Source organism: Nicotiana tomentosiformis, chromosome 3 (assembly GCF_000390325.3).
Source record: "Nicotiana tomentosiformis chromosome 3, ASM39032v3, whole genome shotgun sequence".
NCBI classification, from domain to species: domain Eukaryota; kingdom Viridiplantae; phylum Streptophyta; class Magnoliopsida; order Solanales; family Solanaceae; genus Nicotiana; species Nicotiana tomentosiformis.
Window position 1 is genome coordinate 131,876,914 of NC_090814.1, and position 144,179 is coordinate 132,021,092.

Here is a 144,179-nt window from a genome sequence, read left to right on the forward strand (position 1 = left end):
TCTAACGCCCAACAAAACAGTAATGAGTTGTGTAAAGCTGAAAATGAGCTTATACGCCAAATTGAGGAGCTAAAAGTGGAGAGCCAATCACTCGAGAATATTTTTGTTGATGATGCCCATGTTGAGAAAAGTACACTAGAGCCATGTGAGGTAGCAGATAATTTTATATTTGAAGACTCTAATGTGTGCACATATGAGGATGTAAAGAGTAATACAATTCTAGAGTTAGGGCGTATTGGTCCTCATTTCAATCATTTTTCCGACATTGTATTTGGATGATGACATGGAAATCGAGTCATCTAAGCCTTTGGAGGAGTCAATGGAAGAGGAACATGATGCCTATATTTTTGAATTTGTCATGCCAAAAAGCAAAAAATACATTCCTCATCTAAAGGCCGAGAAGTGTAGAGTGAAAAATTTATTACTTGGCCTGGTTATCTTTGTAGCCCCACCACTGGAGCATAGCCGCAAACTGGATGCCATGTTAGGGGCTCAATTCATAAGTTCGAGGTGGAGGCAAAAAGTGGTTCACGTCGTGCCGCTACGTTAAATCAGGCGCTTGTTGGGAGGCAACCCAGCGTTACTGCTTTCTTTTATTTTTGTTCACTTTTTATTTTATTTTATTTTTATTATTTTGTAGTATTTATTTTTGTTTTGTAGGATTATGAGCATAGGAAGCAAAGCCATTAGAAGAGTGCAAAAGCGAGCTAGATAGTGAGGACTAAGTGTGGGGTGCCCACACAAAGGACGATACCTGGGGGAAGTCTGAGTACCTCGTGAGCCGCTATTGCTTCGGCCTTTGGCCTACCAGGGAGTCTCGTTTACCCTCTTATTATTTATAATGTGCATTGAGGACATTGCAAAATTTTAAGTGTGGGGTGAGGAGATCGTTTGGATGAGTTTCTGTGCTATTTTAGCTTAGTTGTAGTACTCATTCTTAAGTGTAGTAGCTTTTGTGAAAAAAAAAGAAAAAAAAAACGAAAAAGTAGAAAAATTGGACTTTTCCCGACGATTGATCTCCTAGACAGTTTTCTTGAGGGATTAAAGTCTAAACAAAAATTCAAAATATGTCTTTTAGCTTTCTTTAGGTAGTAATAATCCCCTGTGGTTTTTCTTTGTGCCTCGGTTCTTTTCCATGGGATGTAGTTTGAACCGGATAGTTTTTTTCTTTCCGAGTAGATTAGGAATTTAGGGAATAAAAGGAGCAAGAATGATGAACCTAGGCGCCCTTGACTTGTTTGATAGTAACATATTTATACTTTCGCATGTGTAGTATCTTTTGTATGATTTGAATTTATTGATGATGCCTTGTTAAATTGGATAGCATGTTTTGTGGCGCCTATGTCTCGTTTACTTGACTTGTGTTCACTTTGCGCTTAATGCTTAATATCTCGTTGCTCCGTGAATACTTGCATTGTTTGAGAGTCGGAATGTGACCGTCCTTAATGAGTCATGTGCCATGTGTGGTAAGGTTTTTGTGTAGTCCATGTAGTGTACTTGTGTCTAGAACTTGCCCAGTATGTGAGTTGAAGCGAAATTTTAGGTGATGCTCGGTTTGAAAAATGATTTTAGGCTTTCTTTGATCTTTTTGAGCTTATTGCTTATCACAAATAAAATCTATCCCTAGTTAAACCTTTTGAGCCTGTAGACCTTTTATTTGGTACCTACATTACAAGCCTATACCCTTTTTATTCTTAATTGACATTGTTTTGATCCTTTTACCTCTTAAAGCACTTTAATTGTTAGATGAGCGCTAAAAGAAGTAAGAAGGGACTAAGTGTGGGGTGACTTTTGAGTGGAACCAATGAAAGAAAGAAGGGTGCACTTATTTTGTAAAATAATACAACACAAAAAAAAAAAAAAGGGGGCAAAGAAAAATATAAATGAATAAATTGTTGTCTTGTTCTTGCTAGTGGGTATGAATTAAAGTAGTGCTTAAAGAAAGAGGAAATATTGTTTGAAGTGATATTATTGGTGAAATTGAAAGGGTGTTGAAGAATTCGCGCTTAAGTTATTTGATGATGTGTTAAAGTGCTTAGGAGGGTGAATCACTATTCCTTAAATATATCCTACCCGTCCCTTAGCCCACATTACAACCATGAAAAAGTCCTAATTGATTTTAGATCGAGCGAGCTTACATTAGTAGAGATTTACATTAAGGGCAAGCCTATGGTACCAACTACATGCATGTGACTTCTTTTGTGAGAGTGAGCGATTTTCTTTGTGAGCATGAGATTCGAATGTGTGGATTGATTCTACTCTCTCTGCTTTTGTTGTGAGGGCACATGGTTTCACTAGGGATAGGTAACGTTATTAGACTTCTCTATGATGTTGGTTGTTCAAGCCATGAGTGCATTGTGACATTGAGTCGGTTTTTGAGGTTAGGATTGTTGTGAGCATGTTGTCTTTGTTCGAATATGTTTAAAGAAGGGCATAAGAAAAGGGAAGTGTGTTGATGCATAGTCTAGAGCCTAATTGTAGCAAATAACCATGGTCATATATGTAGTGTGCTTTGAATGATAAGAGCTTAATTTTATTTTGTTTACTATAGTGATGGTTTGTTCGAAGACGAACAAAGGTTTAAGTGTGGGGTAGTGATGTTTGGCATATTTCGATATGTGTTGATGTTACTTTGCCCATGTTTTAACCACTTCTTGATGTTATTTAATCTTTAAAACGTCCAACATGGTGTAATTATTGGTTTGATGACTAATTAAGTTATGTGTGACAATTTAAGGTGTTCGGAGTGCAAAATATGAAGAAAAGGTGGTTTAGCCAGAGGAAGAAGGGTTGGATGCGTCGCATCCAACCTAGGAAAACATCATCCTGCATGCAACCTTAGCAGTGAAGTTGGGCCATAGCGTCCGCCATCGCGTGCGAAACTGGGAAGTAGAAGAGAAGGCTGGATGCGTCGCGTCCACCTTCGCATGCAAAGCTGAGAAATGGAGGACAAGGTGGATGCGTCGCATCCACCTTAGCATCAATCCCTGAAGCCGAAGTGGACTAGGAATAGGAGAGCTTTGGCCCACGACTTTTGTACGCAATATATAAGCTAAAAACGCCTCTTTTAGGCTATCTAACATATTGGGAAGGGGGAAAAACCACGACAAAGCTGTGGAGGCCGGAATTCATCAAGTTTCATCTTTCTCCCACCAAACTTAGTAATTTTTATGTTTCTTTGTATGATTTGTTGTTTGGCTACCATGTCTATATGGAGCTAAACTTCACGTTCTAGGGTTGTGGTTCTTTCATGACTATTGTTATTCGGATATTGATTTTGACTTCTTGATTTATCATATTAGTTTATTTATTCAATCTTGCACTTAATTATTTAATTGCTTGATCACCAATTGAATATTATCTCCGAATCTAGAATTGAACTCGAAAGTGGGAATTCTATATTGCATATAGGATTGAGTAGGGCAAGTTCTTGAACTCGGGCATCGGGGAACGGATTCGTAGTTAGGATAGACATATACCTAATTGCCTTGCTTGGTTGATTTACAGGAATTATAAATGCGTTCTTGTTGATTCTAACTCCATAGACATATAGGCGTTAGGTTAGCTTGAATAGGCGAGTAAGAACTCGACAGATTCTTATGAGCATTAACCGTGTCAACCAATAAGCTAGATAAATTAGTCGGTCAATTCAATTGAAGAATACAATAGGATTGTTAGATAGCCCATAACCCTAGATCGTTTTCATTACATTGATATCATTAAAATCTGCTCTTTCTCTGTTCAGAGTTTATTATTTATATTTTTCTTATTTAATTAGTTTAGAATAAAATATTTTGAGGTTTAATTCTTGTTTAGATAATTAGGATAGTCTAATTTAGTTAATAGTTAATCATAAGTCCTCGTGGGTTCGACATCCGACTTTTAGTCACTTTATTACTTTACGACCGCGTATACTTGCGTGAGTGTGTTTGGTCGCAACATTAAACAAGAGGGATATTGGTTTCTAATTGATAATTTCTATAGCGATTTTCAAGTGTAACAAATAGTATATTTAAAACAAAATTGGTATGGCGTATTTTTTTTAAATGTAAATAAATTATTTTGAAATGGGATTATTTTTTAAAATATAATATAATTTTAAAAATAAAAGATAAGATATTTTTGAATTTTAATAGATAGTTTTTAAAATTATTATAATAGAAGTCATATCATGAATAAAATCAAGAAACCAAAATCTTATGAAATATTTACATAAATATCCGGCCAAATTTATTGTTTAATTTTTGTAGCTAATATAGATAGATGATATATCGATAACACACGATTATACATATACAGTCAAAACCCTCTATAACAACGTCGTTTGTTCCGAATATTTTTGGATGTTATAGCGAAATGGTGTTATAGAGAACATATATTATAACATAACATAAAAATTGATTCTGAAAAAGCTTGGCTCTTATAGTGAAGTGTTATTATATAAATATGCTGTTATTGAGAGATCTGGCTATATTATATATGAATTATATATAAATTACACATCCTTTAATTTTTTAATTTAAGTGGTTAGTTGAGCACCTATTTAGGTTGATTAGATAAAGCCAAAAGAAAAATATTAAAGAATTTCAACCAAAGACTAAAAATATAAATAAAGTTCTTATGTAGACAATTTCTATTAAAACTTATCATTTTTTAGCGAATTAAATTAATTTTTTCATAAAAAAAAAGAAGAAGAAGAAAGAAAGACATAAAAAATAAGATAAAAGATAATAAATATATAAAAAATGTATGAAAAATCAAAAAACCAGAAATAAGAGATGACAACGAATTTCTTCTTATGTTTCATCTTTGTTGAGTATAAAAAAATTGAAAGTTGATCTCATCTATTTCAAATATTTTTTTCAACTTAAATACATAGATTATAAGATAAGGATATCTTAGAATATCTTTTTAATTTACATTGTGTGTCGTTTTTAAAAATCACTATTACTAACAAACTTATATGATATTTGAATTTGAATTTGAATTTAAATACAATTTGAGTAGTTTGCATTAAGGTTAAGCCAAGTATAGTGCCGAGAAAAAACTACTTGGCAATTTTAAGACAATATATGCAATGTTATATAATAACAATCAACTAATTTAACATTTAATGATTCAAAGAATAAAAAATCTGTATATATAGGGTATTCAAATTTCAAAATCCGTGGCTAGAGATATCGATAAACTCAAAATGGAGTCATATTGAAATAATTTTTTTTCGGCTAAAGAATCATTTAAATTTCTAGACAACCGATCAAAGTGGATTTTAAATTAAGGATAATATCTTCACTTGCATCATTATAAAGATGATCATTATTAAAAAAAATATAAAATTTTAGAAATTGATATTTCAAAATAGAAATATTTTTTGGAAGATAACAACATACCAAATAAGAGTTCTAAGTCGTAGTAAAAGAGTCATGTCGTAACCAAAGGATCGTTCATATTGTGTCAATCTTTGTGCTTTGTCATAAATACGAGTTATTATTCGCTTTGTCGATATTTTTAGGTTCCAATAACACTAATGAGAATGGTGCAAAAATAAAATTATCATTGCGAGAATTGAGAAAATGTTAGTCTTTCTTCATGTAGTGTTTCTTAAATAATATGTAGTGTTTCTTAAATAATATCTAACGATTATTTATAATTATCCAAAAAGTTTAAATTTTAAGGTTATTTACATATAATTCAAATAACTCATATACTTAACATGGTTAATGTCAAATACCAAAATGGAGTCATATTGGAAAAAACATTCAACGGCTAAAGAATTTTTTATATTTTTAGATAGCCGACTAAAATGAGTTTTGAATTAAAAATATAAAAATAATAATTATTAAAAAATAAATTTTAAAAATTAAAATTTTAAAATAGAAATATTCATTAATAGATATCAACACACCAAATAAGAGTTCAAGTAGTATTTATTTGAGTCAAGTCATATCCAAATAGTCTTTCATATTCTCAACCTTTAATTATTTTACCATAAATATGAGTTATTATTTTTCTTCCTGATAATTTTTAGGATCCAACGACACCGACGAGAATGTTACCAAAAAGAAAAAATAGAATTATAACTAGGAGATTTGAGAAATTGTTAATTTCATGTAGTATTTCTTAATTAATATCCAATGATTATCTAATATTTATCGAGAAGGTATAAATTTTAAGATTATTTATATATAATTCAGGTAACTCAAATGGTTGACATGATTAGTGTCCACGTATCCACGCGGGTGCTAATACTAGTAAAAAAAAAAAAAAAAAAAGAAAAACAAAAACCAAAAACCCTTAAAAAATATATATGTACGAGGAAAAAAAAAAGGGAACCATAAATGCAGCCAACCTACAAGTTGTCCCCCTATTATTATTATTATTATTATTATTATTATTATATTATTATTATTATTATTATTATTACCGTAACAAACAAAGTTCCTCCAATTGTTTATTCCCACAGAATATTCCAATATAGAAAAATCCAAAAATTTAGTTCTTAAAACATTTATATATTTGTTTGTTTTTGGAGTAGTGAGGAAGCGGACAAGAAAGGAGGGTCCCATTCTCGTTCGCCCCAAGGCTCCATCTCTTTTTCTCCCTCTAGACTCTAGAATAAGAAAAACAAAACAAAAAACAAAAAAAGAAAAAAAATACAAAAAAAGCACTTCCATTTTGCCCTAAAATTTCATATTCTTATTCCTCTTCGCCGCCTCATATTGTTCCTGTTCAAACCCTAATCTTACAAATCGCTCTCTCTCCACACACATATATTTATTTGTATATATTTCGGCGTTGTTGTTGCATTCATTTCAAATCATCGATTCATGGTTGAAAGTTTGAATCTTTATTTATTGAAAGGTAAATATTATTTTTAAAAATCGATTTTTATGTGAAATTTTTTGTTCGCGTTTTGCTAATTTAGTTAATTTTCACTTTCTTTTTGCAGATCTGATTTTGATTTGAGAGTTTCAAAGAGATCCGTTTTTATTCCGGCGATTGTATGGTCGGAATTGTGAGGGTAATTTTATCATTTGACTGAAAGTAAAATCTTCGGCGAAAATGTCGATTTTGCCGAAAACCGATTCGATTCACATCCGAGAGGTTTGGATTGACAATCTGGAGGAGGAATTCGCGTTAATCCGCGAAGTTGTCGATGAATTTCCATACATCGCAATGGATACGGAGTTTCCCGGTGTCGTAATCCGGCCGGTCGGGAATTTTAAGAATAGTTACGATTATCATTACCAAACCCTAAAGGATAACGTGGATATGTTGAAATTGATTCAGTTAGGGCTGACATTTTCGGATGAAAAGGGCAACTTACCCAAGTGTGGGACCGACAAGTACTGCATTTGGCAATTCAATTTCCGCGAATTCAACCCTAACGAGGATGTTTTCGCCAATGATTCGATTGAGTTGTTGCGCCAGAGTGGCATTGATTTTACCAAGAACATTGAAAAGGGTATTGATGCCAAGCGCTTTGGGGAGCTCTTGATGTCGTCAGGGATTGTGCTGAATGATAATGTGTATTGGGTTACTTTTCATAGTGGCTATGATTTCGGGTACCTGTTGAAGCTGTTGACTTGCCAGGATTTGCCTGATACACAGGCGGATTTCTTTACCTTGATGAATGTGTACTTTCCTGTCATTTTCGACATCAAGCACTTGATGAAGTTCTGTAATAGCCTTCATGGTGGATTGAACAAACTCGCGGAGCTCTTGGAGGTTGAGAGGGTTGGTGTTTGTCATCAAGCAGGTTCAGATAGCTTGCTCACAGCTTGTACCTTTAGGAAGTTGAAAGAAAACTTCTTCAGTGGTTCACTGGAGAAGTATGCAGGTGTCTTGTATGGTCTAGGTGTTGAGAATGGGCAGAACAATACCCATTGAAGAAAAAAAATTAAAAATTAAAATATGAAAAAAAGATAGATATGTATTACTTGTGTGTGCTGTATGATGCCACACTTCCAATGTATACTTTTGGTAAAAAGGTTTGTGGTTATTTATGATATCCACCTTATTTTGGCTTAATACATCTTTTTTCTTCCATCCTTCATGTTTAGATTTGTCAATGGTGTCATTCCTGTGCGAATGCTCATTGTCTTGCTCCAGGTATAAGAAAGATATAATTTTGACACTTGCATATGTGGGCATTAGCTAGTAGTTTCCAGGTTCGTTCTGATTTTTCCCCTCTGCTTTTTGTTGAGCTATGGGAAAGCGAGCATATGCAAGGAGATAATGTTGTACATTGAGAACTACTTTTGTGCTGTTGTGACATATTGGTTGGAGTTGAAAACAAATGGTGCTGGGTGAGTGCATGGGCACAATAGAGGGTTTGCACAACCTGTAATTATGCCTGATGCAATGGCTTAGTGCATAAAATATATTAAATCTTTAATTATTTATTAAAAAAAGGTTCTGGGTAAGGTGGTAATGATTAAGTTTGTCAATGACTGTCAAATGATTATCCTTAATCAAGGTCTTCCTCTAACTGAATACAAATTATCACATGATTTACAACCAGTAAGAGGCTTTTGTTCAGTTACTATTTTTGGGAATTATTTATAGCCATGCAGACTCCATAAGATTTTTCCCAATTTTAACCAAGAAAGAAACGAGAGATCAGGAGTCTGTGGGCAACCCCTTCCCTTTTCTTAAGTGGAGTCAGTTGCAGTTTAGAACTATTCCTTTTGTTCTTGTGCGATCTTATCACCCCATTTTTCAGCACCTTCTACCTGTCAATACTGCAATTTACTTGTCCCGTATATGTCCTATGGAGGATAGCTTGGCTGGCATGTTGCATCAGCATCAGGATTTCTGTTTTCTGATTTACTACCATGCATGGATAGTTGGTTTTCCTTTTTCCTTGTAGTGCTTGTGGAGTGATTTTCTGTTGGGAGGAGGGAACTTGTCTCTGAGCTTTGGTAGTTTCGTTGTCCTTGAATTTCTTACATAATTATATTATGGGAAGACTCTCGGTTTAACATTTAATTGTCTACTGTGATTATTTAATAATGTTAATTCACAGTTACTTCAGATTGCGGAAGTTTTTAGAGCTGCTGATTCGTGCTGTTGAATGACCAGGCGATTCTGATATTCTTGTACTCTGTGGGTTTAAACGCTGCAAGTGAATTTGGTTATTGGAGTTTTGAATTGGTACTTTGAGTTTGGGAAAAATTAGAGTAAAGGTAAAAGAGGAGAAGAGGAGGTAGAAAGGAGATCCATTAACTTTGCTATCAACGAAAAAAGGACATCACTTAATTTCTGTTGCTGCATTATGTGGAATATGAAGAAGCTTAATGGTAGAAAACTGGTTTTACAGTTTGCTAGCAATTCATGTCACTTGCAGGTCTTAATCTTGTGAATCAAAAGAAGATGCGAGACACTTGCTGGCATATATTGTTGATCTGCTTCTGCGGAAACTTGTTATTCAAGTTTTTGTAAACTGGAAATCTCATGATTGAAAGTTACTTCGGTATGCTCTAACTTGGGTTGATTAACAGAAGGCAACTGCTTATTAGTACCTTTTATGATATTGTGTTAGGAGCTGATTCACTGTTAAAGAACTTATTGGGGGGTAGTGGAAATAGATACTTACAAGGGTTTGAGGCAAGGCGACCAAATATCTCAAATCTTTCCATGTAGGTATTATGCTTTGTTAACAAACGAATTAGCTTTGACAGATTCGATCTCTAAGCAAATATGAAGTTGTAGGGAAGGAGGTGTTGAAAGTGAATACTTCTTAAACTTTTATGTAGTCATGACATAACTTTGTGCATATGGTGCTCCTGAGGATAGGAACTTTTTGGAAACAAACCACCCCTCCCCCCAATCCCAGAGCTCAAGTCTTTAGTTGGTGTCAGAGACTGAGTCCTCTTGTTAGATAACATGGAGACAGAGGCTTCTGATTGCGTCATACGTCAATGTAGGTGAGTGCTGAACAACAGACTTCCTAATGGTTTGAGGGGCGGGATCTTGTTGGCTTGTTTGGTTATGACATATTTGCTGATATGTTCATTGGTAATCTTATTAGTTAAATCAGACAGAGCATGCACTCTGACCGTCAGAACCTTCTTTACATTTATCTTTTTGATCTTACTTCATAATTAAGAACAATGAACATCGTGTTATCACATTTAAGGATTCCGCTAGCCTCCTAAGGTTGGCGGTGCTTTGTTTGTCCTTGTAACTGTGACTAGTGATGATTTCTTAGTAACGAGCATGTTCAATGCTGAACATATGTAAGTTAACGCTTGTCCGATTCTATTGAAGAATTCTCTGACAGGCTTTCCTTGAATGGATGTGTTGTTTTCGTCACCGGATTTTATACCTTGGATAGTTGGATGTAGTCTGGGTTAAAAGAAGCCGAATCACATGGACGATTGCTGCTGGTTGCATACATCTTCTTGTGCTGTTTTTCTAGCCCCTAAGCCTTGCTGATGTTTGTTATTTATGCATAGACAACAGGATCCTTGAATCAACATGCTAATGCTCTCATCACACTTGCATAAGCCAAAGTGAAAGATAGTTTACAGAGGTATTCGGCAAAGAGTTGAGAGGATTGACCTTCGGACTTACTTGGGATTTCTGATTAATTGCATTGAGGAAATTTCTTGGACTATGGTGCATACCTTGGTCTATAGGAAATATTTTCTCCCGATTTTTTCTTTCTCTGTTGATATTATTGACATGGCCTATGAAAGGAGGCCATGTCCCATGGACAGTATTGCAAAATGATACAATTTTCTTGGGTTTTGCACATTAATCCGTCCATAAACACGTTATACTGTAGGCCGCATGGAAAGCTGTTATATCTCTATATGCTTGGTATCACATACAACAACATACCCAGTGTAATGCTTGGTATCGCATACTTCAACGTATTGTCTCAAAGGAGAAAAGCCAACGGGCACAAAATCTGGTCGCAAACACAGTTTCAAATAAAAATTACTACAAAAGACAATTGAACTTTTAAAGTACCATTTCTCAGTGGCATATCAGAGTAAGATAATCATATTTTCAACTGTAACCAGTCAAATCCCAGAAAGGATAAACTCCAAAGAGTAAAAAATATAAGGGCTAACTGGACTTACTGCAGCAAGAGATGACAACTATCTTGCAAAAAAATCTGAATTCTAAAAGTGCATATATACATTCACCATGTAATATCTACTATTCTGCACGCCTAACAAAGAGCAAGTGTACTTGTAAACAGGATTCCATTTGACAATCAGAGTCCAGAGAGGAGAAGAAGACAGAAAGGCACCAAGCAATCATGGTCTCTTGCGCTTATGTGTCTTCAATTGCTTGAAAATATAGCTGGTAACTTCCTTCAGCGTGGCCTTCCTTCCTTCCTTGAAATTCCATAGCTCATTAATTATGTACCTACCACTAGGATTGTATTCCTCTATCTCCTTCAGAGCTGTAGTCACCGCATTGTAGATTTCATCCCCCCATTCCTCCTTCAGTTTTTGTAATGCTTCATCATTCTCATCTATCACTCTCTGCATTTGCAGCAAAAATGGTCACACTCCAAGCCTTCAACATGACATGATAGGCTTCTGTCTCTTTTGCTTTTTGATTTATCTAAAGCAGAGTGGATAGTAAAATTTGGGGACAAAAGTGCAATGTTTATTTTGTCTGCTAGTATAAAAAATCCTTCTAAAAAGAGATCAAGTGAGTAGCAAACTTCAATTAGGTAAGCAATTTAACCCTTCAATTATTTTAAGCAGTGAAGATGACCTTAAACTATTCAAACATTGTGATCCTAACACTTCTAGTAGATTATTTCAAATGTCATTGTCGTAAAAAATCGGATTGGAGATTGCTAATTTGAATTTGTGAAGGGCCATTTAGCTAATTTGAGACGAGAAAACTTCAAAGTATAAATCTTAACGTTATTCTCTCCAAAATATTCTTTGAACAAAAAATGCAGCAGCAGCAGTAGATATAAGATCTTCATTATACAATTAAAGTATTTGGGGTTTTCGTTTTAGTAAAATCTTGCGAGTATGAGGAGAAGAAAAATTTAATGTAAATGTCACTGTCGTAAAAAAATGGATTGGGGATTGCTAATTTGAATTTGTAAAAGGCCACTTAGCTAATTTGAGACGAGAAAACTTCAAAGTATAATTAACGTTATTCTTTCCAAAATATTCTTTGAACAAAAAATGCAGCAGCAGCAGCAGTAGATATAAGATCTTCATTATACAATTAAAGTACTTGGGTTTTCGTTTCAGTAAAAACTTGGGAGTACGTATGGGGAGAAGAAAACTAAAAAATAGAGTTGATTGTTAAATGAAGGGAATAAAGACCTTTATATTTTATCCTAAGTAGGGCTGGTCTAGTGACAAAGAACCTCCATCTCCAACCATGAGGTTAGGGTTGGGTTTCACGTCACAGAGGGGAAAAATGTAAGGAAAGATTCACTATGGTCCTTGGGCAGAGGGGTTTGCGGGCTGTGGTTTACCAAACATAAAAGGAGACTTCGTTGTTCTTTGAATTCATGTTGAAAAAATGCATCCTTAAGTGACTAAGATGCCTTTAGAAACATTCTCTATTAGAGATATGTAAAGGAATATAAAGTATGAAAGCTATAAAGGTCATCTTCACTCATAAATAGCTAAGGGTAAAATTACTTTTCTAACTAAACTTTAAGAGTACTAGAGCACTTTGCCTTTAATGAAGTTCTTCCGCTTTGACCAGACACAAAGGAAAAGAATTTAAAAAAAAAAATGGATGACCTTGGAAGCTAACTAAGACAAGAGAAGTCCTCAGTCCTTAACCTCAAACCTTTAGATGCCATACATAACTCTTAAGGGCTCGTTTGGTAGCCGGTTAGAGAGGAGTTATCCATGTATTAAAACTAGGATAACTTTATACATTGTTTCGTTAAAAGAAGGGGAAAAAATAATCTCCACATAGAAGCTAGCATAAGTTATACAATGTTTGTTTGATTTTTCCTCTTTTCCACATAAAATGTAGCATTGCTAATATAATGTTTGGTTCATATTTTTCTTTTCCGCATAACTAATACAAGTATAAGTTATGAGTGAATCTATGTATTATTTATGCAGGGTAGAAAGTGGAATAACTTATACACGTATTAGTAATACTTGTATTAAAACACAAAATGACAAGAATGCCCTTTATTCAAACTTGTATTTTTTTGTTTAAAAATATATATTTAAACTATACTAACAATTTTAATAAAATAAGGTAAACTAATAATAAATAACACTCACATTACATTTATATTACTAATCCTTATATAACTACCGCATAACTAATCCCCGCATAACTAATCCATGCATAACTAATCCCAACATAACTCAACCTTGCATAACTAATACATGCATAACTAATCCCTGCATTACTTATTCCTGCATAACTAATACATGTATAACTAATACCTACATAACTCTAACCGGCAACCAAACGACTAAGTACACAAAAAAAATCTATAGATTTCACTTCAATGAATACTTAGGCGTCATTTGGTTTGAAAATAAGTTATGCTAGGATTAATTATATTGGAATTAGTTATCCTGATATTATTTTTTATTGATTGTTAGGTATGTTGTATTAATGTTGAGATTATCAATTTTACTATTTTATCCAGGGATAACCTATTCTGAGATTCCACCCGCTAGCAAGTATAAGTTATCCGATACTTTTTTTAATCCAGGTATAATTTATCCCTGGATTAATAACTAAACAAGAGATAAGGCGGTACTAAATTTTTATACCACGATAATTTTACTTATCCATCATACCAAATGACCCCTAACTGAAAGGAACTAAATTGGCAGAAAAAGAGATAAAACGAAAAAACGAAATCAAAGAACAAACCTCCACACGCGACTCATCAACCATAACAGTTTTAAAGGGATGCCAGTCTTGGGCTTTTAGTTTTTCCTGCCACAGGGAACACAGTTCCAATGCCTTGATGTCAGCTTCCGCACTTGGTAACCTCTGCTTCAATGCATTCTGAAAGGCCTTTGCATCAATTTCCCCCATTCTTTTTATCCCAATTTGGGAGCGTCCACTGGTCAACATCTCTTTCAATCCCTAAAGAGAGTATTATTTCAAAAAGCTCAGCATCTCACAAGTTATACATTCTTACAACATGAAACTCCAACATGTCATAAGGTTGTGACTTCATAAAAAAATTGAAAATCTTACTGCAATTGATACCGAATATCATACATCAATTAAGGCGTGCCGTGCATCTTGCAACTCATCATTACTTTGGCGCTCCTTTGCAAGGAGAGTCTGATTCAGGGACTCCATATCATCCATCTCCTCCATTTTCTGTTTCAGCTCCTCGTTCATCTCCTTAATCTTATTTTGTACAGCTGCATCATCATTGCTTCCAAGGTGCTTCATAACCTCTAGTTTTCCTTTAAATTCTGCTATTTCCATTTCCAGTTTTTGCCTGGCATCTATTTCCCTTTCTAGCTCAAGTATCTTTCTCAAGGCTTTCTCCTTCTCCCTCTGGATATTTAATATCAACATGAGTAAAGCTCTATTAACTTTGTGCTAACGACAATAGCAGAAATCCCAACTTGCAGGTTTTGGAAGAAGCATATGCAGAAATATATATATGCAAAGACATGACAGACAGAGTGGGAGAGATGTGATTATGAATGACACACCTTTTGTTCTTCGACAAAGACATGACAGACAGAGTGGGAGAGATGTGATTATGAATGACACACCTTTTGTTCTTCGACCAGTCTTAAGACATTCTCATCAGCTTTTCTTTGTTCCACAGAAGCCATTTGAAGTGCTGAATTTCTCTCATCATTCTGAATCAACAAAATAAAATTCAACACATTATAGTGCAGCCTACAAGTGAAAGTCCAACAGAACTGACTGGAAAGTATTGAGCATTAGTTCGAAAGAGTTGGCTTTAGAGGACCAGCAGCTAGAGAGTTCCATTCTACTACAGGCGAGACTGCCGAAAGAATATAAACCCATCGCTGGACTATCACGATAAAGAGAAATATTAATATATAACTTTGACTCATGCTGGAATTCAATACCTGTTTCTTCTCATCATCAAGCTTTTGCTTTTCTCGCTCAGTTAAGGCTTCACGTTTATTCAGTTCTCTGCTCCAAGCATCAAGCTTCTTCTTCTTGCTCTCCAACTCTACACTTAACATTTCCTGCTCTAGCAGGACCTTCTGTACATGCTCACGTGCAAGGCGTTGCATCTTCCTTGATTCTGCAGAAGTAGACTTTAATTATACTATAAAACTCGTGGCACTTCTATTACCCGATGAATTCCCAACAAAAGGGGCCTCTCTTTAACTTGTGAACTTTGTCAAATCGAGTATCTATAATCACCTTACAAGTTTTCGAAGAAAATGTAAGATGCTTAGAGTTAGGGATATGTTAACTAAAACAATTTTCAAGAGATAAACTCCAGTTAACCCCCTTCGTCCAAGTAACAAATGAAACAGATCAATTTTAGAGAAGATGCACCAGAACTGGCACTTTATAATGTCAAGTCTAGATATTCTCACCTATCTAATGGACAACATCTGATGGCAGGGATAAGAAACATAAATTTCATACATTATCTGCAGATCAGAAAAAAATAATAAAAACAGAAGAGGCTTGCAACTGAAAACCTTCAAAGAAAGCATGGTGTAGCATGTCTTTCTCCTCAAGCATCTGACTAAGAGATAGCGTATTCAAATTGAATCTTGTCTGTAGCTCATCCAGATTTTCATTTTTCATGTCAATTTCATTGGCTAGATTTGCTACAACCTTCTTTTTATCATGTATTTCTTCATTAATTAGGTCAGATATCTTCTTCAACTTCCCCTTCTCTCGCAGGTATTCTCCTACAGCCCCTTCTGCTATATAATCATCTTCTCGAGCAACCCATCCATAAATATTTGGACCAGGGCAACTTCTATCGGCTTTCCATTCTCGTTTGCTGCAGTGAGAGGTTTCGAAGGACATCTCGAACTCCATTGCACCCTTAAAACCAGTCCAATCACTATTGAACCTCACAATAGCTTCGGAAACCCTAGCTTGGTTATCATAGAAAAACTTGGCTTCCGAAGGTATATAGATGGAAAACTTTCTCAACCAGTACTCCTTATCGTCTAGAGATCTGCCATTTGCTGCTTCCTTTGATATATTAACGACAACCCCAGTCCAAGGCCAACAGAACAGTTCAGTTTTTTCAGGTTCTGAACGTTCTGGTGTCACAGCACGTGCAGGTATTGGCTCAACCTCATTTACTAGGTCTGTTTGCAGATACTTTGCAAGAGCCAAATGGTTTGCCTTCTGCTTAGCCCTTCGGTTAGCAGAACCTTTACCAACCCCTGTAGCATGTTGAAGAAGGTCCTTGTACTTGTAGTCTTGTTTTTTCTTCCCTGCACAGAAGGGACATCTAAGGGACCCATTTGGACCCTTCACTCTCAGCTTTTCAGTTCGTAATTCTTCATAAGGCTTCTCTTTGAACTCATAAATCTCAGAGTCACTCAACTCTACCTCTTCATCTGAGCTGCTGCTCATCTGGATTTGATATAAAAGAAGAGTCAATTCTAAAATGTACATAATATAAGCAAATATCAAGGGGAATCAAGTTAAATCTTAAACAAGCAACTTAGAGGAATTGAATCATAGCTGAAGATGTTAAAAATATTCTATGCCGCACGTGAAAATCAGTTAATATGCAGAGACTGTGGAGCAAGCAACAAAGAGGACTTGAATCATAGCTCAATATGGTACAGATATCATGTATAAATCAGTTAATATATAGAAACTGCGGAACAAGCAGCTTAGAGGACTTGAATCATAGCTGAAGATGTTACAAGTGACCTACGGCAGACTGGAACAAAGTACAAAAATAGAAGTGTTACCGATCAACATAACGAGAGAAATCAGTAACTTTAATGAAACAACACTGACAGACACCACTAAAATTATATACAGTACATACTACTCGGAGAATATTATTTTATTGATAAATAGATACTACTTGGAGAATAAAAGGGTATTTTGACTGGCACAGCATATTTTCGCCTCAATCCACCAGACATACCATTTAATAATTGATTTTAGACTGAAGAAAAATATCAGACGAAGAGATTAGGATGTTTCATGCAAAACCTGTCATTTTTCTAATAGAAGAATATTCAGAGGAAATTTAAAGCCAAGTTCTGAATTGTTCTATCTCAGAACGATTAAAATGCACTATTTCCAAATACTCTAATTTAAAATTCCAAATAGTAGTCAGAATTATTTTAAAGGATGATCAACTATTTTATATAGCGATCAATATAACTCAATGTTGGGATTTTAAGCTTGTGTAGCTTAAAGAGGGTGAATGGGAAATGGAGGGAAAATGAAATATTTGAGTTTCCCTTGGGAAAGTGACATTGTCCCATATCGGAGGAAGAAAAGACTTTTGATGGGTATATATATAATTGCTCTTTCTTCTAGCTCTTAAAGAGTTAAGAAAAAGGCAAGCCTCGCGCCGTCGTCGTCGCTCGCTCGGCTACGGCTACAGATTCGGAGATTGATTGATTAATCTTTTTGGACAAAATTCCTTTCAATTATTTAATTAATTAACCCATGACCCGTGACCCGGTTTGGTCTTTCCCGGATTATTTTAAATGCAATATTTCAAACAGGTTGCAAACCTTTTCAGAAACATTGCCAGCAACTCTATAAATAGAGTTTGAATCCCAGAATCTTTCCTTACGAAATTTTCTGAGCTACTTCTTCTTCTGCACAATATTTTCCAGTGTGTTTTACGACCATTGAGTGGTTCGCAGTTCATCAGAGTTTTTGGTACCAATACACTGGTGAGTTAAATCGTTTTATCCTGGGAGGATATATTCCAGCACCTCGGGTACTTGAGGGGAATAATTTCCTTAAGAACACACTGTGTATTCAGTGGGCTCGATTTATTCCTATACTGTTTTTTGTTTTTCCGAATCTATTTTGTTAAACAAGTATTACTAACTTTCTGTTTTGTTTTTTCAGAAAGTTTAATTGTTTATTACAGCAATACAGAATTTATAACATTCTTAAGGATTTTTTTTTTTTTTTTTTATATTCTGTATTTTGTTTGTGGAGATTAAAACCTGTGTGGTTTTCCTGAAGATGACTTCCGGCAAGGTGTTAACGCTCAACAACGTTCTTCATGTTCCTACTATTAGGAAGAATTTAGCTTCTACTTCTTTGCTTGTTAAGAACGGATTCAAATGTGTATTTGTTTCTGATAAAGTTGTTGTAAGCAAGAATGAAATGTATGTTGGAAAGGGCTACCTCACAAAAGGCCTCTTCAAACTAAATGTAATGGTTGTTGACAGTATGAATAAAATTGCAGCTTCTTCTTATTTATTGGAGTCAAATGATTTATGGCATATTCGTTTAGGACATGTCAATTACAAAACCTTGCGGAAGTTAATTAATTTAGAAGTGTTGCCTAAATTCGAGTGTAATAAATCAAAATGTCAAATATGTGTTGAGTTTAAGTTTGTAAAACATCCTTATAAGTCTATTGAAAGGAATTCAAATCCTTTAGACTTAATTCATACTGACATTTGTGATATGAAGTCGACACCATCTCGAGGTGGGAAAAAGTATTTTATTACTTTTATTGACGACTGCACTCGATATTGTTATGTTTATTTGCTTAATAGTAAGGATGAAGCAATTGAAGCATTTAAGCAATACAAGAATGAAGTGGAGAATCAATTGAATAAAAAGATCAAAATGATTAGAAGTGATAGGGGTGGAGAATATGAATTTCCATTTGCAAAAATATGTTCGGAATATGGAATTATCCATCAAACTACTGCACCTTACACACCTCAATCCAATTGAATTGCGGAAAGGAAAAATCGGACATTAAAGGAAATGATGAATTCTTTATTAATAAGTTCCGGATTACCACAGAGTTTGTGGGGCGAAGCTATCCTTACAGCTAACCGAATACTCAACAGAGTACCCCACAGCAAAACGCAATCTATTCCATATGAAAAATGGAAAGGAAGAAAACCCAACTTGAAATATTTCAAAGTGTGAGGGTGCCTAGCAAAGGTACAAGTTCCTTTACCTAAAAGGGTTAAAATCGGACCAAAAACTGTTGATTGCGTTTTCATTGGATATGCTACAAACAGTAAAGCATGTCGGTTTTTGGTTCAAAAATTCGATAATCCCGAAATTCACGTTAATACGGTAATGGAATCAGATAATGCTGAATTTGAAAGCATCTATCCGTATAAAACTGAATGTGAGTCGTTAAGTGAAAGACCTAAACGACCTCGGGAAGAACCAAAGGAAAATACTCCAAGTATAGAAGATCCAAGGCGTAGCAAACATCAAAGAACATCTACTTCCTTTGGACCAGATTTTGTGACATTCTTGCTTGAAAATGAGCCTCAAACTTTTAAAGCAGCTATGTCATCTTCTGATTCAGCGTTTTGGAAAGAGACAGTCAATAGTGAGATTCAATTAATTTTGGATAACCATACATGGGAATTGGTAGATCTTCCTCCAGGAAATAAGCCTTTAGGTTCGAAATGGATCTTTAAACGGAAAGTGAAAGCTGATGGCACTATTGACAAATATAAGGCAAGACTTGTTGTCAAAGGTTATAGACAAAAGGAAGGCCTTGATTACTTTGACACTTACTCGCCAGTAACGAGGATAACATCTATTAGGGTGTTAGTGGCACTAGCGGCTGTGTATGGTCTTGAAATCCATCAAATGGATGTTAAAACAGCTTTCTTAAATGGAGAATTAGAGGATGAGATTTACATGGAACAATCTGAGGGTTTTGTTGTAACTGGTAAAGAAAAAAAAGTGTGCAAACTTGTTAAGTCACTTTATGGACTTAAACAAACACCCAAACAATGGCATGCCAAATTTGACCAAACAATGTTGGCAAGTGGGTTTAAAATCAACGAGTGCGACAAATGTGTTTACATTAAAAACACTCCAGGTCATGAAGTCATTGTTTGTTTATATGTTGATGACATGTTGATAATGAGCAAAAACATGGCAGATATAAATGCTACTAAGCGCATGTTGGCTAGCAAATTCGATATGAAAGACTTAGGAGTTGCTGATGTGATCTTAGGAATCAGAATTCACAAGACTCCACAAGGTCTAGCATTATCACAGTCTCACTACATTGAAAAGGTACTTGACAAGTTCAAGTATTTGGATTTCAAAATTGCCAAGACTCCAATTGACGTGAGTTATGCACTTCAAAAGAATGAAGGTGAAAGTGACTCACAATTGGATTATGCAAGAGTATTGGGAAGTTTGATGTATATCATGAATTGTACACGACCAGATATAGCATGTGCTATTAGTAAACTGAGTCGGTTTACAAGTAATCCCAATCACATACATTGGATGGCAATGAAACGAGTTTTGGGGTATCTCAAACATACCCAAAATTACGCTTTGCATTATAACAAATATCCCTCCGTGATCGAGGGATATAGTGATGCAAATTGGATCACTGGATCATCTGAAGTTAAATCCACGAGTGGATATGTTTTCACAATTGGGGGTGGAGCAGTGTCTTGAAAATCATCCAAACAAACGTGCATCGCCCGTTCTACAATGGAATCTGAATTCATAGCTTTAGATAAGGCTGGTGAAGAAGCTGAATGGCTCCGAAATTTCTTGGAAGATATTCCATTTTGGCCCAAACCTTTGACACCTATTTGTATACATTGTGATAGTCAAGCGGCAATAGGCAGGGCAGGGAGCGTTATGTATAACGGAAAATCTCGTCATATACGACGGAGACACAATACCGTTAGACAACTACTCTCTAGTGGTGTTATCACAATTGACTACATAAAGTCAAGAGATAACGTGTCGGATCCACTTACAAAAGGCCTATCTAGAGAGGCAGTTGAAAGATCATCAAAGGGAATGGGGTTAAGGTCTAGGACAAGTCATCATGACGGTAACTCTACCTAGCAGACTGGAGATCCCACGAGCTAGGTTCAAAGAGATCAAACAAAGTTATGAATGACGGTTCAACATTGTCAAATAACTCAACCCATTCTCGTGATGAAGACAATGTTCAGAAATCAAGGTAAAGCATTAAGGCTTTTTGATGAGTCAACAAAGCTTAAAGATTTTTAATGATTTGCTAAGTCTGGCAGGATATGACCAGATAGTGTGTCTATAGGATTACACGTTTAGAAATCACCTATGTGAGTGTGAAGTGTAAGCCGCTTCAAAGGGAATGAAAGTAAAGGCCCATTCTCTAAGCACTCATGAAACCAGGCGGTGTTCATGGGTGAAACGAACACAACCGTGAGAACCATAGATGGTTAAGGATTGATTGTGTGACTTATGTTGTCTAGGTATATAACAAAGCTCGACGGTTCAAAGATATCAAATCTACCGATTGACCGAGTATATCCGATATAAGTTCACTACGGAAAGTTCAAAGGGAAACCTACTTATCCAGATGCAATTAATTCTTGCATGTAAAACACACACGCGTCCGTGCATTCCTTTATTTTATAGCCATTCCCCATTCATGTGGGGGATTGTTGGGATTTTAAGCTTGTGTAGCTTAAAGAGGGTGAATGAGAAATGGAGGGAAAATGAAATATTTGAGTTTCCCTTGGGAAAGGGACATTGTCCCATATCGGAGGAAGAAAAGGCTTTTGATGGGTATATATATAATTGCTCTTCTTCTAGCTCTTAAAGAGTTAAGAAAAAGGCAAGCCTCGCGCCGTCGTCGTCGTCGCTCGGCTCGGCTTCGGCTACGGCTTTGGCTTCGGCTTCGGCTTCGGATTCGGATTCGGTCAAAGATCGATTGATTGATTAATCTTTTTGGACAAAATTCCTTTCAATTATTTAATTAATTAATTAAATAATTAACGAAAAATTCAATCCGGAATAACCCATGACCCACGACCCGGTTCGGTCAGGCCCGTTTTATTTTTCGGATTATTTTAAATATATTTTTCCCGCAATATTTCAAACACCCTTTTTCCAACAGCCATGGTTGTTTCTGAAAGGTTGCAAACCTTTTCAGAAACATTGCCAGCAACTCTATAAATAGAGTTTGAATCCCAGAATCTTTCCTTACGAAATTTTCTGAGCTTCTTCTTCTTCTGCACAATATTTTCCAGTGTGTTTTACGACCATTGAGTGGTTCGCAGTTCATCAGAGTTTTTGGTACCAATACACTGGTGAGTTAAATCGTTCTATCCTGGGAGGATATATTCCAGCACCTCGGGTACTTGAGGGGAATAATTTCCTTAAGGACACACTGTGTATTCAGTGGGCTCGATTTATTCCTATACTGTTTTTTGTTTTTCCGAATCTATTTCGTTAAACAAGTATTACTAACTTTCTGTTTTGTTTTTTCAGAAAGTTTAATTGTTTATTACAGCAATACAGAATTTATAACATTCTTAAGGATTTTTTTTTTTTTATATTCTGTATTTTGTTTGTTGAGATTAAAACCTGTGTGGTTTTCTACTCCTTCTGAATTTTACTATTCTGATTTGAAGATATAAAAAACTTCATCAGAGTATTGAAATTCGTAAAACGATTTGAAGAACATAAAAACTTCATCGTTTTTCTGTGAAACAGTATATATAAACTTCGGTTTTATTTATTATACATACTGTTTTTGTTAATAACAGTATTGTTTACTGTTCTGATTTTGCCATTAATTGAACTCTTCTGTTGTTTCCAGTGAGAAAGGGCAATTGATAACGGAAATTCTTCTGCGACTATTGCGGCAACGACGATAGCCTCGTCAAGCCGGACTGCTGTTCCACCGGCAGAGAAACCGGGAAAATTTTACGGAGCCAACTTCAAAGGATGGCAGCAAAGGGTGTTCTTCTGGCTTACCACATTTGGTATGCAGAAATTCACTAGTGAAGAACCTCCAGTGCCTGTTGCGGACATTGCCAGACTAGTGAAGAACTTCAATTCTAGCCATGATGTCAACGAAAACCGTTCAATTTGCACTTTGATGAGGCAGAATAGGAAGATAACAAGGAAGTAAAACAAGTAGATTAAAGATCCATTTGGAAAATATATCTCAAAATAAAATAAAAGTTTTATCAGAAGTGTATAATCTTGTCAAAATACTAAAGGTGGTGTTCATGGTTACTAGACAAACTAACGCATAATCTTAATTGACGTATGAACTCAGAGGCAGATCTAATTATCATTCTATGGGTTCATCCGAACTTTGGTTCAGACCTTGTATATGTGTTAAAAAAATCCAATAAATAAGTACAAAAATATATTTCGAACCCAGTAATCAAACGGGCTGTGATAAAATTCTGAATTCGAAATAATTATGTGCAAACCTCCGCATGAACTAAAGATGACCATACGCCTCTTTGAGAGGGGATAAGTTTTTTGTGCACTTGATTTAGAATACTTCAAACTGCAGATAGTAAGGAGAAGATTTATTATTATTGACTCAGAGCCCATAGGCCTACAATCTTACACTGACAAATTAGTTCTCAGGTTTAAGTCTCTACCCTACTATAGATTACTAACATTCGAGTATCGTGAATGAACAAAAAGTTTTATAGCTAAGAGGTGGTTACATTCTAAAATACAGCGCAAGGAAATCCAGAGCTTTTTTTTTTTTTTTGTTTGTTGAAATCCATAGTTTCAAACACAAAAAAACTTTGAAAGCAAAATAACATTTCACATATACCAAGATAACTGGTCAGACTTTACCGAGTTACTTGGATACAAAATTGCAACGAACGACTCGTAAGAGCGGTAGTATAACAGCCAAGTTACAGCTGCTCCTCTAAACTCAAATTCTTAAACCAGTCGCTACTGCTGCGAAACCTAAACCTCCCACTCCTCAGAACTAAGAACAACTAACAAAGGCAGAAAAAGCTTGTAGACAACAAAAATAACATGGTTCAACGCAAAAAAAAAATAAAAAAAAAATACGCCACAACAACAAAGTGGAGAAAGAAAAAGCAATTTTCTGCATTTTAATACCTCTACGAAATGTGTGAGCTGTAACAACAAAATGCAGGCGATGATCGACGCTCTCTTTCCACTTTTTGTATAGTAGAAACAAATAACCTAAAGTGGTAGCAAGCCGGCAGGGGGAGGGGAGAGTGTACTTTTTCTGCTCAGTCCTCAGTGGCGCGCTTCACGAAGAAACTGCCTTGAGCTGTAAGGACAGCTGTCATTTTCCCCAGGCACTGACTGGAAAAAGGAAATATTGGGCTTTCCTACGTCATTGGAATATTGGGCTTTCCTAAAGAAGCCCAATAAATATCATGGGCTTGTTAGTTGGAGTTTACCGTGGAGCTGAATAAGGGAGCTGTGCACAAACAGTCATACTTAGGACTACTATTTAAGAATTAGCCAGTACTTATTTTTAATTTCAGGACATTTATTTCCTGAAAAATTAAATTAAAATTAAAATTCATGTCGTATTGGCTAATTCTTAAATATCATCCTCTAAGAGGAGCTACCTGGTGAATTTCTACACTGAAGTGTTTATACTTTCAGTATTGTGTTTGTCCTTTTCGTCTTTCTCATTATGATGATGGAGAACAACTTTCAAATCTGGATAGAAGAAGCAAGAATTAAAAGTGTAACAAGACAAGCTTGAGCCTAACGTTTTGGAACGACGTTATGTCCTTATCGTAAAATAGCATACTCAACTAGCTCCTACTAGCCTCTAATTTTTAGTCTATGTTCATAGCTAGAATTTGATGCTCCTTTTATCTGTGTCACTTCACTCGAAAAAGAATAATGGAGTTGTCTATTGTTTAAATAGTTCAATAGATTATTGAAAAGTGGTGATATACAATTATGTATTTCAATTATTCTATTTATATTTCATTTATGGAATAATATCTATTACTCTTATTTGTTACATGCCTTGTATGCCTAAGTTTTTCTTTCGAAGGAGCTCTCTATTTATACGTGATTACTAGCTACGTAAAATAGCAAAAATGACTCGTATATAATTTCGAAAAATATACATATTTTAAACCGCTGCTAAAAATAATAGCTTATGATAATGAATACATATGATAATGAATAACCGTTGCTAAAAATAATAGCTAAAAATAATAGTTTATGGCTCGTCTATTTGTATATATGTATATTATATACCTATAATATACACATTTTAGTACACTATTAGACAAATGATAATGAATGCAATTAATTTCAGTCGATCGATTAATTTTATTTTTTGCCTTATAATTTTAACAAAATTCTTAGCTAGAGTGGGTACTCATCTCATCATAACTATTCATTCGGGTTCGGATTCTCCAATCAGGACTATTCCGTAATCCGATTAAGAAAAACAGAAAGAAAATGTTATTCTCTACTCCGAATAGGAGATGGATATTGAACAAAAAGAAAGAAATATAATTCAAGAGAATATATAATTGCTACTCTAATTCAACTTGTTTCAAGTAACTAAGATTCTTCCATGTGAAAAAAGCAGGTCTAATACTCTATTTCCTACCTCTAAAACTTCTACACCCATTTGTTGCAGACAATAAGCACTAATTGGAACCCTGTGCCTTTGAAATGACACCGTTGAAAGGAATTTGTTTTGTTGCACATCTTAGCGTGTGATTCTGAAAAGCAATGAAGCAAAGAGCTAGAGGAACCATTCATATCTAAAGCACGAGCATTTGTTCTTTACTCCTGAAAATCTTTTCAGTGTCTTTTCAATTTTGCTCTTCTTGTTTGTATCTTATCCATGTTGTAATATTCTATTACTAGCCGTGCACACCTTTCGTTTGGTACGATGAATAAGCAAAAATAATCTTGAAATAAAAATTTAATACCACTTTATCCCTTGTTTGGTTATTAATGCTGGGATAAGTTATCTCAGGATTAAAAATAGTACGAGAATTTTTATACCTACCAGAGGGTGAAATAGTAATCCCAGGATAAAGCTTTAACATTGACAATCTCAGGATTAATATAACATATCAAACAGTCAATAAGAAATAATACCAGACTATCTAATCCCAACATAATCAAAACCAATATAATTAATCCCATCATAATTTAATTTGTTTTCAACCCAAACGACCCCTTAGTGACTTATACTATTTGAGAGTGGCAATAAAGCTTATGCTTTTGGAGATATATTCTGAAAAAAGAGTATGGAGTTTCTTTTTACCAAACGAAGCAAAAGAAATGACACATTCCTTAAACTTCAAAAATAAAAATAAAAAATTGCAATGATCAACTAATTGCTAATTATCAGAATTAATATGAGTGTCAATTATTCTGATCTTCTTTTGTTTAATGATTATGTCTGGAAATTGAATTATGCCAATGCTTTCTTTTCTATTGCAGTTGTCACTCTTTTAAATGGGGGATGCAATGGGAAATGAGAACCACAACAATTGAAACAAAAAAGAGAAGAAATAATGATAAAGAAAAGAAGGAATAAAAGACAAACCGTATTATAGTACTTCCTCGGTGTGACTAAGTTGTTGATTCAGAAAAGCTTTACTTAATAGTATTCATAACAAAGATTCCCTGCATTATGTACGTTAAATATTGTTTTCGAGTTAATGTTTTACTAAAAGCAATCATATTAGTTAGTGCAAAGCCATTCATATGGATGCTTCCACCCACCTTTAGTTGTCATCAGCAAATTTGAAGCCTCCGACGATTAGACGAACATCAGTACTTTAAAAAGCCAAAGAATTAGAGGTGGAACCAAAGATTTGAATTTTATAAGTTTTACATTCTAGGATAGGATATGTGTTAGTAATTGAATTCTAAATTAATTTTTATATATATTTAACGGATTTAGACTAAAACTATTTGGTTCGACCAAATCTGTGGCTAACATTCGAGCTCCTGACTCTTAAAGTATGAAGTGTTCCAAAATCTTTTAACTTAAAGGAAATATTTGGAAGAACTATTACCCGTACCTTGTCATTTTTTTAAAGCATGAGCTGAATATTAAACTTTAAAGAATTTGTACGTTTTCAATTCTACTTCACGTACAAAAAAGAAAGCCAAAGTGGAAGAGACATGGAGATTTCCACCAATATATATATATGTGAGGAAAATAAGGAGGTCTATGATCTATTTCCTACCAATTCGCAACTTTTTACCATTGAAATGACTCTTGGAAGAAAAATTCTATTGCTGCCATTATTGCTTTTAAGTTTGAAAAAGAATACATCAAGGTTTAGAGAGTTACACATTCATATATGAAACAAAAGCATTTGTTCTCACCCCTTCTTCAATCAGTAACCATTCTTTTCAATGTTTTTCACTCATCTTTTAATTTCTTTTCTCATCTGGCTCTTCGCCATTCCTGTAATTTCTATTTCTAGCCGTATATGAGTCCATCCACATTTACCAATTACCACCTACAATATATTCGACAGTGGCAAATTGGCAATTAATGCTGCTGCTTTTGGAGATACATTATGAGGCACAATAAAGAACTTACTCTAATTTTCAAAAAGAAAGAAAACACGCCATAAAGCAGTATGTAATCAACTACTAATTTATAAGTGCGAATATCACCATTGATTTAATAGATCATGGATCCTTCTTGATCTTCTTTTGCTTAATGATTATGTTTGGAAATTAAATTAATAATGCGCGGAAATCCCTTTTGATTGCATTTGGTCACGCTTTAAATGGTGGATGCAATGAAAAGTGAAGTGAGAGCCACCAAAATCGAAGGAAAAAGAAAAATAAGAGAAGGAGAAGAAACGAGAGAAAAAAGGACAAACGGTATTACAATCGATCACAGTAGGCCTACGTCGTTATTGATTGCGAAAAGCTTTGACATTCATTAAAAAAGATTCCCTATGTACTTTTAGTATTGGTTTCCAGTTAATATTTTTACTAAAAGCAATATATTTAGTATGAAACCCTGCATGTGCGTGGATGCCTTCAACTCACCTTATAAGTTGTCATCGGCAAATTTGAAACCTCCAAGTAACATCATTAATTACAGTAAATTACAACATACACAGTATAATATTAATCTTAGGTAGAATTTGAAAAGGTTAGTATATACACAGAATTCGTTCTTACCTTGAGAAGGTAAAGAGAAAAGTAAAGAGACGGTTTAACGCATAAATTATCTTAAAATTAAAGGTCATGAAATGCAGAGAACTGTAAATATGGAATGCTAAGTGAAGCACTTAGAATTTTTAATGAATCCTAGAATTATAACTTGTACGCTGATGGAGTGGAAGAAAAAAATTAAGTAACATGTCCTCATCTCTTGTTATACAAATATACAAGTAAAATGAAAGTCTAAAGGAAGGTGGTAGAACAAGCCACGTACTTAGCTACATTTGATGTGGGGTAGGGTTGATTAAGGGTTGGTTTTTCTTATTCTTTTCTCCTAGCAATCATGACAATAATCCAAATAATGGCAACTTTATTAAAGGAAATTAAAGGGATTATAAATTGATTATTGCCCACTTCCAAGCAATTCATTCACCTACCGTGATTCTTTCCCTCATTTTTATTTAATTCATTTGGGAAGCAAAGATGGTGGCATGGAAAACCAAAATACCTGGTGCAAAATGGTCAGCTCCATGATTGTAATGGTGAAGGATCTTGTGTTAAATAACAAGATCTAGTGGACCGGGACAAGAACCACATGACTGATGTCTAGAGTTCAATGCTTCATTTAAATTCCAAATGCAAAGGTTTTCGGTTTGTGTCCCACTTTCCACTTCCGAATCCCACTTTCCTTTTTCAATCCTTCAATTCCATCCACTAACTTTTTAATCACTCTTGGGATTCTCCCAAGTCAAACATTCTTAATTGGCTGATGCAATTAATCAGTACTATAAATAGTATTCATTGGAGTCATACTGTCATAAGGACACAGGAGAGTGAACTCAAGTTTATCTAGCTGTTCATTAATTCTTTTTCCTATAATACTATAGTTTTTATCTTTGAGCTATAGGTATGGACCCTGAAGATGGAGTCTCATCCCCTTCAACACCAGCAACTCCAGGAACTCCTGGTGCTCCTCTTTTTGGTGGTTTCAAACATGAAAGAAACAGCAATGGCAGAAACTCCCTTCTCAAGAGCTTAAAATGCTTCAGTGTAGAAGCATGGGCTTCAGAAGAAGGAAGCTTGCCACCTGTTTCATGCGCGTTACCTCCTCCTCCTATCTCACTAGCCAGAAAGGTGAGAAAACAGAATGAGCAAATGCAAATGATATCAAGAAAAACTAACTTGTTTATTGTGCGTGTTTTTTAATCAGGTGGGAGCAGAGTTCATAGGTACTATGATACTAATTTTTGCAGGGACAGCCACAGCGATTGTGAACCAGAAGACACAAGGCTCTGAAACCTTAATTGGATTGGCAGCCTCCACTGGTCTAGCTGTAATGATTGTCATTCTGTCAACAGGCCACATCTCTGGAGCTCATCTCAACCCAGCTGTGACCATTGCTTTTGCTGCTCTCAAGCATTTCCCCTGGAAAAATGTAGAGACTAAACACTCGTTAACCACTTAATTTCTGGCTCTTGTTTATACATGTTAAGTGCGTTAATCTTGTTTTTGACAGGTTCCTGTGTACATTGGAGCACAAATTATAGCATCATTCTGTGCTGCATTTACACTCAAGGTAGTTTTGCACCCAATAATGGGTGGTGGAGTCACTGTTCCGTCTGGTAGTTACCTTCAAGCTTTTGCTTTGGAGTTCATCATCAGCTTTAACCTCATGTTTGTTGTCACTGCCGTGGCCACCGACACTAGAGCTGTAAGCATTTATTATCTGGTCTCTCTCCTCCTACTTTGCCTACTTGTCAATTGGACAACCATCACAGATCTCCATAATAATTTCGGTCTAGACCCTTATTAAATACGTTGTGGTTTGTTTTTACATTCACTTGCATAAATTAATGGCGGAGGAAAGTCTTATCGCAAATGGTAAAGTGGTAAAGTTGCTCTCATGTGACCAAGAGGTCACGGATTCGAACCGTAAAAATAGCTTCCGACAGAAATGCAGGATAAAACTGCATATAATAGGTTCATCCTTTTCCTGAACCACACGCTGCACCAGTTTCCCGCTTCTTTTGCATATATTAACGGTAGTAAAACTTGCCAACTGCCAACTCAAATCCCTGTGTACAAACTATAAACAATCATTTTATTAAATGGTAGTACTAGCAGTAAACTAGCAATAGGCCAAATGAATTTATTTTGAGTTACCTAACTTAGAGGTCATCTTTTCTTGGCAAACTACAGGTGGGAGAGCTTGCAGGAATAGCAGTAGGAGCCACCGTCATGCTCAACATTCTAATAGCTGGGTAATCTGCAAATCTTGCTGTTTAAGCTTTTAGCCACGTGGTGTTCATTTATGCATCTTAGAATGTTAGTTAAGGTTTTGCTGCTCCTTTAATAGTTTTGACAGATCTTGTAGTACAACTTGATCTAGTAGCCTTTATTTCCATTGAGTGCTTTTCATGCTGATGCAAAAAGCTGAACGAAAATCATGTACAGATGTACTATCTAACGTGTCTGAATTCTTTGTCCGACTAAATTGAAGCTTTGGAAATTACTTTAGAACACAAAGTTGACAGCTTTCGTGAATAAAATAATCCCTCCATCCCTGCTTATGTTTTAATACCTTTTCGTACTTGACTTATATCCAAATGTTTAACACCATTTTCTGATAAAATAGTCGATGACAGCTTTCTCAAATATTGAAAGTTCACTAATCAAATTAAAGTTTGATGTGGTTTATTCTCACTCAAATATCTTTTCAAATTAAGATATTTTTTACACCCCCACCTATATACTGTAATTAATATATGAGTTAAAACTAGTAATACTTTCAGTTCAACCACATGACGTGACATAAAATGAGACGAAAGCAGTATTATACACTATACAATGGACATAGCTCGTGAAACAAATTAATAGCCTATTTAACGGCCTTCCTCATAATTTACATTTCTTGTGTTCTAGGGAGACAACTGGGGCTTCAATGAATCCAGTGAGAACGCTGGGACCAGCAGTAGCAGCAGGAAACTATAAAGCCATTTGGATCTATCTGACTGCTCCGATTCTTGGCGCTCTCGCTGGGGCAGGTGTTTACTCTGCAGTCAAACTGCCAAATGAAAATGACAACAATCACGGGAAGCCTTCACTGGAACATAGTTTCAGAAGGTGATTCATCAGTAATACCATTAGATCATGATAGTCACATACTTTAGTAGACAGTGTGCAGTTTTATGAATGTAGAAACTTCTTGTACCATTTTGCATCTGCAAGGCAAGGGTGGATCGAATAAAACAAATCTGTCCACTCTCTCTCCATATGTACAGATTTTAGCAAGATATAATTTATCAAAGAACAGATTTTTAGCAAGATACAATGACCGAGAGATGGAAGGAAGGAAACCATATTAGGAAACTTATGCAATGTGTACTATTAGTGAGGTTTTTACTGGATTGTAGAAGAGACTTCTGTGTAACATGTGTTTCCATTCATAGAACTAGTGCCACAGAAAGTAGGACTTCTTTTTGTTTTTCTACATCTGTCTGAAATTCTGAAGGAGCATGAAGTTTAGCTAAGAAACTAGTCTTATTTCATGCTCTGTCTCCTATACTATTCACTGAGCAGCTAATTCCATCCAAAGTGAATAGTTAGAAAGCCGGCTAAATTGCACCCAAACAGATAGAGAATTGCGGAAAGTGATGTTCATTATAAGCCTATCAGAAAAAGGAACTATTGTTCATCCATAAAGCACTGCCAAATTGGCATAGGGGAATCCAGCTTATTATCGTATTAAAATTGTCCTTGTTGCTATTAGAACGCTGCATAACGAATATAGCTAAGGTCTGCATACACACTACCCTCCCAAAACCCACTTGTGAGATTACACTGGGTTTGTTGTTGTTATTATAGATTTTAGAAAAAATATGCAAGTAGCAAGAGGTTGAAAATATGATTGAAAAGCTGTCTCTAAAATTTTATTAATCATAAGGCTTTAAATAGTCAAATAAATAAAGTAGTAGACTCATCCTACAACTAAATTACTAAACTCTTACTATAATTAAAATTCTGAATCTTCTAGCAGACTCTTTCTAAAACTAAATAACTAATTATTCTAGAAAACAGTAGCAGTAACAGATGCAAAATCCAACACTCCTCCTTGCTTCTGTTGCTGCAGTCTAAAGAAGGTCATACTCAATTCTTTCTTCTGCTATTAGTGCTTGTGCATGAGCATCTTTGAACTTGCACACTTTTGTAACATGACCTTTTTGTTTGCAATTTCCACATAACGCATCAGGTCTCCACCAACTCTAAGTGTGTTTTCTTTTTGCAATAAGGATAATTGACTTTTTCTTTTTGGTGTTTCACATAAAAAATACCCTCAGTAACTTTGTCTTGTCTGAAGGCCCTTCTTTGCTCTTGTGCTTGAAGAACACTTATTAATTGTGCAACATAGATGGTAGAGAGATCTTTAGACTCTTCCAGAGAGGAAATTTTGGATTCAAATCTCTCGGGAAATGTCACAAGAATTTTTTCAACTATCTTGTCATCTTTGAAATCCTCGCCAAGTAACCTGATTTTATTGACAATTAAAGAAATTCGGTCAGAATACTTAGCGATGGTCTCATCATCTTGCATTCTAAGAGATTCAAAATCTCTTTTCAAATTTAAAATCTGATTTTGTCTGCCTCGTTCACTTCCTTAATACTCTTGTTTGAGTGTTTCCCAAGCCTCTTTTGTTATCTCACATGCAATGATTTTAGAGAAGATTGAATCTGCAACTGAATTTTGAATTATAGTTTTAGCTTTGTATTTTTTGGTTTTCTCATCTGAATGAGCTTTGATTTGGGCAAGGGTAGGATTTGCAGGAAGTGGTTGTATAAGTTTGTCTTCCATTACAACTTCCCATAGATCATAAGTTTCAAGATAAGATTTCATCTTCACTGACCAAGTCTGATAGTTTTCACCAGTGAAAATTTGTGGGGTATTCAAAGAGAGACCGCTGCTTGCCATTGTTAAAAATTTGGTTAAAAATCAGTATGGGTAAAAATGCGTATGGTTTAAAAGTGGTTGAAATTGGTTGTTTTTCAGCAAATTCAGAGATCCGTCAAGATCAATGGAGGCTCTGATACCACTGTTATGGATTTTAGAAAAAATATGCAAGCAGCAAGAAGGTTGAAAATAGGATTGAAAAACTATCTCTAAAATTTTATTAATCATAGGGCTTTTAAATAGCCAAATAAATAAAGTAGTAGACTCCTCCTACAACTAAATTACTAAACTCTTACTATAATTAAAATTTCTGAATCTTCTAGCAGACTTCTCCTAAAACTAAACAACTAATTATTGTAGAAAACAATAGCAGTAACAGATGCAAAATCCAACAGTTGTTGCTACTGTATTGAGCTCAACCTGATATGAAACTGACAAACTGTTATACTTATGTTTGCACACTGCTGGCATAATTCAGCTTTTAAAATTTTCACCAACACCACTAATTTTTTTTCTAAACATGATAGTGTGTACCATCTACCTTAGAGATCTCTGAAATTACTGAATTTAACAAGGTGATATGCAGCAACGACAAAACTGATTATAAGTGGAGTCCAACAAACAAACATGCCCAATCTTATTCCACTAAGCTCTTCACATATTCAATAACTTTCAATTTCAATGACATTTATCTTGGTCACCCCAAATAAAAAGATGATTTCCTTGTTATGTCCCTTCAAGGTGAAATCCATGTGAAAAGCAAATTCAACCATCTTTTAGAAGAGGTACCATAAAAATAGACAGAAATAGATAAGGCCAAAATCTGCTTTCATTAGTGGATTTGGCTATTTAACTGAGGACCAAAAAGCAGGCAGAAACAAGACACAGAAGTCCTAATAAGCATAATAACAATAACTATTTTACCAAAGGGTAATATGCATATGCAATTTCATGGATAAATTGTCAAATGGTTAATCTCAAAAAATCCACAAGGGAAGACAGAGGAATTGCAGTGAAATGTATCCAATTGTGATGGTAATTTAAATGCAGGTATGTTTGTTAGCATAAGAGCTGCTCCCAAGAGTAATGTACAAAGTTCCTAAGACAGAAAAACAAAAGCAATCCGCGTAATTCCTACAAAGGCTTGCCCTAGTGGTAAGTTTACGGCTGCGACCATTTATTAATCTACTCTGTATGAGTCCTTTCATGAGTAAATAGGTTAATAATTCAACATTGTTTTCTGCAATAGTTGATTAAAATACTCGTGTTTTCCTAAAAGAAATTGAACTTTATATGATATGATGATAGAGGTTAAACAAAGTACCGAATCAGATAATTCCATTAAAACCAAGTAACCGACTAAACCATCTGGAGTGCCTTAGCTTGAACAGATTGATCAGGGCTGCGGTGAAAGAAGGATGATTTGTAGAGAGAAAGAGCGAGAGCAGCGGTAAGAGTACCAAAGACGTCGGCGACAGCGTCCTTGGTAGATGCGCCTGCTGACCTGAAATAACCTAATTCGTCGGCCACCTCCTTAGCGGCACCGGCAGCAAGTGAGACAATGGATCCGACCCAGATGCTCCGGCGGCGGATGAAAGGGTAACGAGCTTTTTCCGCGAGAAAGGAGGTAATGATAGCAATGAAGAAGCAGAAAAGGACGTGGTAAAACTTATCACGAGCTATCCAATCATCTCCGTCCTCCATTCTTTAAAAAAAAATTAATTTATAGAAAAGAATGTGATTGGGGGACGACCTTTCAAGGAATTTGTAAGCAATTGCGCCAACAAAATGGAGAAGGAAGGTTTAGAAGAGTCACGTCATTGGATCTTCAGTTAAAATAGTAGTACTACTGTACATTAATTTTCTTTCTGTCTATCATTCTTTTTCAATCTTGCCCAAAAATGAATCACTTGGATTCAAATTGACTATCGATCTATGTTTCTTTCTGTCTATCATACTTTTTCAATCTTGCCGCAAAAATGAATCACTTGGATTCAAATTGACTATCGATCTATGTTAAAAGGTAGAATAAATATTCATAGTAAAAACTTTCTTTTCTACGTAATTAATGGACCTGACCATCACTATGGAAATGGAGATCGGTATTTCACCAGTACGTACTATACATCTAATAGCCCGAATCTATTTGAAATAGCTTTTCTATCTCACAGGGTAGCGGTAAGGTCTCTGTACACACTACACTTCTCAGAAGTCAGACCCCATGGTGGGTATGTTGTTGTTGTTAGCCCGTTTGGCCAAGCCGCAAAATTAAGCTTATTTTGAGAAAAAGTTTTTCTCAAAATTACTTTTAGTGAAAAACAGTTTGTGTTTGACTAATTAATTTGAAAAACACTTCTAAGTAGCAATTAAGTATTTGACCAAGCTTTTAAAAGCTGCTTTTAAGTGAATTTTTTTCAAAAGTGCATTTGAAAATAAGCTACTTTTTTTTTTTTTCCAAAACTGCTTCCGCCTCTCCTCAAAAGCTTTTTCAAAAACTTGGCCAAACAAGTAACTTTGAAAAAAGAAAACATAAAAAAAAAGTGCTTCTAGGATGGAAAAAGCTTGGCCAGGCTATAATTCTGGTTGTTAGCCGTACCCCGTTTGTTCTTATTTCACATTTTCTCTACTACAGGATCAGTCCAGAACCTCTCAGCCGTTGTAAAGAATCTAGTGATAAGTGAGGACAGAAAAAATTGGCAAACACAAAAAGGTCGGACTACAAATTAAATGGCTTCGGCTTCAAGGCACAAAATAAGAAACAACCCACGGGAAGGCTATTGAGATCAATGGACGGAGAAAAATATAGAATATCATTTTTGGCATCATAGCTACAATTCTTCTGTCATCATACGAGAAAGTTATAAGTGCTAAATTATCCAATGACGTTATCACAACAATAATACACCCAACAAATAGACCCCTTGAATATGCTAATTCATCTTGCTGATCAACTCATTGATTTGGCCCTCACGATTGCCTGAATCACCCCCGTCCACAAATCGTTTTTTCTTACCCTGCAATGCCTTTTCTGGTTTGTTGAGAGCAAAGGGACACAAAAAACTAGTGACTTCTTTAAAATGGGGACCAACATTGGCAATCTCATTCACAAGGTCTTCTAAGCATATAATACCATATTGACCCAATGCCTGGAAACAATAAATAGTTACTACACAGGCCGCCCAGAAACTATTATAAAAGAGAAAAGAAGCAATTCATGGTACCTGTTCAACAACTTCGTTGCTGGTTAAAGGCACTCTCTCGTTGTCAATTTTTCCAGCACCTTTCTTGTAAATCAGATCCTTGATGCTCTTGAGATTTGGATATCTTCAAAAACATGAACAAAACCATTAGAAATATTCTACAGCCTCGTAGTCTATGACAGAAGAGAAATACATAGAACTGCTAAAGCAGTTTCGTTTTACACGGTTAAAAACTTAAAATTTCCTGCTTAAGGAATAAATAACTGCAATTTAATGTTCTACCAAGATCAGGCATGTTTCTAAGTAGAGATAGACCATTAGCTGTAAAAGTAGACCTACGTTATCCTGGTGTCCCATAATTTTTTTTAAAAATTAAGCTCCTGGTGTCATCATACGGTACATGCTAAAACTGTCTTTAAGTGTCATCGTCTTCAAACTGGTGGAACGGAAATGGTTGTATGATTTATACCACGGGATTATATAGACTTAATTAAGGGTCTCATTTTCCTCTTTTTGACATACAGTAATTTAACTATCAAAGACAAAGCAAACACAGATTTTGGCATTACAAGAATATTGCTCTCCTTAATAGGAGAAAATAAAAATGAGAAAGTCCAAGACCAATTAAATATTCAAATTAAGGTCCCTTTGGCAGCTCTAAGAACCAGTAAAATAAAAAAGTGCAGTCACCCCCCTCTCTAGCAAGCATAATGCCTATTCACTAATTTGAGGTTGAGTACTTTGGGGATATCCAGTAATGCGAGTTCATTAAATGTTGTGTAGCAAACTAGTAAAAAGGTTAGTTCAACCTACCCATATGTGACATAAGGCTCCACCTTTAGCAGAATTTCCAGTATTCTTGCATCTGCCTTCACAAAGACACCACTGAAGATTTTCCGCAGCCTCAAAGAGTACAAAAGCTTTCGTGTTCTTGGGTGCATATCACTTTTCCTGAAGTGTATCACAAAATCTTAGGATCCAGGTTACTGTAGCCAAGAAGATAAAAGTATGATTGGAAAACCAGGAACCCACCCTCCAATGCGTATGACATAAAGGAGATTGGAATCAGACGTGACCAATGCTCGCCTGGATCTTTTCTTACCCCTTTGTTTCATTTGGACAAGGTCCATCTCCTAACATAAACAACAGCTCGGTTGAGAAGAATGTTGGACAAACAATATACCACAATTTATAAATCAGATTACTGCAAGTTGATGGCTCAGAAAAGGTAGATAAAAAGCCAACTGTAGGCGAGCTCTATTAATGGCTGTAGCAGAAGAAAGAGCAAGTGACGTGAAAAGGAAGACAAACATGACAACTTCCAAAGGCAATCTAACATTAAGCAAATATACCAGAGCCACAGGATGCAAGGGTAATGGGCATCTTAGGCTCAATAGGCAAATCAATATACCATGCCAATTCCATTTTGATTGTCATTATTCACTATCAAGAGTAGGTTCCACTAGCTTTCAGTTCAGGCACAGACAGGGAGAACTACAGTCTGTTATCTTCTGAAACAAAACCTGGAAATTCGGTAGCTAACCTTGCATATTAGCGTAGTTTAAAATATTCAAATGATAATATAACACTTCCTGTTAACTCCCAGGAAACAAAAACAATATTATCTTGTGATTGTATAGGCCAGAACTAGTTCCAGAGCGTTGGTGCCACCCAAAATAAATAGTTGCAGTCCTGGGCCCCCTAAATTTGAAAATTTAAAATTGTTCTCTCTCCTTAACACATTGTTGTCCGTACTGCTTCAGAAGGTCTTTTACCCTCTTACTTCTAATTATTGCACTATACTGTCTTGTTCCTTTCTCGGGAGTTAGAACATCACTATTTCTGTGTTATGGCTATTGGTTGCAAGTCTAAATTTTTAGAGACCCTAGAGAATGCTACTGAGATGTTTTTTGGCCACAATGACTTTCACATCCAGGAATTTTTACCCAAAAAGAAAGACTTTCATATCCAGGAAGGACAAAAAGATGCAGGTTACTAGCAAATGAGTATAAAGGAAATTGGAGATCATTTTGTTTAGGGCCATCAAACTAAGAGATAAGTGAACCAAAGTAAATATCAGACCATAAATATATCAATCATTAACAAACGTCACTGCCACTGCACCACAAAATTCCTGATTATAGATTCTATAACTGGTAAAGAGACTCAAAACGAAAATAAAATGCTGAAGCCAAGAGAAAATCTGGAAAGATTGAACAATTGCTTCATGAAATAAATGCAATATGTCACAAACAAATAAAAGTAAAAAAGAAAAACAAGATGGGACATGTGCAAATACAAGTCTTACAGCCCGCATAAGATAAAGGGAAAAGGCTAAAATTCTAAACAAAAGATGCAATTTAAACAATCAATTCATAGATATAAATACCTTATCCCTATACTCTCGAATAAACTGCTCAGGCTTCTTGATAACAAAATTATCAGATTTAAGTCTCTTGACTTTCTGCTCTAGCTGGACTTTTCTTCTGATTGCCCACTCTTCATTGTTCTTCCTCTTCTTTAGAATCACTTCTGGTATATAGTTTAAAGGCTGTGGCACCTCCTCAGCCATTGTTAGCTAGTCTATCTCTTAGACAAACAATGAGCAAAGTTAGACAAACCGTGTCATTTATTGGATATATTGGACTATCCAACTTCTCAAACACTGACTTTAACTCAATTTAGGAGCTGAATATAGTTAATCTCAAATGCTTTAAATCATAACAAATGGTAGAAGTTGAAAAAAAGATGGTCACACTGAAATCATAGGTCTGAATAGAATGATTGGAAAATGAATCGAACTTTATGAACTTCATTCCACAAAATCAAAATTTGAAACATTACGATAAATATTTCAAGTCCTCTGATTAAATTGACAGACGTGTCTATAACATTTGATTACAAACAGGAAACAAGCACGAGTGAAAATTAAATAGTAAAACCAACAAAGCACAAGTAGCCAATGCTCACATATAATGCGTATTCTATCAGAAAACTCAGTCAGAAAACAGAGATAGAGGTTACTTTGTTCGCCGGAGAGGAGCAAGTTTGAAGACGAGGTAGGGTGACGGAGGTTTAGGGTTTTGGATTTTGGACCGGTAAGGACGAGGCTCGGGAGAGTATTATCAGTCGAAAAAAGAAATCAACTCTTTACCAACATTATAAGTTGACGGGTCGGATCCATATTAAGTTGGGCCATCATGAAATTCTTGTTCATCCAAAACAATTGGGCATTGTGAAAACCCAGTCCACCTAGACAAGGGAGAGAATTTGGGCTTTTCTTTACCATAGCTACTGGGAAAACTACACTTGTTTAGCTACTCTAAAAAAATAATAGCGGGACAAATATATATATTCTTTAGCAACTCAGACTTTTTTTCTTAACTTAAACTACTAATATACGTAATAATCCTCTGTGATAAATAAATATAATGTCAGACGACATTAAGCTAGCGTTTGGACATGGATATGGTTGAAAGTTGGAAAAAATGAGTTTTTGAAGATGAGATGAAAAATAGTTTTAAAAAGTTGAAATTATGTTTGGACATATATTTTACTTAAAATAAATTTGAAATTTTGTGAGTAAAACACTTCGAGGATTTGAAGATTTTGTTTTCAAAGTCTGCCAAAAAATAGTTCAAATCTGCAAACAAACAAATATCTGAAAACTGGTTTGGAAAAAGCCCCCAAATTTTATGGTTAAACGGTGTGAAAATAGCACGGGCTAGCCAGTTTTCGGACTGATAATTGTAAAATAGCTAGCGTTTGCAAAGTCATAGAAAAATAGACACTATTTCGCTGCAACACGGAAAGTTACAGCATAATATACTGGAGATTGGTGCACCTGTGTATGAACTTCCAGCATATTATGTTGGAACTCCAACACACGGATAGTTCCGGCATAATATACTGGAGATTGGAGCACCTGTGTATGAACTTCCAGCATATTATGTTGGAACTCCAACACACGGATAGTTCCAGCATAATATACTGGAGATTGGAGCACCTGTGTATGAACTTCCAGCATATTATGCTGGACCAGTATATTATACTGAAACTCCAGTATATTATGTTGGAACTCCAATATATTATGCTGGAATATTTTTCGAATTTTGAACAGTATTTTCGTTTAGATTTATCTTTACAAAAAAAATGACTAAAATTTAATTACTTTACGACAGCTAATAGTTGGGAACTTGGAATTACATACATTTATTCCGATTATATACCTGCGCAAAGGCTCTGATTTATGAGTGTTTTCTGTATAGAACGTGTTAAATGAGTGAGATTGACAAATCATATTGCAAAAATCGGAGTTGAAGGAAGTACAACATTTGATTGGTTTAGTTGAGGAATATTTAGCGTAGATTCTCCACATAATAAGAACACTAATGACTTTTAGGGATGTTTTTCGTGTATATATATAAAATTTTATAGACTTATTTACCCGATTTTAGCTAGGTTTTTCTATTTACATAAAGTAACTAAAGTTTTTTATAATATATATAAAACTCCGGTCAAAAACTACAATTTAAATACAACTCGAATATAATTTTTTATTGTATAAAATCCGGTCAAAAATTAAAAATTATATACAACTTGTATATAAATTTTTTGTATAGAATCCCATCAAAATACTACACTTTACATATAACTTATATCCTACAAGTTGTATACAATTATATTAGTTGTATATCATTTGTCACCCGAATACAAAATATATATACAGATTATTTATGTCTTATTTTTCTTCGAGTTTCGGTCTGAAATTTCAATCAAAACTAACTCGAATATTTACCAAATTCTCTCAAAATTGAGATATAAACTCCAAAAGATATTCACAATTATTTTCAATAACACCCAAATCCAAACAAATAATAATTTTGTAAAATTTAATTTTTGAATTTAAAGCTTCGAAGCTTCTTTACGGTTTCCATTAATGAAGTTTTAATGGATTAATATGGTTTCCAATTCAATCTGCTCACTTCTGATTAATATTCTTTAGTTTATTGATTCCAAAAAACAAAAAACAAAAATCAACAATCTTTCCTTTTTCAGAAATGATCATTCAAGCTGATTGTTTAACATAGAAAAAAAAATAGAAAAGGAAAAAAAAAGAGAAAATATAATGGAAGGACTAATCAACATATATAACAAGTCAAGTTGTCTGCACCAATGATTCTATAGCAAATTAGATCGGCAACTACTAGGACGAAGATAGAATTACAGTGTGAGAAAGGGGGAAGATGGGGAGAGAAAATAGGGAAGATTAGAGTTTAATATATTATTTTATATATAATTGATAAATTATATATCAAATTATAATTAAATTAAAATATTTTTACTGGATGCAAATAAGTTTTTTTATATAGTATAGCTAAGTATTTTTTTTTTATTTTTTAGTCAAACAAATATGTACTGGGCATTTCGTAAAAACATATATGTACTTGGGCATTTCGAAAAAGTAATTATTCTTGCTTTGGAAGAAAGGGATACCACGACAATGAATGACTAGTTCCAAATCATGCCTAACTTTTTTTCTTTTCTTTTTACCCAAACGTGTGTGTGTGTAAAAACCGGTCATATAGATACATTAGTAACCAAGATTTGGGTCATTTTCAAATGTCAAATATTTCATTATACGATAATATAGACCAATGAATTTAGTCATTAAGCGTTTGGAGTATACTTTTTGTCAAAATATTCATGTATCCCATGAATGAAGATATGTTGATGACGCTATAAATAGACATGTGTATTTTTACTGAAAGCAGCTTTTGGAGTAGACTAAAAGCCGGAAGTAAGGAGAAGATAATTAAAAAGATAATGGTACATGAAATATCACGACAATTTTGTGCAAGAAGCATTCACGTTCACACAAGATTCGAGAAAGTGTCGTATCTAAAAAGAATTTAATGTTAACAGTCTAATCTTGATGCAAGTGTAAGAGACTAATTTTACAACTCGATAACAATTTTATTATTGATGCGAGACTCATCATTGCATGAAATGCTTGATATATATCTCTGTGAAATAAAAAGGATGTGGATTTTATATTTGGGGAAAAAAAGGCAAAGAAGCTGCTTTCTTTTTCAATGTGTTCTTTCGTTCTCTTTTCCCAAAACATTTGATTGTACATATATCATATATGGATACACAGACAAAGAAATCTAACATGAGTTGAGAGACTTTGGGTCCCAATTCTTTACTTTGATTAGACAAAACAAACCCTTAACCACACACAAAATCTTTAAGAATCCTCCAAGACCAAAACTTTTTTCTATCCTCTCATTTCAGCATTATATTGGACAAAAACTAAGATGTTGCTATCTTCATTACTAACACCTCCTTTTGGATCATTCCCAAGAAAAAAAACCAATCGATTTATTTTTTTCCCTCAATCAAAGTAAATGTAGTGATGTATGTTTCATCGAGATATGATGCTTATCTCTAAAGAGGATTTACTTAATTAACGTTTAAATATGATCATGTTATGTTGTTTCATGTATTAATGATATTTCATCTGGCCAGTGCCTCTGCCTAGGACAGCACTAACTCCTTTGCATTTGGGGCCCTTTTTCTCCATCTGCTTCCAATCTAATTGTCGGCCATTTGTCTTCTCTCCAAACTGCATCAAGACAATTTCCATACCAAGCAATATATATTGATTTTAGATATTTCCTCTCCAAAATTGTAAATAGAGGAGATATAATTCAAATTATTTAGAGGTTTGGTATTTTCACGTCCCACATCACTTGAGAAAATATGTTTGGGGCCTTCTTATAATATTTATAGAAATCATTGGTTCATAAGCTAGTTTTTACAGTTAAATTAGATTTAAAATCCGATCTTATACAATCGTTATTTTTTTCGAGTATAAACTATATTGTCATGAGTTTTGTTTTTTAGCAGTTTTTGGTTATAGTATTTTGATTAAACTGATACAGTTTAGATTCTGATGTGTATGCATATAATATGTATATTGATCTCGTGAAAGCCAAATAGCCATCGCAAGCCAAATGGATAATTATTGATTAATAGTTGCGTGTAGTATGACACGAGAAAGCAAAAGTTTTATTTTTTTGGGTGTGTGAGTGTGTTGTGGGGAGGGGGAGGGGGGGAGTAAATAGTTTCTAGCTGAATATACTAAAATACAAAGCAATAATAATTATCTTAAAATAAAAAGAGTCCTAAGAAAAAGATGTTTAGACATTGACAACCGTACTGTGAATAGATTCCTAAGCTTCACAATCCCATTTGATGTCATCTCAGTTGTGGAGTAATACCTAACAATACTAAGGCTTTGTTTGGTATGACAGTAAAACATTTTTTTATTTTTTATTGTTTTGTTGTACAAAATAGTTTGAAAAATATTTTCCTAGATATCACATTTTCTTGAAATTAGAGGAAATTGACTTCCCTAGAAAAAGTTAGAAAAACATTTTCCAAAAACTTCATCTGCCTTCACATCTAACCCCAAACCCCTCCAACTTTAATTTTCTGTTTTTTTTTCGTTTTTCTACGCCACCCCCACCCCCCACACATTTTTTTTTTTTTGTATTTTCAATTTTCTGTTTTTTCGTTTGTCTGAACCACCCACCTCATCCACCCCCTCACCCCCCCAATTTTTTATTTTATTTTCAGTTATGGGTTTTTCATTTTTCAGTTTACAGGTTCAAAATTTTTCGAGTTCCAAAGTTATAAGTTCGGAGGTTTATGTGTTTGGAAGTTTGCGGGTTTAGAAATTATAGAGTTTACGGGTTTGAAAGTTTAGCGGTTCAGAAGTTTATGAAATTTATGGGTTCGGGAGGTTGTTGGTTCGAAAGTAATTTATGAATACTCTTGAGAAGTTGTTTTCCTTAATTTGCGTACCAATATTTTCCAAGAAAAAAATATTTTCCGTTATATCAAATACACCCTAAATCATAATTTCATATCCTCTTATCATTCTTTAATATGCATGCACATAATTATCTATATGTCAAACGCCATGAAATAAGCAAATAGTAAGAGTACTTGCCTTAAGGTGAATGCAGGTGTGGTAAAAGGGCTCAAATGGCACTATTGTTCTTGAATTTAAGTTTTATGGTACACAATCAAATCATGTACAAAATAATTAAAGTAAATATTTATAATAAAAATTAATTAGTTAGTACATGATAAAACTAGGTAACTAATATACTATCGCATTTTAAATTATAATGATAGTGTAAAAATAAAAATTGTACTCTAAGATCCTTCTTAAAATTGTAGCAACCACCAACTACGAGCGAGGAGAAAAGGTGATGACTTATAATGATGTAATACTACTTTTTCTCTAAAAATTTAAAAGATATGGTACTATTCATCATTTTGTATCTTTTTAAATTTCTATATCTAGAGGAGTTGGAAATACTAATTAGAATCGACTTACTTTCTTCTTTTGATCAATCAAATAAATAACTTTTGGGTATTAGCTTCTTTTGGTAACATTCGAAAAGGATGTACATCCATTTCCCTTTTTTTCCCTTCCCCAGAGAGGTACATGGAATATATAACTTTCCATTAGATAAAGTTAGTGACAACCATGGATATTCCTTATGTTGCATAAATGTTTTCCAAATTCAGATATTTGTATGTATGAAATACATGAATGCATCACTTGTAATTAGGGGTGACAAAATGGTTCAAAAAAAATAATTATCTACCCATATTATCCATTAAAAAATGGGTTGACTAATGACTTTTTAAAAACGAGTCAAATATGGATAAGAACCATATTATTTACTTAAAAAATGGATAACCAATGGGTGTAACATTTACATTTGTAAAGCCTCAAATTGAGGTTCCTAAAGTTTGGGAGACTAAGAATTCTCCCAAAATTGATCTTATTCAAGAAGTCATATCCATATTATCCGTTGGTTAACCCATTTTTTATCCGTATTAAAATATGGGTCGGGTCGGATAATTTATCCGCTTTTTTGCATTACTAATTTTCGACCCGCTCATATCCGACATGACCCGCCCGTTTGCCACCCTGGAGCTTGTAGCAAAATGTACTTTTAATAAGTTTCAAAAAACATAGGCCATAATGGTGCATTGTTTATTAGTATTCATAATTAAAATTAGCACAACAATACTTGTGTTTGTGTGTTTAATATCTGAGACTACTCTTTTTGAATAATGGAATTTGATGAACAATTATCTGTTTGCATCGATGAAAGCAGTTTCACTTGCAAATGTAGGTCTCTTTTGTCCAAATTAATAAAGTGGCCAAACTCCATGCTGTGCTTCTTTGTTTTATTTGGAAAACGTTTGGCCCACTGCTTTCTCATTATTGATTACTATTATGTGACTGTATTATAAAGATATTGCCGGTGATAATTGCTAATTAATTCACACTTTAAGGCATCAAAAAGCTTATTGTATAGGGGCGAAACGGAGCGAGAGACGTGACGGTAAGGAACCAGAGTCGAAGCAAAGAATCCCTCGAGCCAGGGTCCGTGCAAAACGCCTGTCCTCGAGAATATCAGGACCATGAGCCTTGGTTCGAATCTCAAAGGTCTTGGAGAGCATTACCAGATAATCGAGCACAACCGTGATATCAGTGACCAGCCGGATGTCACGGTGTGAATCTCGGCACGTATCGGCAAAGGACCGTAGATTAGTTAAACAGAAGATTTTTACCTTTTATGGAATTGTACATAGGGTAAAACTCTCATACTATATAAATGGGAGTCTAATTATTCATTAGGGACATTGTAACATACACATTAAGGTAATATACTTTTATTTTCTCTATTATTCAAAGTTCTTACCTTTGTTCACCAAATCATCAGTAATGTGAATCCGAGATCGAAGGCAGGCATTTCATTAAGCTGTTACTAAGTCCGGGATCACTCCTCTTGATTAGTTTGACAATTTATTACGTCCTTTATTTGTTTAAACTAACACAATTTATCGTTTGTATTGAATTAATCTATGTATCCTTAAAACCACTTACAAATTTAATTATTATCCGTTTTTTAAGGTAAACAGTTTGGCGCCCACCATGGGGCTAAGGATAATAGTGGCAATTTGATACAAATTTCTATAATACACTCTATTTTACACTTGTTCTTTGAGCTTTTAATTTCAGGTCAGATTAAAAATGCCGAACTCCCAATCTGTCCATTTGAACGTGGATGTTGAGTCTGGCCACCATGGCGAAAACAATAACATGGTACCTAGCAACGAGGTGCCCCCTGCTGACCCTAATGAAGTCCCAGTCGCTAATCCGATCGATGCTAACTCACACATGGCTATCGAAGCAAACTTGCCTACTGACCCCGAAAACAACATTCGCGGGGAGCCCAGTCGATAGCCCGGAGTACACATGACGGCGAAGGTGACAGGATCAACTTGCGCGTGATCTTTGAAATATTACTAGCTCAACAGGCAGCGATAGCCTAGTTGCAGAACCAAAGCCGAGCCCCCAACAGAGTTGAGCCTGAATCGTCCCGGGAAAACGCCCAAAGAAATGAACCGGCCATAGAAAGGCCGGGTGAAGCAGAACCCGGGACCAACCCAGAGATAATAAAGATGCTTGAGGAACTGAAAAAATGGATGGAATCAGGAGAAAAGAAAATCGAAGCCAACGACAAAAAAGTGGAGACCTATAACTCCAAGGTCGACCAATTCCCGGGAGCACCACCGAAACTGAAGGGCCTGAATTCCAAAAAATTTCACCAAAAGCCTTTCCCTCTGAGCGCAGCTCTGAAGCCGATCCCAAAGAAGTTCTGTATGCCCGAAATTTTGAAGTATAATGGGACAACTGATCCCAACGAATATGTGACCTCTTATACGTGCGCCATCAAAGGAAATGACTTGGAAGATGATGAAATCGAATCCGTTCTGCTGAAAAAGTTTGGAGAGACCTTATCGAAATGAGCTATGATATGGTATCACAACTTACTCCCTAATTCGATTGACTCGTTTTCTGTGCTTGCAGATGCCTTTGTAAAAGCGCACACACGGAACCATCAAGGTCGAGACCAGAAAATCAGACCCTTTCAAGGTAAAGCAAAGAGATAACAAGATGTTTAGGGAATTCATATCGAGGTTTCAAATGGAACGGATGGACCTGCCTCCGATCGCAGATGATTGAGCCGTTCAAGCCTTCACCCAAGGACTCAATCCCCGAAACTCATTGACTTCACAGCAGTTGAAGCAAAATCTGATAGAATACCCGGCAGTAACTTGGGCCAACGTCCATAACCGGTACCAATCAAAAATCAAGGTCGAAGATGATCAACTCAGGGCCTCTGTCAGAGCCAAAAGAGATATTGATCGAGAACCAAGATCGAATAGAGACCGGTATCAACCATACAATGGAGATCGAAGAGGTAATGTGTCCAGACGCAACAATGCGATAAGTGAAAGAAGGAGCGACCGATGTAAGAATAACCGGGGACTCGTGAGCAAAAGCGGTTTTGACAGACCCATCGGGTCTAAGAAAGCACCAAGGTTATCAGAGTACAACTTCAACTTCGACGTTTTCGCAATCGTATCAGCCATCGGACCTATCAAAGATACTAAGTGGCCTCGACCATTACAATCTGATCCTGCCCAAAGGGACCCCCAACCTAATGTGTAAATATCATGGCACTCACTGCCATAGAACTGAAGACTGTCGACAACAGAGAGAGGAAGTAGCCCGGTTATTCAACAACAGATACCTCCGAGAGTTTCTGAGTGATCGAGCCAAAAATCACTTCTGGAATGAGGACTCCAACAAGCAGATCAAGCAAGAGGAACCTCAGCACATCATTAACATGTTCATTAGTGGGGTTGACGTCCCCTAGGGGCCGATGTTAAAGCGCACTAAAGTGTCCATTACAAGAGAAAAAGGGACTCGAGATTATGTACCAGAGGGAACTGTATCTTTTAATGATGAGGATGTTGAAGGCATCGTGCAACCACACAACAATGCACTGGTAATATCTGTATTCATAAACAAATCTCGAGTTAATCGTGTGCTAATTGATCCAGGTAGCTCAGCTAATATCATCAGATTGAGGGTAGTGGAACAACTGGGTCTGCAAGACCAAATTATGCCTGCAGTCCGAGTTTTAAACGGGTTTAACATGGCCTGTGAGACCACTAAAGGGGAGATAACCCTACCGGTAAACACTGCTGGAACCGTCCAGAAAGCAAAGTTCTACGTGATCAAAGGAGATATGAGATACAATGCTATGTTCGGGAGGCCTTGGATTTACGACATGAGGGAAGTACCCTCGACACTACATCAGGCGTTGAAATTCCCCACACCGGGAGGGATCAAAACAGTTTAAGGAGAGCAACCGGCTGTAAAACAGATGTTCGCGGTCGATGAGATGGTCCCGATATCTACACTATCAACATCGAAGAACCCGAGTACGGTCACCAAGGAATAAACTAAATAACAATCACCGACACCGGCCCCGACTGAACCATAAAAGCAGGGGCCGGGCGAGGAGGACGATTACGGAGTCCCTAGGTCTTTCATAGCCCCTGACGATTACGATGCCACCAAGTCAACGGTTGAGGAGCTGGAGCAAATCATATTGATCGAGCACCAGCCCGATCGAAAGGTATACCTTGGCAGATGGCTTACTCCCGGCCTCAGGAAAAAACTCATTGAATTTCTTATAACTAACATGGATTGTATCGCTTGGTCCTATCTTGACATGACAAGGATCCCCTCGGAAATAACTACTCATAAGTTGAGCTTAGATCTGAAGTTTCACCCGGTTAAACAGAAGTGGACGCCTCTGTCCGAAATCAAGCACGCTTTCATCAAAGATGAGGTATCCGAACTCTTTAAAATAGGTTCCATTCGGGAAGTTAAGTACCCGTACTGGTTAGCAAACGTAGTGGCAGTGCCTAAAAAGGGAAATAAATTAAGAATGTGTGTAGACTACAAAGACTTGAACAAGGCATGCCCTAAGGACTCTTTTCTTTTGCCTAAAATCGATCACATGATCGATGCAACGGTCGACCACGAGATACTCAACTTTCTCGACGCCTATTCCGGGTACAACCAGATCCGGATGGATCCGGGCGAGCAGGAAAAGACTTCCTTCATTACTAAATATGACACCTATTGTTATAACGTAATGCCATTCGGACTAAAAAAAATGCTGGTGCCACTTACCAACGCCTAGTAAATCAGATGTTTGAAGAGCAAATAGGAAAATCAATGGAAGTTTACATTGACGACATGTTAGTTAAGTCTCTACGAGTAGAGGACCATTTGAAACATTTGCAGGAAACCTTCAACATACTGAAGAAATACAATATGAAGCTGAACCCGGAGAAATGCGCATTCGAAGTCGGGTCCGGGAAGTTCCTTGGATTCATGGTGTCCAACCGGGGAATCGAGATCAATCCCGATAAGATCAAGGCCATAGAATACATCACCATGGTGGACAATGTCAAGGCCGTTCAAAGACTAACCGGGTGCATAACTGCCTTGGGTCGATTCATTGCAAGGTCCTCCGATAAGAGTCATTTGTTCTTCTTGTTATTGAAGAAGAAGAATGATTTCTCGTGGACTCCGGAGTGCCATCAAGCTTTGGAAGAACTCAAACGATTCCTTTCGAGGCCGCTTTTACTTCATACTCCAAAGGCAGACGAGCAGTTGTACCTATACTTGGCGGTATCTGAGATAACGGTGAGTGGTGTCTTAGTTCGGGAATAAGAAGGTATGCAATTACCTATACATTATGTTAGCAGGACTCTAGGCGAGGCCGAAATGAGGTATCCTCACTTAGAGAAATTGGCGCTCGCTTTGCTATGCGCCTCCAGGAAGTTAAAGCCATATTTTCAATGCCATCCCATATGTGTCGTGACTACTTACTCATTAAGGAACATAATGCACAAACCCGATCTCTCGGGATGATTTGCCAAATGGGCCGTGGAAATTAGTGGGTACGATATTGAATACCGACCCAAACCGCAATCAAGTCTCAAATTTTGGCAGACTTCGTGGCCGATTCACGCCGGCCTTAATACTTGAAGTCGAAAAGGAATTGTTGTTAACCTCGAGAACTTCCTCGGGGATCTGGACCCTCTTTACGGACGGTACTTCGAACGCAAAAGGGTTCGGACTCGGCATCATGTTGAAGCCGCCCATGGGTAATGTAATTAGGCAATCTATTAGAACTGTGAAATTGACTAACAATGAGGCTAAGTATGAGGCCATGATTGCAGGTCTCGAACTGGTTAAAAGCCCGGGGGGTGAGGTGATCGAAGCCAAATGTGATTCCCTCCTTGTGGTGAATCAAGTCAATAAGGCGTTCGAAGTGAAAGAGGAGCAAATGCAAAGATACCTGGATAAGCTACATGTAACACTATATCGGTTCAAGGAGTGGACCCTACAACATATACCCTGAGATCAAAACAACGAAGCCGATACTCTAGCTAACTTGGGGTCGTCGGTTGATGATGGTGAGTTCAACTAGGGAATGGTCGTACAACTCATAAAATCGGTAGTGGAAGAAGGCCACACCGAGATAAACTCGACAAGCTTAACTTGGGGCTGGAGAAACAAGTATATAGATTACCTCAAGACCGAGAAGCTGCCCTCGAATCCTAAAGAATCGAGAGCTTTGCGCACGAAATCGGCCAAGTTCAGCCTGTCTAAGGATAACACCCTATTGAGAAGAGCGTTCAATGGCCCACTCGCCTTATGTCTGGGACCGGGAGACACCGAATATGTTTTGAGGAAAGTTCACGAAGTCACATGCGGGAACCACTCGAAGGCCGAATCATTGATTCGTAAGATAATCAGAGCAGACTTTTACTGGATCGACATGGAGAAAGATGCGAAGGAGTTCGTATGAAAATGCGACGGTTATCAGAGGCACGCATCGATGATCCACCAGTCGGGGGAGCTACTGCATCGGTCTTGTCATCATGGCCATTCATGAAATGGGGAATGGACATTGTCGGTCCCCTTCCATGGGCACCTGGTAAGGCTCAATTTATATTATTTATGACTAACTATTTTTCTAAATGGGTTGAAGCTCAGGCATTCGAGAAAGTCAGAGAAAAAGAAGTCATTGATTTTATATGGGACCACATAATATGTCGGTTCGGAATACCGGCCGAGATCGTATATGACAATGAGAAATAGTTCATCGGTAATAAGGTAAGCAAATTTTTCGAGGACCATAAGATCAAAAGGATCTTGTCAATACCCTATCACCCTAGTGAGAACGGGCATGCGGAGTATACAAACAAGACCATACTCCAAAACCTTAAGAAGAGATTGATCGATGCCAAAGGAAAATGGAAGAAAATTTTTGCCCGAAGTCATGTGGGCATACCGTACGACTTCAAAGTCTAGTACCGGGGCCACCCTATTTTTGTTGGTCTACAGTGCCAAATAGCTAATACCAGTCGAGGTAGGAGAATCGAGTTTCAGGTTTTGATATACGACCGAAGAGTCAAACGGTGAGACCATGAGTACGAGCCTGGAACTATTGGATGAAAGGCGCGAGGCCGCCCTCGTTCGGTCGGTATCCCAGAAATAACGAATCGAAAGGTATTACAACCAGAGAGCCAATCTCCGACACTTTAATATCGGGGGCTTATTGTTAAGAAATGTGATACTGAACACTCGGAACCCGAACGAAGAGAAACTGGGACCGAATTGGGAAGGTCCATATCGAATTATCGATATTACCGGTAAAGGTTCATAAACTCAAAGCAGGGAACGGTGAACATCTACCGAACAACTAGAACATAACCCACCTAAAATGATACTACTGCTAATGTATGACACCATTCATTCTTATTTATTTATTTATTTATTTATTATTACATATATTGTGAATTGGACTAACACTTGCAGGCAACATCCAAAGGAAGATGTAGTTGTTAGGCCTGAAAGCACGCGAAGATAATTACAGACGTCTCTGTACCGATCCGCAAGACTCTACTAAACCCGTTTATGACTCGTGAGACCTATGTAACCTAGTCTCTGATACCAACTTGTCACGACCCAAACTAACCCTGTCGTGTTGGCGCCTATCGTGGAACTAGGCAAGCCGACTCATTTCCAAAACAAACTGATATTTCATTTCAAAGATAATTTCAAGGCTATTTAACATAAAAACCTTCGTAAAGGAGTTCAAATCAAAATAAAAGTACGGAAAAAAAAATCCCGACATCGGGGTGTCACTAGTCATGAGCATCTACTACAATTTGCCTTACAATATCGAGACTAACAGAGTCTGAAAAATAGCTAAATACAACTAAAGGAAGATAAGAGGGAGAAGAGTAGGGCTGCGATTGCCAAGTAGCTACCTTGCTATCTCCGAGAAAATCTGCAACCGGAATAGTCAACAGTCGCTACCGTGTCCAGATACACCTGGATCTGCACACAAGGTGCAGGGAGTAATGTGAGTGCACCAACTCAGTAAGTAACAACAGTAAATAAAGACTGAGAAGTAGTGACGAGCAATAATGCAAGTAAAGTTCATATCATAAAATATTTAGTAAAATACAGCATGCTTTTAAAACCAGAGTTTGAATTAAATCATCTCTTTTAAATCCAGTCCCAGTAAAATCATTTAAAGACATCTTTCAACAGTTTTCAAACAAAGGCTCAATGCAAAGGTGAGCAAAATAATGAAATCATAATCAGCCCCTCGGGCAACATCACTCATATACAGCCCCTCGGGCAAACCTCACAATCACTCGTATACAGCCCCTCGGGCAGACCTCACCATCACTCATGCCTCCCAGTTACTCGGCACTCGCACTCAGTAGGTACCTGTGCTCACTGGGGGTATGTACAGACTCCGGAGGGGCTCCTTCAGTCCAAACACTATATCAAGCCAATCATGGCATAAATCAATGAGGCCCTCGGCCTATATCAAACATGTTGCGGCGTGCAGCCCGATCCCATAAATATCCTTACAAATCAGGACCTTGGCCTCACTCAGTCATAAACCTCTCCAGCCTCTCGGGCTCTCAGAAAAACAAAGTATTCAGCCCAAACAACATTTATATGATACATCAAAATAGAGTAATAGAGACTGAGTTATGCTGTAAATATGTATAAACATGACTGAGTATAGATTTTCAATCAAAAACAATGAGAGGATAGCAAGAAAAGACCTATAAGGGTCCAAACAACAATGGCATAAGGCCTAAACATGGCATCCAGCCTGATTTACAGAAATTCTTTCTAAAACACATAAGAATCATATAATTTCAACAAAATATTCAACTTTACAGTTGATACGAGACGTACCAAGTCACTATCCCCAATGGTGAACGCCCACACGCTCGTCACCTAGCATGTGCGCCACCTTAAAATAACAAAATGATACAAAATTTCGGGGTTTCATACCCTCAGGACCAGATTTACAATTGTTACTTACCTCAATCCGAGCAAATCTCTACTCCGCAATGCTCTTGTCCCTCGATCCGACCTCCAAACGTCCTGAATCTAGCCGCAAGCAATACAATAAGATCAATAGGCTAAAGGAATCAATTCCACAAGAAAAATACCAAATTATAGCCAAAAATCTGAAATCGACTCAAACCGGCCCCCGGGCCTACGTTTCGAAATCCGACAAAAGTCACAAAACTAGAAATCACATTCACTTACAAATCCATACATACAAAATTTATCAAAACATGACATCATTTGGTCCCCAAATCCTTAAATTAAACTCTCTAAAATCCCAAGCCCTAACCCCTTATTTCACTTCAAAAATCCTACTAACTAGTTGAGAAATCAACGGGAAAATACCATAGCTAATGATAATAGAACTCAAGCAACTTACCTCAGTGAATAACCTTGAATCCCCTTCAAAAATCCCCTTAAAAGCTCCAAAGTCCGAGTTTAAAATGGTGGAAATGAGAAAAATCACGAAGTCCTCAATTTATACATTCTGCCCAGCGAAGCCGCACCTGCGGTCTCTTTTTCCGCTTCTGCGACACCGCACTTGCGGAATTTCCATCGCAGGTGTGGAACTCACTTAAGATCCCAGGTTTCACATCTGCAGCCAACCTTTCGTGCTTGCGCTTGCGCACCTGCGCATAACTCTCCACATCTGCGAAGCCAGTCTTTTTCCTCCCTTCCACATCTGCGCCCCAGGTCTCGCACCTGCAGGCTCGCAGATGCGATAGCCTTCCCGCACCGGCGGTTCCAATCCACCTTAGCCTTGCCCGCACCTATGACTTCTCCAAGCGCTACTGTGCCCTTGCACATGCGGCTCCCCTTCCGCAGGTACGGAAATACCAGTACCAGTAGCTTTAGCTGCATTTTTCCAACTTAGAACAATCCGTTAACCACCCGGAATCACCCCGAGGCCCTTGGGACCTCAACCAACCATAACTACAAGTCATATATCAACATACAAACTTAGTCGAACCTTCGAAACACTCAAAACGATATCAAAACACCCAATTACACTCGGATTCAAGTCTAAGGACTTCTAAACTTCGGAATTCCACCAACGATGCCGAAACCCTCTAAACCACGTCCGAATGACCTCAAATTTTACACACAAGTCAAAAATAACACCACAAACCTATTCCAACTTCCGTAATTCCATTCTGACCCCGATATTAAATTTTCTATTGCCGACCAAAATCGCCAAATTTTCAACTTTCGCCAATTCAAGCCTAATTCTACCACGGACCTCCAAATCTCATTCTGGACGCTCTCCCGGGTTTAAAATCACCTAACGGAGCTAACAAGATCATCAAAATTCAAATCCGAGATCGTTTACACATAAGTCAATATCCGGTTGACCTTTCCAACTTAAGCTTCTACTTTAGAGACTAAGTGTCTCAATCCACTCCGAAATCACTTCGGACCCGAACCAACTAACCTGATATATCGTAATATAGCTGAAAAGCATAAAAAGAAGCAGAAATGGGAGAAACGGGGCTATAACTCTCGAAACGACCCATGATTCTAATAACGGGGCTTTATACCAACCCATGATTCTAATAAAATCATGTAAAATTATTTCAACTTCATTAAGTCATTGAAATCACTTTTGGCTCCTTAGGCCTAAACATAACAAAATTAGCTTTTACCTTTTCACCGGGAGTACTATACCGACACCGACATAATAAACAACTACTAGGTGATCAACCTAGCAATAAGTATTTGACCCTACTTGTCTGTACGGCTTCCCGTAGTGCCGTATGAGTCGACTTAACCTCATTACTTTAAGTAATGATCATTTTCCCTCTCAATGGGGGACTTTATCCCACAAACCTCGGCTTAGCCTTGGAATGTGTCCATACACCGGCACGTGTAGTTCTATAGTAACGAACTCAACATTCGAACCAATCTCGGTGGTCTCCACTAGTAACTCCCAAAATATTTGATATTTCAAAAATAGATTCATAGCATATTAGCCTCAAAGGATCTATTTTTAATCAAATCATTGCTCATGGCCAAACCAAACCATTTGAATAAAACAATCAAACATATGATTTTTTTCATGTTAAAGCCTTTAGCAATTTAATATCCATTTTTTAAAGATACAACGAGTGCTATCCATTAATCAAGTTTCAAAAGGAAATACTTTTCATAAAAATACATCTTCGGCACTCAAATATTTTATATTCTTTCCAATACTCAAGTTTGAATAAAACTTATAACATTTTCCTCAAGCATCGTTTGACATCGAATCTTTAGAAATAAAAATTTTCAATTGTAAAACAACAAAACTTTCTTTAAGCAATACAACTCCAAATGCATAGTGACATCCTTTTCGCTTATCCCCACAAGTATGGATGCACATTTACAAACTCACGTAACAACTCAAATATGATTTTAGAGAAAATCCGTCAAGAAGAGTAAGTATTAATCAACTTACCTCAAGTCCAAGCTTCAAAATAATTGTACGACGCTTCAATTCATTTATAACTCTCAAACGTCGCCAACAAGCCAATATCTACATTAGACATTCCAAGACATCAAAATGTATCCAAATATATGTCGATACCCTTTTAAGGTTCACAAGTTAACTATAAGTCTTCAACAAGCCCAATTCACCCATACATATCCCTTTTATCCTTAGTTGCTTCCATCATTGGCCTTTAAGCCTAATACATGTTATACGATTCAATACTTAATCATGATTAAGCTATTGAAGCACTAGGATCACCAATCATGTTAACAAGATTCAAAAATTCACTATTCATCTTCTTCTCCATTCAAGAACCCTAACTCACAATACCCATTTCAAGGACTAGCATAATTCTTCAACCAGTTGGTACTTTCTACTTCATAATACATTCCAAATACTTAATCCATAGATGTATTTAAGTGTAGGGTAGGGATTTTACCTCTTGTAGTTCAAACCCTAACTTGAACCCTTTTGAATGATTCTTGAAGATTAGAGGAATCCCTATGAATTTCAATCTATGTAGATATTAATACTATCATTAACTAGTGTTAATCCATTATAAAAATATCATAAAACTCACCTTTGATGTGTATTTGGGTTGGGGATGCTCCACCTTCTCTATAGAACCCAAAACCTAGCAAAAAATAAAATTTCTTACTCTCTCCCTGAATCCCCCTATTTTTATATAAAATAGCATGCGTAGGCAAAGTGCGTAGCCTACGCAGATTGGCTACGTAGGCCTATGTAGCCTACGCAACTTAAGTCCTCCCCCTCACTTCTATTCTGTTTTTGCCTATGCAACCTGCGTAGGCTACGCAAGAAGGCTACGCACGTCTGCTGGAATCCTTTCCTCCCTATTAGCTCAATCATTCAAATCTATGTCTTTAATCAAACAACTTGAGGACCTTAAATCCATCTTACCTTCATGCCTAAGTATTGTAATGATTCTATTACCCTCGTGTGGGTTTGCAAGCATTTCGAGGTCTCGCAAAATATTCTCTTAAGCTCGAGTTTGGCTTAATCTTGTTAGAAAAGTTTTCTGGGGTTTCACAACAACGTTCCGAAATTCTTAGCAACTTCGATCTATTTTAGAAATATAGCAAGTTGGACTAAATTTAGGAAGATTATCACGATTCTAGCTCATTTGAGCACATTATCAAACACTAGGTGGGCATTAATATATTTAAGCCCCTTTTGTGAAAGATTCCATCATTCCCCAACCCATTCTCTACCATTTTTAGCTCACAACCTTCCCACATACTTCAAGGATACATGCATGCAAGACAACAACCCTCACACCCAAGAATTGTCTTTCTAATTATCCCCCTTTTTAGAAGATTTTCGAAATTAAGAGTTAGGGCATAGATTCTTACCTTTAGGATGAAGACCTAGGGTGCTTCTCTTGATAATCTTAAAAGGTTTATGCAAGAATTGAAGAGTAATTTGATGAAGATCACTTCCTTCTCTAGGACTCTCTCACTCACTCTAAAGGTATCAAAAATAAGCTCAAAATGGTCTATGGGATGTGTTTTAACAGAATAGGGTCGGATTTAAAAATCCCAAAAATGAAGCTCCGGAACAGGTTTTGCGGTCGCATATGCGACCGCATCATGATTATACGATCCGCGAAATGACCGCGAAACTTGGGTGCCAAAACTGGAAAGGAACTGACCAAGTCTGCGGTCACTATGCGGCACGCAGACCTGTTTTGTAGTCGTATAATACACCGTAGAACGGTTCTACGGTCGCATAGTGCACCGCAGAACCTCCCTCCGAAAAATCCCAAAGCGGGATATGCGCAAGAGTGCGGCCCATAAAATGGTTATGCGGTCGCATAATTGGCCGCAAAAATGACATTAAAAATGGCCCAAAAAACTGCTCCATTCTGCGATCCGTAGAGTGGTTCTGCGGTCACAGAACGGACCGCAGAAATGCCTACTTCTGCCCAATATTTTTCTTCAACTCCCCATCGCAATGTTCAATCCAAAAAGTCCGAATTTTACTATTATTAACCTCTACGCCTACTTCGACATCACGGAATCCAGGTTTTTAGGGAAAAAATTTATGAGGCCTTACAGGCAGGGTCCCGGCAAAGCGCTTGCCCTCGGGAGTATCGGGACCATTACCCCTTGTTCGAATCCTAGAGGCCTCATAGAGTATTACCAGATAATCGAGTACAATCGTGATATCTGTGACCATCCGGATGTCACAGCGTGAATCTCGGCACGTATCGGCAGAGGACTGGTGATTAGTTAAACAGAAGATTTTTACCTTTTATGGAATTGTACTTAGGGTAAAACTCCCCTACTATATAAAGAGGGGTCTGATTATTCATTAGAGACATTGTAACACGCACATCAAGGCAATATACTCTTATTTTCTTTGTTTTTCAAAGTTCTTACTTTTGTTCATCAAATCATCAGTAACGCGAGCCCGAGATTGAAGGTAGACATTTCATTAAGTTGTCATTAAGTTCGGGATCACTCCTCTTGATTGGTTTGACAATTTATTATGTCCTTTATTTGTTTAAACTAACGCAATTTATCGTTTGTATTGAATTAATCCACGTATCCTTAAAATCACTTATAAATTTAATTGTTATCCATTTTTTAGGGTAAACATTTATATTTAACTAATCACAAGACCCTGACACATCAAAATTACTAGTGCCTGTTTCCTTTCTCGATTTGGCCAATATTTTACAAATTACCGTAAGTAATATTTTCCCTCCAGAAAGTAAATTACCACGGATATATTGACTACTTGAAATGAGAATGTCCTTTTGCAGGAACAAAGATTTGTAGTTCTCAGTTAGAAAAAGTAAACTAGCTAGTGTTGAAAAAGTTGGGGAAACAAGCTTTAACTTCCTTGCCTTTCCTACTCTGATCTAGCTACCCATGAATCAAAATTTTTAGATCGTGTTTCTTCAACTAGCTTAGAGCCAACATAATTTAATCTGTTCGCCTCTCAAAGTTTATATTGGGCATCACTATTAATAAAAAAATTTAGTAACCATCTTGATGACGTCATCCTTTAGTATAGCTTTGTTTAAAATAACTATTTGTGATCCTCATTGTTTAGAACAAACAAGCGTTGTATTTAAGGCTCAACATTTTTCTCCTAGAGCAAATCAGCTTATGGTTACTTATATTCTTCTTTCCCTTCCATTTTCAGAAAAATAAAGTACTAATTGCAAAAACATGGATTCAGTTTGTAGTCGGAATCATATGTGCTAATTAATGTAATGGAGTAACAGCGCACTACCCCGTTTGGAGCTGTTCTTAAATACTGCGTACTCAGTGTTTTTTCACAATAAATAAACATTAAGTAGTATTACCGTTCACTATTGATTATTTTGAAAAAGTTTAAAAAAGACACGCTAAATTAAATGCTACCTCATGCTTGCGCCAAAAAGTTTAATTTGAATCTTTGAATTAGGAATATATGTAACTGATGTATAAAATATGCGTGATATATGTTGATTCATTAAAGCATATCCTTCTTTAACAATGACTGGCTCTGAAAAATATAATCAATGCCTATAATACAACTCTGAGGTGGACTATAATACTTACTTGATGTCTAAGGAGAAGTGTATTTAAAATTGGAGTAATAAATACTGGATTTTATTCTGTTAAAAATAAATGAAAGATTTTTCACCTTTAATCCTCTCGGTAAAAACTTATCTGCATCCGGTAAGGCACAATGTGTCTCAGCAATTCAGCATACACTTATATTAAATCATACATTACTGCACATTCTTGCCTCAATTTATCTTTTTTTTCAATGCCTCAATTTAATCATTTTTTACCTATGGTAGTATAATTTGATGCAAATACCGGAAAGGGTAAATACTTATCCCCCATCCACCCTTCTCTTTTTTATGGTTTGCTCATTGCACGTTTAATTTACTAGCTAGTCCGGAATATAATTTTTAAAACTGAGAAATATATATGCTAGCAGAAGAGGTTGAGACACGCTGTTTTCTTCACTAGTTTCCATCAAAATAACACATGCATATCTCTCTCTCTATATAATTATTATTACTAAAATTCCCATTGGAGTATCTTTTTATTTTACTATAATAAGCTATTGTAACTGTAATGCCTCCTTCCTTACATAGTACCATAGCATTAAATTCTCAATCAATAAACATTTATTAGTACTTCTTTTCTTGCTATTAAACCCAATAATCATCACGCACAAAGTGCAAGTCCTAGTCCCACTTTCCCCTTTACCTTGTTGAATTCATATGAAGTTTCCCACATCAGATAATTCATGTACTTCTCTCAAAGTTGCAGCACCATTTCTGTCCCCAACTACTGTCCTCTCCAATTTCCCAAATAAGTTGCTGTCCCAACAGAAAATGGAAAGTCAATCAACAGAAGAATTGTCACAAAATCAAACAATAGATGATCAAGAAAACAATGATCTTATTCTGGATCTAAGTCTTTGTAATACTGACCACGGGTCCAAATCCAATATTCAGACAAGTTCATCGGATCCTAATTCTCGAGGTAATAATATTAACGAAACTGAGCCTCGGGTATTTTCTTGCAACTATTGTCAAAGAAAATTTTACAGTTCTCAAGCACTTGGCGGCCATCAAAACGCACATAAACGAGAGAGAACAATGGCCAAAAGAGGTCAAAAAATTAGTTCAACAGCCGCTAATTTTGGTTACGATAAATATTCAAGTATGGCTTCACTTCCATTGCATGGCTCATTCAATAGATCTCTTGGAATTCAAGTCCACTCTATGATTCACAAGCCCAGTAGCCCATTTGGTGCACCCTTGTACGGACATCCCGGTTGGTCAATTCGACGGCCTATTGATCAGCAGCCGGCTATTGGTCGACTTGCTCCACCAGATTGTTATAATTACAACGGTGGAACATCATCAGTTGGTGGTGCTGCTAGATTTGATAACAATATTCAAAAGTTTCCTTCTGTGGTTGATGGTATTTCAGCATACAGATGGGATAGTGGTGGTGGTCCTCATATTTCCAAGAGTAATAATCAAGAAGAATTGAAGAAGCTTGACTTGTCTCTCAAACTCTAGGAGTCCTAGTAGTAGAATTTTAATTTGGTTTTTCTTACAATTTTTCGTCCTTTGTTTTATTCAGATTTTACTTTCTTTTTCAAGCTTCGTAATTACTTAGTAGCATATCTGGTCGGGTTAATTTAGGCCCACTGTAAATGTTCTTATGCGGCCGGCTGCAGTAGTAGTACTCTGCAGACGACTAGTTAATTCTTATGATGTGATGATTTGCGACATTTTGGTTTAGATCATGCTCAAATCTTGCCTTCAATGGTATATATGTTAAATAATTGAGTTCAAAGTTTACAAGTACAGGAAATGCATGTTTCACAACCCATACGAAGAAATTAACTGTACATTTGGCCTTGGAAATTTATTCTATCATATATCTGGAGGGAGCATCAAGCAACGGTCAAGTTGTCTCCGTGTGACCTTGTAGCCATGGAATCAGTCATTGATACTTGCGTCAAGGTAGGCTGTCTACATCACACCCCTTCCCGGAACCTATGTGAACACGAAATGCTCGGGCTGGCCTTCTATATATCTGTAATATCATGAGATCGATCTTGAATGTGACTAATATGTCACATGCCGACAAAAACTGTCTACATCACACCACTGATACTTGCGTCAAAGTAGGCTGTCTACATCACATTCCTTCTCGAAACCCGTGTGAACACGAAATGCTCGGGCTGGCCTTCTATATATCTGTAATATCATGAGATCTATCTTGAATGTGACGAATATGTCACATGCCTACAAAAATCCGTACTATTTGATGAATTAATAACAACTCCAAATAATCTCCCAGTTTCTATGGCTGAGATTTTATCCAAAATGGGCAGTGAACAGTTGATGAAATAGACTATCTATTGAAGGGTCTTTCTCATTGAGTTGGTGGAGGCATGTGGAAAGTAAAAGTTTTTGTAATGAACTCTTGTCCACGCTCACTTTGATATCTTTTCAAGTCTAATAAAACATCTTTAAGCTATTCAATCACATCATTATCGTCATATATGTTAATGCTGAAAAATCTTGATTTCTTACCTAAGAAATCTTTTAAACAGGAACACTCCACAATTAGGTGGGGCCAAATTAGACTTTATGATGGATTTAAAATTTAATCATGTCATTTTCTCAAAGTAAAATCCAACTCAAAGCAACAAACAAGAACAACTGACCTCCACTAATTAATTACAAGGCATGATGTGCATGTAAAGATAGTTATGATTAATGTTGAAGAAAAGACACTTGGCGCGTGCAAGAGAACATCCTAAATTGTCTATGTACGTGAAAGCCAACGAAATTAAAGGTTGTAGGGTTGGTGGGCATACTGAAATAATCAGAGTAAGTCAAGAAAATATTTTTCTCTGGTGTTTTTATGGCAGGAAAAACGACAAATAGTTTGAAAGCTTAAAAATGGACAACGTGGGCCAAATCTATGTATTTTCATTGCTTGCTTGATGGTACTTTCTTCCTGTCATTTTTTCCGCAGCTAATGAAAGCAATATGTACTACTTAGCAGCTCCTCAACCACCACAATTAAACTCATTTTGCTACTTAGATCCAAAGCATGAGCAAAAAGCCATATGTATTTGACATTCCAGCTATCAAATAAACAACCGCAAGACTGAAATGACAATGGCCTAAAAAAAGGATAGGACACGTGAGTTTTCACTCTCTACGGCTAGAATGGATTAGAATAGATATTTTCAAGAAACTATATTTCCGATTTTGTATCATATCCACCCTTGATATTACTAGGAGTATTATTTTGTGAACCTTCAATTAAGGATGTCTCTTAAGAAACTGCACTCATTAGAGCCTAACTGGAGACACATAGACAGTTAACTGCATTCTTATAACTTATCCCAATTTGCTTTCTTAAAACTGAAGTGCAAGTTAGTTATTGTTAAGTTCCGATAATGCCACTTGCACAGATGCAAGAGGAGTTGTCTATACAAAAATCCAAAGGTTAATTCTCTATAGCATATAACTTATAATAAAATTCACACTAAAACGCAGCAATACGTTGGACACGGCATGTCTTTGTTACATTTGGTGGTGACGTGAAAAATGCTTTATTCATTTGTGAGTCACTCATATTCCACATCCCGTACTTCTAGTAAGATTAATTAACACGGAATTTGCAAGTAATTCTTTGCTAACTATGCGTCAACGGTGAAGGAAATTGCTTTCCATCTTTACTCAGGATAAAAAAGATCATGTGATAAGAGGACAACATACCTACGTACCGAATGCTAAGAGGTCATTAAAAGAAAAGGTAGTACTAAATAATCAAAGGACATGAAGTATTAACAAGCAACCTGCAACTTAGACTTATGTCATTCTTTCTGAAAATGCCTTTTCCCCTGTTTGGTAGGTTAAGAAACTGTTGAAGAAAAAGGAAATCTCCATTTTCCCTTTCCATGTGCTTTTCAGGGAGAAACTGCCAGTTTATCTGAATGCTTAAATAATCTATAAGTTGGTTGTAGCCAGCACAAACCAGCCAATGTAGTATGACCCAGAAGAGATAACGCTACTAATTGTCTCAGATGTTGCTTTCCCTTTAAAAAGCAACTCTCACCCATGAAGATAACATTTAGACTAGGAAAGCAACAACGGTGAACAAATCAATTCAACCACTAATATAGCACAACCAAAAGATGTTTTCAGTCAAACTCACAGTTCCTCAAATTGCAATAAAAGTTTCACTTTTCAAGGGTTTGACCATTTTAAACCATTAAACTCAACATACAGTACAGGTGTAGGTAGTGGTAGAAAATTGATGTCCAGTACCTTGAGACTACGAGCAAAAAACAAGAACGTTACCAGGGCAATAATTGATCTAGACGACCAATCCCCTCTTCCCCATTACTGGATATAGCTTCTTAGACCATAAAAAAAAAAGTCTGTTGAATCAATGAATATATGTTATGTTTACCCGTAAAACGATACAGTTAAATTTATACGTGATTTCTAGACAAGTGAACTAATTTGATCCTGAAATAATATAATAATCGAAGAAATACACAACAATGATGAAATCAAAAAGCAAGAGAGTAAATTGTATAAAGCTTTGTATAGAATATAGTATATATTCTTGTCCGAAATTTTCGTGTCCTTTACAATGGTAACTGAACTCACTATTTATAGTTATGTCTAGGGAAAGATGTCATAGGATCGTGCCCTCCTTTACTGCCAATTATGAGGGTCATTGATGAAAATGTAACGGTGAATATAAATGCCAAATTCTCTGTAACGGACTGTTACTCTTAATGCTGCAGGATATTCCTTAGTAAATGCCGCCGGGCGCAGAGCATTTAATACACCTTCATGAACGTTATCCTTTCCGGTGACAAGCAGAGTGGCTGCGCTCGGTCCTCAGCCATCCCATCTCACATTCCACGTGTCCTCCTTTTAGTCAGCCACGTGTCATATCATATTTTACCCTATACAGATAGTTCCCTGCTTTCTGGTGACATAACTTTGTGTTATCGGAAAGTGGGTAGAAACACCTTTTTGGCGGGAATTACTATAACTCCCCCTGAAGGTCTCTAACAATTGATTAGACGTACATCTCTCTGCATTTAATGTCCCGAACACGCGTCATCCCATGATTCAGCACAGCTTTTGCCGATTATCAAGGTAATCATGGCCATGAATTTAGCCGCCAAAATTTTACTTATACGCAACTTTCTTTTCCTTTGCGTTTCACAATTGTTCGAGCTTCTGATTTGCATCCTTGTTTTCAATCCCTTTTCTAATTTTCTTCAAACACAACCTTTTCCATCTCCTTCTTCAATGGCTTCTTCCTTTAAATGTGCTGTTTTTTCAAAGAATAAGAACAAAACCGATGACTATGTTCCTCCAACAATGGGTTCCATCATCCCAAGAAGGCTTAGTACTTCGAAGGATTTTGAAGAGAAATTTTCTAGTGCTAACCCTCGTACATGGGCTGTTAGTAGGTACCCTTCTTCCATTCGTCCTTCCAGTATTCCCGTTGTGAAGGAGGACTGTCGCTGCAATAAGTTGGAAATCATTGCTCCTGATCTATCGGAGCGAGTGACCATTCCCAAGAAAGGTTTCAGATATTTTTTCACGTACCCATTTACTTTGGGTGCATTTTCTTTGAGTCGAGAGCTTGATTTCGTGATTGCAGAGTTTTGTCTTCGCTACCAGGTGTGGTTGGCACAGGTAAGTCCTTCAGTGTGGAGGACGATCGCCTGCCTTCGATGTTTGTGCCAAAAAACTGGAGAGGAGCTAACTTTAGCTCATTTGATGAATCTTTATTACCCCAAATCTTCTGCGGGGGAATGATAAACCTCTGCAAGCACGACCACCATGCTTTGTTGTCTAGCATGGATGATGTCAACAACCGTGGGTGGATGGAACGGTTCGTTACAGTTGCCACCAACGACATTATTCCGACAACGACTTCATCCTTTCCAGTTACTTGGAACCGCACTCGTAAGTTCCTTGTATAGTATTCCTTTCACTAGATATTCTTCTATGGCCGTATCTTCACCCAAAAATCATGGTAACTTTAATTTACCTTACTTCCATTTTTGTATATGAAGAACTTGGTTGAACTCTTCTGACTTGTTCACGAAATCAGGTCTACATGCAGGCTCTGTTGTTGTCCCCGAGGAGGACATTCTAGCTAATCATGTTGATGCAGCAAGGCTGCTTCAGGAAGCACTTACTCGAACATGTATCTCCGGGCCTGTTTCGGGTGCAAATACTTCTTTACGGAGTCCCTAGCCGGAGGATAAACAAACAAAGAGAAGATGTTCTTCCGCGGCCGGAGAGAAGAATAAAAGGGCAAAGATTGATGACCCCGAGTCTTCTCCGGTGGCGATGATGACCGGTCCTCCTTCCGGGCCGGTCGTAGACATTGTGATGATCGATGATGATAAAGAAGCTAGTGATGAGGGAGATTCTTTACATAGAAGGTGACGATCCTCATCATCTCAACAGGATGCTCAACCTGTTGAGATAGTTGCACCAACTGAAGACGACGTCTCAGCCCTTTGGGGAGAATCTGATTTAGTAGAATATGCCAACTCCCGCTTCCGGGCCCTAATTGCTGCAGTCGGTGCTGCGAGGCTGAGTACTGGGTCTTTGCCGTCTTTGGTTGGCGAACATCAAACAACCAGCACTGCATTGGATGTAGCTGCTTCTCACTCTTCAACCCCATCAGCTTCATCTCCACCTTCATCAATACCAGCAACTGCTATATCATTCCCATTTTCGTCCACTCTTCCACCAGCGGTTGCTACACCATCCCCTGTACCTGACCATGAAGAAGATGTTCCTCTTCCACAGTCCCCAGTTCATGGGAATTTGGGGCAAAATTATGCTGCCCCCTCTGAAGATCCACAAAGAAGGAGGAACATTACTCTTTCGGTCTCTGCCGGGTGCAACCTGATATCACGTCCGGTGGAGCTTGCTAATTATCTGAAGCCTTTGGCTTCAGGAAAAGACTGGAAAAATATTCAGACACTCACGGGCGAGTGTTTGTTGAACAATGCTATGCATAATGCTGCGGCGGTACGTTCCTTCATTCCTCTGTTATTTCTTCTACTTTTGAATGAATGTATTCTAAGTTTTACCTCTTCTTATTTTATAGGCCAACTTTCTTGCCTCTGAGGGCCTTCAAAGGTTGATTCGTGAGAAGGAAAAACTTACTTCTGAACGGGATCATCTTTTGGCGGAACGGGACCATACTGTTCTCCGTCTATCGGAACTGGAAACCAGAGCTACTGAGGCCGCTGTTTTAGAGGCTCATTTGCAGCAAAGCGAGCAAGTGATAACCCTCAGCCAAGAAATTGGGCCGCTGAGGGATAATTTTGATGAGGCCAATGCCAAATAAGCAGAAGTCCTAAAGGTTGTTCTTGCTGCAACCGACTGTGAGGCTGTCTCCGTTGAAAGAGTGATTAACTTGGAGGCAGCCTTGAACTCCAAAAGTGAAGAGCTTGCTGTTGTGGAGGCGAAACATGACCAGCTAGAAGAGAAGTACAGAAAAACTATCGAGAATAATATGCTCTTTAGTTCAACTGTCCGCGAGCTCGACGTTAGCCTCAAATCTGCTAGATCCGCCCGGGAAAACATTTCCGCCGAGGTTATTCAACTAAAAGAAGAACTTAAGCGCCGATCGGCTTCCCTCATTGTTGAAAAACCTTATTCCATGTATATCATGAGGAGGAAAACCTTGGAAAAGGCCAAAGCTGGTATCATTGATATTGATGCCGAAATTGCTAAGACCCGAGAGCTTGAGCTGGCTGCAAAAAATGGATTCCCGGCGCAGTCTGATGCTCCAGGTTCTTCTGATTCCGGTTATGAGTTTTTGGAAGATGAAGAAGGATCGGAAGGCGATGAGGCCAAAGACCAAACTGGGGAAAGCATTGAGCCACCGGCGGAACCACCTACTCTTCCCGGCAATGCGGATACTTCTCTTCCTCTTTGGTTCCGGAGGCGCTGTAGTTTAGCTTTTTCTTTCTTTTCCCATTTTGTACTTGTAACGTTTTGGCCCGTTCTTGTAAATAAAGACATATTTTCTTCTTTTTGTTCAAGTGCCGTTTGAGTCTTACTTTCGTTTGAATATCCATGCAAGCCTTTAACTTTTGCATTTGCTCAAGTATTCTGTGCATGTTGTTCAATTCGTGTTTTACTATGTGTAGTCTCGGATGGCTTTTCTTCGAAGCATTTTGGTTCCGAGTATTATCCCTTTTACGTGAGGGTTTTTATGAATATTTGCGCAAATTTCACTTTTACATGAGGGTTTCTATGAATATTTGCGCAAGTTTATTTTTTGCGTCCTTTTCATATGCGGCTTCCGGTGTATTTTTTCCCCGATGGCATTTTGGATTTCGGGCATTGATTCTTCCAGAACCAACCCTGTAACGTGAGGATTTTTATGAATATTTGCGCAAGTTTCCCTTTTACATTAGGGTTTCTATGAATATTTGCGCAAATTTGCTTTTTGCGTCCTTTTCATATGCGGCTTAGAGTGTATTTTTTTCCGATGGCATTTTGGATTTCGGGCATTGATTCCTCTGGAACCAACCATTTAACGTGAGGGTTTTTTTAATAAGAGAGGGCCCTCTTATGTTTACAGTGCTCTTGAAGAAGACGTCTCATGTTCATTATGGCACTAACATTTGAAGTACTTATTTAACTTTCAAATGACAAAGTTAGCTCATCGTTTAGACAAGAAACAAGATACAAGCAAAAGGACTTCATTTTATTCCTTATATTTTCAGAAATTACATAAGCATTTTGCTATGCAGAAAAGAAATTGTCACTACTTGTGGCTATCTTGTACAACTTGTTTCTACGGGGCTGGTTGCGCAGTCCCCAGTCCCGATGACGCATTTTGTTTCTAGATTTTCGTTCCCGGTTGACGTGGAAGTCATTATTTTTGTATCCTCACATCATTCCCCCAAGTGTTTGAATGCGAAGAATGCGAATTGGAACACTGTAAGTCTTGTATCTTCGAAGGTTCCACTAATGAATTGCTAGGTAATCCTTCACTCGGCAACATATCTTGTTTCCCCTTAGGAATCCATGCTATTGAGCGAAAGAATACCTAACAGTCCTATGGTGGTTTGTACTCGTGAACGGTAGGGTAACCTATGTTCGGTAGCAAACTTGACTTCCCGATGGGAATTTGCTATCAAACCAAAGATTACCTAATCGTCCCCGAGTGGAAGCTTGTTCGTGTGTCTTGCTATCAAAGGTATTATTGCTGATGTCTTCGTAGTATGCTTTTTGTCGCTACCTCGTTAAAAACCTTGTCAGAAAAATCCAATTGGGACAAAAACTGAACGAAGGGAAAAAGAGTGCAACACATACTTTCTGTTTGAGCGTCGTTTATCAGCAATAATATCTTTTGAGGTGCGCCAAGTTCAAGTTACTGGGAAATTTGTCCCCATTCTGGTTCTTCAATTCGTATGAACCTTTCCCAGTGACAACTGAAATCCGGTAGGGACCTTCCCACGTTGGACCTAGCTTTCCCGCGTTGAGCTCCCGTGTACTTTGTGTTACCTTCCTTAGAACCAAGTCTCCTACTTTGAAAAAACGAAAGTTGGCTCTTTGATTGTAATATCGCTCCATCCTCTGCTTTTGAGCTGTCATCCTCACATGCGCCAAGTCTCTGTGTCCCTCGAGCAGTTCCAAGTAGATTAGCATTGCTTCGTTGTTTGATTCTTCATTTGTCTGAGAATATCTCAAAGTGGGTTCGCCCACTTCAACCGGAATCAGGCCTTCAGCACCGTACACGAGGGAAAAGGGAGTTTCTCCTGTACTTGATTTGGCCGTTGTTCGGTAGGCCCATAGAACTCCAGGCAACTCTTCAGGCCATTTGCCTTTTGCTGCTTCCAACCTTTTCTTGAGGTTTTGAATGATCACTTTGTTTGTCGATTCCGCTTGACCGTTTGCGCTCGGATGATAAGGCGAAGATGTGATTCTCTTTATTTTCAATTCTTCAAGGGCATTACATTGTAACTATATACCACCGTTGATAAGTGGCTCCGGCGTTTTTCAACCCGAAGACCTTACATTGGAATAATATGTACCAAAATTTGTTATAAACGAAGTCTTTTCCCAATCTTTCGGGTTCATCTTAATTTGGTTATACCCTGAGTAAACATCAAGGAAACTCATTAACTCGTGCCCGACCGTGGTATCAATCATTTGATCGATATTTCGCAGTGGAAACGAATCTTTCGGGTACGCCTTATTAAGATCTTTATAGTCTACACACATACGAAATTTATTGTTCTCCTTAGGAACTATTACTACATTGGCTAGCCAGTCTGGATATCTTACCTCTCTAACCGAACCGATTGTAAGCAAGCGGGTTACCTCTTCTTTGACGAATTTATTCCTGGCCTCGCAATATGGCGCTTCTTCTGTCGTACCGGTGGTACGTTGGGATCCAAACTCAGCTTGTGCACGGCTATTTCTGTTGGGATATCTGTCGTATCCTCGTGCGACCATGCAAAACAATCATGTTAATTTTAAGGAATTCAATTAAACCAGACCTGAGCTCGGGATGCAGTCCTGTCCCCAAGTGAAATTTTCTTTCTAAGAATTCTTCGAACAATGCCACTTGCTCTAGTTCCTCTATCGTGGATTTTGTTGCGTCCGTCTCTTCCAGAACTTGGAAATATCTCGGCACCTGATATTGTTCTGACGACTCTGCCCCTGGAGTAACCTCTTCTGACTGAGGAGTAGGCGTCGGTTCCTGTAATTGCTATATCGTGCGCTCCTTCCCTTTGCTACTGAAAACTGAGATTGCATTCATCTCCCTTGTTGATGGTTGGTCACCTCTTATGTGCTTGATTACTTCGGGCGTTGGAAACTTCAGCAATTGGTGATACGTCAAAGGTACAACTTTCATCTCGTGTAGCCACGACCTTCCTAAGATGATGTTGTATCCCATATCACCATCCACTATTTCGAAGAGAGTTGTTTCATTACTCATTCAGCGTTCGTGAGCAGCAAGATCTTTCCCCGGGTCGTCACACTCGCAAGGTTGAATCCAGCGAGGAGTTTTGTTGCCGGAATAATGCTTCCGGTGAGTTTAGCTTGTTCCAATACTCTCCATTGTATGATATTAGCTAAACTTCCTAGATCCACTAAAACACGCTTAATTTTAAAATCTAACACATTTAAAGAGATTACTAGTGCATCGTTGTGTGGTAACAGCAATCCGTCTGCGTCTTCCTCCGTGAAAGTGATATCGTCCTCCCGGAGTCTTTTGTTGTGAGTTATCGATACTTTAGTCTTTTTTGCCGCCGAAAAGGTGACCCCGTTAATCTCGTTCCCCCCAAAGATCATGTTGATCGTCTGGCGTGGGGTTTCTTCTCCTACTTTCAAAGATTCTGCGTTGTCACTGTTGCGACCATAATTGTTCTTAGCTCGATCATTCAATAATTCTCGGAGATGACCATTCTTCAATAGCATTGCCACCTCCTCCCGAAGATGTCGGCAGTCCCCTGTCCGGTGAACGTTCGTCCCGTGGTATTCGCACCATAAATTGGGATCCCTCTGGCTAGAATCGGACCTCATAGGTCTTGGGAACCATGCTTCTTTAATGTTCCTCATGGCTGACACCAGTTCCACTATGCTGATGTTGAAGTTGTATTCTGATAACCTGGGGTAAGAAAAATCTCGAGACCCCGACGTTTGTTTATCTTTAAGTGATCTTGTTTCGATCACGATCAATCCCTTCCTCAACTGTGAACTTGTTTGCTGCTCGAAAATTTCTGCCACGGCCTTCAGTACGCTCGTAGGGTAAAAATCGACGCTTCGTAGTCTGCCTATCTGCGTAGTAGTCATCCTTTGATTTTTCTTTGTTCTTATCCTGTCCTTTGGCCGATGATGTAGAACCGACCTAGTCATTTTTGATCCTTATCTTCGACTCGTACCAGCTATCAACATCTGCCCAGGTTGTTGCTTAAAACTCAAGCAGGCTCTCCTTCAGCTTCCTAGAAGCATCTGAACTTCTCGGATTCAATCCATTAGTGAATGCTTCAGCTGCCCATTCATCCGGGACGGCTGGGAGCAACATTCTTTATTTCTGGAATCGGGTAACAAACTCTCGTAACAATTCTGATTCTCCTCGTGTGATTCTGAATATGTCGGCCTTCCGGGCTTGTACCTTTCTGGCCCCGACATAAGCTTTAATGAAAGAATCTGCGAGCATTTCAAAAGAATCTATGGAATGCTCGGGCAGTAATGAATAGGTAGTAATTTCGCCGAATTTCTTTAGCAACACAGATTCAATTTCGTGAGGGGCTAGATCATTTCCTTTCACCGCCGTTATATAGGCAGTAATATGTTCCTGCGGGTCTGAAGTTCCACCATACTTTGGAACTTCATGCATTTTGAAACGCTTCGGGATTAGTTCTGGTGCCGCACTTAGCTTGTACGGTAATTGAACATACTTCTTCGAGTTCGGGCCTTTCAATACTGGTGGTGCGCCCGGAATTTGATCCATGCGGGCGTTTACTTCCCTCATGAACCGTAAAAGCTCATCTTTGAATGAATCGTTCTCGTTGTTAAGACCTGATCTGCTCCCCCAGCCCCATCGGAGCCAACTTCACCCCTGGAAGTGTTGTTGTTGACTCTCTGCATTGTTTGGTCTTCGGGAATAACGGGAGGAATTGAATCGCGTTTGTTTGCATTATTTGAAGCACCTGATAGCGTCTGCTTCAGTTCCGTCATAACCTGATCCTGCCGCGTGAGATGGCCTAGGATGATTGCATGTTGCTCTTGCAGGATCCTCACAGCATCCGCTACTTGCTCCTCGTCAGCATCATCGAGAGTTGTCTCTCGAACTTGTTGAGAGTATTGATTGTCATGCACCGATGTGGCGTCCTTCCCCTCATTGCGAGTATCACTGATCGAATCCTCGAAATGAGGCTGATCCCCTCAAATTTCAGGGTTGCGTGCATCGTTAATAGTGTTATCTGCCATTTTTTGTGATTATTTCTAAGACAAAATAATCAAAACACGTTAGTAAAAAAGGCAAGGATCAATTTAATTGCACGGATGTCAAGGCCCCACGGTGGGCGCCAAACTGTTTACCGTAAAACGATACAGTTAAATTTATACGTGATTTCTAGACAAACGAACTAATTTGATCCTAAAATAATATAATAATCGAAGAAATACACAGTACTTAGCCTTGGAATGTAGATGAAATAGCAAAGATAGTGATTCCGTAAACACGATTTTTCGAACACAGCAATGATGGGATCAAAAAACAAAAGAGTGAAATTGTATAAAGCTATATATAGAATATAGTATATGTTCTTGTCAGAAATTTTCGTGTCCTGTACAATGGTAACTGAGCTCAGTATTTATAATTATGCCTAGGGAAAGAGGTCCTTGGATCGTGCCCTCCTTTAATGTCAATTATAAGGGTCATTGGTAAAGATTTAACGGTGAATATAAATGTCAAACTCTCTGTAACGGGTCGTCGTTCTTAATGCTGCAGGATATTCCTTAGTAAATGTCGTCGGGCGCAGAGCATTTAATACACCTTCATAAACGTTATCATTTCCGGTGACAAGCTGAGTGGTTGCGCTCGGTCCTCAGTCATCCCATCTCGGATTCCACGTATCCTCCTTTTGGTCAGCCACATATGTCATATCATATTTTACCTTATACATCTTCATCATACTTGGACTCAATCATAGTGAGTGGATGCAGCTAAATATGAATTATAATGAAAAACTAACCTTTAAGCAAAATAAGACATCTTCTACATAAAGCTGTACCTTTCATAAATTCTCTAGGATAACATTAATTAGCTTACAAAATGGATAAGACTCCAGATATAGAAATAGCACACAACAGTAATTAGTTTTTCCATAAGAACTCCAAACAAAGAGAGTTGTGTTAGGCTGAGAAATAGCAAATACCAACTACATCATCTCACAAGCACGCATACAAACAGGAGTGCAAGAGTCCACTTAAACCAGCATCAGATGTTAAATGCAGACAAGTGTAATGTAACAAACCTAACCTTCCCAACTAAAAAAAAAGAAAGAAAATTTGACTAGATAAATATCAGCAATCAATTTTGATAATATATCCAATGCATCTTCAGCTAATGCTGACATCTACCACCATTAAAAGTTAAAGGTATCTTGGTTATACTAAGTTACAAACGGAGAGTAAAGTTGGAGGACAGCTGGAAGGAAGCATGTATACTGCATCAAAAAAGATTTGATTGAAGATGTGCAGTAACTGCAGCATAAAATGCGAAACAGTCTACATCATGAAATCAAGAATACTAAAAAATGACTAGAAAAAGAAAGGCACAACAGAAAATAAGATGGTCTAGCCAAATATAATTTACCTTTACCAGCAATACAGAAACTGGATAGTTGTTTTCTGAAACAGGAAAAAACAATGGCCATAAGAGGATATGGTTACAATGAAAACTCCTGAAGTCGAAAGAGGAACCTTTCTCAAAATTGAACTGGCAAAATTGCTATTGAAGTAGGCCACACTTGCATAGTATACCCATTTGCTACTAAAAATTATAACATACTGGATACTCTATGCATCAGCAATATTTTTTACTAAAAGGTCAACATATAGCAGTCTTACAACTTAACAAGTGGTGTGGCAGCAAGGTCGAGTAAGAGGAGAAACCTATAACTCCAAACGCATTGACTTCATGGAAAAGCCCCGACCTTCCCCCTTTGCCGATCATGTAGAACCTTGTAAATTGAAGAATGCGGTCATAATTTTCAAACTTTACACAATACGTCAATTAATTAGTAATATTATTGCCTTTCTTGTTGGTACTTGGTAAATGCTGATTCATCGTTGATGTAGTAGGCGACCCTGATAGACAAATAAATCAGCATGGTCTGACTTCAAATTGAGCTAAAAAAGTGTTTCTTTCTCATTCTAAACTTGCAAGTATAATATCTCTCAAGCTATGATATCCAGAACATGCTCCACAATTAAAAGCAACTCAGCAATGCAACATTGGCAGGAGAATTGCAACCAGTGTCTCTATTTCCTCTCCATGAACGATTTGGCTTTTTCCATCCAGCGAATAAATTCAAGTTTATCTTTGTTCTTCATGTATCGATGCAAGAATACACAAAATTCATCATTTATTCCCCTTGTCTCTAGGAAATCATAAAGAGAATCCTGCAGTTCATCATCCAATTCCCTGCAAATCACAAGTTAAAAAAGAAAGACCAATCAAACTGCCAGGGAAACTGCAATTGCTAGCGATGGGAGTCCATCAGTTGCACAGGAAAAGAAAAACGAAAAGGAAATATAGATGAAGAACTGGGAGTAAGATCACCAAAGCAAAACCTATCAAAACTAAATGAGGACTCCTCACAAATTTTCAAATTTAATTCATATTTTAAAAAATGCAAGAATGATTCAAAACCATGGCAGTAAAAGAGTAGAAGAAATTTTGGAATGTTCAGTTTCACACGTTTCCGACTCCTGAAGTTCTTACCAACCACATAATCAAACTCAACAGAAAACTCAAATAAGAATTTCTAGCAAGCCTAATGGAGAATACGAAATTAAATCTCATACACATACTTAAAAGGAGGGCCTACATAAGGCTGATCCACTACGCCATTTTGCCCACGCATGTAAACTTTACGAATCTCAATGCTGTTTGGCCATGCAGAGCAAACAAACTCCAGCACATCATTGCCTTCTCCTTTGAAAACATTAACAATCATGGTTATGTGAAGTTGCACATCATCTGCAACAGATGCATCATTACCTTTATTAACAGGAACAGATGCATCAAACATGGTTACTTCAACTTTAATTTCTTCATTTTCTTCAAATTTCTTGTTTAATTTAATCCATTGCTCTCCAGGTCTTTCATCAATGATAAATGAATCAAATTCTCCAATAGGCTGCAGTTCGGTAATTGCAAGATATTAGCATTAGAGAAATTACTGAATCACACTATTCAATATATGAACAAATAAGCAAACAACTAGTCAAAATAATAAATAATACTCTCTCTATCCCCATTTATGTGTCATACTTTCCTTTTAGTATGTCCCAAGAAGAATGTCACCCTTCCTTATTTAGAAACAATTCAACTTTAAACTTCCTACTTTACCGTAAATGAGATGACTTATAGCCACACAAATATCTATGACTTGTTTTAGACCACAAGTATCAAAAGTTTTCATTTCTTAAACTCTGTGCCGAGTCAAACACCGGCACCGCCACATAAATAGGAACGGAGACAGTATTATATATAAGTGGCCTTCTGCAACATGAATAAGTACACCATGTGTTGCATCCGTACATCAGAGCATAGATAAGAAGAAGATATTAGATAGCTACTTGTTAAAACCAGTGGCGGAGACATAAATTTCAATGTCACACCAGGAATTTGAACATGCAACCTTGCACAATTTTTGAACCCCCTTTGCCACTATACTAGAAGTTTCCTTTATGTTATGGAGATTCAACAATTAATATATACAAGAATTTTGTTTTTACTCTATTTGCACAGTATAATTCCCTGAAGAAAGGGATTCAATTGAATCCTCTTAACTAAATTTAGCTCCGTCCATGGTTAAAGCTAGTCCATATGACATGTATCAGCCAAGAATAAACAACTCTATAGCATTAGAAACTCCTATTTTATTATTCAGAGTTTAACTACCGCAAAGTAAATTCAGTAACATATGTAGATCGCATTAGAATTGGGTTGGTAGCTACAAGAGATAACATTCAGACCTGACCTTGTTATGCACAAAATTTATTTTATGAAGTGCAATGCAGAATTATGTTATACATATTTTGACGGGCAACTGTGTTGATTGATACACATGTATGTCTCATCTTTTTAGTGATCCCATATGTAAATGTCATGAATACTTCAGATCATATGATCACATTGCTTAATATCAACCATATCCACTGCCAAGCTAAAAATTCAAGAGTTCATCTTTCACTTTTAGCTAACAAGCAAAATCTAAGATCTTCTTGTCCTTATAAAAGTTTCAAAACAAAATGAACTTTCTCGTCAGAAAATTGGCTTATCCTATATATGGTGTGGACCAGGCCACTTCTTTTAAAAGGGACAAGAGGAAAGAGAGCCAGAAGAAACTTTCTACTATATTGTGGGACTGGTCAGATATCATCTTTGATAGGTAAAGTTCGTCAATAGAGTTTACTCTTTTCTTAAATTCACCCAACTCCTAGTTTTTTTCCAACAAGCTGCACAAGTCCAGGCCCAAACCTACTTAAGAAAAACTGAAAACCTATTAGGCCTTCTCATCCACCAGTCATAACATTAGAAAATGGTAAAGATCATCAAGCTTCAGCCAAAACGAGGAACACTCGACATCTTCTTGACCACTCCAAAGGAAAACGAAGAACAAAGGAGTGGGGTATAGAGATTTCAAAAGGTTCATCCTTTTTTCATTGTTAAGAGGGTAAAACACCTATGCCTATTCAAATCAGCAAACCCTAATACATTGGCAAAAGTCCATTTCCCTGCTCAAATTTTGGCAAATGGGACTACCTGAGAATAACAAAAGAAATTAACACGCTACCATCATACATTAGCTAACTTGGCAACCACCACTTTAACGATAAAGGTGAATCAGCAGATGAGCTCTTTTTTTATATATATATATTTACTAGCTTTTCTGCCCGAGCCTAATGTATGTATAGCTCAGGACTGAGGTATAATAGGAGTAGCAGCAGCAGTGACAATTTCCCAATGGTCAATCCAGTTATTCACGGGATTAAGTATACAAATTCAGCAGTTTAGTAGAGTTAAAATATTAATTTGAATAAAAAAATATTTAACACTTGCCCGCCCCGAAATAATGATCTTGTTCCGAATCCCCTTTTAATACAATTATTTTCTCATATTAACAAGGAATGAGAAAGCGGGTACCTGAGAGGGAGGAGAACGCTCAAGTTCGTAGCGAATCTCGTAGCGAAGAAGTCTCAGAATGTTCCCTTCAAATGCTTCCCTCCGCATCTCCGATATGTAATTTCTACTCAAATTAAAGATGACTGGGTAGGGTTGCTGCTGAAGCAAAAGGCTTTTGGCTATTCCTCCTAAAGGTCTCACTAAGCGACGAGCCATTGCAAATGGAGGAATATGCAGAGGGAAGCTAGGGGCTTTAGGAGGGTTTATAGTAACAGTTTTCAACCATTCCTCATTTTTATCTCGGTTGCTCTATTGGGCTTATACCCGATATGCAACTGGAAAATCTTTCATGGGCCAAATGATGGCCCAAGTCCCACTTCTAAATTGTTCTGTTAATTCTCAGAACTATGTACAGTAATTATGTACATGTGACTCACACAACTAGTGTCATTGTGTGAGACCTCTTTTTATCTCATAAATTTGTGAGAATTTACATAAAATACAACCTTTCTAATATTTATAAAAAAAACTCATACATAAAAAATGCCTATTTTGAGTCTGATTCTCTCTAGGTGCACGTTAGCTTAAACTACGCCGGCCATAGGCAAGAGAGCACACATACCCACTGAGAAGGCATTAATGGCGAAGGAAGCTCAGGCCTCACATACAGCAACTATGCGAAGTCAAAGAAACAAAGGCGAACCAGCAATCGAAGTGCAATCTGAACAAATTAGGTCTCAACTACTTGAACCTAGTTTGAGCAGCAGCAAGTTGGGGATAAATGCGGCAAGTAAACCTAATCAAATTGGGACAAAATCAGCGGAGAAATCATATCCTCCTAACCAATTGGATGCAGAACCAGTACAAATTGAAGTTCAAGGCAGAGATAAAGTAATGGAGAAAGTACAACAGCAGGAGGCAATAAAACAGTGGACAGAGATAACGTCTACGACGCCTAGCAAAGGAGATCAAACAACATCAAGTAGCGAAAAAAAAAATCCTGGGCAGATCAAGTTGAAGAGGAGATCGCAACGAAGAAAAGTTCGATATGGGATAACTTTGACATTTCTAAAATTACAAACGCTAGATTTAAATTGGAATACATTGCACCTAATCTACATGGTGAGTCCCCTATTGTTGACATTGACTATGAGGACTTTAGCAGTGAAATTGATTTTTGGAAACATACTATTGTGTGTTATGTGTTAGGAGCCCATCCCCATTTGAGGTGATTAAAGGATTTATTCAAAGGTTATGGGCTAAAAATGTCACGACCCAACTAAAGGTCATGACTAGCACCCGGGCCATACTTGTCGAGCACCAACGTACATTTTATCTAGCCTTCCTTATTATCTTTAAGAGCCGACAAGATCAATATAAATGGTAGACATGAATCATGAACATCCAACAATGAAAGATAATGACATGAACATACATAACATGGGACGACAAGACTGTTAAGAAACTATATAAAAGGTACGAGCTACCATGCGATCATGAAAGACTATACAACAAAAATCAGCCGACAAGGCATTCCAAAACATACATGAGTCGACACCTGTCTATGAGCCTCTAATGGAACATAAGTGTTGCAACATTGCCGGAACAGAGCCCCGACATACCCATAATGTCTATAACAAAAATACATACCAAGACCACGGCAAGTCCGGAGAAGGGATCTCGCCAATAACGGCTGAATTGGATAGCCTACTGTGGTGGGGGAGTTGCGTCTACCCGTCTATCAGGACCTGCAGCACGACATGCAGCGTCCACAAATAAAAAGGACATCAGTACGAATAAAGTACTAAGTATGTAAAACAGGAAAGCATAAGTAAGAACAGTAATGTAAACAGGGATAGAGAATATATAACCTGTGACATCTAGGTACCTCTGAGGGCTACTGACATGAAATACATGATACATACATATATATAAATACATAAACTTTTAAAATATACGCCTTTGTGTGCATCACCATCATCATATCGTACCCGGCCGTAATAGGTTCGGTAAAACGTACCCGTCCATCATAGGGCTCGGTAGAATCGTACCCAGCCACGTGGAGCTCGGTAAAACCCAACTGATCAGTGGTTGCACAATAGGTGTCGTACCCGACTGACTATAGCGCGACTCGGTAGAGTAAAATAGATACATATATATAATGTGTGCTGGACTCATTGAAATCACATTTTGAACCTTTCGGAGAGACGTAAGGTCGGTATCCTCCGTACACGTTATTAGGGTTAACTCTTCATCAAGAATCTTATAAGAATCAGGAAGTACTAACAACATTGATAACATAAGAATAAGAGAAGTAACATCAACATCAATCGTTCCATAAGAAGGGCAGCAATGTAAGTACTGCTAGCTTCTAAGAGTAGAGTATCTTTGGAAGCTCGTTCATTACATTATGTACAATCGGAGTCGTGCAAAAGAATGAAGGGGATAGCCTCACATACCTTGTATATACTGACCAACCTCAAGCTATGCAAATGTCACGACTCCTTAGTCTACAATAAGAGAAATGACACTATCATTATCGTTTAAGCGTCGTAACTATTATGTATCGACCACAACCTATTTTACGATGAAACGGACAGCACCTCTCCTATTTATATTACTTTCCACAAGTAAAGACAATCACCAAACAGCCCAAACAACATCAACAATAATCATATTGAGCCTCCCAAAATAGTCCACCAACCAACAACATTACTACCAAGCCTTTCGATATATATTTCACAAGTTCTAGCTTCAACGACTTAGCCGCAACTTGGATAATATTAAATACATGTAGAGTAAGAGGTTCCTTACTTTTAAATGAAAATAACAACTCCAATTTGACCTTAATTTTCCACGAAATATCCCTCCAATTCTGCCACAAGAACAAGGAAGCGAAACTAGCAATCAATTTGAGTTTTTCGGTACTAGAATTACTTTAGAAGACTTGAAATCACCTAGGGTTGATATTAAAAATTTGAGGGAGTATTTAAAGAACATAAAACACTTAAAACAACCTCCCACATGATCTGGAACAACACAAAAATCAGCAACAACAAGAAGAACAATAAACATACTAGCGCCACGGGATTCCTGACACTTGATTTGTGTTGTTTGCCCTTTGTTTGGGTCTTGGATCATGAGAGAACCTTGAGAGAGTGTTTTTAGGGGTTTAAGGTCTGAATATACTGAAAAATAATGACTTAAAATGGGGTTGAGGCATCTTATATATATCCATATGTCTTAAACCGCCTATGTGGACCCCATAGAGAGCTGTTTGGCACAGTCTCGCGAAAACGTGAATATCTCTCTATTTCGAGATCGTATCGACGAACGGTTTAATGTGTTGGAAACTAGACTCATAGATATTCAATTTGGTGGATAGATAATCCCGTAATTCCATGTACATTGGGATAAAAACATAGTAACATTTGACCTAAAGTTTAAGTAAAATTATAAACGTAAGTTGCGACAACTTTTGTCGACTTTTGTTTCATAACTCGCTTGACTTCAAGACTTATTATATGGATATTATATGATTCAAATACATTAAAACATGACCTCTTGGGACAATTAAGCACATCTAGTTTTACCCAAAAATACGGGTTACAACATCCTTGATTCGTTTAACTTCTAATACTTGTTAACCACTCTTATACACCCTTGTATCGTTTAAGACCAATAGGATTAACTTCTTATCATCTCAAAGATAATATCTTCTTGAATTTACGTCGACTAACTTATGGCGTGATCTAAGGTACGCGAATTTGGGTTGTAACACCCTCCCCCCTTAGGAACATTCGTCCTCGAATGTAAGGGTTTATGGGGAGTCTAACTCATCGTGGATTCTGACGGAAATTTCCGGCTGAGTATCCCCTATAAAATGGACACTAGCCAAACTTGTAAGCAGTTTAACCCAACATATGGCCTTACAAGACTATACAAAGCATTATGGATATGTACATTATCTGCATATCACCATTTTGTATTAAAAAGAGTATTCACAAGCTATTGCTTACCTCATAGAGCCGTTTTACCTTATAATGCGTCCTGCTTTCCCCCCGGCATCCTCATTATCTTCACTTTGGAATAGGTAAGGGTATTTAGACTTCATCTCCTGTTCTGCTTCCCATGTCATTTCTTTTATATTCTTATTCCTCCACAATACTTTGACGGAAGGTACATCCTTTGTTCTCAGCTTGCGGACTTGTCGATCTAATATAGCCACTGGCACTTCATCATATGATAGATCCTCTGTAACTTGTACATCTTTGATAGGGATGACCCGAGAAGGGTCTCCAATACATTTCCTCAACATAGATACATGGAATACCGGGTGGAAAAATTCCAATTCGGATGGCAATTCTAACTCATAAGCAACATGTCCAATTCGTCGAAGAATTTTGTACGGCCCAATATACCGCGGACCCAACTTACCCTTCTTCCCAAAATGCATAGCACCCTTCATCGATGAGATATTCAGGAAAACCCAATCACCAACCTCAAATTCCAGATCACGATGCCGAACATTGGAATAAGACTTTTGCCTGCTTTGTGCCGTCCTCAGTCGCTCTTGTATCACTTTCACCTTCTCAATGGCTTGGTGAATCAAATCTGGCCCATATAATTCTGTCTCACCGACTTCGAACCATCCAACTGGTGATCTACATCTCCTCCCGTACAGTGCCTCATACGGGGCCATTTTAATACTGGAATGGTAGCTATTATTGTAGGCAAATTCTATAAGTGCCAGATGGTCATCCCAATTCCCCTTGAAATCTAGAACACATGCTCGTAGCATATCTTCAAGCGTCTGGATGGTACGTTCAGCCTGTCCGTCAGTCTGCGGATGGAATGCAGTGCTGAGATTTACTTGTGTGCCTAAACCCTTCTGAAAAGACCTCCAAAAGTTAGCCGTAAATTGAGCTCCTCGGTCTGATATAATAGATACCGGCACACCATGAAGCCTAACAATCTCCTTGATATACAACTTCGCATAATCTTCAGCCGTGTAAGTTGTCTTAACTGGCAGAAAATGGGCAGATTTTGTAAGTCGATCAACTATCACCCAGATGGAGTCAAACTTATGATAAGAGCGAGGTAATCCAATAATGAAGTCCATATTAATCACCTCCCATTTCCAGGTCGGAATCTCTATATTCTGAATCAATCCACTAGGTTTCTGATGCTCGATCTTTACTTGTTGACAATTAGGACACTGGGCTACAAATTCTGCAATAGACTTCTTCATGTTATCCCACCAATACTGCTCCTTAACGTCATGATACATCTTTGTCGAGCCAGGATGGATAGAATATCGGGACTGATGAATCTCAATCATAATCTTCTCTCGCAACCCTGCCACACTAGGCACACATAATCGGCCCTGGTATCTCAGTGTCCCGTCTCCTCCGATCTCGAAAGCTGTAATATTACACTGCTGAAGGCCCTCTCTCAATATTACTAAGGTAGGATCTTCATATTGCCGTGCTTTTACCTAGGGTACCAAAGATGATTCTGATGTATTCTGTACAGTAACACCTCCGTCATCAGAGTCTAATAATCTTATTCTCATATTGGCCAGCTGGTGAAGCTCTTTGGTCAACCATTGTCTACCTGCCTCAATATGTATTAAGCTTCCCATTGACTTACGGCTGAGAGTGTTTGCCACAACATTGGCTTTACCGGGATGGTACAATATCTCGACGTCGTAGTCTTTCAGTAATTCAAGCCACCTACACTGCCTCAAATTCAACTCCTTCTGCTTGAAGATGTATTGTAAACTCTTGTGATCTGTGTAGATGTCAACATGGATGTCGTATAAGTAGTGTCGCCATATCTTCAAAACATATATTACTGCAGCCAATTCCAAATCATGAGTCGCGTAATTATTTTCATGCTTCTTCAATTATCTTGATACATAAGCAATCACCTTCTCACGTTGCATCAATACGCACCCCAAACCTATACCCGAGGCATCATAATATACCATATAACCTTTTGTTCCTTCTGGGAGAGTGAGCACTGGCGCGGATGTCAATCGATTCTTTAGCTCCTGAAAACTACGTTCACAAGCGTCAGACCACTGGATCTTGGTAGCTTTCTGTGTTAACTTAGTCAATGGTGCTGATATAGAGGAAAACCCTTCTACAAACCGCCTATAATATCCTGCTAGCCCCAGGAAGCTACGGACTTCTGACGGTGTTGTAGGTCTCGGCCAATTCTTCACTGCATCGATCTTCTGAGTGTCGACACTAATACCCTCATCAGATATCACATGGCCAAGGAATGCTACTGAGTTCATCCAGAATTCACATTTAGAGAGCTTAGCATATAACTTATGATCCTGAAGGGTCTGTAATACTATCCGCGAGTAGCCCGCATGTTCCACCTCCGAACGAGAATACACCAGAATGTCAACAATGAATAAGATCACGAACACATCAAGATAGGGCCTGAATACACTATTCATGAGATCCATAAAAGCTTCTCTGGCATTTGTTAGCCCGAACGACATCACCAAGAACTCAAAGTGCCCATATCTTGTGCGGAAGGCCGTCTTTGGAATATCCTTCTCCTTAACCCTCACCTGATGATACCCTGAACGCAAGTCAATCTTGGAGAAATACTTGGCACCTTGGAGTTGGTCAAACAGGTCATCAATAACAAGACTGGCGCACCCCAAGGTGAAGTGTTAGGCCTAATGAAACCCTTATCCAGCAAGTCCTTCAACTGCACCTTCAACTCTCGCAACTCTGCCGGGGCCATCCTGTATGGAGGGATAAAGATCGGTTGAGTGTCAGGCAACGCATCAATGCTAAACTCAATCTCCCTTTCAGGAGGAAGGCCTGGGAGTTCATCTGGAAATTCATTGACCACGGGGATTGATTGTAGAGTAGGCGGCTTTGCCTCCGCATCCCTAACGCGAACAAGATGATAAATGTAACCTTTTGAGATCATTTTCCTTGCCTTAAGATAGGAAATAAACATATCTTTCGGCGTAGCAATGTTTCCCTTCCATTTAATGGCGGGTTCACCAGGAAACTGAAACCTAACTATCTTTGTACGACAGTCAACATTTGCATAGCATGAGGCCAACCAGTCCATTCCCATTATCACATCAAAATCAACCATTTCTAACTCAAATAAATTTGCCGAGGTTTGACGACTACAAATCATCACAGTGCAACCTCTATATACCCTTCTAGCAAACACAGAATCTCCTATCAGAGTGGACACCGCAAGTGGTTTACTTATTAATTCAGGTTCGACGCCAAACTTATTAGCCACAAAGGGTGTAACATATGATAATGTAGATCCCGGATCAATCAACATATATATCATAAGAAAACACAGACAATATACCTGAAACAATATCCGGAGACGACTCGAGATCTTGTCGACCTACTAAAGCATAGGTTCGATTATGAGCACCACTCGAACTCGGCACTGCATCTCTACCTATACCACGACCTGTGGACTGTTGAAAACCCTGTGCTGGAGGTCGAACTGATGAGGAAGAACCAGACACAAATCCAGTCAGCTGAGCCATACCACCACCTCCTCTGTTAGGACAATCTCGCATCATATAGCCAGGCTGTCCGCAAGAATAGCATGCATCGGAACCTCGACGGCACAGTCTAAAGTGGGCCTTGTCGCACTGATCACAACAGGGTGTTGGGGGTCTCGTATGACTAGTATCCCTATAATATTGTGAACCTGATGCCCTCGAACTCTTACCTGAACCAAAATAGGTAAATCGATCATACCGAGGCCTCTGAAACTGTGGAGGAACACTAGCTACAGGTGGCGCCGAACTCCTCGAAGACTGGGGCCTGATACTGCCTCTGAACTCATCAGAATACCCTACAAATCTCGCCCTCTTATGTTGGCCCCTATCCTGCTCCCTATCTGATCTTTACTGGAACTTACGATCCTCTTGGGTCTGGCATAAGCCTGAATACAGGAAATATCCATGCCCTCTACCAAGGAGGTTGTTGTGCACTCATTTATCAGATGTGGTCCCAACCCGTTCACGAACAGCGGCACCCTATAACTCATCTCGACCACCATATGGGGAGCATACCTTGCTAAAGAATCAAATTGCATACTATACTCTCGTACACTCATATTACCCTATCGAAGGTTAAAGAACTTATCAGCTCTAGCTCATTGTATCTCAACTGGCAAGTAGTGACAAAGAAAGGCCTCAAAAAATTCCTTCCACACGGCTGGAGGAGCATTTGGACCCTTAGATCTCTCCCAACTATCATACCAGAAAATCGCTAAATCCAGTAATCGATAAGAAGCCAACTCTACTGCCTCTGTATCACTAGCATGCATAACCCGCAATATACGATGAACCTGATCAATAAAAGTTTGCGGGTCCTCCTTTGGATCTGATCCGGTAAACACTGGAGGGTCTAGATTAATAAAATCACGAACTCTCGAACTAACCGGTTTATCAGCAGCACCGGTATTCTACCTCTGAGCCTGAGTAGCTACCAAGCTAGTCAACAACTGCACTGCACTGCACATATCGTGGTTTGTAGTGCTAGACTGAGGAACTGGAGGTACTGGGTGCCTCCTAATATCCTTTGGAGGAGACAGAGAGGTATGAGATGGCATCTCACTCTGAGCTTCACTTTGGCCTGCTCTGGCTGGAGGCACCTGACTGGTACCCTCTCCCGCAGTTGTATCAAGCTGTTTACTAATCGCTTGCTTCCTAGTCGAAGGCATCACAGAAAGAAAACAAGGTGAATATTAGATATGAACACTTACGACTCAACTCTACGCACGATCTAGATTCAGGAAGAAGGTAACAACCCTAGATGTCATGTAGCCTCCTGATTATAAATGCGGCGCACTACACATCCATAATCAAGACTCTACTAGACACGGCTCATAGACAACTCCTAGGACAGACTTGCTCTGATACCAAGTTTGTCACGACCCAACTGGAGGGCCATGACTAGCACCCGGGCCATACTTGCCGAGCACCAACGTACATTTTATCAAACCTTCATTATTATCTTTAAGGGTCGACAAGATCAATATAAATGGTAGAAATGGATCATGAACATCCAACAATGAAAGATAATGGCATGAACATACATAACATGGGACGACAAGACTGTCAAGAAACTATATATAAGGTACGAGCTACCATGCAGCCATGAAAGACTATACAACAAAAATCAACCGACAAGGCATTCCAAAACACATGAGTCGACACCTGTCTATGAGCCTCTAATAGAACATAAGTGCTGCAACATTGCCGGAACAGGGCCCCGACATACCCATAATGTCTATAACAAAAACGCATACCAAGAACACGGCAAGTCCGGAGAAGGAATCTCGCCAATAACCGCTGAATTGGACAGCCTACTGTGGTGGGGGAGCTGCGTCTACCCATCTATCAGGACCTGCAGCACGACATGCAGTGTCCACAAATAAAAAGGACATCAGTACGAATAAAGTACTAAGTATGTAAGACAAGAAAGCATAAGTAAGAACAGTAATGTAAACAGGGATAGAGAATATACAACCTGTGACATCTAGGTACCTCTGAGGGCTACTGACATGAAATACATGATACATACATATATATATATATACATAAACTTTTAAAATATACGCCTTTGTGTGCATCACCATTATCATATCGTACCCGGCCGTAATAGGTTCGGTAAAACGTACCCGTCCATCATAGGGCTCGGTAGAATCGTACCCGGCCATGTGGAGCTCGATAAAACCCAACTGATCAGTGGTTGCACAATAGGTGCCGTACCCAACCGACTATAGCGCGACTCGGTAGAGTAAAATAGATACATATATATGATGTATGCTGGACTCATTGGAATCATATTTTGAACCTTTCGGAGAGACGTAAGGTCGGTATCCTCCGTACACGTTATTAGGGTTAACTCTTCATCAAGAATCTTATAAGAATCAGGAAGTACTAACAACATTGATAACATAAGAATAAGAGAAATGACACTATCATTATCGTTTAAGCGTCGTAACTATTATGTATCGACCGCAAGCTATTTTACGATGAAACGGACAACACCTCCCCTATTTATATGACTTTCCACAAGTAAAGACAATCACCAAACAGCCCAAACAATATCAACAATAATCATATTGAGCCTCCCAAAATAGTCCACCAACTAACAACATTACTACCAAGCCTTTCGATATATATTTCACAAGTTCTAGCTTCAACGACTTAGCCGCAACTTAGATAATATTAAATACATGTAGAGTAAGAGGTTCCTTACCTTTAAATAGAAATAACAACTCCAATTTGACCTTAATTTTCCACGAAATATCCCTCCAATTCTGCCACAAGAACAAGGAAGCGAAACTAGCAATCAATTCGGGTTTTTCGGCACTAGAATTACTTTAGAAGACTTGAAATCACCTAGGGTTGATATTAAAAACTTGAGGGAGTATTTACAGAACATAAAACACTTAAAACAACCTCTCACACGATCTGGAACAACACAAAAATCAGCAACAACAAGAAGAACAAGAAACATACTAGCGCCACGGGATTCCCGACACTTGATTTGTGTTGTTTGCCCTTTGTTTGGGTCTTGGATCATGAGAGAACCTTGAGAGAGTGTTTTTAGGGTTTTAAGATCTGAATATACTGAAAAATAATGACTTAAAACGGGGTTGAGGCATCTTATATATATCCATATGTCTTAAACCGCCTATGTGGGCCCCATAGAGAGCTGTTTGGCACAGTCTCGCAAAAACATGAATATCTCTCTATTCCGAGATCGTATCGACGAACGGTTTAATGCGTTGGAAACTAGACTCATAGATCTTCAATTTAGTGGGTAGATAACCCCGTAATTCTATGTACATTGGGATAAAAATGTAGTAACATTTGACCTAAAGTTTAAGTAAAATTATAAACGTAAGTTGCGACAACTTTTGTCGACTTTTGTTTCATAACTCGCTTGACTTCAAGACTTATGATACGGATATTATATGATTAAAATACATTAAAACATGACCTATTGGGATAATTAATCACCTCTAGTTTTACCCGAAAATACGGGTTATAACATCCTTGATTCGTTTAATTTCTAATACTTGTTAACCACTCTTATACTCCCTTGTATCGTTTAAGGCTAATAGGATTAACTTCTTAAATTTACATCGACTAAATTACGGCGTGATCTAAGGTATGCGAATTTGGGTTGTAACAAAAAATGGCATAAATAAGATTGTTATGATGAAGAATGGAGTTGTGCTGGTACGGTTCGATGAAGCTGAAGGAAAGAACGAAGTGATTCAAGGAGAAATTTATCATTTTGACAATAAACCATTAATTGTAAAGGCTTGGAGCCCATACATGAAATTTAGTATGTAAGAGTTGAGAACTGTCCCTATATGGATACAATTTCCTGGTTTGGATTTCAAATACTGGATTGCGAAAGGTTTAAGCAAAATAGGCAGCTTAGTTGGGAAACCTTTAATGGCTGACCATAATACAGAAAAAAAAAACTTGGTTTAAACTTTGCAAGACTATTAGTTGAAGTGGAACTGGATGCACAACTACCAGATACAGTTTACTTCAGGAATGAAAAAGGAAACATAGTTGAGCAGAAGGTTAGTTATGATTGGAAGCCCACACTATGTAAATTTTGCAAGAAATATGGCCACTCCGAGGAAATGTGCAGGAAGAAGAAGGCAACTAAACAAGGAGAACAAAATACCAAAGTGATCAATGCAGAGAATATGCAGGAGATACCTCTTAAGAATCCACAGATTCTAGAGGAACAAATACAGAACAAGCAGGGGCAGCAGAAAGGGACTATCTCAATTAGTGAGAAGGGGCAGACAAGTAACACCCCAAAAAAAGCTCTGGATTAGCAACCAAAAGAGAAGGAAGCACAAACAATACAAAAAGATGTCCATGATGATGAGCCTATGATGCAATCTACAGGGTGGGTCACACCAAGGAATCAAAGGAGATACCAACAGAAGCCAAATCAGCAAATGGTAAAGCAAAATACATTTCAGGTACTTGCCAGGCCTGAGACTAGTAGACAAACAAATGTGACAGTGGAGAAAGAGGGAGGCCAACATATGCCTCACTCAGGGAATGGATAACATCATCAGCTGGAATGTTAGGAGCTTAAATGGCCCGAATAAGCAAAAGGAGGTTAAACTCCTTTGCAATAAGGAAAGAGTAGGACTGATTGGACTACTAGAAAACAAAATAAAAAGTAATAAAATCAGCCAAGTAACAGAAAATCTCTTTGGAGGGTGGCAGTACTTAACAAATCTAGAATACCATTACAATGGTAGAATTTTGGCTACCTGGAGGCCAAATTATTTCTAGGTGATGCCAATGACTATGAGTGCATAAATGATCACATGTGAGGTATTGCATATTCCTCTACAAGTTTCATTTGTAGTGACTTTTGTGTATGCCTTTAATACGAGAGAAGAGAGAAGAGGATTATAGAACAGCCTGCTTAGGTTGAATGCAGAGATTCAAAAACCTTGGTTGATACTTGGAGATTTCAACTCAATACTGACAACTGAAGATAGAGTAAATGGTAATCCAATATCATGGGCAGAGGTGGTGGATTTTGCTAATTGTATTGAGGAAGGTGAGGTTATTGAATTACCCTATCAAGGGAGCAGATATACTTGGAGTGATAAGCATGAGCATCAAATCCTATCTAAAATAGATTGGACATTTATCAATGGATCTTGGGTGGATGTGTTGCCCTCTAGTAAGACCACTTTCTTACCGGAAGGGATTAGTGATCACTGTCCAACTAAGGTAATCATGGATGAAGACATGGCCAATCATGTGAAATCATTCATATATTGCAATAATTGGAGTCAACATCCCCACTTTACAAGGCTGGTAGAAGAAGGATGGCTGGTGCAAGTTGAAGGGTACAAAATGTTTCAGATAGTTAAGAGACTGAAATTGCTCAAGAAGAAGTTAAAGAAGCTAAATACGGACCATTCCAGTAATATAGTAGCAGAGGCAGAAGAGGATAGAAAGGCTTTGCACCAGGCTCATGTATACAAGACCTTTAGATATTAAACTTCAAGCAATTGAAAAGGAGAAGTATCTGAAATTCAAAAGATCTTCTTACCTAGCAGAAATGTATTTACAACAAAGGAGTAAAGCCACTTGGCTACAATTGGGAGATGATAATACTAGCTACTTTTACTTTATTATAAAACACAGAAAACTGAAGCAAGCAATAACTCAGATCAAGAATGACCAGGGTGAGCTAAAAACTAATTAAGACAATATAGCTCAGGTATTTTAAATTACTATCAAGACCTGTTGGGAAAGAAGGCAATAACTAGGGTATCAGCTCATTCAGAAATCATCAAGAGGGGAAACACTTTGTCTACAATACAACAAATGCAGCTTATAAAGGAGTTCACAGAGGAAGAAGTCAAAGCAGTCATGTTTAGTATTGGCAAAAACAAAAGTCCTGGGCCAGATGGATATGGAAGTGGATTCTATAAAGCAGCTTGGAGTATTGTGGGAAAAGATGTCACTGAAGCTGTTCTTGAATTTTTTCATAATGGGAAGATGCTTCGACAGATCAATGCCACAAACATTGCCCTTATTCCAAAAAGTGATCATCCGGAAAGTGCAAGTCAGTATAGACCTATAGCTTGCTGTAATGTGTTATACAAGTGCATCTCAAAAATGTTGTGCAGGAGACTCAAAGAAGCAGTGAGTCATATAGTTGCAGATAATCAATCTGCATTTGTTCAAGGAAGGTCTATGATCCATAATATCCTAATATGCCATGATCTCCTCAGACACTACAATCGGAAAACCTCACCGAGATGTCTTATGAAAATAGATCTCAGGAAAGCATATGACATGGTAAGTTGGAAATTTTTGGAGGAAGCTTTGAGGGGGTATGGATTTCCTGAGAAATTCATCAGGTTGGTCATGACATGTGTATCCACCCCAAAGTTCACTATCAAAATTAATAGAGAAAGCCAGGGTTATTTTGATGGTCATAGAGGGCTCAGACAAGGAGATCCTGTATCTCCTCTATTATTTGTGTTGGTAATGGAATACTTAACTAGAGTCCTCAATTGTATGAGTTTGCTGCCAGACTTCAAATATCATCCAATGTGTAAATCTCTAAAACTTACTCATCTGATCTTTGCGGATGACCTGATGGTATTTTGTAAAGGGGATGAAGACTTAATCAACAGAGTTCTAGAGGCTTTAAACCATTTTAGTGCTGCTATAGGACTTATTGCTAACATGGATAAATCACATATGTTTGTTGCTGGTGTGCCTGATCAAGTTAAAGCTCAACTGTTGGATAAGACTAGATTTTCCCAGGGGACTTTTCCTATTAGATACTTAGGATTACCCTTGTCATCTAAGAAATAGAGTAAGTTTGAATGTCAACAGCTGATCAACAAGATTACAAGCCGGATAACAACTACTTATGCAAGAAAATTATCATATGCTGAAAGGCTGCAGGTACTTAATGTTGTCCTATTTTCTCTACATAACTTTTGGGGCTCAGTTTTTATCCTGCCACAGAGCATCTTAAGAGAAGTTGATAGGAAGTGTAGGGAGTACCTATGGGGTAAAATAGGGAACAAAAGAAAGCATCCTTAGTCTCTTGGGATAAAGTCTGCTTGCCTAAGAGTAGAGGAGGTCTAAATGTCAAGGATTGCAGAACTTGGAACATTGCTTCAGTGGGTAAGCTATTGTGGCAATTGATAGAAAGGAAGGACTCATTATGGGTGAGATGGGTTCATGGTGTGTATATAAAAACAGACTCAGATATATGGAGCCACAATGCACCTCAAGATAGTAGTTGGTACTGGAGAAAGATCAACTCTCTCAAGAACCAAATGCAAAGCTGGTATGACCAGGAAAGATACATTCTCACAGCTGGGGGAGGATATTCAATCACTAAAAGCTACTTGCAGCTGAAGGGAGAGCACAACAAAATGGAAGTGTCAGATCTTATTTGGAACTCAGTAGCTCTACCTAGATACAGATTTCATATGTGGCTAGTAGTCTATGGTAGACTATTGATAAAAGAAAGATTGCTCAGATTGCACATACCAGAAGAGAATCCCAATTGCTGCTTATGTGACCATCGGGTTATAGAGACAAGTACACATTTATTTGTGGACTGCAATTGGATCACAGCTTTGAGAGTTGAACTTATTCAATGGACTAATGCTCAACTCCATGTTGGAGAGCTGAAACAGGTGTTGGAATGCATCAAGAGGAAGCACTGGAAAACATTCAAAAAGGAGGTTATAGCAGCTGTTTGGGGAGCCATGACATACCGGACTTGGCGAGCTCGGAATTACAAAGTGTTTAAGGGTGCTATACTACAACCAGCAGAAGTAGCAACACAGATAAAGAGAGAAATTGTACAAAGAATAGAAGTACTTAGATCGTCAAAAAAAAAAAAGCACAGATGAGTAGAGAGTTTTTACATAGAATACTTAGTTGAAGTACAGTTTGGCATAATTGTAACTAGTTGTTGTAGGAGGCTTATTGTTCAGAGTACCCTTCCTAGAAGGTGGCTATGGAAATAAATGCTCTATATGTGTATTAATTTGGTTTGTTAATGGTAATATTCACATTGTTACCAAAAAAAATTTACATATAATATAATTTATTTTAAAATTTACAACTTTTCATATTCCTAATATATATCTCTTGAGATTATCTCACCTAAAATGTATCCTAATATCTCTCTTAAGATTCTCTTTCATCTAAAAGTATCTATCATATTAATTTTTCTCTAATTTCTCCATTAATATATTGTATATTGTATATTTCTTGTACAAAATGTATGTTATATGATTAATATACAATATACAAACACTGAACTGAAAAAAAAATATCATTAATAAATATACTACATAGAGTATAATATATATCATGTATATATTAAAAAATATACAATATTATATTATAAAAGAACTTGGGGGGACAGGGTTTTGCATTGACGGAGACGTGAAGAAGAATCAAATTTGGGGAATCCTTTGAGATTTTTGGATTATTTAAAACTAACAAAGGCATGTTTTTTTTTTGTAAGGATATAATATGATTGATGCATAATACAAGGGGATATGATTTGATTGATGCATAATACACGGATAATTAAGGCAAGTGAGTGCTTATAGTGGTAATCAATATTAATGAATTGGAGAATTTTTACGGACAAATAAGGATACGTTTCAAAATAGGATTCCTCATTAATAGGGAATCTATCATATTTTTAGAGGGTATCTTTTATATTTTGTTGTAGAATTTTTAATTCTAATACAAGTTGTAGATTATGGAATATTTTATAAATTCTTAAGTAACTACAAAAATTTTCCTAAATTTGTGGACCCATATCTTACACTTTTGGGTCCACAATAGTCCTTATTTTATTTTTATTTTTTAAAAAGATATTTGAGTAGTCCTGTATAGAAAGGACTCTGGTGGATTCATGAAAGAATTATAGCAGTAAATACCCATTTTATCAGGAATTATCTTCTGTAATATATTTAAACAATGCATGGTGCTCGAATTTGGACGGATTAGCAGAAAAATGGCTGAAGTGCCTTCTATAATCAACAACAACCCAGTTAAATCCCACTAGTTAAGTCTAGGGAGGGTAGTGTGTACGCAGACCTTACCCCTACCCCAAGGGGGTAGAGAGGCTGTTTCCGAAAGACCATCGGCTCAAGAAGACGAAAAGAAACAATATATCAGTACCATCGAAAGAAACCATGAAACAAATAACAGCATCACCAGAACCAGAAAATAGAAAAATGCCTTCTATAATCGAAACCATAAATTCCCATCTACTCAGTTTCTTAACAAAACAATGCTATTGTCAAATGTCTGATGCTCTAAAATTAAGCTTTTCTACTAACATGGCAGCAATGATCCTTAGCAAATGTTACATCTTCCAAATTTCTTCTAATTCATATTGATTTGGAAAAAAAAACGAATTAACAGCTTTTAAAAGCAGTGGCTTTTCCCTGTTCTGCAAAGCTATGCACTCCGGGCTCTTCAAAAAGCTTGACTACGCCAAATAATATATGCCTAATGATTTCATTTCTTCACGTCAGGGGAGGGACCTTCATTTTTAATTTGCTTTTGATCAGGCAAAGATGCTTCTGATTGAGTTTTTCCATCACTAGAGGGAATTGTCTTTTCCTGAGCCGTAGGAGTCCCTGTCTTGGTTGTTCCAGATTTTTTCTTGACAGCATTGCTGGCTGGTTTATCTGCAACATCACCTGATTGTTTTTTGGACTCGACCACAATTTCTTTCAAGGTCTCCTCCAACTTATCTAGTCTTGCTTTCACCTCGGAAAGTTGTGGATCAGTCACTTGTTTTTCCTCCTCAGCCATTAATTCTAGCTCTTTTGCTTTTGTTTCTTCTTCAGCTTTCTTTTTCAATTCAGCTTCCTGATTGGAATTTTTTTAACAAGATAGTCAATAGAACTAATACTAGCAAAAAGCAACGGAAGTATGAGTAAGCAAGAAGCTTTGATCTTTCAAGTAAGGAACATTGGTAACGTTATTTGAAGAGCGCTCCCATTTTGCACTTAAAGAAGTTAATTTCCAAAAAAAATGTATAACTAAAGAAAAAACATTAAGCAATGATTCAACAGTCATTATAACATGTTTCAGAGATAGCATAATAGACAGCATTTAACAAGACAAAAGCAAGTATATAAAGTAGCTTAATAAAATATTGATATTTTGTAACAAGTCAACAAGACAAGCAAATTTGAAAGGACTATGGCTTTCAGTTTAGTTATCTATTCTTCAGACATTTAAATTAGTTACTTTATTCAAATGGTAAAATTAGATCCATAGTTGATGTAGTAATCTCATACAGAAAACAAACTCCTCCTAAAACATTTCATTTCACATCTCAAAACTAAATCTTCAACTTCCGGAAAACCTAGCAATTTCACATCTCAAAACTAAATCTTCAACTTCCGGAAAACCTAGCAACAGAGTATAACTTCTAATCACAGCACACATTATGCTGAAATGGGTATGTTTCCAGAGATGCGCATGCAACTTCCCCCATTCCTGGAAAGTTAAATTGATTTAGCTTATAAAGGAACACCATTCAAACCTTCTTCTGCATTTTTGCATAATATAGTTCTTGGTAGTAAGAAGAATTTATACTCTTCACTAGCTTATGAGACTCTACAGCCTTTTCTTTTCACGCCTTTTAAAAGTTCACTACCCCTCTCTTTTAGCTTTCACACGTAGAATTGATGACATCAGTCCCAACACTAGCATAACATTGCAAGAAAGAATCTTATATTCATACTAAAAAGCACAAGTATTCCATCGTTTTCTTTTTAATCAAAGGACTTCCTTAGTTTTACAAACCAAGAAGGTTGTATGTAGTATTCTCATTCTTCTACCATTCTTCACCAACTATCAATACAAAATCCATATTACTGAACGTTCTTTTATTCCTCCAATTCCATATGTCCAAAACTGAAACAATGGTGTCGTTCCCAAACTATATTCCTTTCCCTTCCGACTATCTGTATCTTCCAACTCCTGTCTCATCTGCCATCCTCAGTACCAACCATCAGATAAATATGTATCTATATAAGGAGCAACAACAACACCAACGACTACTACTACGCCTCAATGCCAAGTAAGTCGGTTTCAACTACATGAATCCTCACTGTCCATGTTTCTCCATTTAAGCTATCTCAGTCCAAGATTCTATAAAATTAAGTTAAACATAAAACATAAGAAAACAGACTGCTTTTTGGTTTAGTATTGGGGGAATCAGTTCTGGTTTTGTTCTTCGGTAAAACAATTGTGTGTTTGAATTTGGTTTTTAGTTTGCTTTAGAAAAATGGGGTTCAGAGCCTTTTACATTTTCTTGGGAAATATATCACTAAACTCCAAAACGTTAATTAAGTACTGTAACAAATATATTTAAATCGACTAAACTTCTTTATTTCATACTAAATGTATTTTAAAATCAAAATAAATTCTAAATGGAAAAGCGATCTGGTGCCATTGAGTAAAACAAAGATGGGGTGTAGTATAATTTCGGGTAGCATAAAAGTGAGTGAAGGTCACATTTTACACTTGGGGCCATGCCAGAGCTCACTGTTTTGGGTCCGAAAGCACCATTTGCATTGTTCTCTGTTTTAGTGTTAAATTTCAAGGGAGAACAAATTTGCTTTGCCTTCTCATTCAGTAACTTGCTAAGAAGCAACTCGATGCATTTCATATACAAACTCAATCTTCCAGACATGCCTCATCAACCATTTACGGGAAGCCTGCACTCTTATACTCGAGTACAAATATCCCGTAAAGACTCTTAAAAACTATTCCACAAACACATTGAGTAAACAAGAAGTGACCTTAATAAATGGAGATCTACCACTAGCAAGTATAATTCTAAGATGGAAAAAAAAAATATCAAAGGAGGAGAAGTTTACCGCCTCCATTCTTCTCATTTCATAGCGAGAATACTGAGCCACCAAATATACAGCTGTAAGGAAATGGCATTTCAGAGAGAATTACCAAATGAAAGGTACTTTAAACATGAAATTAAAATGTGATAAACATGAAAAAAGGGGTACCCAGTGAAGGCAAGCAGGCAAAGAAGAATTGTACCAGATGAAAATCAAACCTGATCATGAAAGAAATCAGAAAAAATGTCAAACAACAAAAATATGGACGGCATTTCGTTAGAAGTGCATTTCTGATTCAATATTAACAACCCAACAGGAGGTAGAGAACATATAAGAAAAGTAGGTATAGATATATGCATCCGGAGTTCAACCAGTGTTAGAGAAAGCGCTCGCTTCCTCGCTTAAAGCGAGAAGCGAAGCGAAGCGGCCCTTTACCCACTTCTGCCATGTGAAGCGACTCAGGTAGAAAAAGCGACCGCTTCCCACTAAAAAGCGAGAAGCGACCAATCGAAGCGACGCGATGCAAGCGAGCGCTTCTTCTTCAACGCGACAGCTGCCGGGCTTTTTAATTAAAAAAAGAAGGGTTTCAGTGTTATTTTATTAAACACGACCAGCAGAGATTCAACTAAAAGGGCGACTAGGGTTCTTCAACTTCAACTTCAAGTCTTCAATAGAGATTCAACTTCAAGTCTTCACAGGTATGTGATGATTTTCCTTCTTCTTCTTCTTTTTCTTTTTCTTTCACTGTTTCAACGTCCAAATAGCAGCGAAATGCTGGCGAATTTTTTTTTTTAACCTTCGGTTCTTCTTTCTCAGTTTTCTCCTCTTCGTTGAAATGCTGCCCAATTATTTTTCCATTGTTTTTATGTTGCCCAGTTTTTAACAGAACCATACTGCCCTTCCTCTTATTTTTATATCCTTTATTCTCAGTTCTTATTGCCTTTATTATGTGTTATGTAGTTGTTCTTTTAATGGCACCAAAAGAATAGGAAAGACCCGGCTTGGGCTTACTCTGCAAGAGTTAGCGAGACCAACAAGATGGCAATTAGATGTCTTTTTTGTGACAAGATTTCAAATGGGGAAATCTATCGTCAAAAAGCGCATCCAATCGGTGATGATCCAAATGTGGCATCTTGTCCTAAAGTTCCGTCGCATGTGAAGAAAGAATTGAAAGCATTCCTTCAAAAAAAAAGAGTTAGACTCAAATGATTCATGAACAAGAACTGTATGATCTTGATGATGACGATGATGAAATAGAAGAAGGTGACGATGCTTCGTCGCTTCCATCAAAATCACAAAAGCGGGGAAGGATGCAAACAATGTCTTCTAGTTGTGGATCTACTGGCAAGACCAAAGGTCCTATGGATTGTTACTTCCCGCAAAAATCTGGAGATAAGGGAGGAAAAAGTGGTAATCCTCAAATTGATGCCAAAGCGATTTTGAGGGATCGTGCAGTTACAATGTTTGCGCGGTGGATGTATGATGTCGGTCTTCCTTTTAATTGTGTTGATTATACTGACACTTTTTCTGCTTTTATTAAGGCCGTAGGCCAATATGGTCAAGGAATGAAGCCTCCAACTTATCATGAAGTTAGAGGTCCATATCTAAAAAAAGAGGTGAACAAAATCGTGGAGGAGCACAAAGTAGAATGGAACAAGTTTGGTTGTTCCATTATGATGGATAGGTGAACGGCAAGAAATGGAAAAATGATCATCAATATCTTGGTGAATTCTCCTAAGGGAAGCTTGTTTCTTGAGTCCGTTGATGCAAACGACTCTTCGACTGATTCAACCAAAATGTACTCCTTGTTCAAGAGTACAATAGACTCTATTGGAGCAGAAAATGTTACTCAAATTGTCACGGACAACGCCAGTGAAAATGTTAAAGCTGGTGATTTGATATTTGTTGGGTACCCACATATTTATTGGACTCCGTGTGCAGCACATTGCATTAATTTGATCTTTGGTGACATTTTCAAGGAAAGACCCTTCAGTTCAGTCTTTAATCAGGCAATTAGAGTGCATTCCTATATTGTTCAAAGGCCTTTGTTATTGAATATGATGAAGAGATTCACTAAACAAAGAAGCTTGGTGAAACCTGCAAAGACAAGATTTGCTACCGCTTTCTTCACTTTGCATAGGATGTATGAGCAAAAAAGCAATTTGAAGAAGTTGTTTGTTTCAGATGAGTACACTAACAGTGCCTATGGAAGGGAAGCTCGAGGGAGAGAATCTGCAGATATTATACTTTCTCTTTCATTCTGGAACAATGTGGTTCATGCATTGAAGATTGGTGGTCCTTTAGTTAAAGTGCTTCGTTTGGTGGATGGGAAAAAAAGGCCACCAATGGGCTACCTTTACGAAGCAATGGATAGGGCAAAGGAGGCTATTCAAGCCTCTTTTAGTGATCAAAGAAAATACAAAAGAGTCTTTGAGATCATAGATAAAAGGTGGGATGGTCAGCATCATCGCCCTTTGCATGCAGCTGGATTTGTTTTGAACCCGGGACTGTTTTATGACAATGAAGAGAGGATTCTAAGAGATGAACATTTGTGGAAGGGATACATTGAATGTATTGAGAAGTTGATACCTGAAGAATCCATACAAGATAAAATAACAGAGCAATTTAGTACTTATAGGAATGCTGAGCAACTTTTTGAAAAAAACATGGCGATTAGACAAAGAAAAGTGAAGTCACCAGGTGAGCGAGTGCTTATATGTTGCTTTATAGTCTAAGTTGCTCCGACATGGCAGTTTAGGTATCGCACCCGTGTCGACATAACACTAGTATGGGTGTGGGTATGGGATCCGTACCGGATCTGGTCAAACAATTTTGGGTACTTTGACCACGACGGACGAAAAAATTCAAGACGATATACAATTTAATTCCGAAATCAAAACCAAAACTAGGGTAAATTTGAAGAAAATAGCATAGCTTATCTAGGATATCAATCCTTTACTTATCTACAACTTGAGAATAAAAAAGAAATCTATACTTTACAAGCTATACATAAGTATCCACAAAATTTCTCATAAATTAGAGATATTTTCTATATTTTTATTTTTTTGAATTATTTTTAGTCGGATCCCCTCACCCGTATCCTTATTTAGATCCGTATCCCCAGATCTTAGAATTTACATCTCGAAAGATCCGACCTCTAGATCCGCACCCGTGTCCGACATCTGCACCCGTGTCCGAGCAACTTAGTTTATAGTTAATAAGTTATTTCTTTATCAATATTATGTTTTGAATATTTGTTCTACCTCTACGGTTGAATGGTGGAATCAATATGGCCATTCCACTCCAGATTTACAAAAGTTTGCCATCAAGGTTCTAAGTCTAAGATGTAGCTCATCCGAGTGTAAAAGGAATTGGAGCGTGTTTGAATATGTAAGAACTAAGAAGAAAGATTTAGTATATTGAAATAATTAAATTATATCTCAATTGTCCTAATCTTACTAATTACTTATTATTTGCAGATTCATACCAAAAAAAGGAACAAACTAACCTTGAAGCGTCTCAATGATCTAGTCTTCATTAAGTACAATAGAACATTGAGGCGTCGTTACAACGCTCGCAATGTAATTAATCCAATTAGTTTGGACAACATCGATGATGCTAATGAATGGCTAACTGGAGTTGAAGAAATATTTGAGGAAACTTCTGATTTCACTTGGGGTGATGTTGCAGAAGCGTGTGGAATTGGGGAGAGGATTTATGGTTTGAGGGGGAGTACCTCAACTTCAAGTTCACAGAGGAAGGGAAAAGAGCAGGGGCGGCCCGACCAATTTCGTGGCCTAAAGCCAAACTTTATGAGGGACCTTAACTTTTTTATTAATAAAAAATATTTTATTTTTATTTGAAGTCTATTTTTCTAACTTTTTTTAGATGCAAAGTTATTATTAATTTTTTATAATCAATTTCTCGTAATAAGTCTTTCTCAATTGACAATATAGCTAATTCATTTAATATTTTTGAGACATTGTTGATCTTAGGTAAGGTTTTAGCAATTTTAATTTTGAAACACTTTTTTCCGCTGAAGCAACGGTAATAGGAGTTATTAACATTATTCTATAAATAATATAGGCATTTGAAAAATAATCAAACCTTTTTATTTGATTGAGTATATCAATTAAATTGTTATCTTCTAATTGTACTATTTTCCTTAATATTTTTGATTCAGAAAATAAATCTAAACTATCAATATGGGTTGATTATTATTATTTAAGGAGCATTCAAGATGAAGGCAATATTTTTTCAAATTTCCATCAACTAGTGATCTCAGTTTTTACTGCTAAATAGAAAACAAAAAAAATTTTCATATGCCTCTAATTGTTCAAATCTCTTTTAAAGTGAAAAAATAACCTTGTCTACTACTCTCTCCGGTCCATAATAAGTGATTTTTTTTGCGTTTATTTTGGTCCAAAATAAGTGTCCTTTTATATAATCGAGAAGGAATTAACTTTATTTTTTCAAAATTTGCCCTTATTTACATATCTCAATGTGTCAAGTTAACAACATATAAATTTTAATTAAGGATAATTCAGTCAAAATACATTTTTGTTCTAGGAGTCAGTATTTTCTTAAGGGGCACATCAAAGGTTAAAAAGTCATTTATTATGGACTAGAGGGACTATGTATAAAAAGTAATCAACTCTAAAGGACACTTCGAGTGATTTTGAGATTTCACTATTAACATTCTGCTCAAATTGTTTCTTCCTATATATTACACGTTTCTTATGAAATTCGGGTTCGATATTAATTTCAAATGCAATTTCCTTAGCAGAAATCAAAGCAGTTGCAAATCCTTCATCTTTTTATTTGTTAAATAAAGAAATCAAACTTTTTCACTTCACATAACTTTTTTTTAAAAATCTATATATAGCCTATTAGGTGTAAAAATAAATGGAGACTCCATAAATGTGGGGCCTATAGCAGTTGCTTTACCTGTTTTATGGACGGGCCGCCCCTGAAAAAGAGGTAGCTACTTTGTCCCTAGTTGAAGAAGATGACGAGCAATATAATAATGATAGTGGAATACAAGAATTTGACAATCTTGTAGAAGAATATGATGCTCATTTTGTGCTTTAATTGATGCTACTCTTTAGTTTTTACATTGAAGTATTGAACATTTGCTTACAATTACATGTGTTGTCTGTGCATTATTTATTTTAATTTTTTTTTTAAAATTCCGCTTCACTTCAAAAAAGCGAGAGCTTCGCTTCACGCTCTTCACAACACTGAGTTCAACAGATTCCATGAAACACAGACAATATTCATGCTGATGCAACCTAAAGGTATTAGGGTAAGAGGCAAGTCCTAATTTCAAGGGCATCGAAAATAAGTGAAATGAGTTATGCATGTGACAAGTTTGTGTAAGCTTAACACAAAAGAACAGGAATTTGATATTCAAAAGTTTGTATCCCAAGTGATAATACCTGACAGAATATGTCATTGGCTACAAACTATAAACTGTGATAACAAAAAGCTATTTTTAAGATATAACTGGTGAAACGGGAGACAGGCTACTGGATGTCACGCAGAATAAAACCGCAGCATACTAATTTCTCTATGGCAAATGCATGTCTGGTTTTGGTAGAAAATCTTCAGTAGATAAGCAGGTTTGGACTGAACAAAAGTATTATATAAGTATCCAGGATCACATTTATAAACAACTTCAAAACCTACCACATTATATATTAATGCTTATACAACAACAATTGCGCCTCAGTCCCGAACAAGTTGGGGTCGGCTCTATGAATCCTCATTGGCCATGTTACTTCACACATTTTAGCTAATGGAAAGCAGAAATGTGCGGAAATTAGTTAGAGTTAAAACGAGTCACACACTAGTGAAGACCAATGGCAGCATACCACAACCCTCTAACCATGCTATCTTACTTTACAACATACCTCATATCTAGGCAACTGAGGAAACATTATTACATCCTATAAGGCATGTTAAATTCAGCATTCAGAATCTCCAAGCTAGTTTCTAATGAGCATTTACATACCACTTGTAGCATGCTTCCTGATCATACTGTTTTAATTAATTTTCCAACACATAGTTCACTTTGAAATCTTAACAACTTTCAGTTTGCCCTGATGAATTAAGCCACAGCATAAATGAAAGCATAAGTTTGGTTAAAACGCATTCGAGTGGAATGAAGAGAACTGAAGCAAACTGTTAGATAAAATGCCAATGAGAAATGCAACAGCAAAAAGCAAAGTACCCGAATTTCTTCTTCTTGGGCGGGTCCGTAAAAAGCATCTTGGCAGCAGTCATAAAGTCAAGGTTCTCCAACTGTTTATAGGCATCGCGACGACTTAAAGAAACAGAGTTGTTAACTTCCTCAGCACTATTACTACTAACCTTACCACCGTTGTTATTGTTGCCGAGGGTGATTGGCTTGTTGTTGCCGCAAAATTTTCTTCTCTGGAGGAGCGTAGATCGCCGTGAAAGACGAACCAAAATGCTTCTACCTCTAAACATTACACTCATCTTTCCCCCAACATTTCACTGTCCAAAGAGAAGCCAGAAGCAGGCGGCGTTACGGAGGAACGGAGTGATGTTCTTTTGAAACTTGAACCGGAAACTAAACCGGACAGCTTAATTACTTATATGGACACTAGTAGGAGTAGCCTGTGGTTCGCCCGGGCCCAACAAAACGAAGCTATATCATTTCATTATACATGAAAGTAAATCATCCGAAAGAAAAGACTCTATGTCCAAAAAGTCCCCGGTTCAAAATTTTTGAAAACCTAGAGGTGGTTAGATGACACTAGTTTCTCTGTAGAAGCAACAACAGCGACCCAGTAAAATCCCACTAGTGGGGTTTGGGGAGGGTAGTGTGTACGCACACCTTACCCCTACCCCGAGGGAGTAGAGAGACTGTTTCCGAAAGACCCTCGGCTCAAGAAGAGGAAAAGAGACAATATATTAGTACCATCAACAGATACCATAGGAATAATAAAGCATCATAAAGACCAGAATCTCTGTAGAAGCAAGAGGGCGCATATTCTGTGAGACAGCATGATTGATCTGCACAAGATAGAAGACAGAGTTATAAGAAGAATCCATGGAAATATTCACCATTTTTATTTCAAACTGAGTTGATAACAGTACCACTAAAGCAGATTCAAGTTAAACTTTTTAATATTAGTAGATGAATAGCATAACTGATGTAAGTCCCAACTGCAACAAATTAACAAGATCTGTATAATGATGACTTGGAGGGTTAACGAAGGTTCATGCGCCTCTTCAGAAACAAAGGTTCATTACCTTAGAATTTTGGTCTAGATTGCATGTGATTTTAAGAGTATTTAACAACAAGATTCACTGCCATAACAAACGTGAAAGCGTACTCCTTTTTTACAAGTCAGTAAAGCGCACACTATTTTCTTGCACTTCTCCAAATAAGCTATAGATACCCCACCATTAGTTATAATCAGATTATATCCGGAACTCTTTTGCCAAAAAAGAGAAACAGTCAGTTCTACTCTGTTATATAGATGATTTAGGCATGTCAAAGAGTCACCCCAGAGAATTGTAAATTCAGTAATTTGAGATGGAGAACCCAGTTGCATCAAAGTAAGCTAAGCCTACTTGCATCAAAGTACCACTGCAAATATTGGTGGTAGTAAAGCAAAAAAGAAGAAACACACAAGATTAAAGATAATAGTGATAGATAAAATTTGCATCTGCACAGTCTATTTTGGAGCGAAGAGTTACTTTTAGTAAGCTTGTACGATTCTGACAATTGATTACACTTTGCATATTCCATTAGCTTAAATAAACAGGGAAGAGTGGGTTTAACTGAAGATGCAAATGTTCTCAGTTGATCATATAAGTTATACCAGGAAATGGTGCATACCTTGACATTCCTTTCTCGATTATGTGAGAAGGCACGGGAGAAAATATGTTATTAATATTAGAAGAACAATACAATACAAGAGGTCCTTATTTATAGCTATACTATACAAGGACATACTACTCTTCTACCAATGTGGGATAATACTACACTATATACATGCTGTAAATTAACACTCCCCCTCAAGCAGGTGCATACAAATCATATGTACCGAGCTTGTTACATATATAACCAATACGAGGACCAGTGAGACACTTGGTGAAAATATCTGCAAGTTGATCATTCGACCTCACAAACTTTGTAGCAATCTCTCCTGAAAGTATCTTTTCTCTGACGAAATGACAATCAATCTCAATGTGTTTAGTTCTCTCATGGAACACCGGATTTGATGCAATATGAAGGGCAGCTTGATTATCGCACACAAGTTTCATCCGACTGATTTCACCAAATTTCAACTCCTTGAGCAATTGTTTGGTCCAGACTAGCTCACATGTTGCCATAGCCATTGCTCGATATTCTGCTTCTGCACTAGACCGAGCAACTACATTCTATTTCTTGCTCTTCCAGGACACCAAATTTCCTCCTACTAAAACACAATATCCAGACGTAGAACGTCTATCAGAAGGTGATCCTGCCCAATCAACATCTGAGTATCCAATGATCTGCTCATGACCTCGATCCTCAAAGAGTAACCCTTTGCCTGGAGCCGATTTTATATATCGAATAATGCGGACAACTGCATCCCAATGACTATCACAGGGAGAATTCATAAACTGACTTACAACACTCACAGGATAAGAAATGTCGGGTCTAGTCACTGTGAGATAATTTAATTTTCCAACCAGCCGCCTATAGCTTGCAGGATCGCTAAGCGGCTCCCCCTGTCCTGGCATAAGTTTAGAATTCGGATCCATCGGAGTGTCAACAGGTCTGCAACCTATCATCCCCGTCTCCTCAAGAATGTCTAAAGCATATTTTCTTTGAGAAATAACAATACCTGAGCTAGACTGGGCAACCTCAATACCTAGAAAGTACTTCAATCTGCCTAGATCCTTAGTTTGGAAGTGCTGGAAGAGATGCTGCTTCAGATTGGTAATACCATCCTGATCATTGCCAGTAATAACAATATCATCAACATAGACTACCAGATAAATACAGAGACTTGAAGCAGAGTGCCGATAAAACACAGAGTGATCAGCTTCACTATGAATCATGCCAAACTCCTGGATAACCGTGCTGAACTTACCAAACCAGGCTCGAGAAGACTGCTTTAGACCATAAAGTGACCGACGCAAGCGACATACAAGGCCACGAGACTCCCCCTGAGCAACAAAACCAGGTGGTTGCTCCATATAAACCTCATCCTCAAGATCACCGTGAAGAAAGGCATTTTTAATGTCCAGCTGATAGAGGGGCCAATGACGAACCGCAGCCATGGATAGAAAAAGGCGGACTGAAGCCACTTTAGCCACGGGAGAGAAGGTATCACTGTAATCGAGCCCAAATATCTGAGTATATCCTTTGGCAACAAGACGGGCCTTAAGTCGATCAATCTGTCCATCGGGACCAACTTTGACTGCATAAACCCACGACAACCAACAGTAGATTTACCTGAGGGAAGAGGAACAAGCTCCCAAGTACCACTTGTATGTAAAGCAGACATCTCGTCACTCATAGCATGTCGCCATCCTGTATGAGACAACGCTTCACCTATAGACTTAGGGATGGAAGCCGAGGACAAAGAAGATATAAAAGCATAATGGGAAGATGACAGACAATGATAGCTCAAACCGACATAATGAGGATTAGGGTTAAGTGTGGTCCGTATACCTTTCCGAAGTGCAATCGGTGTACTAGGAGCAGGGTCCGCAGCAGGAGCAGGGTCAGGTGCAGGACGAGAACCAGTTGGGCCTGATGGAAGACGCAAACGACGATGATAAGTCAAGAGTGGTGTTCCTGTGGCTGGGGAACTAGGGGGAACAACACTAGACTCCTCAACGGTTGGTATGGATGAAACCTCTATGGTCGAAGGTAGAGGAGGAGCTATAGTAAACTCCTCAAAGGTCGGTATAGGTAAGACCTCAGATATATCATAGTGGTCAGCAGAGGTAAAGAAAGGTTTAGACTCAAAAAATGTGACGTCAGCTGACATAAGGTACCTACGAAGATCTAGAGAATAACAACGATATCCCTTCTGAGCACGAGAATAACCAAGGAAGACACACTTAAGAGCACGAGGAGCTAACTTATCTTTCCCAGGGGCTAAGTTATGAACAAAACACGTGTTCCCAAAAACACGAGGTGGAAGAGAGTATAAGGGTGACTGGGGAAACAATACTGAATGCGGAATCTGATTTTTGATGGGAGATGAAGGCATCCGATTAATCAAATAACAAGCTGTGAGAACTGCATCGCCCCAAAAACACAACGGAACACGAGATTCAATTAGAAGTGTGCGAGCAGTCTCAATAAGGTGCCTATTCTTTCTCTCAGCAACCCCATTTTGCTGAGGGGTATAAGGACAAGATGTCTGATGAATAATTCCCTGAGAAGTCATAAACTGCTGAAATTGAGTAGATAAATATTCTAAGGCATTATCACTGCGAAAAATGCGAATAGAAACACCAAATTGGTTTTTGATTTCAGCACAGAAACTCTGGAATATAGAAAATAACTCAGAACGATCTTTCATTAAGAAAAGCCAAGTACATCTTGAATAATCATCAATGAAACTGACAAAATAACGAAATCCCAAGGATGAACTGACTCTACTAGGGCCCCATATATCAGAATGAACTAAGGAAAAGACAGACTCTGCATGACTCTCAACACTATGCGAAAAGGAGGCTCGGGTATGTTTCCCAAGTTGACACGACTCACAATCTAATGTAGACAAACTAGATAAACTAGGCACCATCTTCTGAAGTTTGGATAAACTCGGATGTCCTAAACGTCTGTGGATTAGATCTGGAGGATCTGTAACTAGACATGTTGTGGAAGGACTGAGTGAGTTAAGGTAGTAAAGGCCTTCTGATTCACGTCCTGTACCAATTGTCTGTCCCGTACTGCGGTCCTGCATAATAAAAGAATCGTCAATAAAATATATACCACAATGGAGGGCACGAGTCAAACGACTAACAGATGCAAGACTAAAAGGACAGCCAGGGACATAAAGAACGGAATCTAGGGTGATAGAAGACAAGGGATTAGCTTGTCCAACTCCTTTTGCCTTAGTTTGACATCCATTGGCTAAAGTAACAGTGGGAAGAGACTGTGAATATACAATATTTGACAAAAGTGATATATTACCAGAGATGTGATCAGAAGCGCCGGAGTCCATGACCCATGGGCCAAGAGTGCTAGACTGGGAAACACAAGCAAAAGAATTACCAGTAACAGAAGTATCAGTCTGAGCAACTGAGGCTACTTGTGGAGATGTCTGCTTACTTGCTCGATACTGAAGGAGCTCATTATATTCTTCTTTAGATAAAGAAAAACCTTGGTTACCTGGACTCTCGGTCTGAGCAATGTAAGCATTTTTAGGTGGACGACCATGTAAGAAATAGCACATTTCACGAGTGTGTCCAAGTTTGTGACAATAAGAACACTTGGGTCTAGATCTTCCAAAACGACCTCCTCCTCGTCAATGCTCCATAGTTTGAGATGCCCGAACATCCATTGTCTGGGATGCAAGAACAGAGGAATCAAGTATCTGTGATGAGATCGCTGGTGGACTTGGTGCTGCAGCAAGGCGGAGTAATCGAGAGAATAATTCATCAACTGTCGGGACAGACGGACTAGCCAAAATCTGGTAGCGTACTGAATCAAAGATCATTAGGAAGTCCAGCGAGGGTAAGAACGAGAAACATCTTCTGTCGCTGCTCTTGTTGTTTTTCCACACTAGCAGAAACTGGCATCAACTTCTCAAATTCCTCCATGACTGCATGTACTTGACCCAAGTAAGTAGACATATCCAATTCCTGCTTCTTTAAGTTTGTCATCCGTGATATCACATCATAGAAGCGAGATATGTCATTAGTGTATAAGGTGCGTGCCTTTGCCCAAACCAAATAACATGTTTGGAATGGACGAAACAAGGGCATCAACTTGGAATCAATAGATCGCCACAAGATGCTACATAACTGAGCATCAATTTTTGCCCAAAGTGATATTGCCTTTTCATCTCCATCGCTAGACTGTTTGATTAGATGATCTTGAACACCTTGACCTCTACACCATAACTCGACAGATGAAGCCCAAGCTAAGTAGTTTGAACCTCCCATTAAAGGTTCCGAGGTAATAATAGCACTAGAGCTTCCAGAACTCATGTTTCTAGACCCAAAAGCATCAAATCCCAAAGACATTGTTGCAAATTATTACCAAATAGGAGAAAGAATCAACTGTAATCCACTGAAACAGTGTACGGAAACACAGAAACAGAATACCGAAATACTGTAGCTGCCGGAATCTACTGTAGCTGTCGGAATAGTATTGTAGCTGCCGGAAAAAACTCAAAGTTTTCGAAATGAAATGAAAACAGTAGGGGTAGGATCGGAATTACCAGGCGACCCAACTGTTCTGAAGGAAGATTTTCAAAAAATGGCCGGAAGTGGTCGTACGCGCCGGCGCGTGAGCTTCTGGTGGCGCGAGGAGGCACGTGAGGAGGCTGCTGCCGGAGTTTTTCACTGGGGTTTGGTCGCCGGACAGTGACGACTCTTGTGGTAGTGTTGGATTTTGCACAACACTGACAGAAATGAAGCAGATAGAAAACAACCTTAAAAAAGTACTGATTTCTCTTTCCCGGAATCGCTGGAATTTATGCACAGCGATTCTCTTTCCCGGAATCGCTGGAATTTATGCACAGTGATAAGTCTCTCACAATTGCTCTGATACCATGTGAGAAGGCACGGGAGAAAATATGTTATTGATATTAGATGAACAATACAATACAAGAGGTCCTTATTTATAGCTATACTATACAAGGACATACTACTCTTCTACCAATGTGGGACAATACTACACTATATACATGCTGTAAACTAACAGATTATAATGCTGTAAATTCTTTTGCAATAAGGTGGGTTCTGGCAGGTTGTCAATCAGGTGCAGTTGTTTTCCACTCTGTCAAGAAGATAGATTAGGTATGTGAAACATCTGAATCATGGATTATACCTTGCAAATAGCAGGAGGTTTAGTGATGATTGAAACAAGAGTGCTGAAGCAGTCACATTTATCTGAGAATTCACCAACGTCATAAAAGGCAAAGACTACATCAAGGTAAATAGTTACGAAGAATAAAAGTTAGTGGCATGAATATATAAACGACTATGTACAGTTTTCATACTTCTTCTTGTTGCTTACTTTATAATCATATCATTAAATTAATTAATGACATAGGTAAGGACACACTGTACAATTAAAAAGTAACAAAGTACAATGATATGCTACTCAAATATAATACTACTCTACCATCATTTATAAAATATGGAGCATCTGCATACTTTAAGAATAAAACTTATAGACACAAAGGTAAATAACAAATTCAAAGGGAAGATGTAGTGAGGCCAATGAGGTTCAAATTATACAGTCAGTTCACAGATGTAATAAATTGTACAAAATTTCCTAAATTATTATTCTATATCCAAATTTCAGTAACTGTTAAACACTATTTATATTTCTTTTTGTCCCCTCCCCTTTTAATCAATTTCATCACTCATTGAGCAGAGTTATGAATGAATCTGCTTCAAGTTGCAGTTGTTTCTTTTCAATAATCTGTAAACATATATGTACTTGTGAAGTTAATATTAATTCACATCTTCCTCTGCTTCAGAACTGATATGTACATTGAATTTTCGCCCACTGTATACGTTGCTTATGTTATGCCAGTGGTTCCCTGGATAACCGAATTTTTCGAGCATGAAAAAAGAAGATTAATAACAAAAATATTTGAGTGTGATAGTACATTTCTATCCTTAATTAGAGATTTTCGAAACACCTTTGGTAGGAAAACTGTGGGGACTTAGAACTCCATACAGTTTCCAAGTTCAAATTAACGCAAACAATTAAGTAGGACTTAGAATTCACTGACAATACGAAATGGAGAAAGTGAAAACACGATCTCCATCAGACTCTCCTCTCTACTTTGCCAGCAAAAAGATCCAAAAATCGCCCTTCAGCTCTCCGCCAATTCTAATCCCAGCCATGGAACAAACCATCCTACTAAACCCATTCACTATTCTCCCCTCAGTTATGATCTCATCATTTGCAAACTTGGCAGAGCCAAACTCTTTAACAAAATGGAACAAATACTCGATAAATTAAGGCATGAAAATATGAAATTAGACATGAAACAAATTCATGCTTTTTGTAACCCATGAGGGAAAAGAAAAAAAAAAGGTCAGTGAAATTAAACGGTGCATCTGTTGGATTACACAACTATTCCAAATTTTGAAACATCATATTTGAAGCTTATTTTGCTCAGTCAAAATCAAAATTAACACAGTCCACAAACATCCGTAGTTTCTTTCGGGCAATTTGTCAAATACCTCTAATGCATGTCCGGATGTGATATCTAAATAATAGACTCAAACCGAATCTTACTGCACTTTAAAAGAGTTGAAAGAGATGAAAATTAGGATTAAATCGTGAAAAGCGCGAAACGAAGCACAGAAAACAGAAGCGCAACAACATATCATCAACTAGGTTAGATTTTAGGCGAAAACAAGCTAAATCTTCCATAGAAGATTCAAAACATCATAAGAAGACCATCTTAAATCTAAATAACACTTATAACCAGAAAATGTTGGATAAACAGATGGAAAAAAGAAGGAAAAACTCACCTAATAACTGTAGAGGCAACGCACGTAAACTCAGCAGCGAGAGACAAAGAGTAGAGCTGGAGAAAGTATCAAAATATGGAGGCGACCCAACAATTTCAGTTACTCTTTACTTGCCACGTTGTAATATTGTAAAAAGAGTTTGGACTTACAAAGTTTTCGGACTAGTAATTGAAAAATAGTCAGTGTTTACAAAGTAATTAAAAAATAGCCATTATTTTGCTGCAATATGGACCAGTCCAGCATAATATACTAGAGATTGGTGCACGTGTGTATGAACTTCCAGCATATTATACTATAACTCCAACACGCGAAAAGTTCCAACACAATATACTAGAGATTGAAGCACTTGTGTATTAACTTCCAGCATATTATGTTGGACCGGTATATTATATTAGAATTTCAGTATATTATACTGGAATTCCAGTATATTATGCTGGAATATTTTTCGGATTTTGAACAGTGTTTTCGTTCAGATTTATCTTTAAATGAAAAGTGGCTAAATTTCGATTACTTTTGAAACTGTAGCTATTTTTCAATTATCACTTGTAAATCTGATTATTTTTGAATTTCTCTGTGTAATATTTAGAGAAAATGCCCAAAATCATACACTATATTTAGCTTTAGACTTAAAATAATACATATTCTTTAACATGGAGCACTAATAGTCATTTTTCTTTAACAAAGTGGTGCATGTTATAAAACAAAAGCAATTTAGTAAAACATGAACAAGAAATAGAGATAGAGAGAAGGAAGAGATTTTCTTCTTCAATTGTGTCTATTTTTCTATCTATTACGAGGCCTTCATATATGCATGAAAAGTAAAGAAAAATATGTCATTGAAAATGTCATTAAGCATTTGCGATGAAGATCATGGAGGGAGATAATGGAGGAAGAGTAGACATCCACCATAATTTGATTTTTCTTATAACATTCCCCCTTTGATATCCATAAATAATGTGTCTCGTTAAAACCTTATTAGGAAAAACCCTCTAAAAATCCTAATGAAGAAAAAAGAGTACACGTATTTATAAATACGCCTTTTGGTTGCCTCGTTAAAAACCTTCAAGGAAAACCCAGTGGGACAAAACCCTGTAAGGGAAAAAGAGTACAACGCGTATTAACTCTTCCTGATGAGAGCATCAATTCACATCCTTGAGCGTTCGCATCCCAATCTTGTACACTAGTTTCTTGAAGGTTGACGTCGGTAGAGATTTGGTGAACAAATCAGCCATATTATCACTTGAACGAATCTGTTGCACATTGATATCACCATTCTTTTGAAGATCGTGTGTGAAAAATAACTTTGGTGAAATATGTTTTGTCATATTTCCTTTTATGAATCCTCCCTTCAATTGGGCTATGCATGTTGCATTATCTTCATACAAAATTGTGGGTAATTTGTCACACTTCAAACCATATTTGTCTCTAATAAGATGTATTATAGACCTCAACCATACACATTCTCGACTTGCTTCATGAATAGCAATTATCTTAGCGTGATTAGATGAACTAGCCACGATTGATTGCTTAGTCGATCGCCAAGATATTACAGTGCCTCCACTTGTAAACACATACCCTGTTTGAGATCGAGCCTTGTGTGGGTCAGATAAATACTCAGTATCGGCATAACCAACAAGATCGGGACTGCAATCATTGCCGTAAAATAATCTCATATCGGTAGTTCCTTTTAGATAACGCAATATGTGTTTGATTCCATTCCAATGTCTCCTTGTAGGAGCAGAGCTATATCTTACTAAGACATTAACTGAAAAAGTTATGTCAGGCCTTGTAGTATTTGCAAGATACATTAGTGCACCAATTGCACTAAGACATGATACTTCAGGACCAAGATCTCTTCATTCTTTTCTTGAGGTCAGAACGGGTCCTTTTTCACATCAAGTGATCGAACAATCATCGGAGTACTTGATGGATGTGCTCTATCCATGTAAAACCGTTTCAATACCTTTTTTATGTAGGTAGATTGATGAACAAAAGTCCTGTTTGCCAAATGTTCAAATTGCAAACCAAGACATAATTTTGTCTTTCCGAGATCTTTCATCTCGAATTCCTTTTTTAAATAATTAATTGCCTTTTGGAATTCTGTAGGAGTTCCAATAAGGTTTATGTCATCAATATATACAGCAAGTACAACAAACTCTAATATTTTTTTTTTATAAAAACACATGGACAAATGGTATCATTTATATAACATTCTTTTAATAAATACTCATTAAGGCGGTTATACCACATTCTTCCCGATTGCTTTAGACCATACAAAAATCTTTGCAATTTGATTGAAAATATTTCTCGGGACTTTGAATTATGTGCGTTAGGTATTTTAAATCCCTCGGAAATTTTCATGTATATCTCATTATCAAGTGAGCCGTAAAGGTAGGCTGTAACCACATCCATTAAATGTATGTCAATCTTTTCATGGACAGCAAAACTAATGAGATAACGGAACGTTATAGCATCCATAACAGGAGAATACGTCTCTTCATAATCGATACCAGCCCTTCGTGAAAATCCTTGTGCAACAAGGCGTGCCTTATATCTTTGCACCTTATTTTTCTCATTCCTTTTACGTACAAAGATCCATTTATAGCCAACAGGCTTAACACCTTGGACTATGGACCCAAAAACTTCACGTTTCGCAATTGAAGTTAATTCTGCCTAGATAGCGTCTTTTCATTTTGGCCAATCATTTCTCTGTCTACATTCATCGACAGATTTTGGTTCAAGATCCTCATCTTGTTGTATTATTTCAACAGCAACATTATAAGCAAAAAACCTTATTAATAACAATATTATTTCGGTTCTATCCTTTTCCCGTTGAGACATAACTTATTGAGATCTATCCATTCTCGTCATTTTCAGGTACCTAAACCTCCCTTGAGGTCTTATCATTTTTTATGTCTTTGTGCTCTTCTTGAGCCACTACCTCCGTATTATGATCACTTTGATCATTTGCTCCTTTTCTTTTTTGAGAATTTTTATCCTTAGAACCGATTGGTCTACCAAGTTTCAAGCATGGTTTAAATTCATTTGCTTTAATTGATTGTCCTATTGGGATATCAACTCGAATTGGATCATTAACAGCTGGAATATGTGACTTAGTCACCCTTGGTAAGTCAATGAATGCATCTGGCAATTGATTTGCAATATTTTGCAAATGAATTATCTTTTGAACCTCTTGTTCACATTAATTTGTTCGAGGATCTAAATGAGATAGTGATAATACATTCCAATATATCTCCTTTCTCAGCTGCTTATTTTCTCCCCCTAATGTAGGGTATACTGATTCATCAAAATGACAATCAGAAAATCTTGTCGTAAATAAATCTTCAGTCATAGGCTCCAGATATTTTATAATAGAAGGAGATTCATACCCAACATATATCCCCAACCTTCTTTGGGGACTCATCTTTGTGCGTTGTGGTGGAGCAATTGGAACATATACCGCACAACCAAAGACTCTAAGATTGAAAATATTTGGCTCCTGACCAAAAGCCAATTGCAATGGGGAGATTTTATGATAACTTGTGGGCCTTATCCGCACAAGTACTGTTGCATGCAAAATAGCATGCCCCCATACTGAAATGTGAAGTTTTGTTCTCATAAGCATTGGTCTAGCAATTAATTGGAGGTATTTGATCAATGATTCCGCTAGACCATTTTCTGTATGAACATGAGCAATTGGATGCTCAATTGTTATCCAGTTGATATACAATAATCAGTAAAAGCATGAGATGTAAACTCACCAACATTATCAAGGTGAATTGTCTTAATTGTATAATCTGGAAATTATGCTCTTAGTTTTATTATTTGAGCCAATAATCTCGCAAATGCCATATTGCGAGTTGATAATAAGCACACATGTGACCATCTTGTAGATGCATCTACCAAAATCATATAATATCTGAATGGTCCACATGGAGGGTGAATGGGCCCACATATATTACCCTGTATATGTTCCAGAAATGTAGGGGATTCAATCCTAACTTTGATAGTTAATGGTCTAATAATTAATTTGCCTTGAGAACATGTAGCATAAGAGAATTACTTAAATTGAAGAATCTTTTGGTTCTTCATTGAATGTCCATGTGAATTCTCAATTATTTTACGCATCATAGTAGAATTAGGATGACCCAATCGGTCATGCCAAATAATAAAATTATATTGATTAGTAAACTTCTAATTTACTAGGGCATGTGTTTCAATCCTGGTAATACTTGTGTAATATAAGCCGGAGGAAAGAGCGGGTAACATTTCAAGCAAATATTTCTTACCCAACTTTATTGTAGTAATATAAAGATATTCAATCTTTTCATTATTTGTAGTCTCAATGTGATATCCATTTTGGCGAATATCTTTGAAACTTACTACAATATAATGCTTCATTAATAGCCAAATTTATTTCTTCGGGTAGTAATAAATTTGCTCTTCCTAAGCCTTCAATTAATTTTGTACTGTCAGATATTGTATTAATATTGGCTTCTTTCATCACCAAATAAGAGAAATATCCTGTATCTCTTAAAATAGTATGTGTTGTAGCACTATCCAAAAAACATATATCATCTTTATTGATCTTAGATATAACTAAAGACTGAAGAATTTCCATATTCTTCATAAATAAATAAAAAGTACATCATAAGAAATACGAAAGACTATAAATAAATAAAAATATTAGAAATTGCACGAGGAATGTAGAAACTAGCATATATGATGCTTTAGGAAAGTACACTAAGAAGAAAAAAGATATAATAAGAAAATAACAACTTTTCTTAAAGCTTTATTCCCTAGTAAGATAATCACTTCTTTAGTCAATATCCTCAAAGAAGTCTCCAGCTTCTAAATGAGTGATATTTGCAAGGCCTCCAAAATCATCATCTTTATATGCAAGATTTGCCTCAACTTCATCATATTTGTTTGAAGGACCTGTTTTATCATCATTATTTTGAAAAATCAAGTGTGCCACCACATTGTTATCTTTTCTTTTATTGGATGCTTGATAAAGTTTGACAAAATGGTCAGGTGTTCGACAAACACGTGTCCAATGACCTTTCATACCACGCCTGTGGCAAATATTAACTCTGCCTTTTAAAGGATTATTTTGAGGATCCTAATTGTTCTCTTATTTATTTCCACCATGATGACGATAATTATTTCGTCCCCTTCCATGTCCATGTCCATGTCTATGTCCACGTCCACGACTATGGCCACGGCCTCGGCCATAATAATGATTTTGTATTCTTTCAGACTTTTGAGTAGCTGCTACCACATTCACTTCGGAAAATAGTGCAGATCCAGTGGGACGTGCTTCATGATTTTTCATTAAAAGGGTATTATGTTGCTCAGCCACCAGGAGGCATGATATTAATTCAGAATATTTCTTTAAACCCTTTTCACGGTATTGTGCTACAATACCATATTTGAGGAATGAAAAGTAGAAAGAGTTTTTTTTCCAGTAAATCCCCATCATTCATAATTTTCCCACATAATTTAAGTTGGGAAGTTATCCTGAATACAACAGAATTATATTTACTTACAGTTTTAAAATTTTGTAACCGTAAGTTAATCCATTCATATAGAGCTCTTGGCAATATCGTTGCCTTAAGATGGTCATATCGTTCCTTCAAACTGCTCCATAATTCAAATGGATCTTTTAGGGTTAAGTATTCAGTCTTTAACCCTTCATCGAGATGATGACGAAGGAAAATTATAGCCTTTGCTTTATCTTGACATGATATTTCATTTCCTTGTATAATAGTATTTTCAAGAGCTTTTGCAGTAAGGTGAATTTCAGCATCAAGGACTGTAATGATCCGACCGGTCGTTTTGAGTGTATTAGCCCCGATCCCCTATTTATTGTTTTCCCCGTATCTATTTTTGATTAAGTGATTTGCCGAGAGGTCTTGTTTTTGGTTTCGGAGTGTTTCGGGACACTTAGTCCCTAAAACGGAAGCTTAAGTCTCAGGACTTTGACCGTAGTCGGAAGTGTATGAAGAAGACTCCGGAATGGAGTTCTGTTAGCTCCGTTGGGTGATTTTGGACTTAGGAGCGTGTCCGGACTATGAATTTGAGGTTTGTAGCTAATTTAGGCTTGAAATGGCGAAAGTCAAATTTTGGAAAGTTTGACCGGGGGTGACCTTTTGATATCGGGGTCGGATTGCAATTCTGGAAGTTGGAATAGGTCTGTAATATTGAATAAGACTTGTGTGCAAAATTTGAGGTCAATCGGACGTGGTTTGGTAGGTTTCGCCGTCGTTTGTGGAATTAGAAAGTTTAGAAGTTCATTAGGCTTGAATCCGGGTGTAATTGGTGTTTTGATGTTGTTTGAGTGATTCAAAGGCTCCACTAAGTCCGTATGGTATTTTAGGATTGGTTGGTATGTTTGGTTGAGGTCCCGGGGACCTCAGGTGAGTTTTGGATGCTTAATGGATCATTTTTGGACTTGGCTTGACAGCTGAAGTTCTGGTTTCAGCAGGTTCTAGTTTCCTTGTACGCGATCGCAGGGATTCATTTGCGATCGCGTAAGCTTATTTGGGGCAGAGGTGAGTTTGTTCTATGCGATCGCAGGGTTAGGAACATGATCGCGTATGTGTGCGAAGATGTGCTTCACGAACGCGGGGCTAAGGTCGCGTAGAAGGATTTGAGCATGAGGGGAGGTGTGGCCAATGCTCTATGCGATCGCGTGAGGAAGGATGCGATCGTGTAGGTATGAGAGGCAGTGATGCGCAATCGCGTGGGTGATTCCGCATTCACGTAGGGTAAAAATGTGGGGCAGCATAATTGTGCTTCGCGATCGTGAGGAATGTTCCGCGATCGCGATGAAGGATATCTGGGCACACAATATTAATTTCAAAACGAGGGTTTGAACCCATTTTTTCACATTTTGAGATAGAGAACAGTGAATTGGGCGATTCTTGAAGGGATTTTCGTGGAGTTGATTGGGGTAAGTGATTCTTACTTAGTTTTGGTTAAATCCCATGATTTCATCTTTAATTTTATCATCTAATTTATGATTTGGGGTGAGAAATTGGGGAAAAAGAGGAAGAACTCTTGAGTTGGGATTTTGAGGTTTTGAATGAGATTTTGTTATCGAATTTGAGTAAATTTGGTATGGTTAGACTCGTGAGTGAATGGACTTTTGGGTTTTGTGACTTTTATCGGATTTCGAGACGTGGGCCTAGGGCCGGGTTCGGGCCAATTTCGGATTTTTGGCTATAATTTAGTACCTTTCTTGTGGAATTGATCCCTTTAGCCTATATTGATTGTATTGTTCTACTTGTGGCTAGATTCGGGACGTTTGGAGACCGATTTGAGAGGCAAAAGGCATTTCGAAGTAGAGATTTGCTCGGTTTGAGGTAAGTAACAGTTTTAAATCTGGTCCTGAGGGTATGAAACCCCGAATTTCGGTATGATATTATTGTTTTGGAGGTGACGCACATGCTAGGTGACGGGCGTGTTGGCTTGCACCGTGGGGGATTGTGACTTGGTCCATCCCGCGAGACTGTAAAGTTGAATAGCTCATTGTTAATTTCATGTTCCCTCTGTCTTCTAGAAATTTTGACTGCCATTCATGTTAAAAACCATGCTTAGACCATATATTATCACTGTTGGGACCCGTAGCGATCGAGTACTTATTGGATTGACTGCTAATTTCTGTCTTCTACTCATTCATAGTCTTACTTGTATGTTATATCTCTGTTCCCTCTCATTTCTTGTTGATACTTGTTGTATTCTCTGTTTAGGCTAATTATTGTGATATTCTGTGAGCCCGAGGGGCTGGAGAGGTCAGTGAATGAGGTAGGGCCTGAGTGCCGAGTTGTGAGCTATGTGAGAGTATATGGATCGGGTTGCAAGCCGCAACGAGCCTTATGGCTATTTATGGATTGTGGATCGAGTTACACGCCGCAACGAGCCTTATGGCTACTTATATGATTGGGTAGGGCTGCACGCCACATCGTTATAGTGCTTGGGCTGAAAGGAGCCCCTCTGGAGTCTACACACCCCCAGTGAGCGTAGGTACCTATTGAGTGTGAATACTGAGGGCTGAGAGCCGAGTGATTGAGTTGTTGTGACGAGTTGAGTGTCTGTTGCCCTGAGAGGATGTACTTGTTTTTCATTTGTTGATGCACTTAGTTGTTATCTGTCATTGTTGTGAAATTTCTGAAAGATTCTATATCCGGATTACCTTCACTGTAACTTTATAAACTGATTTGACTTGAACTATTGGATTTGAAAGCATGTCTACTCTTTGCTGGAATTATTGAAAATGAACTGTATTGTATAGCTCGTCACTACCTTATCAGTTCCTTATTTATTTTTATTACTTGCTGAGTTGGTTTGTACTTATGCTACACCTTGCACTTCATGTGCAGATCCAGATGTGTTTGATCATGGAGGTCGTTGAGTTCGTGCACGATCGAGTATCGGAGACTACGAGGTAGTTGCCGGCGTCCTCAGACCTTGTCTCTCCTTCTATGTTTTCTCTCTTTTTTGTATTGATACTTAGACATTGTTTGTATTAGACTGGATATCTAGATGCACATGACTCAGTGACACCCCGATGTCGGGCTATTTTTCCACACTTATGTTTTGGGTATTACTCCGTTTTTATGAAAAACTCCGGTTATTTTAAATGTCTTAATTTATTTCTGTTAAATGTTGAAAGTGTTTTGGAAATGTCGGCTTGTCTAGTATCACGATAGGTGCCATCATGACGGGTTAGGTTTTGGGTCGTGACAAGTTGGTATCAAAGCCTAGGTTACCTATGTCTCACGAGTCATGAGCAGGTTTAGTAGTCTTGCGGATCGGTACGGAGACGTCTGTACTTATCTTCGAGAGGCTGCCAAACCCTTAGGAAACTTTCACATTCTTGAATTCTTGTCGTGCGAATCTTTTAATTCTGGTAACTAAATTTCTGTTGTTCTAATTCTCTCACAGATGGTGAGGACGCATGGTACGGGGCAGGAGGGACAGCCACTAGTACCACCAGTCAGGGCCGCAAGAGGCCGAGGTCGCGATGGAGGTCGTGGAGGGGCAGAGTTGCAGCTCGCACTGCAGCTAGGGCAGCACCTGCAAATCCAACAGTTGCCCCAGTTCAGGAGCATACTCCAGTTGTGGATGAGCCGGTGGGACCAGCTCAGGCACCACCTGTGCCTATTGTGATTCCAGGCCTTCAGGAGGCCTTAGCTTAGATTCTGACTGCGTGTACCAGTCTTGCTCAAGCGGTCTCTATTCCGGCCGCAACAACCACTTCTCAGGCCGGGGGAGGTGCTCAGACTCCCGCCGCTCGTACACTAGAGCAGGTGGTACAGGGATTCCAGACATCGGGGGCACCACCAGCCCAGCTGGTTATAACTGCTCAGGACTATATGGTTCCTGCCTTGCCTCATGATGAGCAACGTCGATTGGAGAGGTTTAGGAGACTCCAGCCTCCATCTTTCAGTGGTACCGAGGGAGAGGATGCACAGGGCTTCTTGAACAGGTATCAGAGGATACTCTGTACATCAGGTATTCTAGAGGCCAGTGGGGTCTCGTTCACTACTTTTCAGTTCTCTGGGGCTGCCTTCAGTTGGTGGGAGGCTTACGAGAGGCATAGGCTGGTCGGCGCAGCACCCCTTACATGGCAGCAGTTCTCCGGTCTATTCCTGGAAAAGTTCGTGCCACAGTCCCGTAAAGAAGAGCTGTGCATGCAGTTCGAGCAGCTTCATTAGGGTGATATATCCGTGATGCAATATGATATGAGATTTTCAGAGTTGGCCGGTCATGCTATCTGGTTGGTTCCCATAGACAGGAAGAGGATCAAGAGGTTTATAGATGGCCTCACTTTTCAGCTGCGATTGCTTATGACTAGAGAGCATGTCTGGTGCTACTTTTGATGAGGTTTTTGACATTGCTCGTCAGATTGAGATAGTTCGCAGCTAGGAGCGGGTTGAGAGAGAGGCCAAGAGGCCTCATGGATAGGGTGGATTTAGTGGTGTTCCTTCTGGGGGCAGTTCCACCATGGTAGGGGTCGTCCTTTCAGACATGCTCAGACGGCTCGCCCAGTTCACTGTGGTGCATCAGCTGGCCATGGTTCACACGGTTATCAGCAGGGCCATTCATCTCTTAGTGCCCTCCTAGCTCAGAGTTCGTCCCGTGCTCCATCGGGTTAGGGTTCGTCTATGCCAGGTCCTTCTACCAGTTATCCCGGTGCTCGGGGCTCTCTTCAGCCCCCAACACCAGCACCGGGGAGTTGTTATGAGTGTGGATAGTTTGGCCACATCAGGAGGCATTGTCCCCGCCTTACGGGAGGTCCGGCTTAGCAAAGGAGCCAGTCTCTGACATCAGTACCAGTTTTTTCACCACCCACTCAGCCAGCTCGGGGTAGAGCCCAGTCAGTTAGGGGGAGGCCGATAAAGGGGTGGCCAAGCCAATTTCTATGCTCTTCCTTCCAGACCAGATGCCATTGCTTCGTATGCTGTGATTACATGTATTGTCTTAGTTTTCCACAGAGATGCCTCTGTATTATTTGACCTTGGTTCTACTTATTCATATGTTTCCTCATATTTTGCTCATTTTCTGGATATGCCTCGTTAGTCTCTAGTTTCATCTGTTCATATGTCTAAACCTGTGGGTGATACTATTATTGTGGACCACGTATATCGATCATGTGTGGTGACCATTGGGGGTCTGGAGACCAGAGTGGATCTTTTGATGCTCAGTATGGTCGATTTTGATGTGATATTGGGTATGGATTGGTTGTCTCCATGTCATACTGTTCTAGATTGCCACGCTAAGACTGTGACATTGGAGATGCTGAGGTTGCCGAGGGTTGAGTGGAGCGGTTCTATAGATTATGTTCCCAGTAGAGTAATTTCATACTTGAAGGCTCAGCGGATGGTTGAGAAGGGTTGTCTATCCTATTTGGCTTTTGTGAGGGATGTTAGTGCAAAGACTCCTGCCATTAATTCTATTCTGGTGGTGCAAGATTTCCTGGATGTGTTTCCTGCAGACCTGTCAGGAATGCCGCCCGACAGGGATATTGATTTCGGTATTGATTTGATGCCGGGTACTCAGCCCATTTCTATTCTACCGTAACGTATGGCACCGGCTGAGTTGAAGGAGTTGAAGGAGCAACTTTAGTAACTCCTTGATAATGGGTTTATTCGGCTTAGCGTGTCACCATGGGACCAGTTCTATTTGTGAAGAAGAAGGATGATACTATGAGAATGTGCATTGATTACAGACAGTTGAACAAGGTCACAATCAAGAACAAGTATCCTTTACCGCATATTGATGATTTATTTGACCAGCTTCAGGGAGCGATGGTATTCTCCAAGATTTATTTGAGGTCAGGGTATCACCAGCTGAAGATTCGAGACTCAAATATTCTTAAGACAACTTTCAGGACCCGATATGGCCATTATGAGTTCCTTGTGATGTCTTTTGGGCTGACCAATGCCCCAGCAACGTTCATCCATCTGATGAACAGTGTGTTTCAGCCGTATTTGGACTCGTTCGTCATTGTATTCATTGATGATATCCTGGTGTACTCTCGTAGCCAGGAAGAGCGTGCCCATCATCTGAGGATTGTGTTACAGCGATTGAGGGAAGAGAAGCTTTATGCAAAGTTCTCCAAGTATGAGTTTTAGCTCAGTTCAGTGGCATTCTTGGGGCACGTGGTGTCCGGTGAGGTTATTCAGGTGGATCCGAAGAAGATAGAGGCGGTGCAGAGTTGGCCCAGACCATCCCCAGCCACGGAGATTAGGAGCTTTCTTGGTTTGGCAGGCTATTACCGTCGTTTTGTGGAGGGTTTATCATCTATTGCATCGCCCTTGACCAAATTAACCCAAAAGGGTGCCCCATTTAGGTGTTCAGATGAGTGTGAGGAGAGCTTTCAGAAGCTCAAGACTGCTTTAACCACGACTCCAGTTCTAGTTCTGCCATCAGCTTCTGGTCATACACAGTGTATTGTGATGCCTCTCGGATCGACATTGGGTGTGTTCTGATGCAGGAGGGTAGAGTGATTGCTTATGCCTCACGCTAGTTGAAGCCCTATGAGAAGAACTATCCTGTCCACGACCTTGAGTTAGCAGCTATTGTTCACGCCTTGAAGATTTGGCGACACTATTTGTACGGTGTCCATTCTGAGATTTACACTGATCATCGGAGTTTGCAGCATCCGTTCAAACAGAATGATCTTAACTTGTGTCAGTGGAGGTGGCTGGAGCTTCTTAAGGACTATGATATCACCAATTTGTACCATCCCGGGAAGGCCAATATGGTGGACGATGCCTTGAGTCATCGGGTAGAGAGTTTGGGGAGCTTAGCATATCTTCCAGCAGCAGAGAGGCCATTGGCATTGGATGTTCAGGCCTTAGCTAGTCAGTTTGTTAGATTGGATGTTTCTGAGCCGAGTCGAGTATTGGCTTGTATTGTCTCTCGGTCTTCTCTTTATGATCGTATTAGGGAGCGTCAGTATAAAGATCCCCATCTTCTTGTCCTTAAGGACACGGTCCAGCACAGTGATGCTAAAGAGGTCACTACTGGGGAGGATAGAGCATTGAGGATGCATGGCAGGCTATGTGTGCCCAATATAGATGGTTTGCGTGAGTTGATTCTTCATGAGGCTCACATTTCACGGTTTTCTATTCATCTGGGTGCCGCGAAGATGTATCAGGACTTGAGACAGTATTACTAGTAGAGAAGAATGGAGAAGGACATAGTGAAGTATGTAGCTCGGTGCCTAAATTGCCAGCATGTGAAGTATGAGCATCAGCAACTAGGTGGGTTGCTTCAGAAGTTAGAGATTCCGGAGTGGAAATGGGAGCGGGTCACTATGGATTTCGTTGTTGGGCTTCCACGGACTCAGCGGAAGTTTGATGCAGTTTGGGTGATTGTGGATCGACTTGGTACTTATTCTTCCGAGCAGCTGGCTCGAGTGTATATCCGCGAGATCGTCAGGCTTCATGGCGTACCGGTAGCTATCATCTATGACCGGGGTACGCAGTTTACATCACACTGCTGGAGGTTCGTACAGCATGAGTTGGGTACTGGAGTGGAGTTGAGTATAACATTTCACCCTCAGATGGACAGACAATCCGAGCGCACTATTCAGATACTAGAGGATATGCTCTGTGCGTATGTGATGGAGTTTGGGGGTTCGTAGGATCAGTTCTTGCCTCTAGTAGAGTTTGCTTACAACAACAGTTACCAGTCGAGAATCCAGATGACACCATATGCGGCTCTGTATGGTAGGCAGTGTAGGTCTCCAGTGGGTTGGTTCGAGCCGGGCGACGCTAGATTATTGGGTATAGACTTGGTTCAGGATGCTCTGGAGAAGGTTAGGGTAATTCAGGATAGACTACGCATAGCCCAGTCCATACAGAAGAGTTATGCGAATCGAAAGGTTCGTAATGTTGCATTCATGGTTGGAGAGCAGGTCTTGCTCCAAGTGTCAGCCATGAAGGGTGTTATGAGGTTCGGAAAGAAGGGCAAGCTGAGCCCGAGGTTTATTGGTCCATTTGAGGTATTGTGACGTGTTGGGGAGGCTGCTTACGAGCTTGCCTTGCCTCCCAGTCTAGTAGGAGTTCATCCAGTATTCCACGTTTCTATGCTCCGAAGTATCACGGCAATCCATCTCACGTGTTGGATTTCAGCTCAGTCCAGTTGGACAAGGATTTATCTTATGTTGAGGAGCCGGTGGCGATCTTAGATAGGCAGGTTCGAAAGCTGAGGTTGAAGAGTATTGCTTCTGTGAAGGTTCAGTGGAGGGGTCAGCCGGTCGAGGAGGCGACTTGAGAGATCGAGCACGATATGCGCAGCTGTTATCCTCATCTTTTCACTACTTCAAGTATGTCTTTATGCTCGTTCGAGGATGAACGATTATTTTAAGAGGGGGAGGATGTAATAACCCGGTCGGTCGTTTTGAGTGTATTAGCCCCGATCCTCTATTTACTGTTTTTTCCGTATCTGGTTTTGCTTAAGTGACTTGCCGAGAGGTCATATTTTTGGTTTCGGAGTGTTTCGGGACACTTAGTCCCTAAAACGGAAGCTTAAGTCTCAAGAGTTTTACCGTAGTCGGAAGTGTGTGAAGACGACTCCAGAATGAAGTTCCGTCGGTTCCGTTAGTTCCGTTGGATGATTTTGGACTTAGGAGCGTGTCCGGACTATGAATTTGAGGTCTATAGCTAATTTAGGCTTGAAATAGCAAAAGTCAAATTTTGGGAAGTTTGATCGGGGGTCTGACTTTTTGATATCGGGGTCGGATTCCGATTCCGGAAGTTGGAATAGGTCCGTAATGTTGAATAAGGCTTGTGCACAAATTTTGAGGTCAATAGGACGTGGTTTCGTAGATTTCAACATTGTTTGTGGAATTTAAAAGTTTAGAAGTTCTTTAGGCTTGAATCCGGGTGTAATTGGTGTTTTGATGTTGTTTTGAGTGATTCGAAGGCTCGACTAAGTTCGTATGGTATTTTAGGATTGGTTGGTATATTTGGTTGAGATCTCAGGGACTTCGGGTAAGTTTTGGATGCTTAACGGATCATTTTTGGACTTGGCTTGACAGCTGAAGTTCTGGTTTGAGCAGGTTCTGGTTTCCTTGTATGCGATCACAGAGATTTATTTGCGATCGTGTAAGCTTATTTGGGGCAGAGGTAAGCTTATTCTATGCGATCACAAGGTTAGTAAGGCGATCGCGTATGTGTGCGAAGATGTGCTTCGCGAACGCGGGGCTAAGATCGCGTCCGCGTAGAAGGATTTGAGCATGAGGGGAGGTGGGGCCAATGCTCTATGCGATCGCGTGAGGAAGGATGCGATCGTGTAGGTATGAGAGGCAGTGATCCGCGATCGTGTAGGTATGAGAGGTAGTGATCCGCCGCATTCGCGTAGGGTAAAAATGTGGGGCAGCATAGTTGTGCTTCGCTATCGCGAGGAATGTTCCGCGATCGCGATGAAGGATATCTGGGGAGGCAGTATTAATTTCAAAACGAAGGTTTGAACCCATTTCTTTTTCACATTTTGAGCTAGAGAACACGAAATTGGGCGATTCTTGAAGGGATTTTCGTGGAGTTGATTGGGGTAAGTGATTCTTACTTGGTTTTGGTTAAATCCCATGATTTCATCTTTAATTGTATCATTTAATTTGTGATTTGGGGTGAGAAATTGGGGCAAAAGAGGAAGAACTCTTGAGTTGGGATTTTGAGGTTTTGAATGGGATTTTGTTATCGGATTTGAGTAAATTTGGTATGGTTAGACTCGTGAATGAATGGACTTTCGGATCTTGTGACTTTTGTCGGATTTCGAGATGTGGGCCCGGGACCGGATTCGGGCCAATTTCGGTTTTTGGCTATAATTTAGTACTTTTCTTGTAGAATTGATCCCTTTAGACTATATTGATTGTATTGTTCTACTTGTGGCTAGATTCGGGACGTTTGGAGACCGATTTGAGAGGCAAAAGGCATTTTGGAGTAGAGATTTGCTCGGTTTGAGGTAAGTAACAGTTTTAAATTTGGTCCTGAGGGTATGAAACCCCCGAATTTTGGTATGATGTGATTGTTTTGGAGGTGACACATATGCTAGGTGATGGGCGTGTTGGCGTGCACCGTGAGGGATTGTTACTTGGTCCATCCCGCGAGACTGTAAAGTCGAATAGCTCATTGTTAATTCATGTTCCCTCTGTCTTCTAGAAATTTGACTGCCATTCATGTTAAAAACCATGCTTATGCCATATATTATCACTGTTGGGACCCGTAGCGATCGAGTACTTATTGGATTGACTGCTAATTTATGTCTTGTACTCAGTCACAGTCTTACTTGTGTGTTATATCTCTGTTCCCTCTCATTTCTTGTTGATACTTGTTGTATTCTCTGTTTAGGCTAATTATTGTGATATTCTGTGAGCCCGAGGGGCTGGAGAGGTCAGTGACTGAGGTAGGGCCTAAGTGCCGAGTTGTGATCTATGTGAGGGTATATGGATCGAGTTGCAAGCCGCAACGAGGCTTATGGCTATTTATGGATTATGGATCGGGTTGCGCGCCGTAACGAGCCTTATGGCTACTTATATGATTGGGTCGGACTGCACGCCACAACGTTATAGTGCTTGGGCTAAAAGGAGCCCCTCCGAAGTATGCACACCCCCAGTGAGCGCATGTACCTATTGAGTGTGAGTACTGAGGGCTGAGAGCCGAGTGATTGAGCTGTTGTAACGAGTTGAGTGTCTATTGCCCTGAGAGGTTGTACTTGTTTTTCATTTGTTGATGCACTTAGTTGTTATCTGTCATTCTTGTAAAATTTCTGAAAGATTCTATATTCGGATTACCTGCACTGTAACTGTATAAACTGATTTGACTTGAACTGCCGGATTTGAAAGCATGTCTACTCTTTGCTGGAATTATTAAAAATGAACTGTATTGTATAGCTCGTCACTACATTCTCAGTTCCTTATTTATTTTTATTATTTGCTGAGTTGGTTGTACTAATACTACACCCTGCACTTCATGTGCAGATCCAGGTGTGTTTGATCACGGAGATCGTTGAGTTCGTGCGCGATCGAGTATCGAAGACTACGAGGTAGCTGCCGGCGTCCGCAGACCTTGTCTCTCCTTTAATGTTTTCTCTCTTTTATGTATTGATACTTAGACACTGTTTGTATTAGACTGGATATCTAGATGCTCATAACTCAGTGACACCCTAATGTCGGGCTATTTTTCCGCACTTATATTTTGGGTTTTACTTTATTTTTTATGAAAAACTCCGGTTATTTTAAATGTCGTAATTCATTTTTGTTAAATGTTGAAAGTGTTTTGGAAATGTCGGCTTGCCTAGTATCACGATAGACGCCATCACGACAGGTTAGTTTTTGGGTCGTGACAAGGACCCATGATAAATAATTCTTTCCGGAGATGTCAAGTGCCACAAATTCAAGTTTTGATAAATTCGACATAATGAAAACTATCATTAAAAAAATTAGATAAATTGGAAGCAATTTGGATAATTATGAAACAAAAAATAATAATAAGTCATGTAATATGGTATTCATATTTATATAAACAGAATTCAACAAAAAAAATTTTGAATCAATAAAACTGACCGAAAATTTTTGTGGCAAATTCTTAATTGAATTTAGAGAAAAATAAATAAAAAGAGAAGTAAAGCTCAACTGTAATGGCAAAGTCTTGTTGCGGAATGATTTAATATACGTATTCTATATTTTCTTATAATATCTTAATAATAATTTTATAATGATTTTACAATCTAAATTTGACATCTGTATATATTTTTAAATTTTGAATAAAATGCCAATCTATTATTATTATTTTAAAACTTGTCGGCAATATACTCAGAAAACTAACTGCATAGTGTCTTAAACCACAAATTATATGGATACATCACTTTTATGTGGTTATCAGAATAACTAAGTCCATGTAATGGAGCTTACATAAGCATAGAATTGATTGGTTAAAAATATTTAAAGAATGATAACATCTAAATTAACTAGTATATGTGCAGATTAGCAATCTACCTTGGAAAAAAAAATTCTCCAGACGTAATAATAATGCTACGACAACTTTAAAAGAAACATACCAGAAAGCAGAGTGGTGGTAGCTAGTGTGTGCCGGATCGGACTTGAGTAGAAGCTAATTCGTGCTGATAACGTGTTATAAAATAAAAGCAATTTAGTAAAACATGAATAAGAAATAGAGATAGAGAGAAGGAAAAGATTTTATTCTTCAATTGTGTGTATTTTTCTATCTATTACAAGACCTTTGTATAAGCATGAAAAGTGAAAAAAAATATGTCATTGAATATGTCATTAAGCATTTGAGATGAAGATCATGAAAGGAAATAATGGAGGAAGAGTATACATCCACCATAATTTGATTTTTCTTATAACAATGTACTTTTAATCACAACCTTAAAATAGCGTTTGCTTTTTAACAGAACTCTCTTCACGTGCATGTCACATGATTTCTATTTTAAAAAAACAGATTTCTCTGCAAAAGATCGACGTTCTCTTCCTTCTCTTTCCCATTTCTTCCCCCAATTTTCATAACCCTAGTTTATAAATTCATGAGACCAAGTGGGTAATCATGTGAGTCAGATTGGTTTTGTTGGAGAAAGAGAAGAAAACGCAATGAAGATGCAAGAGTGTACACATTTCTATTTTCTGTAGGTTCAATATCGATAAATTTAACTATCACTGTCACAAGAATGAAACTTTTCAGTTAGAAACTTTGCTTGCCACTTCCACATCCTCTTGAAAGGCACATTATTAACTATTTTTTCTCCTATAGTTTGTCGAATTTTTAACTTTGTTCTGATTCTATTTCCTATTACTAGTTTGATCTCCTTTTAGATTTTGAAATTTCAGTATATTATTATTCGTTTGGTAGCAGCTAATTTGCTACTAGCTGAAGGATTATACAATATTGGCTAAACACTTTCTCATTGATTGACCATGAAATAAGCTAAAGTAAATAATAATTCCTCCAGATTATACTACTCTCTTGGATATGTTTCTGCAATGTGGTAGAAGTTTTATGAATTTGAGATCTTATAAAAAAAGGATTTATGAATTTGAGTTTTTGTAGGAATATGAAGTGCATAAATACATCTAGTTCTTTACTTGTTCAAAAGGTATGCTTGGTACTTAGTGTGTGTTTTACTTCTTGTTGAAATCAAGATCACGCTACTTTTCTATGTAATGAATGATTTCGATGAATGAGTATCAATGTTATTTTTTCATAAGGCATCTCCAACCTTTACCTCCATTTTGGTCCCTAAAATGAGGATTTTCTCATTCTCATTTTGGGACAACTTACTCCAACAATTCCTTCATTTTTTTTCTCAAAAAAGAATATTCTTTTTTATATTCTTCTCTGTCTTCTATATTATATTATTGTCTTTCATTTCAATTTTATTTTTTAATTTTCATTAAACAAATTCCATCTTTTATTTTTATTAATTTGTAATTTCCATTAAAACAATTCCATAAAATTTTAAATAATATAACTTGTAAGCAATTATTATAGATTAACTAATAATTCAAATAAAAGTGAAATCATTGCGATACAAAATTAATTAAATACATATTACATAACGACAAAATTCATTCGAAATACTACATAAATATTCAACTTCAACCTCTAGTATTCTCCCATAAATGATCTATTAATGCATTACGAAGTGCAAAATGAGTATCGTTGTCTTTAATTCTTCTATGCCGAGCTAAAAATTCTTGAAATCGTTGATTTTCATCTAATGCCGTTTCTACTATTGGAGGTGGACCTTCCAAATCATCTTGAATTGGTGCATTAAGATCACGCTCATTCTCGATTATCATGTTGTGCAGTATAATACATGTAATCATTATATCATGTAACAACATCAAATATTTTATATTTGCACCTTTCATTTTTTGTGATGGTTATATCTTTTTCATACAATTATAACTCATAATAAAATTAACTACCAATTTTACATAAAAAAAATAGATGCACGATAATTAATTTTTCAAAATTATACGTCAAAGTTAAGATGAAAAATTAATTAGATAAATATATTATATAAACATAATTAAGTATATATAAAAAGATAAATTAAAAGATTAAATAATAAAAATAATAATATTTTAATGAGAAATAGTAAATGGGGAGATGAATAGTATGTCCCAAAATTTGGGGAGACACTATTGGTTGGAGTGAAATTTCCCTATTTTTGTCCCCAAAAATGAGAAAATTCCCATTTTGGGGACAAGGTTGTAGTTGCTCTAAAGGGCATAAAAATTCTATTTCATTGCAATTGGTCATACTTCGTTAAGCATCGACAACAAAAACTAATACTTTGACAAAATGATTAGCTTGGCTTAGACAACAAGTTTGGTCTACCATATCCGTTCTGATATTGGATTGTTAAATATTAGATTTTTCTTACTCAATTTTAAGTATCAACTTATACTTTATGAAAAGCTTGTGAAGTATTTCCTGATTATATATTGAATGAAAGATGAATGTTATTGTGACATAAAAAATGTGGGTGCATTGCACTAATTATAATAAGAAAAAATTTCAGCAGCAACTTTTAGCATTTAGCAGCTCCAAAAACTAATAAAAACAGCAACTAATTTGCAAGTTTCATCACCAGCCTAAAAAATTAGCAAAAATAATAGTCATTTTCCAGCAAAAATAACAGTCAGATTCCAGCACCAACTTCAAAAACAGCAGTACAATTCCAGCATTAACAGCAATAAAGATTCTTGACTCTAAGTTCAATGATTACTCTATCCCTAAATCAGCCACTTTCCAATCCCGATTTGATCCAATTTCTTTGAGGTATCTTCGTGCAATAAAAGATGACGTGATCGTTCTATTTTCATGATGCCACTCCTTACAGGTATGTATGGGATTGTAAGTTTTAATCTGGAAAACATTGTCTCTTTGTATTCTAGAAGCCATGATTTTTTATTTGCACTATGGATGATGTACGCAACGTGCCTTCATTCTTACACTATCGTTCCCACTCCACTGGATATACTTTCCATTCTTAATCTCATGAGTTGCTACAACATTCTTAAATTCCCGCTTTGTCCCAAAGGTATATTATAAACCTAATGCTGAGTTATCTCTATCGGTCTTTGGATTGAACTGAGGAAAGTTAAAACTTTCAGTTTCAGAATCACTATCCAAACTCTGCATGTCTTCAGAATCAACACAGTCAGGATACCCTTCTATATCAACCATTTTTCTTTTTATTTCATCGCTAAGGAGCTCCCTCTCTTCCAAAATGCTTTGGTTTCTCTTCTCATGTGTATCAACCAACACATCATCTGATATATCAGCTTCCGAATCACTAAAATCATCACAAGATGAATTTTCACACATAAGTTGTTGCTTGTTATTTTCTTTAATATTTGATTAAATTATTGAATCCACTCTGTCCATTTGAAAATAAGAGTCCAAGTGTTCAAAGTATATCTCAAGCACATTGTCCTTTTGGATGCTTTTACCAACTGCAGAGGCTTCAAAATCTATAGAGACCAACTTCCATCTACTACCAGACTTTTCACACTTGCACCAAAATTATCGAATCACTCAAATAACCACATATCTCTGCCATCTTCTTGAACTCAATAATATTCAATTCTGCGACATTTACATAAACAATGTAATCTATACTTCCTCCAACATAGTGCTTCTTTGGTATATGCTTCATAATTCCCCCATGATATATTTTCACAGTGACAAACGAAGCCTCTGTTATCAAATCTGAAATTACAAATAGTAAATTTTATAGGGTATTATTGTAGACAAGAATAATACAAAATAGTTGTTTGTCAAAAACGAACTAGCAGAATTAACAATTGAATAGTTCTTTTAGCAAGAGTAGAGAAATACAAAAGGGTTTAACACAATCAAGATGAGAAACACAATGCTCATATTGTAACAACAAAATTCTTCAATATGAAAATCGAGAGGAAACTCTCACCATAAAACTGAGGTGATTCTCTTCCGGTGTTGCGCCTTGAGAGCATTGTTACTTCCTAATAATTGATTTTGCTGCAGATGAGATTAGGAGTAGGTATGATTTGCGGTCAGAGTTTTGGCTCCAACAAGGCTTGGTATTACTATCTTCACAAGAAAGGAAGACGGAGAGACAAAGTACCTATTCGTTTGGAGGGAAAATAAATCGTGTGACATGCACGTGAGGTGAGTCCCGTTAAAAAATTAATGGTGTTTAGGGTTGTGATTAAAAGTACACCACTTTATTAAAGAAAAATAACTATTAGTGTACCATGTTAAAGAATATGTATTATTTTAAGTCTAAAGCTATATATGATGTATGATTTTGGGCTTTTCCTCTAATGTTTAAATTTATGAATTGTGGGCTGATGTAAAATAGTAAAAATTTATTTTTTTAAGGACCGTAAAACATTGTTTTTGACTACATATAATTTACTTGAACTTGATCTTTCTCAATCGAAAAAGAAAATTTAAAGGTGGATCATGCATTATGTTACCCTAGGTAACAAGTATTCATTAAGCGTAAGAACGTGAAATTTGAAAAGAAAGTACTTTTTGAAGTTCAGTTGAAAAAAAAATATAAAATTAAAATTGTGTTTGGACATGCAGCTTACTTGAAAAAATATTATAGTTTGTAAGGGGAACAAAAAGTACTAGTTTTTCAAATTTAAAACTCATCTTCAATTTTTTCAAACCATTCCAATATATAACCATACAATATTTTTTTTTAAAAGAGTATTACCCTGAAAATCTTATTTAGTGCTTATTAAGATCACTAGAATAATTAATTATAAATTGCAACTTGTAGGACTCTTTGATGAAGGTTGACAAATTAACGTTAGGTTTGTTGCTTAAATATTTTAAATTATTATTTTTTGAAATTTATAGTACATTTTACATATTTTCTAAATATTTAAATTTTATTTCAAAAACTTAAAGCTTTTATACACAAATATAGGATAAAAAGTAAGAGGTTTGAATCTCGAAAAATAAAAAGTATCACATTAATTGGGACAGAAAAAATAGTAAAAATGAAATATCTAAAAATTCTTTAAGTATTTGTGAACCCAATAATGAAATAGGGTAAAGGGTTTACAACCCTAAAAATTTGTAGAAGAAGAATGGAAAAAGCTAAGAACGGCGTTTTTTCGCATAACTAAATAATGCTAAGGGGTTGTTTGGTACAACGGTCATGGGATATCCCATGGGATTATTTATCCTACTTTTTATATGGGATAACTAATCTCGTTATTTTAGTGTAAAAGTTATCGCGTTATTAGTTAATACCCAAACCCAAACATGACATAAAGTTAATCCCAAGCTTTATTTCGGGATTATTATCATTATCTCATGTACCAAACAGATTCATAAGTGTAAACTATAGAGAGAGAGCGCAAGAAGGGTATGCCTGTAAATAAACTAGATGGGATAGGCCCACGGGCCCAACATTTTGTTATAACCTATTTCATTTCAACAAATACTACTTGTCAGCATACAAAATAAAATATTCAGATGTAAAATAATTGTATTTGCTGTTCAGGAATGCACCTTACCGCTAAAGCTTTCACAATTCTAGCAAGGGAATGCTCGTCCAATGCACGGGACCAACACAAGGAAGATTTAAATTGACCTTCAAGATCCCAAAAACTTCAGTATATGTGCAGTAAAAAACTGGAGTAACATCTAATTCTAGCAACATAACCAAAAGAAATTGTGTGTTATAAAAATTCAATAAAGCTTCAAACTTGATGTAAATTGATCTTCCTCAATCTCAAAACATCTTCAATTTAGTATACATATCATCTACCATAGAAGAATCATTCAGCGAGGCACATTAACAACAAAGACAAAAGCTAGCCACTTAATAAAAAATGAAGGAATATATAGTCTCTTCAACAGAAATACAGTTACCTTGTCTGAAGCTTCGAACTCATCAAACTATCTTAAGTGCCTAGCAATTTTTCTTGTCAAATAGTAAAAGTCAACCACGTGAAGCGATATATCATATAGTACCTTCCAAGTAAATGCAAGCGATGCCCGAAGCATAACCAGAAGGTAATAGAAGTTTGAGTGTTGTTAGAAGCAAACCAACAATCATACTGATGCTCTATTTAAAATGTACAATTCATACAACAATGTCATTAGTAGTGGCAGAGCCACTTATAGCAAGGGGTGTCAATTGATACCCATCGTGAGAAAAATATATTATGTAGGTAGGTAAATTTTTTTTTTTTTTTAAATGTATATTTGTATGTTGAATTCCCTTGTTATTTTTGTATGTTTAATTCTTTATAATATTCTGATATCCCTCAATGAAAATCCTAACTCCGCCACTGATAATAGGACATAAGTCAAATACAAAGCATCAAGAACATCAAATACAACAGAGGCGACAGTAACGAGCTGATATCAGCAGCTGGTATTCTTGGAGGGTAAGGGTTAGGCTAAAAATTGCAACAAGTTTGAAGCAAATGTAAAATAGCGATAATTATTCAAAGTTATCCTTGGACATCAACAAAACAATGCTATATCATTTCATCATTCATTGTGTTACCTAAAGAGAAATGTCTGCAAGGATCCAAAGTCAAGACCTAAAGGCTATTACAATATGTTCAGCTAAGATACTAAGCATGTTATGAGCTAAATGTGTTAGCATGTAGCAGCGCGGTGCACGTCGAGACAATCTATCCAAATCTTCTAAGATGCTAAGAAACTTCGAAACGGACATTTACTGTTGTCTCTGAGAGAAAATGCTACAATAGGCATGCCAATATCATTGAGAGTTGAGACAATCTAGAAATGCGCCAATTTTTCCAAGCAATTCTCCATGATGACCCTATAACACCTTGCAGAACACAATAGTAGTTCTAAATTATCTGCACCCAGCTTAAGTAACAGTCATATTGCAAAAGTATCAAGGGGAAAGATGTGAATGGCAGGTTTTACTTTGCATGCAAGAATTTCAAAACCTCAGAAGGAGCTTTTCTGTTCATAAACATCAATAAAAAACTACTATTTTCTTCCATTAATTCTTCATAAGCAGAGTTTGCTTTTTTAATCCACATGCATCTCATGTAATTTCAGTAATTACCTTAAAGCCAAGTCTTACAATTTTACAGAATAAGGTATGACATATGACAATGTTTCATAGATATACTGAATGAGAACAAATCCAAAACCGAATAACTTTGAACAAAGTTGCCATCAAAGAAATACATTTTCAATGTGTTCCCAAGTTTTTCTCCAACCAATCGGAGATTTGCTGAACAATTTCTTATAGTAGTTACGATCAATTTGATGTCATAAAATGCACTAAACAAATGAAATTTACAATTTTACCTTATACTCGGATCTGGGATTTATTAGACCATGATGTGTCTGGCAATGTCATTCCTATGGAAAAACTAAGAATCAGTTGTCTAATCCTTTATAACTTACCTATAATAGCTGATGAATAAATTACAAGTTAAATCTTAATAAGGCAAAGCTATGATTTTGGTGAGGGAAAGCAGAAGGCTACAAACTTCTATACGGTTGTAAATGTTATACTAACATGTTTGCAGTTTACGGAGTAAAACAATAAATGCCGAGCCTGTACACTAAGCTACCATTTGGTCTATTGTGTAAAGTCTAATTACCTTGCATTTCTAAAGAGTTTCCACACCTTAAACCAGTAATATTTTAATCATACAACGACAACTCTTATTATTGCGCCGAAACTCCTTTCTAGAGTACTCCTAGTCAAGTTTATCTCATCTCTATCCAAAAATTAAAATGCCTTATTTCCTCACACTGTACATGAAGAAGAATGATTTTACCTTTAGAGGAGTTGATACTAAAAGTAGGTTGATTAGATCCAAAGTAACTATATTAAAAAATAAGCTGCTCTAGCAAATCTTCTTTCTGTGATCATGCCTTTAAGATCTGTATACGGGTAAAACCGAGCTCGATGCTTGATCGAGCATCTGGAACGGTAGGCCAGGCTCGGCACATCTGTAAGAGATCAAAGTTACGGATGAAACCGAGCTCGATATCGAGGTTCGAAGTTCGGCATGGTCAGCCAAGATCGGATTATGATATTGTCGGACCTAAAAGTATCGTCAAAACAGGCCATCGAGACCATCAGATTTGCCCTCGAGTTTACCGAAGGCACGATCGATCCTGCTTCTAACGACCTCGAAGAAAAGTTTCGACAACTCATCCGACAAGGATCCGTGATTCTCATCATTAACCGATTATTATGGCAAAAATCACGGGATTAGGTCAAAAAAGGGACCAACGGTCTACAAAATCAAGACTTATATTTTTTTTATTATAAAAAATGTCTTAAAAGGAAGATCTCCCTTAATATATAAGGGAAACTCAGTAATTCATGGGAAGACATTGTAACATACTTCAAAGAACAACATACTATTATTTCTAGCTTTGTTCATACCATTCCGGCTTCAATAATATTATATCTAAGGTCGAAGAAGATTGAACTCACAAGGCCTAGGTTGTTCAACTTGCGTGGTTTACAATTATCTTTACTTCCACATTAAATATGATTTCTTGCTTTGTATCAAATAGATCACGTATCCTTAAAACCGCGTATAAATTCAATTGTTATCCGATTTTGAGGGTAAACAGTTTGGCGCTCACCGTGGGGCTAAGGATAATAGTGGTTATTTGATACAAATCTTCATAACACACACTGCTTTACACTTGCCCTTTGAAGTGTCTTTGATTTCAGGCTAAAAATGACAAACTCTCGATTAGCACATCTACATATCGACAACGAGTCCGGTCATCAAGGTGAGAATAACAACATGGCATCCGGTTATGCAGGGCCACCCGTTGATGTCGTTGGAATTCGGACCGCGGATCCAATTGATGTAAATTCGCATGTGGCCATCGACGCGAACTTGCCTACCAACCTTGAAAATAGCGTCCGTGGTGGACCCCGATCGGCAGATCGAAACATACAAAATATTGAAGAAGACGGGATCAGTCTATGCATGATCTTCAAAATGTTGCAAGATCAACAGGTAGTGATAGCTCAGTTACAGAGCCAAAACCAGACACCGAGCAGAGTTGGACCCGATCCGCCCCAAGAAGTCACTCGCAGAACTAACCGGTCGTGGTAAGATCGAATGAACAAGAGTCAGGGACTAACCCCGAAATTATAAAAATTCTTGAGGAGTTGACAAAGCGGGTAGAATCAGGGGAAAAGAAGATCGAAGCGAACGATAAAAAAGTCGAAACCTATAATTCCAGGGTAGATCAAATCCCAGGAGCGCCCCCGATATTGAAGGGACTGGATTCCAGGAAGTTCGTGCGAAAACCTTTTCCACCAAGCGTGACCCCAAAATCGATCCCCAAATAATTTTGTACGCCCGAAATACCTAAGTACAACGGAACAACCGATCCAAACGAGCACGTGACCTCTTATACATGTGCCATCAAAGGAAACGACTTGGAAGACGACGAGATCGAGTCTGTTTTACTGAAAAAATTTGGGGAGACCCTGTCAAAGGGAGCCATGATATGGTATCATAACTTACCTCCTAATTCTATTGATTCATTACTCTTTCGTAAAAGCATATGCTGGTGCCATCAAGGTCGAAACCAGGAAATCAGACCTTTTCAAAGTTAAACGGATGGATAACGAGATGCTGAGGGAGTTCGTGTCCCATTTTCAAATGGAACGAATGGATCTACCTCCGGTCGCTGATGATTGAGTTGTTCAGGCTTTCACTCAGGGACTCAATATTCGAAGCTCGATGGCTTCGCAGCAATTCTAGCAAAATCTGATAGAATACCGTGCCGTTACATGGCCCGATGTACACAATCGATATCAATCAAAAATCAGAGTCGAAGATGATCAACTCGGGGCACCTTCAGAGTCTATTTATCCCGCCAGAACTCTCGATAGTGTCAAGAGAGACATCGATCGTGAACTAGGATCAAACAGCTATCGATATCGGCCATATAATGGAGATCAGATGAGCAGTTTGTCCGGGCAGAACCCCATAATAAACAAAAAAATAAATGACCAAGGTTGAAGCAACCGGGGGTAATGACCAAAAACAGTTTTGACAGGCCCAATGGGCCCAAAGAAGCGCCGAGGCTATCAGAGTACAACTTTAATATCGACGTAGTTGCTATCGTATCAGCTATCGGGCGAATCAAGGATACCAAATGGCCTCGACCTCTACAATCTGATCCATCTCAAAGGGATCCCAACCAACTATGCAAATATCATGGAGCTCACGGTCATAGAACGGAAGACTGTCGACAACTGAGAGAAGAAGTAGCCCGAATATTCAACAACGGGCACCTTCGAGAGTTCTTGAGCGACCGAGCCAAGAATCATTTCAGGAATAGGGATTCTAACTGACAAACGGAATAAGAAGATACCGAACCTCAACACATAATTAATTTGATCATCGGTGGACTCGATATCCCACAGAAGCCAATGTTGAAACGCACCAGAATCTCCATCACCATGGAGAAACGAACTCGAGACTACATACCGGAAGGAGTCTTATCCTTCAGCGACGGTGATGCGAAAGGGATCATACAACCTCACAATTATGCACTGGTAATATCTGTACTCGTAAATAAAACTAGAATTAAACGTGTGTTAATTGATCTAGGTAGCTCGGCCAATATTATTCGGTCGAAGGTCGTAGAACAGCTCGGTCTACAAGACAGGATCGTGTCAGCAGTGCGAGTCCTAAACGGGTTCAACATGGCATGTGAAACCACCAAGGGAGAGATAATGTTACCGCACTACAACAATATGCATCTATAACTACAAGATGCATCGTAGCTAAATATAAAAATTTCCGTGGCTATACACTTTAGCTACAAATTTTTTTTTTATAGAATTGCTAGCAAGAAGTAGCGTAACTAAAAGTTAGCTACAAACTTTAAATGATGTGTGGCTAAGGACTAATACATATTGCTACAAAAAAAAATTGTCTTGTTGTTATATTGGTAAGCTTTGTTGCCACGAAATATATACTTATAGCAAATAATTTTTTTTTTTGACACGACAAATAAACTATGTAGCAATCTTTATATTGTAGCCACAAGATATTCTACTGTGGCAAAAAGTTTAATTTATTTGCCACGAAAATTCAACTTTTGTGGCTATTTTTATAGTTGAGTCTCGTGGCAATAGTACTTATATTTAGCTACGAGTTAAATTTTTTTTATAGCTGTGAATCCATTCTTTTGCTATGAAATATATAGATTTATAGCTAAAGATTTTTTCCATTTGCTACAAAAAGAAAAAATGTATAGCCATATTCTTGTTACGTGGCAATTATATTAATTAGCTACGCATCAAAAATTCTATTGCTACAAATTGAAGAATTTTGCCACAAGCATTGTTAGGCACAAGAATTTTGAAGCTAAGAATCCAAATCTTTTAGATTCCAAAATAGGTTCCAACTTGCACATAATTGTATATTCAAAATTTCAAAACATTTAAAATACATAATTCTCTATGTATCGGATCATGTTAGCAATATTTTGCTTGAGACCAAAAGCCACACAATCTTCCCCTTTCTCTCCTTCTATTGCTCCAACTGCACCTTAGTCTGATCAATACAATCTTAGCTTGATGATTCCACAATTTGCCTGTCAGTTTTGATAAAGTAAATTAACATTAGGAAACAAAAAATAATTGATCATATATACACTTTATTAATAGGTTCAGAATGGTCATATATTTTATAGAAAAGCATTATAGATTACCTTCTCATAAAAAGATCATATATCTCTCTAAATGGTTTAATTAGTACTAGCTTTACTAATATCTCCTTAACATGCTTATATGACCAATTTTATGAGATAATAAGACTCCCAATAATCTTAAAACGGATAGTAAAACTCCAAATATTTCATAATACAACTCAATCTTTTGCCCTAGAAGTTTCTTTTAACAAAGCCTTAGCTCAATCAAAGAACAAGCATGTAGTCCTACATTATCATTTCATGGAAGAACTATAGGAAAGATACCGACATATATATTAACATGAGCAACAACAGGCGTAGGTAATACCAATAGAATTCATTCGCGTCGATAAAAGAGTAATATCGGTTAAAAAATCCGTAATCACCTGAAACCACTAAGGAAAAGGATCAAAATTAATTTCATAAAAAATGATTAAAGCATCTCCTGAATCATATTTCAGAAGCTTCAACCATAACGAGATAAAGTATTACTGATATACCAATCTAATAATAAACGTAAAGATTAAAACTTTTCTCCTCATAACTTTTTCTTTTCCCAATTAACTAAGAAGAAGAATAAAGATGCTTCTACCAAAATAAAATCTGATGTACACATTGAAAATAATAAAAAGGAAGAAATAAAGTAACCAACGAAATGTTGATATATATGTTAGTGATTAATGACATAAAAGTGAGATTTAAAGAAGATAGAAACATACCTTAGCTTCTCTAGTGGTTGACGAAGGAGTTGGGAAAATGGGAGAAGGTGTGGCGGCTGGAGAGATAAAACAAAGGTGAGGGGCTGGGTTTTGGGGATCTCATTCTTCTTTTATATCCCTATTTTTTTAATTTTTTAACTTTTTATGCACAAATATTATAAATGTAGATAAATGTATAAAAACAAAATTAATTATATATTTAATTTACATTATACATAGTAGAACAAATTAAATATTTTCATGAATAAATTTTTATTATTATTCAAATAGAATATAATTAGAAATCATTATAATTATATACAAGATCATACTTGTTTAATTGTGATATATTAGATACAAAAATTTAATTCAATAAAATACCTAGTGATTTACTAATCACAGAATGTGATAATGACTCTGACATAGCTGAAAAGATGGTAATGTTTTTTTTTTCTTTGATAAAGGACCAAATCATTATAAATATATTTATTGTCTAGATTAAATATACATTACTAGTTATACAGTGAGCTTATGGTTATTTATTCTATATAATTAATTATTTACACATTATTTAGACATAATTAAAATTTTATTTTAATTATATTGGGAACTTATAGTTATAGGTAATACTTATTTAATAGGACTTATAATATAATTATTTTTGTTATGGACTTAAATATCAGCCATATTAGATTCTTAACTCTTAGAGTAACTAGATATTAGAAAACTTATTTTTTTAAAATTACATAATTAGTAAAACATATTTTTTTAAAACTAATATGATTAGTTTCTATATTGTTAGCAACGAGATTTTGTTAAATGTCTATCATTATTTCGTGGTTACAGAATTTCATATGTCACAAGAATTAGATTTTCTTTTTCTTTGTATAGAGTTAGTATGTTCTTTGTGTGAATTTGGGACCTTTGGTCATTTGTCAAAATTAAATGCACCAAAATTACCACAAAGTTCTTAATATACAAGTAATTATCTTGAAAATAAGTTAAAGTATATAAAATTACTCTAAATATTTATTTTAAATAATTAAGGACCACACATATATAAATATCTCTACAAACTATCAAAGTCTTTACTATATGAGTACTTATTTTAAAATAGGTATAAATTTGAGCATTATTGAAGATTATGCTTTGTACCTTAATATTTGTTATTTGCGAATTAAGTTACTTAACTTATATACAATTACTAATTTTCTATATTGTAGGAGTAATCTAACTTTTATATTTAAAATTTATTTTCCATAAAACTTCTTTCTTTTGGAAAAACTCTTGTAATGATTTCTGTAATCAAAGAAAAAATATTTATTCAACTATGAGTTTTTGTTACGACTAATTTATTGTGATTCAAAATAATACTATTGATATGGTAATTTCATGTGCATGACAAAGACTTATAATTTAGTTACGGAAGTTTATTGTCTCTCTCAATTTGTGGTTATACCAATTTATCATAATAAACCCTTGTAACTATTAATCCAACTATTGCCACGATTTCTTATAACTTGAATAAAAAAAATTCTTTCAATTCAACATTTGTTTTAAATTTTTTATTATGGCTAAATATTACCAAAATAACTTCAAATGTGTGATGAGAGCTTATATTTAGCTATGAATTTTATTATGAAAATAAATTTGTAGCTATTGAGCCAGCCATTACTACAATTTTTTATAGAAGCAAAAATATTCATTTAGTTACAACATTTTATTTCAAGTAATTTTTGTGGCTAAAAAGTTAGTATTGCTACAATAGCTTCAAACGCGTAGCAAAAACTTTCTATTAGCTACAAATGTATGAATAAGTTTGTAGCTATTAAACCACTTATTGCCACAAAGTTTTATAGCTTGAAGCAAAAAGATCTATTTAGCTATAACATTTTATTTCAACTAATTCTTTGTGGCTATAAGATTGCTATTGCTATATTAACTTCAAATGCGTGGCAAAAAATATACGATTAGTTACGAAGTTTTGTTGTAGCAATAAATTTGTAGCTATTTGGATAATTATTGCCACGATAGTTAGTAACTATAGCAAAAATAGAGAATTAGTTTTGCCAATTTAATTTTGTAGCTAATAAATTTTACGAAATTGTAAATATCTATGAAATTTTAATTTTTGTGGTTGTTGTTAGGTATTAGCCACGACTTTCGTATTTGTTGCTGAGAATTCGTAGCTATAGATGCATAATATTGTAGTGCCGGTCAATACCGTCGGAATCATACGATAGGCCAAGTTTTATGTAATCGAAGGGGACATGAGGTACAACGCCCTTCTCGGAAGGCCGTTGATCCACTACATGAAGGCAGTACCCTCGACTCTTCACCAAGTGCTAAAATTCCATGTTCCAGGGGGGATCAAGACAATCTAAGGGGAACAACCGGCCGCAAAAGAGATGTTTGCCATCCAAGAAGTGGTTCCGACATCAACACTCACAACACCGAAAGAGCCGAATTCGAGCACCGACCTAGAGGCCAAATAGCAATTACCGATATCGGTCACGATCCAATCAGATAAGCAAAAGAC

General features: G+C 37.4%; 9 protein-coding genes and 1 long non-coding RNA gene across 24 annotated transcripts; 4 read left to right on the forward strand and 6 right to left on the reverse strand.

Annotated features, from left to right (window-relative positions):
* The first annotated feature begins 6,538 nt into the window (after positions 1 to 6,538).
* On the forward strand, positions 6,539 to 8,031 carry LOC104100082 (probable CCR4-associated factor 1 homolog 6). Its single transcript, XM_009607252.4, has 2 exons — positions 6,539 to 6,861; positions 6,950 to 8,031. The coding sequence occupies exon 2, from the start codon at positions 7,063 to 7,065 to the stop codon at positions 7,888 to 7,890; it is 828 nt and encodes a 275-aa protein (XP_009605547.1). The 5' UTR covers positions 6,539 to 6,861; positions 6,950 to 7,062; the 3' UTR covers positions 7,891 to 8,031.
* A 2,932-nt stretch (positions 8,032 to 10,963) lies between these two features.
* Positions 10,964 to 24,167, reverse strand: LOC104100081 (factor of DNA methylation 1-like). 7 transcript variants are annotated; one of them, XM_070197628.1, is made up of 8 exons: positions 24,004 to 24,166; positions 23,346 to 23,425; positions 15,639 to 16,536; positions 15,048 to 15,229; positions 14,721 to 14,810; positions 14,209 to 14,496; positions 13,852 to 14,070; positions 10,964 to 11,504 (listed from the first exon to the last, which is right to left on the reverse strand). In XM_070197628.1, exons 3-8 carry the CDS (start codon positions 16,534 to 16,536, stop codon positions 11,274 to 11,276), a joined length of 1,908 nt encoding a protein of 635 aa, XP_070053729.1. In that variant the 5' UTR covers positions 23,346 to 23,425; positions 24,004 to 24,166; the 3' UTR covers positions 10,964 to 11,273. The 7 variants fall into 7 exon arrangements, with proteins under 7 accessions (XP_070053729.1, XP_070053728.1, XP_070053730.1 ...); XM_070197627.1 differs by lacking the exon at positions 23,346 to 23,425 and having other exon boundaries at positions 24,004 to 24,167; XM_070197629.1 differs by lacking the exons at positions 23,346 to 23,425; positions 24,004 to 24,166 and adding an exon at positions 23,728 to 23,745.
* Positions 24,168 to 28,547: 4,380 nt separating this feature from the next.
* Positions 28,548 to 31,589, forward strand: LOC104114516 (aquaporin NIP6-1). 2 transcript variants are annotated; one of them, XM_009624978.4, is made up of 6 exons: positions 28,548 to 28,685; positions 28,949 to 29,175; positions 29,252 to 29,476; positions 29,558 to 29,752; positions 30,241 to 30,302; positions 30,964 to 31,589. In XM_009624978.4, the coding sequence occupies exons 1-6, from the start codon at positions 28,658 to 28,660 to the stop codon at positions 31,166 to 31,168; spliced, it is 942 nt and encodes a 313-aa protein (XP_009623273.1). In that variant the 5' UTR covers positions 28,548 to 28,657; the 3' UTR covers positions 31,169 to 31,589. The 2 variants fall into 2 exon arrangements, with proteins under 2 accessions (XP_009623273.1, XP_009623274.1); XM_009624979.4 differs by having other exon boundaries at positions 28,558 to 28,692.
* On the reverse strand, positions 30,688 to 35,065 carry LOC104114517 (uncharacterized). 3 transcript variants are annotated; one of them, XM_070197633.1, is made up of 2 exons: positions 34,310 to 35,065; positions 30,688 to 31,105 (listed from the first exon to the last, which is right to left on the reverse strand). In XM_070197633.1, the coding sequence occupies exon 1, from the start codon at positions 34,687 to 34,689 to the stop codon at positions 34,345 to 34,347; it is 345 nt and encodes a 114-aa protein (XP_070053734.1). In that variant the 5' UTR covers positions 34,690 to 35,065; the 3' UTR covers positions 30,688 to 31,105; positions 34,310 to 34,344. The 3 variants fall into 3 exon arrangements, with proteins under 3 accessions (XP_070053734.1, XP_070053733.1, XP_070053732.1); XM_070197632.1 differs by having other exon boundaries at positions 30,688 to 31,262; XM_070197631.1 differs by lacking the exon at positions 30,688 to 31,105 and adding an exon at positions 31,946 to 32,566.
* Positions 35,066 to 35,737: 672 nt separating this feature from the next.
* Positions 35,738 to 39,332, reverse strand: LOC104114515 (large ribosomal subunit protein uL30z). Of its 4 annotated transcripts, none has more exons than XM_033660851.2 (6): positions 39,210 to 39,332; positions 38,575 to 38,772; positions 37,218 to 37,318; positions 36,999 to 37,136; positions 36,207 to 36,309; positions 35,738 to 36,131 (listed from the first exon to the last, which is right to left on the reverse strand). In XM_033660851.2, the coding sequence occupies exons 2-6, from the start codon at positions 38,755 to 38,757 to the stop codon at positions 35,916 to 35,918; spliced, it is 741 nt and encodes a 246-aa protein (XP_033516742.1). In that variant the 5' UTR covers positions 38,758 to 38,772; positions 39,210 to 39,332; the 3' UTR covers positions 35,738 to 35,915. The 4 variants fall into 4 exon arrangements, with proteins under 4 accessions (XP_033516742.1, XP_009623271.1, XP_070053735.1 ...); XM_009624976.4 differs by having other exon boundaries at positions 38,575 to 38,768; positions 39,210 to 39,316; XM_070197634.1 differs by having other exon boundaries at positions 39,156 to 39,312.
* Positions 39,333 to 48,013: 8,681 nt separating this feature from the next.
* LOC104114519 (uncharacterized) lies at positions 48,014 to 48,496 on the forward strand. The gene has a single exon (XM_009624985.1). It carries the CDS (start codon positions 48,014 to 48,016, stop codon positions 48,494 to 48,496), a length of 483 nt encoding a protein of 160 aa, XP_009623280.1.
* An 11,588-nt stretch (positions 48,497 to 60,084) lies between these two features.
* LOC104114514 (zinc finger protein 3) lies at positions 60,085 to 61,361 on the forward strand. The gene has a single exon (XM_009624973.4). The coding sequence runs from the start codon at positions 60,327 to 60,329 to the stop codon at positions 61,134 to 61,136; it is 810 nt and encodes a 269-aa protein (XP_009623268.1). The 5' UTR covers positions 60,085 to 60,326; the 3' UTR covers positions 61,137 to 61,361.
* A 12,595-nt stretch (positions 61,362 to 73,956) lies between these two features.
* LOC104114513 (uncharacterized protein At2g39795, mitochondrial-like) lies at positions 73,957 to 77,807 on the reverse strand. The gene is made up of 3 exons (XM_009624971.4): positions 77,554 to 77,807; positions 75,213 to 75,541; positions 73,957 to 74,823 (listed from the first exon to the last, which is right to left on the reverse strand). The coding sequence occupies exons 1-3, from the start codon at positions 77,746 to 77,748 to the stop codon at positions 74,661 to 74,663; spliced, it is 687 nt and encodes a 228-aa protein (XP_009623266.1). The 5' UTR covers positions 77,749 to 77,807; the 3' UTR covers positions 73,957 to 74,660.
* Positions 77,808 to 94,349: 16,542 nt separating this feature from the next.
* Positions 94,350 to 111,823, reverse strand: LOC104114512 (uncharacterized). Of its 3 annotated transcripts, none has more exons than XM_070197637.1 (6): positions 111,709 to 111,823; positions 110,042 to 110,103; positions 103,232 to 104,040; positions 97,168 to 97,217; positions 97,024 to 97,076; positions 94,350 to 94,999 (listed from the first exon to the last, which is right to left on the reverse strand). In XM_070197637.1, the coding sequence occupies exons 3-6, from the start codon at positions 103,498 to 103,500 to the stop codon at positions 94,643 to 94,645; spliced, it is 729 nt and encodes a 242-aa protein (XP_070053738.1). In that variant the 5' UTR covers positions 103,501 to 104,040; positions 110,042 to 110,103; positions 111,709 to 111,823; the 3' UTR covers positions 94,350 to 94,642. The 3 variants fall into 3 exon arrangements, with proteins under 3 accessions (XP_070053738.1, XP_070053736.1, XP_070053739.1); XM_070197635.1 differs by having other exon boundaries at positions 110,042 to 110,136; positions 111,709 to 111,801; XM_070197638.1 differs by lacking the exon at positions 110,042 to 110,103 and having other exon boundaries at positions 111,709 to 111,802.
* A 28,786-nt stretch (positions 111,824 to 140,609) lies between these two features.
* On the reverse strand, positions 140,610 to 141,738 carry LOC104107729 (uncharacterized). Its single transcript, XR_688850.3, has 2 exons — positions 141,662 to 141,738; positions 140,610 to 140,846 (listed from the first exon to the last, which is right to left on the reverse strand). It is a non-coding gene; the product is annotated as an uncharacterized lncRNA (long non-coding RNA).
* Between the last annotated feature and the right edge of the window lie 2,441 nt (positions 141,739 to 144,179).

Bases quoted from the DNA above. Each gene is read 5' to 3' on its own strand.
- LOC104100082 (XM_009607252.4), top strand. From the start codon at position 7,063: ATGTCGATTTTGCCGAAAACCGATTCGATTCACATCCGAGAGGTTTGG.
- LOC104100081 (XM_018772072.2), bottom strand. From the start codon at position 16,578: ATGTACATTTTAGAATTGACTCTTCTTTTATATCAAATCCAGATGAGC. The intron at 14,811-15,047 runs GTATTGAATTCC...TTGTTGATTCAG, and splicing joins TTGATGATGAGAAGAAACAG to AATGATGAGAGAAATTCAGC. The intron at 11,505-13,851 runs GTTTGTTCTTTG...CTGCAAATGCAG, and splicing joins TTGATGAGTCGCGTGTGGAG to AGAGTGATAGATGAGAATGA.
- LOC104114516 (XM_009624978.4), top strand. From the start codon at position 28,658: ATGCTTCATTTAAATTCCAAATGCAAAG. The intron at 29,176-29,251 runs GTGAGAAAACAG...TTTTTTAATCAG, and splicing joins CTATCTCACTAGCCAGAAAG to GTGGGAGCAGAGTTCATAGG. The intron at 30,303-30,963 runs GTAATCTGCAAA...CTTGTGTTCTAG, and splicing joins CTCAACATTCTAATAGCTGG to GGAGACAACTGGGGCTTCAA.
- LOC104114517 (XM_070197633.1), bottom strand. From the start codon at position 34,689: ATGGAGGACGGAGATGATTGGATAGCTCGTGATAAGTTTTACCACGTC.
- LOC104114515 (XM_033660851.2), bottom strand. From the start codon at position 38,757: ATGGCTGAGGAGGTGCCACAGCCTTTAAACTATATACCAGAAGTGATT. The intron at 36,310-36,998 runs GTAGGTTGAACT...ATGTTTTTGAAG, and splicing joins GAGCCTTATGTCACATATGG to ATATCCAAATCTCAAGAGCA. The intron at 36,132-36,206 runs GTACCATGAATT...TATTGTTTCCAG, and splicing joins GCAACGAAGTTGTTGAACAG to GCATTGGGTCAATATGGTAT.
- LOC104114519 (XM_009624985.1), top strand. From the start codon at position 48,014: ATGTTAAAGCGCACTAAAGTGTCCATTACAAGAGAAAAAGGGACTCGA.
- LOC104114514 (XM_009624973.4), top strand. From the start codon at position 60,327: ATGAAGTTTCCCACATCAGATAATTCATGTACTTCTCTCAAAGTTGCA.
- LOC104114513 (XM_009624971.4), bottom strand. From the start codon at position 77,748: ATGGCTCGTCGCTTAGTGAGACCTTTAGGAGGAATAGCCAAAAGCCTT. The intron at 75,542-77,553 runs GTACCCGCTTTC...ACCGAACTGCAG, and splicing joins AGCGTTCTCCTCCCTCTCAG to CCTATTGGAGAATTTGATTC. The intron at 74,824-75,212 runs GTATGTGTATGA...TGTGATTTGCAG, and splicing joins TATGTAGGCCCTCCTTTTAA to GGAATTGGATGATGAACTGC.
- LOC104114512 (XM_070197637.1), bottom strand. From the start codon at position 103,500: ATGAGTGTAATGTTTAGAGGTAGAAGCATTTTGGTTCGTCTTTCACGG. The intron at 97,077-97,167 runs GTACCCCTTTTT...ATTTCCTTACAG, and splicing joins TGCCTGCTTGCCTTCACTGG to CTGTATATTTGGTGGCTCAG. The intron at 95,000-97,023 runs GTAAACTTCTCC...AATTCCAATCAG, and splicing joins AAATGAGAAGAATGGAGGCG to GAAGCTGAATTGAAAAAGAA.